General features: G+C 44.9%; 1 protein-coding gene across 1 annotated transcript; it reads right to left on the reverse strand.

The window, feature by feature from the left end:
* Positions 1–136,704: 136,704 nt before the first annotated feature.
* Positions 136,705–137,667, reverse strand: LOC143774630 (olfactory receptor 5G26-like). The gene has a single exon (XM_077262383.1). The coding sequence runs from the start codon at positions 137,665–137,667 to the stop codon at positions 136,705–136,707; it is 963 nt and encodes a 320-aa protein (XP_077118498.1).
* Between the last annotated feature and the right edge of the window lie 6,512 nt (positions 137,668–144,179).

A 144,179-nucleotide genomic window follows, 5' to 3' on the forward strand; every position in this document is an offset into this window, starting at 1 on the left:
AACCCATTTTGCCGTCTATAACTTTGCCGTTCACTTCTGGTCAGAATTCTGTCACATTGCATAGATTCAGGTGTCTGTTCAGAAGACACCGCCAAATGGTGCACAGGTTTGTGCTCCCGCAAATGCCGATCAATCCGAATGGCCAGAGTCATTGACTCATTCAGACCTGCAGGCGTAGGGAACCCCACCATGACATTTTTAATGGTTTCAGAAAGACCTTCTCTGAAATTTGCAGCCAGGGCACACTCATTCCACTGAGTAAGCACCGACCATTTCCAAAATTTCTGGCAGTACACCTCTGCTTCATCTTGCCCCTGCGAGAGGGCCAATAATGCTTTTTCAGCCTGGTTCTCAAGATTAGGTTCCTCGTAGAGCAATCCAAGGGCCAGAAAAAACGCATCCACACTAAGCAATGCAGGATCCCCTGGCGCCAATGCGAAAGCCCAATCTTGAGGGTCACCCCGCAAAAAAGAAATGATAATTTTAACTTGCTGAACGGAATCACCAGAGGAAGGAGATTTCAAAGAAAGATACAACTTACAATTGTTCCTAAAATTCAGGAACCTAGATCTATCTCCAGAAAACAACTCGGGAATAGGGATTCTAGGCTCAGACATAGGACTGTGAACAACAAAATCTTGAATACTTTGAACCCTAGCAGCAAGATGATCCAGACTGGAAGCCAAGCTCTGGACATCCATGTCAGCAGCTGAACTCAGAGCCACACCAAGATTAAGAGGAGGAGAGAAGCTAGCCACAGCAGCTAGACACACGGCAACAACAAAAAAAAAATATCTCAAGGCTTCTTTTCTCCTGCTTCTGCCATGCAATTAACACTTTGAGGGCCGGCTGTACTGTAATGATCCTTAGTGGCTGAGGATCACAAATAGACCAGCAAGTGAATAAACTTAAAACTAGCTCTAGGGAGATGGTAACTGGACTGATCGGAAATCTGAACCTATCCAACACAACTAGAGGTAGCCGGTGAACGTGCCTAAAAAATTTCCTAGACGTCTCGAGCCAGCCTGAGGAACTAGCTACCCCTAAAGAGAAAGAAAGACCTTGCTTGCCTCCAGAGAAATAATCCCCAAAGATATAGAAGCCCCCAACAAATATTAACGGTGAAGTAAGAGGAAGGCACATACGTAGGGATGAAATCAGATTTAGCAAAAGAGGCCCACTAGTACTAGAAAGCAGAAAATAGAGCAGGGGTCTATGCGATCAATAAAAAACCCTTACAAAATATCCATCCTGAGATTTCAAGAACCCACGCACCGACTCACGGTGTGTGGGGAGAAACTCAGTCCACTAGAGCAACCAGCAAGCCAGGGAATCACATTTTAGCAAGCTGGACAAGAAAACATAATAAACACTGCTGATCAAAAAATGAGCAAACAAAACTTAGCTTGTCCTGGATGGACTGGGAGCAAGGTAGTCAGAAGGAACCTGAGTAGCACTGATTACATCGACAGCCGGCAACAAGTGGCAGTGAAACAGAGCTATATAGGAACCTCCCAGAGGATAACGAACCAGCTGATAGCCAGAGACCAGCAGGACAACCAACAAAGCCACCAGGGGGAGCCCAAAGCAAAAGTCACACCATACCACCAGTGACCACAAGAGGGAGCCTGAAAACAGAGTTCACAACACACCAGGTACTCAAAATGGCCCTCGGGCGTATTAAATGCTGTTTTCCATTTGTCACCCTGTTTAATACGCACAAGGTTATATGCCCCTCGAAGATCTATCTTGGTGAACCAACTAGCCCCCTTAATCCGAGCAAACAAATCAGACAGCAGAGGAAAGAGTACTGAAATTTGACCGTGATTTTATTGAGAAGGCGGTAATCTATACAGGGTCTCAGAGAACCATCCTTCTTGGCCACAAAAAAGAACCCTGCTCCCAACGGTGATGAAGACGGGCGAATGTGCCCTTTCTCCAAGGACTCCTTTTTATAAATCCGCATAGCGGCGTGTTCAGGCATGGATAAATTGAAAAGTCGGCCCTTAGGAAACTTACTACCAGGAATCAAATTTATAGCACAATCACAATCCCTATGAGGGGGTAGGATACTGGATTTGGGCTCATCAAATACATCCTGGTAATCCGACAGAAACTCAGGGACTTCAGAAGGGGTAGGTGAAGAAATTGACATCAACGGAACATCGCCATGTACCCCTTGAAAACCCCAACTAGACACAGACTTTGATTTCCAATCCAATACTGGATTATGAACCTGTAGCCAAGGCAAACCCAACACGACCACATCATGCAAATTATGCAACACCAAAAAGCGAATATCTTCCTGATGTGCAGGAGCCATGCACATGGTCAACTGAGTCCAGTACTGAGGTTTATTCTTGGCCAAAGGCGTAGCATCAATTCCCCTTAATGGAATAGGATACTGCAAAGGCTCCAGGAAAAAACCACAGTGCCTGGCAAACTCCAAGTCCATCAAATTCAGGGCAGCGCCCGAATCCACAAATGCCATAACAGAGTAGGACGACAAAGAGCAAATCAGAGTAACAGACAAAAGAAATTTAGGCTGTACAGTACCAATGGTGACAGACCTAGCGAACCGCTTAGTGCGCTTAGGACAATCAGAGATAGCATGAGTAGGGTCACCACAGTTAAAACACAGCCGATTCTGACGTCTGTGTTCTTGCCGTTCAGTTCTGGTCAAAGTTCTATCACATTGCATATGCTCAGGCCTCTGCTCAGAGGACACCGCCAAATGAGGCACAACTTTGCGCTCGCGCAAACGCCGATCAATTTGAATGGTCAAGGACATTGATTCATTCAGACCAGCAGGCGTGGGGAACCCCACCATAACATCCTTAAGGGCCTCAGAAAGACCCTTTCTAAAAATTGCTGCCTGGGCACACTCATTCCATTGAGTAAGCACAGACCACTTTCTAAACTTCTGACAATATACCTCCGCTTCATCCTGACCCTGACTCAAAGCCAGCAAGGTTTTCTCTGCCTGATCCACTGAATTTGGTTCGTCATAAAGCAATCCAAGCGCCAGAAAAAACGCATCTACATTAAGCATTGCAGGATCTCCTGGCGCAAGGGAGAATGCTCAGTCTTGAGGGTCGCCACGTAACAAAGAAATAATAATTTTTACTTGCTGAATGGGGTCACCAGAGGAGCGGGGTTTCAAAGCAAGAAACAGTCTACAATTATTTTTGAAATTCAGAAACTTAGATCTATCCCCAGAAAACAAATCAGGAATTGGAATTCTAGGCTCTAACATCGGATTCTGAACTACATAATCTTGAATGCTTTGTACCCTTGCAGCGAGTTGATTAACACAAGAGGACAGACCCTGAAGATCCATCTCTACACCTGAGTCCTGAACCACCCAGAGATTAAGGGGAAAAGAGAGACAAAACACACTGCAAAGAAAAAAAAATGGGTTCAGAACTTCTCTTATCCCTCTTTTGAGATGCATTAACACTTTGTTTCAGGCCAGCTGTACTGTTATGGACCTGGTGGTTAGGAGCACCCGGAATGACCTGATGAGTAAGCTAGTAATCGGGACGAGCTCTGGGGTAGTGGGAACTCTGCTGACTGCAAACCCTACTCCTATCACACACACTAGAAATAGCCGTGGAGCGTACCTAACTCTCCCTAGACGCCTCTTCACAGCCTAAGAGCTAACTACCCCTAAAGACAGAAATAGAAGCCTTACCTTGCCTCAGAGAAATTCCCCAAAGGTAAAGGCAGCCCCCCACATTTATTGACTGTGAGTTAAGAGGAAAGTCACAAACACAGGAATGAAACAGGCTTTAGCAAAGGAGGCCAGACTTCACTAAATAGTAAAAGGATAGAAAAGGGAACTATGCGGTCAGCACAAAAAAACTACAAAAACCACGCAGTGTGTGCAAAAAGACCCCCACACCGACTCACGGTGTGGAGGTGCAACACTGCACCCCCAGAGCTTCCAGCTAGCAAGGAAATATCATGATAGCAAGCTGGACAAGAATTTAGCAGTACTAAGAAATATGTTCAGGCAGCAGTAACAACAAATGAACTAGCAAGGACTTAGCTTCTGCTGGAGTAGACAGGTCCTCAGAGAAGTCCAAGAGAGATCTGACCAATACTGAGACATTGACAGCTGGCATGAAGTAACGATCTGAGTGGAGTTAAATAGGAAAGCCAGCATAGCAATAAACGAGGGCAGCTGGGAAAGCCAACCTCAGTGACCAGCAGTACCACTCAAAGCCACCAGAGGGAGTCCAGGAGCAGAACTAACCAAAGTACCATTCATGACCACAGGAGGGAGTCCGAGAACGGAATTCACAACAATCCTCATCATACTCCAGTTCCTCTGAATCATCGCTGCAGGAGCCATCACGGTCCACCTCCACATGAACGCGTGAACGCTTACCTGTTACGACCGATATGAGCACAGCTGTGGCCAAACATCAACAGGCCATATTAAAAATAATTGCTTTGGGGAATCAAAGCCACACAGCACATGAACTCTGGAATGCCACCAAACAGGAGAGCGATGTGTGGTTTGTGCCAGCGAATCTCCAGCCAGGCATGGTAGTGTGTGACAATGGCCGAAATCTGGTGGCAGCTCTGGGCCCAGGCAACCTCACTCACATCCCATGTCTGGCACATGTGCTCAACTTGGTTGTGCAGAGTTTTTTGAGGGATTATCGGGATCTTGATGCACTGCTGCACAAGGTCCGCATAGAGTGCGCTCACTTGTGGTGTTCCAGCATGGCAAGATCGCGCATTGCAGCTCTGCAGTGCCGATTCCACCTTCTGGAACATCGCATCATATGTGACCTAAGAACAAAGAACGAGGAAATGAATCCAAAAGAAGATAACTATATGTCTTTAGAGAAAAAATTGCTTTATTAGGTGTGCAAGCATCAGGAGGCAATGGTGACAACACAGTCACCCAACAAGTATCATAAAAACAAGTGACACAACAAGACACTAGGACAAAACAGCAACTGACCCAAGAATATATAATATTTGGGAACTATAGATGTAACCAACAACATAAGGGTACATTGTTTCTAAACCAACAGGATTAAAAAGTCTGATATAACAGTGGTACACTAAAAAACCACCAAATGTCATAGAGAACAGTGTCTCAATGCAACATACCAGCTAGTGCAACATTGGTATAGAGTCAGACTTAGAAATAAATAAACAAAACACAATGGATTAATACATCACCCTAAAGGTCCGATGTTAAGCTGCTGCAGAGTCCCGGTGTCCGCCCCGACGCGCGTTTCGGAACCCTTCGTCAGGGGGCGCATAGTGACAGGTGAAAGGAATGCCGTATAAATAGGCCGAAACCCGGAAATGAACAGTGGCCGCAACCCGGAAGTGGCCGTATGTAGCATAGCAACCGCCGGTGCAATACAGGGAGATGGCGTCATCTAGGTCACATGGGCTGACACACGTGGGGCCCCACGTGATCCGCCCATTGTAAACACCAGGTCGCCATGCATCACCCACATAACCGGCGGGCGCATGCGCAAGATAATACAAGTAACTAAACTGAATGCAGGAGAAAGGTGGATGAAAGGAATAGAGAGATAACGATAGCGCGGCAATCCATCATAAATAACATAATTAGATAGATGTTGATCGCCATTCAGCACCCACATAGCCGGTAAGCGCGTGCGCAGAACAGTATTAGGTGCAAAAAAGGAAAATAGATACAAAAGACAAAAATACAACAATAATGCGGCAATCCATCATAAATAGCACCACTAAACAAAGATAATGAGCAAAGTATAAAAGATAGGCAATCACATGCAACCACAAAGGGCAATTAACAGATCACTCCACAAAGGAGTGATAAATTATTATATATCATGTATGTATATAAAGCACTGCAATACTGCAGTCCACTACACATGGTATTTCCCTAGTATAAGACATATGTCCATATTAAAAATATATATAGGGGGGAGAAAAAACATATACTGAGTCCATATGTAGAAATAATGCAGCGATAACTCCTATCATATCTTCATAATTTGAATGCCGCGCAGAAAAAGTCCACTGGATGATAGTAGAGGGATAATTTTCAACTTCTATTTTGAAGCTTCTCTCTTTTTCTCATTCTTCTTCTTTTGTTTCTTTTATCATCCACCTTTATACATTACATTCTCCAAAGATGTACAGCATGGGAAAACGGACCATCCAGATGCGGCCAAGAAACTGGCCTAAATACGATACAACTAAAAGAACAGGTAAAAGGTTAAAAACACGTTGGGCTAGAGTATGCCGTCGACAGGAGAACTCAACAGTCGGATAATCACAAGAATGGGACAAAGCTAAGATTCTCATTGAGACCAAGGGGGTGAAGTGTCTGTAGGGTCCAGATCCATTTAACTTCTAGGCGTGCGAGTCTATTTGTTAATTTACCACCCCTGATACCAATGTCCAGGCTATCAATACCTCTAAATCTAATAAGTTTACTATCACATCCGTGATGTTCCTTAAAGTGTCTAGGGAGAGTGGTAAGTTTTGTGGCGTCTATTGTGGGGTCAGCAGCCGCCTCAATCCCACGTACATGCTCACGTATGCGGATTTTAAAGTTACGTGATGTAAGGCCTACATATATTAGGCCACATGGGCATGTGGCATAATAGATGACCCAGCGTGTTGTACAATTTATAGTTTTTTTGATGTTATATACTTTCTCCCCACTAGAATCGGTAAAAATCTGGGTCCGATCCATGTTGGGGCATGCCACACAATGGCCACAAGGTGAGGAACCTAACCGAGGGGGGATATTATCAAGAAAAGTTACTCTAGGTATCCCCTCGTAATGACTCCTTGTCAAATGATCTTTGAGGTTCCTAGCGCGCCTAAAAGAGATAAGAGGGCGATCCGGTAGAATTTTGGAGATGGTTTTGTCTACCCTAAGGATTGGCCAAGATCTAGATAAGGCTTCACGAATTTTATGTGCCTGACAGTTAAAATTAGTCACAAAACGTATTTGTTTATCAGGGTGTCTAGATTGTCTAGAGCTTTGATTATAGATCAGAGAATCACGGGGGGAAAATTTTGCCCTGTTATAGGCCTTCTTCACAGACCGCTTACTATATCCCCTATTCAAGAATCTCATCTGAAGCTCTTTTGCCTGTCGCTCAAAGTCTATTTCGGTGGAGCAGATCCTACGTAGACGGAGGAACTGTCCCACCGGTACTGCTCTAACCACATGTGAAGGATGACATGATGTTGCATGCAATAAAGAATTCGTGGAGGTCGGCTTCCGGAACAGATCGGTTTGGAGAAAACCGAGCTGGTCCTTCCTCAGCAAGACATCCAGGAATTCCACAGACTCACTACTCAAATGGTAAGTGAGGTGGATGTTCAGGTCATTAATATTGAGTTCATCCATTAACGTAATCAAATCTTGAGAGGGTCCCTGCCAGATCATGAGTATGTCGTCAATGTACCGGGCCCAAAAAAGGGCCCGGTCCATTGACGACCCACGATCCGACAGGAAGAGGTCCCTCTCCCACAGCCCCAGGAACAGATTAGCATAGGAGGGCGCAAAGGCCGCCCCCATGGCTGTTCCCTGGAGCTGCAGGAAGAAGGACCCCTTAAAAACAAAAAAATTATGGGTTAGAGCAAATTCAAGTAATTCTAACAAAAGTTTTCCAAAATCAGAGGAGGAGCCAGACAGATCGAGGAAAAAGCGTACTGCATTGAGGCCATCCCTGTGCTTGATATTAGTGTACAGGGATTCGACATCAGCCGTCATTAGGATTGTATCATCATCCAAGTGGACTGAATCAATCTTCCTGAGGAGATCCCCAGTATCCTTCAAAAAAGAAGGCAAGTTAGAGACCAATGGTTGGAGATGAAAGTCTATCCACTGATTTACTTTCTCAAGGAAGTTCCCATTCCCGGAGATAATAGGTCTGCCAGGTGGAACCCTGGTATCTTTATGCACCTTGGGAAGGAGGTAAAGGGTAGAGATGGTTGGTTCAGTAACACGAAGTGCCTGAGATAATTCTTTTGTAATAACACCTCCTGCGACGGCGTTATCCAGGATGACATCCAGTTGTGCACTGAAGGCCGACAAGGGGTTAAAAGTGAGTTTTTTGTAGCATACAATATTATTTAGCTGCCTAAAGGCCTCACTTTCGTACATAACCTTTGGCCAAATAACCACATTACCACCCTTGTCGGCCGGTTTCAGTACAACATCCGGAATACCCCTAAGGTAACGCAGTTGTATCCTCTCATCTCTACTTAAATTGTCCCTCCCAAGGTGCTGTGGTATCTTAAGAAGATCCTGGGTTACCACCTGAACAAACATATCAATAGGAGTGCATGTAGAAAGGGGAGGGAACTTCCTTGAGCGTGGTCTAATAGCGGGTGGGATCTTACCTCCCTCCGCGATATTCTCACTGGAGAGCTCCTCAAGAATCCTCAATGTGTCTTGCTCCTCCTCTGTAGGAAAAAGTTGATTAAGGTTATCGTCCATTTGAGTAGTGAGTCTGTGGAATTCCTGGATGTCTTGCTGAGGAAGGACCAGCTCGGTTTTCTCCAAACCGATCTGTTCCGGAAGCCGACCTCCACGAATTCTTTATTGCATGCAACATCATGTCATCCTTCACATGTGGTTAGAGCAGTACCGGTGGGACAGTTCCTCCGTCTACGTAGGATCTGCTCCACCGAAATAGACTTTGAGCGACAGGCAAAAGAGCTTCAGATGAGATTCTTGAATAGGGGATATAGTAAGCGGTCTGTGAAGAAGGCCTATAACAGGGCAAAATTTTCCCCCCGTGATTCTCTGATCTATAATCAAAGCTCTAGACAATCTAGACACCCTGATAAACAAATACGTTTTGTGACTAATTTTAACTGTCAGGCACATAAAATTCGTGAAGCCTTATCTAGATCTTGGCCAATCCTTAGGGTAGACAAAACCATCTCCAAAATTCTACCGGATCGCCCTCTTATCTCTTTTAGGCGCGCTAGGAACCTCAAAGATCATTTGACAAGGAGTCATTACGAGGGGATACCTAGAGTAACTTTTCTTGATAATATCCCCCCTCGGTTAGGTTCCTCACCTTGTGGCCATTGTGTGGCATGCCCCAACATGGATCGGACCCAGATTTTTACCGATTCTAGTGGGGAGAAAGTATATAACATCAAAAAAACTATAAATTGTACAACACGCTGGGTCATCTATTATGCCACATGCCCATGTGGCCTAATATATGTAGGCCTTACATCACGTAACTTTAAAATCCGCATACGTGAGCATGAACGTGGGATTGAGGCGGCTGCTGACCCCACAATAGACGCCACAAAACTTACCACTCTCCCTAGACACTTTAGGGAACATCACGGATGTGATAGTAAACTTATTAGATTTAGAGGTATTGATAGCCTGGACATTGGTATCAGGGGTGGTAAATTAACAAATAGACTCGCACGCCTAGAAGTTAAATGGATCTGGACCCTACAGACACTTCACCCCCTTGGTCTCAATGAGAATCTTAGCTTTGTCCCATTCTTGTGATTATCCGACTGTTGAGTTCTCCTGTCGACGGCATACTATAGCCCAACGTGTTTTTAACCTTTTACCTGTTCTTTTAGTTGTATCGTATTTAGGCCAGTTTCTTGGCCGCATCTGGATGGTCCGTTTTCCCATGCTGTACATCTTTGGAGAATGTAATGTATAAAGGTGGATGATAAAAGAAACAAAAGAAGAAGAATGAGAAAAAGAGAGAAGCTTCAAAATAGAAGTTGAAAATTATCCCTCTACTATCATCCAGTGGACTTTTTCTGCGCGGCATTCAAATTATGAAGATATGATAGGAGTTATCGCTGCATTATTTCTACATATGGACTCAGTATATGTTTTTTCTCCCCCCTATATATATTTTTTAATATGGACATATGTCTTATACTAGGGAAATACCATGTGTAGTGGACTGCAGTATTGCAGTGCTTTATATACATACATGATATATAATAATTTATCACTCCTTTGTGGATTGATCTGTTATTGCCCTTTGTGGTTGCATGTGATTGCCTATCTTTTATACTTTGCTCATTATCTTTGTTTAGTGGTGCTATTTATGATGGATTGCCGCATTATTGTTGTATTTTTGTCTTTTGTATCTATTTTCCTTTTTTGCACCTAATACTGTTCTGCGCACGCGCTTACCGGCTATGTGGGTGCTGAATGGCGATCGACATCTATCTAATTATGTTATTTATGATGGATTGCCGCGCTATCGTTATCTCTCTATTCCTTTCATCCACCTTTCTCCTGCATTCAGTTTAGTTACTTGTATTATCTTGCGCATGCGCCCGCCGGTTATGTGGGTGATGCATGGCGACCTGGTGTTTACAATGGGCGGATCACGTGGGGCCCCACGTGTGTCAGCCCATGTGACCTAGATGACGCCATCTCCCTGTATTGCACCGGCGGTTGCTATGCTACATACGGCCACTTCCGGGTTGCGGCCGCTGTTCATTTCCGGGTTTCGGCCTATTTATACGGCATTCCTTTCACCTGTCACTATGCGCCCCCTGACGAAGGGTTCCGAAACGCGCGTCGGGGCGGACACCGGGACTCTGCAGCAGCTTAACATCGGACCTTTAGGGTGATGTATTAATCCATTGTGTTTTGTTTATTTATTTCTAAGTCTGACTCTATACCAATGTTGCACTAGCTGGTATGTTGCATTGAGACACTGTTCTCTATGACATTTGGTGGTTTTTTAGTGTACCACTGTTATATCAGACTTTTTAATCCTGTTGGTTTAGAAACAATGTACCCTTATGTTGTTGGTTACATCTATAGTTCCCAAATATTATATATTCTTGGGTCAGTTGCTGTTTTGTCCTAGTGTCTTGTTGTGTCACTTGTTTTTATGATACTTGTTGGGTGACTGTGTTGTCACCATTGCCTCCTGATGCTTGCACACCTAATAAAGCAATTTTTTCTCTAAAGACATATAGTTATCTTTTTTTGGATTCATTTCCTCGTTCTTTGTTCTTGTGCCTTTCATGATAACTGTCTTTAATCCAATAATAATGCAAAAATTACTACTGGGAAATTTTACTTATTAATATATGAGTTGTTATTGTTTTCCCAGATGCTATACCATATATATTTTTTGCTATTGGCTACCTCCCTTCTTTATCATATGTGACCTACCCACTAGGTGGAATTCAATATTACATATGTTGGAGAGGTTGTGTGAGCAGCAGGCAGCAGTAATGGAGTACCAGCTGCAACAGGCACAAAAAAGTCACAGTGCGTGCCGTTCAGACTTCACCACCACTGAGTGGGCCACTATGAAGGGCATCTGCCAGGTTTTGCGTGCCTTCTATGATTCCACTCGGATGGAGAGTGCAGATAATGCACTAGTCAGCATGACTATCCCCATTATCTGCCTGCTTGAAAAAAAAACTGCAAGCGCTAAGGGAGGAGGTTGTGGAATAGGTGGAGGATGAGGAGTCACAAATGCCATCTGCTTCTGGACAGTCTGCGCAACGTAGTTCCTCACAAAGGCCTAGGCAGGGGACACTTTGTGAGGAAGATGAGGAGGAGTCAATGGAGGAGGAAGACATCTGTTCAGAGGAGGGAGTTACACAATGCTCTAGTAGTCAGTGTGTAGAGCAAGGGTGGGGTGATGCAGAGTAGGCAGAGATCACGCCTCAAGCAGGAGACAGCGTTTCTTGGCCAGTTGGCAGTCTGCAGAACATGGCTGATTTCATGCTGCAGTGCCTGAGAAACGACCGCCGCATTGCCCACATTCTCAACACGGCTAATTATTGGGTGTACACCTTCCTAGATCCTCGCTACTGGGACAACTTACAAAGCCTCTTAACACCGATGAATCGGGAGCGTAAAATGCGGGAGTACCAAGACACACTGGTGCATTCCATCATGTTCTCCATTCCAACCAAGAGCAGTGCTGCTAGTGCTTTACAAAGCAGTTCAGTGCATCGAGGCAGTGGAGGAAGCTCTGCACAAAGAGGGAGCAGAAGCAGTGCCTCAGCACAAGGCAAGAACAGTATGTCCCAACTGTGGCAAAGTTTTGTGTGCCCGTCACAAATGTCTACACCATCACAGATGGCTTCAGTCAGCAGGAGGCAATGTTTCCATCAGATGGTGACAGACTACATGTCTTGCCCTCTCAGTGTACTCCCAGGCAGCTCTTCCCCCTTCAAGTTTTGGGTCTCTAAGCTTAATACGTGGCCAGAGCTTAGCCAGTATGCATTGGAGGTGCTGGCTTACACTGCTGCTATTGTATTATCGGATGCATCTTTAGTGCTGCAGGTGGTTTACTGTTATGATCTGGTGGCCTAGGAGCAGCATAGGACGTATTCTGGAGAAAGTGGTAACTATACTGACCGCAGATCCTGAACTTAACACCGCAACTAACAGTAGCCGTGGGATGTACCTACTGTTCCTAGACACCTCGACACAGCCGGAGGACTAATTAAACCTATGGGTAGAAAATGGAAGGCTATCTCGCCTCAGAGAAAATCCCCAAAGAATAGACAGCCCCCCACAAATATTGACTGTGAGAGGAGAGGGAAAAACGTACACAGGCAGAAAACAGATTTCAGCAAAGGAGGCCACTCTAGCTAAAATAGGAAAGACAGGACAGAGAACTATGCGGTCAGTAGAAAATGCTGAAAATATCCACCACAGAAAATGCTAAACACTCCATGTCTAACTAAAGACATGGAGGGTATATCTGCCTCTCCAGAGACTCCAGCTTAATTGCATAAATCCTTACACAGATCAAGCTGGACAAGAAAAAACATAAAATGCACTGAACAATAAAGTCCAAATCATGGGCTGCAAAAACGAGCAGGACTTATCTTGGAGAAAAGACCAGAAAGCAGGAGAGACCAAGGAGAGCTGTGAATCCTCCAGGAACAATTGACAACTGGCACTCAATAAAGGGTGAAGCCAGACTAAATAGTCCAGTCCAGAGTGAACACACCTGACAATTGCTGAGGACAGACAGCAGCACCACCACTTACAACCACCAGAGGGAGCCCAAGAACAGAATTCACAACAGTTTACTAACAGACCGTCGCATGTGACTATACTCCGATAACGTTGACCGGCTTACTTTTCTGAAAATCAACAAGGCCTGGATCTCGCAGGAATTTGCCACTTCTCTTCAAGATTAAATAATTGGTTGGCAACAGTATCCAGGTCACCTGTTGAGTTCATGTTTCTACCACCTGAACTGTAATCCCTGGGCTTCAACACCGCCAGTTGCTGCTCAGAAGTGCCGTCTACAGAGTCAACAGTTGCTGCCGTGTTATTGAGGTTCAGTAACGTCAGCTGTCCCCCTGCTGTGTATCCGGCAATTTCTCCTGCTCCATCCACACTCACACTACAACAGATATTAAACTTGCTCAAATTAGGCCTCTGCCTACACTCTGTTTCTCCTGGTCTCCCTGGGCTCCAACACAGCCAGTTGCTGCTCAGAAGTGCTGTCTGCAGAGTCAACACTTGCTCCTGTGTTATTGGGGTTCAGTAACATCAGCTGCTCCCCTGCTGTGTATCCAGCAATTTCTCCTGCTCCGTCCACTCTCACACTACAACAGATATTAAACTTCCCCCAATTAGGCCTCAGCCTACACCCTGTTTCTAGCATTGACCCTGGGCTCCAACACTGTCAGTTGCTGCTCAGAAGTGCCATCTGCACAGTCAACTCTTGCTCCTGTGTTATTGAGGTTCAGTATCGTCAGCTGCTCCTCTGCTGTGTATCCAGCAATTTCTCCTGCTCCGTACACTCTCATATTACAACCGATATTAAACTTCCTCAAATTAGGCCTCAGCCTACACTCTGTTTCTAGAATTTACCCTGGGCTCTAACACCACCAGTTGCTGCTCAGAAGTGCCGTCTGCAGAGTCAACAGTTGCTGCCATGTTATTGGGGTTCAGTAACGTCAGCTGTCCCCCTGCTGTGTATCTGGCAATTTCTCCTGCTCCGTCCACACTCACACTACAACAGATATTAAACTTGCTCAAATTAGGCCTCTGCCTACACTCTGTTTCTTCTGGATTCCCTGGGCTCCAACACTGCCAGTTGCTGCTCATAAGTGCCATCTGCACAGTCAACACTTGCTCCTGTGTTATTGGGGTTCAGTAACGTCTGCTGATCATCTGCTGTGTGTGCGGCAACTTTGCCTGCTCCCTCCACATTCACACTACTACAGATATTAAACTGCCTCCAATTAGGCCTCAGCCTACACTCTGTTTCTCCTGTAATCCCTGGGCTCCAACACCGCCAGTTGCTGCTTAGAAGTGCTGTCTGCACAGTCAACACTTGCTCCGGTGTTATTGGGGTTCAGTAACGTCAGCTACTCCCCTGCTGTGTATCTGGCAATTTATCCTGCTCCGTCCACTCTCACATTACAACCGATATTAAACATCCGCCAATTAGGCCTCAGCCTACACTCTGTTTCTAGCATTGACCCTGGGCTCTAACACCGCCATTTGCTGCTCAGAAGTGTTGTCTGTACAGTCAACACATGCTCCAGTGTTATTGGGGTTCAGTAACGCCTGCTGATCCCCTGCTGTGTGTGCTGCAATTTGGCCTGCTCCCTGCACATTCACACTGCTACAGATATTAAACTGCCTCCAATTAGGCCTCTGCCTACACTCTGTTTCTCCTGTAATCCCTGGGCTTCAACACCATCATTTGCTGCTCAGAAGTGCCATCTGCACAGTCAACACATGCTCCAGTGTTATTGGGGTTCAGTAACGTCTGCTGATCCCCTGCTGTGTGTGCCGCAATTTGGCCTACTCCCTCCTCATTCACACTACAACAGATATTAAACTGCCTCCAATTAGGCCTCAGCATACACTCTGTTTCTCCTGTAATCCCTGGGCTCCAACACCACCAGTTGCTGCTCAGAAGTGTCTTTGGCACGGGTACTCCCTCCTGCCCAGTCTGGTTCCAGCACGCCAGCTGTTTGCGGGTAGTGTCAATGTCACTTTGCCTCCAATACGTTGTCCTGTCATGTTGCAGTCGGGTTAGCTGACTCTATGGTGTCTGCAGTTTAGATGCTTCCTATGTGGGCTGCGGGAACTGGCAATCAAGGCTGGTTCTGTAGTGCCAATAGGACAAGCTCCCCCTGTAGGACTGTGGGTTTTCGGTAACTCCGTCCAGCTCGCGGCCTTGCAATTTTTTTTCATGTGGACCTTCTGCTGCCTTTCTGAGTTCCAGCACCATTAGCTGGTTCTTTGGAAGTCAATCATGAATAGGTCCTCCTGGGTTCCAGTACCATCAGCTGGTTCCAGGCAGAGCCTTTGGCTTAGGTGCTTCCTTCTCGGTATCCGAGCTCCACCAAAGTCTAGTGGTCCTTGGTAGTGCTTTCTGGCACGGGTACCTCCTGCTTTGTAACTGGGTTCCAGTACCGTCAGCTGGTCCTCGGTAGTTCCATTGGCTCTTGTACCTTCTGCTACCCATCCGGGTTCCAGTACCATCAGCTGGTTCTCGGCAGTGCCTTTGGCTCTTGTACCTTCTGCTCCCCATCCTGGTTCAAGTACCGTCAGCTGGTTCCAGACAGAGCCTTTGGCTTAGGTGCCTTTTTCTCGGAATCCGAGTTCCACCAATGTCTGGTGGTCCTTGATAGTGCTTTCTGGCACGGGTACCCCCTGCTTAATAACCGGGTTCCAGTACCATCAGCTGGTCCTCGGTAGTTCCATTGGCTCTTGTACCGTCGGCTACCCATCCAGGTTCCAGTACCATCAGATGGTTCTCAGCAGTGTCTTTGGCATGGGTACTCCCTCCTGCCTAGCCTGGTTCCAGCATGCCAGCTGTTTCCGGGAAGTGTCAAGTTCACTTTGCCTCCAATATGTTGTCCTGTCGGGTTGCGGTCGGGTTAGCCGACTCTATGGTGCCTGCAGTTTAGGTGTTTCCTATATGGGCTGCAAAAACTGGCAATCAAGGCTGGTTCCATATTGCCAATAGGACAAGCTTCCCCTGTAGGACTGTGGGTTTTCAGTAACTCCGGCCCGCTCGCGGCCTTGCAATTTTATTTTCATTTGGACCTTCTGCTGCCTGTCTGAGTTCCAGCACCATTAGCTGGTTCTTTGGAAGTCAATCATGAATAGTTCCCCCTGGGTTCCAGTACCGTCAGCTGGTTCCAGGCAGAGCCTTTGGCTTAGGTGCCTCCTTCTCTGTATCCGAGCTCCACCAACGTCTGGTGGTCCTTCGTAGTGTTTTCTGGCACAGGTACCTCCTGCTTAGTAACTGGGTTCCAGTACCATCAGCTGGTCCTCGGTAGTTCCATTGGCTCTTGTACCTTCTGCTCCCCATCCTGGTTCCAGTACCGTCAGCTGGTTCCAGGCAGAACCTTTGGCTTAGATGCCTCCTTCTCGGTATCTGAGTTCCACCAACGTCTGGTGGTCTTTGGTGGTGCATTCTGGCACGGGTGCCTCCTGCTTAGTAACTGGGTTCCAGTACTGTCAGCTGGTCCTCGGTAGTTCCATTGGCTCTTGTACCTTCTGCTACCCATCCGGGTTCCAGTACCATTAGCTGGTTCTCAACAGTGTCTTTGGTTCTTGTACCTTCTGCTCCCCATCCTGGTTCAAGTACCATCAGCTGGTTCCAGGCAGAGCCTTTGGCTTAGGTGCCTCCTTCTCGGTATCTGAGTTTCATCAATGTCTGGTGGTCCTTGGTAGTGCTTTCTGGCATGAGTACCTCCTGCTTAGTACCCGGGTTCCAGTACCATCAGCTGGTCCTCGGTAGTTCCATTGGCTCTTGTACCTTCTGCTACCCATCTGGGTTCCAGTACCGGCAGCTGGTTTTCGGCATTTTCTTTGACTCTTGTACCTTCTGATTCACATCATAGTTCCAGTACCGTCAGCTGACTCCAGGAAGTGCCTTTGGCTTAGGTTCCTCCTTCTCGGTATCCGAGTTCCATCAACGTCTGGTGGTCCTTGGTAGTGCTTTCTGGCACGGGTACCTCCTGCCTAGTAAATGGGTTTCAGTACTGTCAGCGGGTCCTCGGTGGTTCCATTGGCTCTTATACCTTTGGCTACCCATCCGGGTTCCAGTACCGTCAGCTGGTTCTCGGCAGTTCCTCAGCCTTCCTGTACCTTCTGCTACATTTCCAGGTTCAAGCTTTTGGAAATGGTTTTTGCTAATCACTCTGGATCTCCCTGATGATGACTCTAAAGACGACGACCCTGAAGACCACCCCGAAGAAGACCACCCCGAAGAAGACCAAGAAGCAGAGGAACAAGAAACTGCAGAACAAAAAGCAGAAGAACATTAAGCATAAGACTTAAAATCAGAGCAAAAGATATTATCTAAATTATAAGCTGAAGAAATCTAAGCAGAGTACGGGGGTGAGTCCGTTCCTCCTCGTGGTGCCCCTGGAAAAACCCTGCTGCTGCAGGCAAAACTGAATGCGGACAAATCCTGTTGTAAATCTTTGGGACAGGCAGAATGGAACGTATAATCTTCAAACTTTTATTGATAACAAATACAGAAATGCCTGTCAAAATAAGAATATGATGAAGAAGAAGAAGATGACGAAGTGGAATATGAAGAAGAATAACAGTTGAATAAGAAGAATATGAAGAATGTAAAAAAAGGAATAATAGGAAGAAGGTGAAGAAGAAGATGAATAAGGTGAAGAAGAAGTTGATGAAAAAGATGCTGCTGCTGAAGATGATGAAGGAGAAAGTGTGGGAGAAGTAAAAAAGAAGGTAAAGAGCATGGAAGTAGTGAAACATAAATATCTGACAAAATATAAAAAAAGCTTAACATAGTCAATATCTTTGTAACTCCGAACGTCTTAAAGAAAAATTAATTCCTGCTATTCCATTTGATTGGCCTAAACCTCTATGCCTTTAATGTCTCCTCCACCTCCCCCAATACATTCTACATTATTCTAAGGGTACCGTCTCACAAACGATTTACCAACGATCACGACCAGCGATACGACCTGGCCGTGATCGTTGGTAAGTCGTTGTGTGATCACTGGGGAGCTGTCACACAGACAGCTCTCCAGCGACCAACGATGCCGAGGTCCCCGGGTAACCAGGGTAAACATCGGGTTACTAAGCGCAGGGCCGCGCTTAGTAACCCGATGTTTACCCTGGTTACCGTCGTAAATGTAAAAAACAAACAAACAGTACATACTCACATTCCGGTGTCCCTCAGGTCCCTTGCCATCTGCTTCCCGCACTGACTGACTCCCGGCCGTAAAGTGAAAGCAGATCACAGCGGTGACGTCACCGCTGTGCTCTGCTTTCATTTTACGGCCGGGAGTCAGTCAGTGCGGGAAGCAGACGGCAAGGGACCTGACGGACACCGGAATGTGAGTATGTACTGTTTGTTTGTTTTTTACATTTACGACGGTAACCAGGGTAAACATCGGGTTACTAAGCGCGGCCCTGCGCTTAGTAACCCGATATTTACCCTGGTTACAAGCGAACGCATCGTTGGATCGGTGTCACACACACCGATCCAACGATGACAGCAGGAGATCCAGCGACGAAAGAAAGTTCCAAACGATCTGCTACGACGTACGGTCCCTGATCGCTGCTGCGTGTCAGACACAGCGATATCGTATGGATATCGCTGGAACGTCACGGATCGTACCGTCGTAGCGACAAAAGTGCCACTGTGAGATGGTACCCTTAGTTGTTTTCCTTCATGTAGAATTAACCTACAAGGAAAGAAAGGGTTTATTTTAATTCCGATATTTTTGTCCCATTGACTTGCATTGGTTTCCGGTATCGGTATCGGCGATATCCGATATTTTTGGGATATCGGCCGATCCAATCCGATACCGATATTTCACAATATCGGAAGGTATCGCTCAACACTATTTGTGAGTTCCTCTTTCATAAATTACACAGGATGTTTCTGACCTTGTCACACACCCCACAAAACAGATAAGGTGACAAAATGTGAAAATTTCATTTACCAGTGACTTACAGTGAGTGTAGTTTTATTTTATTTTATTTATTTATTTATTTTATTTTATTTATGTCATCTACTGTAGTCACAGGTGACCAGGAAATACGGTGAGAGATGGCCCAGCTAGTAAGGGGTGCAGGAGGCATTTTTTTTTTCTATTTTTAATTTTACCTTATATACAAGTCATCATACAGGAAAATGTTTCCTACATTTTTTCCTGTAAAATCCATTTTGTCATCTGTTTGTCATCTGTATGTTTTAATGTCAGTCCGTAAACATTGCATAATACTCAAAAAACATTGTTCCCAGCAGTGACCCGGAAGACAGAGACGTATCCAGGGGTCTTCCTCATGCTGTTCCCATTCCATTTGAGCTCTGTTTCATTAATCTAAGTGAGTTTACTGCTCCCCCCAGGCATCTTGTTAGGGTTTTTTTTTAATGCTCTTGTTTACCATTTACTTCTATTATGTTCGATTGTAGCCATTCCGAACGCCCGACCTGCTTTTTTCAAGTACCGATCACTCGAGCCTTTTAGTTCTCAATAGTGTTGAGCATTCCGATACCGCAAGTATCGGGTATCGGCCGATACTTGCGGTATCGGAGATCCGATACTTTTGTTGTATCGGGAATCGGAATCGGAAGTTCCCAGTGTATGGTTCCTAGGGTCTGAAGGAGAGGAGACTCTCCTTCAGGCCCTGGGATCCATATCCATGTAAAAAATAAAGAATTAAAATAAAAAATAGGGATATACTCACCCTCTGACGCGCCCTGATAGTAACCGGCAGCCTGCTTTGCTTAAAATGAGAGCGTTCAACACCTTCCATGACGTCACAGCTTCTGATTGGTCGCGTGCCGCTCATGTGTCCGCCAGGCGACCAATCACAAGCCGTGACGTCATTCTCAGGTCCTAAATTCCTAGAATTCAGAATTTAGGACCTGAGAATGACGTCACGGCTTGTGATTGGTCGCCTGGTGGTCACATGAGCGGCACGCGACCAATCAGAAGCTGTGACATCATGGAAGGCCCTAAACGCGCTCATTTTAAGCAAAGAAGGCTGCCGGTTAACAGCGGTGAGGTGCAGGGGCCTCCGGAGAGGTGAGTATATCAATATTTTTTATTTTAATTCTTTATTTTACACATTAATATGGATCCCAGGGCCTGAAGGAGAGTTTCCTCTCCTTCAGACCCTGGGAACCATCAGGATACCTTCCGATACTTGGTGTCCCATTGACTTGTATTGGTATCGGGTATCGGTATCGGCGATATCCGATACTTTTCGGGTATCGGCCGATACTATCCGATACCGATACTTTCAAGTATCGGACGGTATCGCTCAACACTAGTTCTCAATCATCACTGTTGACTTTGAGTGCGTACACACAGCTACAACAATGTCAAGAGGCAAAAAGTTAAATTAATTTTAAAGTGATATTTCTCTTTTTAACCAGTGATCTAACTATATTTTTTAATCAAATTTGTTGCAGGAGAAAGGTTTGGATAAGTGGAGATTATTAATCTGTTATGATTTTTAACCCCTTTCTGACCTCGGACGTACTATACCGTCCGAGGTCAGCTCCCCTGCTTTGATGCAGGGCTCCGCGGTGAGCCTGCATCAAAGCCGGGACATGTCAGCTGTTTTGAACAGCTGACATGTGCCCGCAATAGGCGCGGGCAGAATCGCGATCTGCCCGCACCTATTAACTAGTTAAATGCCGCTGTGAAACACAGACAGCGGCATTTAACTACCGCATCCGGCCGGGCGGCCGGATATGACATCATCTCCGACCCCCGTCCCATGATCGGGGGTCGGCGATGGATCAGGAAGGTAACCATAGAGGTCCTTGAGACCTCTATGGTTACTGATCCTCGGCAGCTGTGAGCGCCACCCTGTGGTCGGCGCTCACAGCACACCTCCATTTCTGCTGCGTAGCAGCGATCTTATGATCGCTGCTACATAGCAGAGCCGATCGCGTTGTGCCTGCTTCTAGCCTCCCATGGAGGCTATTGAAGCATGGTAAAAGTGAAAAAAAAAAGTTAAAAAAAATGTGAAAAAAATAAAAAAACATAAAAGTTTAAATCACCCCCCTTTCGCCCCAATCAAAATAAATCAATAAAAAAAAAATCAAACCTACACATATTTGGTATCGCCGCGTTCAGAATCGCCCGATCTATCAATAAAAAAAAGCATTAACCTAATCGCTAAATGGCGTAACGAGAAAAAAAATCGAAACGCCAGAATTACGTTTTTTTGGTCGCCGCGACATTGCATTAAAATGCAATAACTGGCGATCAAAAGAACGTATCTGCACCGAAATGGTATCATTAAAAATGCCAGTTCGGCACGCAAAAAATAAGCCCTCAACTGACCCCAGATCATGAAAAATGGAGACGCTACGAGTATCGGAAAATGGTGCAATTTTTTTTTTTTTTTTTTTTTTTTTAGCATAGTTTGGAATTTTTTTTCACCACTTAGGTAAAAAATAACCTAGTCATGTTAGGTGTCTATGAACTCGTACTGACCTGGACATTCATAATGGCAGGTCAGTTTTAGCATTTAGTGAACCTAGCATAATAGCCAAACAAAAAACAAGTGTGGGTTTGCACTTTTTTTGCAATTTCACCGCACTTGGATTTTTTTTCCCGTTTTCTAGTACACGACATGGTAAAACCAATGATGTCGTTCAAAAGTACAACTCGGCCCGCAAAAAATAAGCCCTCACATGGCCAAATTGACAGAAAAATAAAAAAGTTATGGCTCTGGGAAGGAGGGGAGTGAAAAACGAAAACGGAAAAACGAAAAATCCCAAGGTCATGAAGGGGTTAAATACCATATATAATCGAGTATAACCTGAGGCACCTAATTTTACCACAAAAAACTGGCAAAACTTATTGACTCGAGTATAAGCTTGGTATGCATTGTCCCCTCATCCGCATCCTGGTCTGCACGGCCTCCTAATCACCATCCTGGTCTGCACTGTCTCCTCATCCCCATCCTGGTTGGCGCGTCCTCCTTGTCTGCATCTTGGTCAGCATGGCCTCCTCATCCCCATCATGATCTGCATGGCCTCCTCTTTCCCATTTTGGTCTGCTCAGCCTCCTTGTCCCAATTCCGGTCTGCACGGTGGCCTCGTCCCCATTCCGGTTGGCACGGCCTCCTCATCCCCATCCTGGTCTGCACAGCCTCCTCATCCCCATCCTGGTCTGCATGGCCTCCTCATCCCCATCATGATCTGCATGGCCTCCTCTTTCCCATTTTGGTCTGCTCAGCCTCCTTGTCCCAATTCCAGTCTGCACGGTCGCCTCGTCCCCATTCCGGTTGGCACGGCCTCCTCATCCCCATCCTGGTCTGCACAGCCTCCTCATCCCCATCCTGGTCTGCATGGCCTCCTCATCCCTATTCTGGTCTGCATGGCCTCCTTGTCCCATTCCTGATCCGCACGGCCTCCTCATCCTCATCCTGATCTGCACGGCCGCCTCATCCCCATTCCGATTGGCACGGCCTCCTCATCCCCATCCTGGTCTGCCCGTCCTCCTCATCCCCATTTTGGTTGGCACAGCCTCCTCATCCCCATCCTGGTCTGCATGGCCTCCTCATCCCCATCCTAGTCTGCATGGCCTTCTCATACCCATCCTGGTCTGCATAGCCTCCTTGTCCCATTCCTGGTCTGCACGGCCTCCTCATACCCACCCTGGTCTGCACGGCCTCCTCATACCCATCCTGGTCTGCACGGCCTCCTCATACCCATCCTGGTCTGCATGGCCTCCTCATACCCACCCTGGTCTGCATGGCCTCCACGTCCCCATCCTGGTTTGCACAACAAATTGTAGGTGTACTTTCTCCTGTTACTCTTTGTGGCTAAAACACATTTTTGTGGGAAAAATTTGGTTTGTTTCTATTTTCATATCTTAATGTTATACCTTTCTGTGAGGCATCTGGAGGTTCAAGGTGCTCAACACACATCTAGATAAGCTCCATGAGGGGTGAGGTTTCCACTGTTTAGGCACATCAGGGGCTCTGCAAATGTGACATGGCGCTCAATAATTATTCCTGCCAATGTTGCATAGAAAAATCAAATGGAGCTCCTTTATTTCTGAGACATGTCAGACTCTTAAACAATAGTTTTCCCCTAAGGCTGCCGTCACACTATCAGTATTTGGTCAGTATTTTACATCAGTATTTGTAGCCAAAACCAGGAGTGGGTGATAAATGCAGAAGTGGTGCATATGTTTCTATTATACTTTTCCTCTATTTGTTCCTCTCCTGGTTTTGGCTTCAAATACTGAGGTAAAATACTGACCAAATACTGCTAGTGTGATGGCAGCCTAAGAATCACTGACATCTGTTGAATGTTATTACCTAATAAATTGACACTGGTCAAAGTTTTAACCCCTTTACCCCCAAGGGTGGTTTGCACGTTAAAGACAGCCCAATGTTTACAATTCTGACCACTGTCCCTTTATGAGGTTATAACTCTGGAACGCTTCAACGGATCCCTGTGATTCTGACATTATTCTCTCAAGACATATTGTACTTCATGATAGTGGTAAAATTTATTTGATATTACCTGCGTTTATTTGTGAAAAAAATGAAAATTTGGCGAAAATTTTAATTTGGCAATTTTCGAATTTTGAATTTTTATGGAATTAAATCACAGAGATATGTCACACAAAACACTTAATAAGTAACATTTCCCACATGTCTACTTTACATCAGCAAAATTTTGGAACCAACATTTTTTTTTGTTAGGGAGTTATAAGGGTTAAATTTGACCAGCAATTTCTCATTTTTACAACACCATTTTTTTTTAGGGACCACATCTCATTTGAAGTCATTTTGAGGGGTCTACATGATAGAAAATAACCAAGTGTGACACCATTGTAAATCTGCACCCCTCAAGGTGCTCAAAACCACATTCAAAAAGTTTATTAACCCCCTCTGTTATGGTTCTCAATGGCAAGAGAACATAGCCCAGCAAACATAAGTCCTAGCTCTTGGAAGGATGGAAACTAAACTGACCATGAACTAAACCTGCCGCACAACTAACAGTAGCCGGGTAGCGTTGCCTACGTTTTTTATCCCTAGACGCCCAGCGCCGGCCGGAGGACTAACTAATCCTGGCAGAGGAAAATATAGTCCTGGCTCACCTCTAGAGAAATTTCCCCGATAGGCAGACAGAGGCCCCCACATATATTGGCGGTGATTTTAGATGAAATGACAAACGTAGTATGAAAATAGGTTTAGCAAAATTGAGGTACGCTTACTAGATAGCAGGAAGACAGAAAGGGCACTTTCATGGTCAGCTGAAAACCCTATCAAAATACCATCCTGAAATTACTTTAAGACTCTAGTATTAACTCATAACATCAGAGTGGCAATTTCAGATCACAAGAGCTTTCCAGACACAGAAACAAAACTACAGCTGTGAACTGGAACAAAATGCAAAAACAAACGAGGACTAAAGTCCAACTTAGCTGGGAGTTGTCTAGAAGCAGGAACATGCACAGAAAGGCTTCTGATTACAATGTTGACCGGCATGGAAGTGACAGAGGAGCAAGGTTAAATAGCGACTCCCACATCCTGATGGAAACAGGTGAACAGAGGGGATGATGCACACCAGTTCAATTCCACCAGTGGCCACCGGGGGAGCCCAAAATCCAATTTCACAACAGTACCCCCCCCTCAAGGAGGGGGCACCGAACCCTCACCAGAACCACCAGGGCGATCAGGATGAGCCCTATGAAAGGCACGGACCAGATCGGAGGCATGAACATCAGAGGCAGTCACCCAAGAATTATCCTCCTGACCGTATCCCTTCCATTTGACCAGATACTGGAGTTTCCGTCTGGAAACACGGGAGTCCAAGATTTTTTCCACAACGTACTCCAACTCGCCCTCAACCAACACCGGAGCAGGAGGCTCAACGGAAGGCACAACCGGTACCTCATACCTGCGCAACAATGACCGATGAAAAACATTATGAATAGAAAAAGATGCAGGGAGGTCCAAACGGAAGGACACAGGGTTAAGAATCTCCAATATCTTGTACGGGCCGATGAACCGAGGCTTAAACTTAGGAGAAGAAACCCTCATAGGGACAAAACGAGAAGACAACCACACCAAGTCCCCAACACAAAGCCGAGGACCAACCCGACGCCGGCGGTTGGCAAAAAGCTGAGTCTTCTCCTGGGACAACTTCAAATTGTCCACTACCTGCCCCCAAATCTGATGCAACCTCTCCACCACAGCATCCACTCCAGGACAATCCGAAGATTCCACCTGACCAGAAGAAAATCGAGGATGAAACCCCGAATTACAGAAAAAAGGAGACACCAAGGTGGCAGAGCTGGCCCGATTATTGAGGGCAAACTCCGCTAAAGGCAAAAAAGCAACCCAATCATCCTGATCTGCAGACACAAAACACCTCAAATATGTCTCCAAGGTCTGATTCGTCCGCTCGGTCTGGCCATTAGTCTGAGGATGGAAAGCAGACGAGAAAGACAAATCTATGCCCATCCTAGCACAGAATGCTCGCCAAAATCTAGACACGAACTGGGTTCCTCTGTCAGAAACGATATTCTCCGGAATACCATGCAAACGGACCACATTTTGAAAAAACAGAGGAACCAACTCGGAAGAAGAAGGCAACTTAGGCAGGGGAACCAAATGGACCATCTTAGAGAAACGGTCACACACCACCCAGATGACAGACATCTTCTGAGAAACAGGAAGATCCGAAATAAAATCCATCGAGATGTGCGTCCAGGGCCTCTTCGGGATAGGCAAGGGCAAAAACAATCCACTAGCCCGAGAACAACAAGGCTTGGCCCGAGCACAAACGTCACAAGACTGCACAAAGCCTCGCACATCTCGAGACAGGGAAGGCCACCAGAAGGACCTTGCCACCAAATCCCTGGTACCAAAGATTCCAGGATGACCTGTCAACGCAGAAGAATGAACCTCAGAAATGACTTTACTGGTCCAATCATCAGGAACAAACAGTCTACCAGGTGGGCAACGATCAGGTCTATCCGCCTGAAACTCCTGCAAGGCCCGCCGCAGGTCTGGAGAAACGGCAGACAATATCACTCCATCCTTAAGGATACCTGTAGGTTCAGAGTTACCAGGTGAGTCAGGCTCAAAACTCCTAGAAAGGGCATCCGCCTTAACATTCTTAGAACCCGGCAGGTAGGACACCACAAAATTAAACCGAGAGAAAAACAATGACCAGCGCGCCTGTCTAGGATTCAGGCGTCTGGCGGACTCAAGATAAATTAGATTTTTGTGGTCAGTCAATACCACCACCTGATGTCTAGCCCCCTCAAGCCAATGACGCCACTCCTCAAAAGCCCACTTCATGGCCAAAAGCTCCCGATTCCCAACATCATAATTCCGCTCGGCGGGCGAAAATTTACGCGAGAAAAAGGCACAAGGTCTCATCACGGAACAATCGGAACTTCTCTGCGACAAAACTGCCCCAGCTCCGATTTCAGAAGCGTCGACCTCAACCTGAAAAGGAAGAGCAACATCAGGCTGACGCAACACAGGGGCGGAAGAAAAGCGGCGCTTAAGCTCCCGAAAGGCCTCCACAGCAGCAGGGGACCAATCAGCAACATCAGCACCCTTCTTAGTCAAATCAGTCAATGGTTTAACAACATCAGAAAAACCAGCAATAAATCGACGATAAAAGTTAGCAAAGCCCAAAAATTTCTGAAGACTCTTAAGAGAAGAGGGTTGCGTCCAATCACAAATAGCCTGAACCTTGACAGGATCCATCTCGATGGAAGAGGGGGAAAAAATATATCCCAAAAAGGAAATCTTTTGAACCCCAAAAACGCACTTAGAACCCTTCACACACAAGGAATTAGACCGCAAAACCTGAAAAACCCTCCTGACCTGCTGGACATGAGAGTCCCAGTCATCCGAAAAAATCAAAATATCATCCAGATACACAATCATAAATTTATCCAAATAATCACGGAAAATGTCATGCATAAAGGACTGAAAGACTGAAGGGGCATTTGAAAGACCAAAAGGCATCACCAAATACTCAAAGTGGCCCTCGGGCGTATTAAATGCGGTCTTCCACTCATCCCCCTGCTTAATTCGCACCAAATTATACGCCCCACGGAGATCTATCTTAGAGAACCACTTGGCCCCCTGTCATGATCTCTGCAGGCAGAGATCATAGCAAGCCTATAGAGGGACAAGCTCTCGGAAGATGGAACTATACTGACCATGAACTAAGCCTGCCGCGCAACTAGAAATAGCCAGGTAGCATTTCCTATTTATCGCTAGATGCCCAGCTCTGGCCTAAGACCTAAATAGCTAGCAGAGGGAAATATAAGACCTGGCTCACCTCTAGAGAAATATTCCAAAGAAGACAGTAGCCCCCCACATATAATGACGGTGAGTTCAGATGAAACAACAAACGCAGCAGGAAAATAGTCTTAGCAAATTTGAGGTCCGCTTACTAGATAGCAGAAGACAGATAGTATACTTTCATGGTCAGCAGAAAAACACTAACAAAACACCATCCAGAGATTACCTTAAACTCTGGCATTAACTCATAACGCCAGAGTAGCAATCCCTGATCAACGAGAGCTTTCCAGACACAGTAACAAAACTTCAGCTGTGAACTGGAACAAATAGGCAAAACAAAACATGGACAAAAGTCCAACTTATCTAGTAGTAGTCTAGAAGCAGGAACAAGCACTGAGAGGCATCAGATAACATTGTTGACCGGCAAGAAACCACCAGAGAAATGAGCTTAAATAGCGACACCCACTACTGATGGAACCAGGTGAAACAGGAAAGAGGATGACAAGTCCAATTCCACAAGCGGCCACCGGGGGAGCCCAGAATCCAAATTCACAACAGTACCCCCCCCTCAAGGAGGGGGCACCGAACCCTCACCAGATCCACCAGGGCGACCAGGATGAGCCCTATGGAAGGCACGAACAAGATCAGAAGCATGAACATCAGATGCATTGACCCACGAATTATCCTCCTGGCCGTAACCCTTCCAGTTGACCAGATACTGGAGTCTCCGTCTGGAAACACGAGAGTCCAAAATTTTCTCCACAACGTACTCCAACTCACCCTCAACCAACACCGGAGCAGGAGGCTCAACTGAAGGTACCACAGGTACCTCATACCTGCGCAATAACGACCGATGAAAAACGTTATGAATGGAAAAGGACGCAGGGAGGTCCAAACGGAAAGAAACAGGATTAAGAATCTCCAATATTCTATAAGGGCCGATGAACCGAGGTTTAAACTTAGGAGAAGAGACCCTCATAGGGACAAAACGAGAAGACAACCACACCAAATCTCCAACACAAAGCCGAGAACCAACACGACGATGACGGTTGGCAAAACGCTGAGTCTTCTCCTGGGACAACTTCAAATTGTCCATAACCTGCCCCCAGATGTGATGCAATCTCTCCACCACCGCATCCACTCCAGGACAATCCGAGGATTCCACCTGACCGGAGGAAAATCGAGGGTGAAACCCCGAATTACAGAAAAACGGGGACACTAAGGTGGAAGAGCTGGCCCGATTATTGAGGGCGAACTCTGCCAATGGCAAAAAAGCAACCCAATCATCCTGGTCAGCAGAGACAAAACACCTCAGATATGTCTCCAGGGTCTGATTAGTCCGCTCGGTCTGGCCATTAGTCTGAGGGTGAAAAGCAGATGAAAAAGACAAATCTATGCCCATCCTAGCACAGAATGCCCGCCAAAATCTAGACACAAATTGGGTACCTCTGTCAGAAACAATATTCTCAGGAATACCGTGCAATCGGACAACATTCTGAAAAAACAGAGGAACCAACTCAGAAGAAGAAGGCAACTTGGGCAGAGGAACCAAATGGACCATTTTAGAGAAACGGTCACAGACCACCCAGATGACAGACATCTTCTGGGAAACAGGCAGATCTGAAATAAAATCCATCGAGATGTGTGTCCAAGGCCTCTTAGGAATAGGCAAGGGCAACAGCAGTCCGCTAGCCCGAGAACTACAAGACTTGGCCCGAGCACAAACGTCACATGACTGCACAAAGACTCGCACATCTCGTGACAGGGAAGGCCACCAGAAGGATCTTGCCACCAAATCCCTGGTACCAAAAATTCCGGGATGACCTGCCAATGCAGAAGAATGTACCTCAGAGATGACTCTGCTGGTCCAATCATCCGGAACAAACAGTCTATCAGGCGGACAACGATCCGGTCTATCCGCCTGAAACTCTTGCAAGGACCGCCGCAGATCAGGAGAAACGGCCGACAAAATTACTCCCTCCCTAAGGATACCTGTGGGTTCAGAATTACCAGGAGAGTCCGGGTCAAAACTCCTAGAAAGGGCATCTGCCTTAACATTCTTAGAACCCGGTAGGTATGACACCACAAAATTAAAGCGAGAAAAAAATAAAGACCAGCGCGCCTGTCTAGGATTCAGGCGTCTGGCAGTCTCAAGATAAATCAAATTTTTGTGGTCAGTCAATACCACCACCTGATGCCTAGCCCCCTCGAGCCAATGGCGCCACTCCTCAAACGCCCACTTCATGGCCAAAAGCTCCCGATTCCCAACATCATAATTCCGCTCTGCGGGCGAAAATTTGCGAGAAAAGAAGGCACAAGGCCTAATGACGGAGCAGTCGGAACCTTTCTGCGACAACACTGCCCCAGCTCCGATCTCCGAAGCGTCAACCTCAACCTGAAAAGGCAGATTCACATCAGGCTGACGCAACACAGGGGCAGAGGCAAAACGGCGCTTAAGCTCCTGAAAGGCCTCTACAGCATGAGGGGACCAATTAGCAACATCAGCGCCTTGTCTGGTCAAATCAGTCAGTGGTTTAACGACATCCGAAAAACCAGCAATAAATCGGCGGTAAAAGTTGGCAAAGCCCAAAAATCTCTGAAGACCCTTAAGAGAGGAGGGCTGAGTCCAGTCACAAATAGCTTGCACCTTGACGGGATCCATCTCAATGGAAGAGGGAGAAAAAATATACCCCAAAAAGGAAATTTTCTGGACCCCAAAAACGCACTTAGACCCCTTCACACATAAAGAATTAGACCGCAGAACCTGAAAAACTCTCCTGACCTGCTGGACATGAGAGTCCCAGTCATCAGAAAAAATCAGAATATCATCCAGATATATTATCATAAATTTATCCAGAAAATCGCGGAAAATATCATGCATAAAAGACTGGAAAACTGAAGGGGCATTAGAAAGACCAAAAAGCATGACCAAATACTCAAAGTGGCCCTCGGGCGTATTAAATGCGGTCTTCCACTCATCCCCCTGCCTGATCCGCACCAAATTATACGCCCCACGAAGATCAATTTTAGAGAACCACTTAGCACCCTCTATACGAGCAAACAAATCAGTAAGCAATGGCAATGGGTATTGATACTTAACAGTGATCTTATTCAGAAGCCGATAATCAATACATGGTCTCAAAGAGCCGTCTTTTTTTGAGACAAAGAAAAACCCAGCTCCCAAGGGAGAAGAAGATGGACGAATATGTCCCTTTTCCAAAGACTCCTTTATATATTCCCGCATAGCAGCATGTTCCGGCACAGACAGATTAAACAAACGACCCTTGGGATATTTACAACCCGGTATCAAATCTATGGCACAATCGCACTCACGGTGCGGAGGTAACGACCCAAGCTTGGGTTCGTCAAAGACGTCTTGATAATCAGAGAGGAACTCAGGGACTTCAGAGGGAATGGACGACGAAATAGAAACCAAAGGTAAGTCCCCATGAATACCCTTACATCCCCAGCTCAACACAGACATTGCTCTCCAGTCCAAGACTGGGTTGTGAGACTGCAACCATGGCAATCCCAGTACCAAATCGTCATGTAAATTATACAGCACCAGGAAACGAATAATCTCCTGGTGATCCGGATTGATACGCATGGTTACTTGTGTCCAGTATTGTGGTTTATTATTAGCCAATGGGGTGGAGTCAATCCCCTTCAGAGGAATAAGAGTCTCCAAAGGCTCTAAATCAAAACCACAACGATTGGCAAAGGACCAATCCATAAGACTCAGAGCGGCGCCAGAGTCAACATAGGCGTCCGTGGCAATGGATGACAAAGAGCAAATCAGGGTTACAGACAAAATAAACTTAGACTGAATGGTGCCAATGGAAACAGACTTATCAAGCTTCTTTGTACGCCTAGAGCATGCTGATATAACATGAGTAGAATCCCCACAATAGAAACACAATCCATTCTTCCGTCTAAAATTCTGTCGCTCGCTCCTGGACAGAATTCTATCACACTGCATACTTTCTGGCGTCTTTTCCATAGACACCGCCAGATGGTGTACCGGTTTGCGCTCCCGCAGACGCCTATCAATCTGAATAGCCATTGTCATGGACTCATTCAGACCTGCAGGCACAGGGAACCCCACCATAACATCCTTAACGGCATCAGAGAGACCTTCTCTGAAAGTTGCCGCCAAGGCGCACTCATTCCACTGAGTAAGCACAGACCATTTACGGAATTTTTGGCAGAAAACTTCAGCTTCGTCTTGCCCCTGAGATAGTGCCATCAAAGTTTTTTCTGCCTGAAGTTCCAAATGAGGTTCCTCATAAAGCAAGCCCAAGGCCAGAAAAAACGCATCCACATCGCGTAACGCAGGATCCCCTGCTGGCAATGAGAAGGCCCAATCTTGAGGGTCACCCCTGAGCAAGGAAATCACAATCCTAACCTGCTGAGCAGGGTCTCCAGCTGAACGAGACTTCAGGGACAAATAAAGCTTACAATTATTTCGGAAATTCTGGAAGCTAGCTCTATTCCCTGTGAAGAACTCCGGCAAAGGAATTCTCGGCTCAGATACCGGAGCATGTACCACAAAATCTTGTAAATTTTGTACTTTCGTGATGAGATTATTCAAACCCGCAGTTACACTCTGGAGATCCATTATTGTCAGGTGCACACAGAGCCATACAGAGATTAGGAGGAGAGAGAGAAAAAAGACTGCAGCAAGGCAGACTGGAGGAAAAAAAAAAAAAAAAAAAATTCCAGCAGACTTCTTATAACTCTCCTTTCTCAACCTGGGTCTTTAACACTTTACAGGCCGGTCAAACTGTCATGATCTCTGCAGGCAGAGATCATAGCAAGCCTATAGAGGGACAAGCTCTCGGAAGATGGAACTATACTGACCATGAACTAAGCCTGCCGCGCAACTAGAAATAGCCAGGTAGCATTTCCTATTTATCGCTAGATGCCCAGCTCTGGCCTAAGACCTAAATAGCTAGCAGAGGGAAATATAAGACCTGGCTCACCTCTAGAGAAATATTCCAAAGAAGACAGTAGCCCCCCACATATAATGACGGTGAGTTCAGATGAAACAACAAACGCAGCAGGAAAATAGTCTTAGCAAATTTGAGGTCCGCTTACTAGATAGCAGAAGACAGATAGTATACTTTCATGGTCAGCAGAAAAACACTAACAAAACACCATCCAGAGATTACCTTAAACTCTGGCATTAACTCATAACGCCAGAGTAGCAATCCCTGATCAACGAGAGCTTTCCAGACACAGTAACAAAACTTCAGCTGTGAACTGGAACAAATAGGCAAAACAAAACATGGACAAAAGTCCAACTTATCTAGTAGTAGTCTAGAAGCAGGAACAAGCACTGAGAGGCATCAGATAACATTGTTGACCGGCAAGAAACCACCAGAGAAATGAGCTTAAATAGCGACACCCACTACTGATGGAACCAGGTGAAACAGGAAAGAGGATGACAAGTCCAATTCCACAAGCGGCCACCGGGGGAGCCCAGAATCCAAATTCACAACAGCCCCCTTTATGCGAGCAAACAAATCAGTCAGCAGTGGCAACGGATATTGATATTTAACCGTGATTTTATTCAAAAGCCGATAATCAATACACGGTCTCAAAGAGCCATCTTTCTTAGCCACAAAGAAAAAACCGGCTCCTAAGGGAGATGACGAAGGACGAATATGTCCCTTTTCCAAGGACTCCTTTATATATTCTCGCATAGCAGCATGTTCAGGCACAGACAGATTAAATAAACGACCCTTAGGGTATTTACTACCCGGAATCAAATCTATGGCACAATCGCACTCCCGGTGCGGAGGTAATGAACCAAGCTTAGGTTCTTCAAAAACGTCACGAAATTCAGTCAAGAATTCAGGAATCTCAGAGGGAATAGATGATGAAATGGAAACCACAGGTACGTCCCCATGCGTCCCCTTACATCCCCAGCTTAACACAGACATAGCTTTCCAGTCAAGGACTGGGTTATGAGATTGCAGCCATGGCAATCCAAGCACCAACACATCATGTAGGTTATACAGCACAAGAAAGCGAATAATCTCCTGATGATCCGGATTAATCCGCATAGTTACTTGTGTCCAGTATTGTGGTTTATTACTAGCCAATGGGGTGGAGTCAATCCCCTTCAGGGGTATAGGAGTTTCAAGAGGCTCCAAATCATACCCACAGCGTTTGGCAAAGGACCAATCCATAAGACTCAAAGCGGCGCCAGAGTCGACATAGGCATCCGCGGTAATAGATGATAAAGAACAAATCAGGGTCACAGATAGAATAAACTTAGACTGTAAAGTGCCAATTGAAACAGACTTATCAAGCTTCTTAGTACGCTTAGAGCATGCTGATATAACATGAGTTGAATCACCGCAATAGAAGCACAACCCATTTTTTCGTCTTAAATTCTGCCGTTCACTTCTGGACAGAATTCTATCACATTGCATATTCTCTGGCGTCTTCTCAGTAGACACCGCCAAATGGTGCACAGGTTTGCGCTCCCGCAGACGCCTATCGATCTGGATAGCCATTGTCATGGACTCATTCAGACCCGCAGGCACAGGGAACCCCACCATAACATCCTTAATGGCATCAGAGAGACCCTCTCTGAAATTCGCCGCCAGGGCGCACTCATTCCACTGAGTAAGCACAGCCCATTTACGGAATTTCTGGCAGTATATTTCAGCTTCGTCTTGCCCCTGAGATAGGGACATCAAGGCCTTTTCCGCCTGAAGCTCTAACTGAGGTTCCTCATAAAGCAACCCCAAGGCCAGAAAAAACGCATCCACATTGAGCAACGCAGGATCCCCTGGAGCCAATGCAAAAGCCCAATCCTGAGGGTCGCCCCGGAGCAAGGAAATCACAATCCTGACCTGCTGAGCAGGATCTCCAGCAGAGCGAGATTTCAGGGACAAAAACAACTTGCAATTATTTTTAAAATTTTGAAAGCAAGATCTATTCCCCGAGAAAAATTCAGGCAAAGGAATTCTAGGTTCAGATATAGGAACATGAACAACAAAATCTTGTAAATTTTGAACTTTCGTGGTGAGATTATTCAAACCTGCAGCTAAACTCTGAATATCCATTTTAAACAGGTGAACACAGAGCCATTCCAGGATTAGAAGGAGAGAGAGAGAGAGAAAGGCTGCAATATAGGCAGACTTGCAAGAGATTCAATTACAAGCACACTCAAAACTGAAGGGAAAGGAAAAAAAAAAAAAAAAAAAAATCTTCAGCAGACTTCTCTTTTCTCTCCTTTCTCTGTCAATTAATTTAACCCTTTCTGGCCGGTCAAACTGTTATGGTTCTCAATGGCAAGAGAACATAGCCCAGCAAACATAAGTCCTAGCTCTTGGAAGGATGGAAACTAAACTGACCATGAACTAAACCTGCCGCACAACTAACAGTAGCCGGGTAGCGTTGCCTACGTTTTTTATCCCTAGACGCCCAGCGCCGGCCGGAGGACTAACTAATCCTGGCAGAGGAAAATATAGTCCTGGCTCACCTCTAGAGAAATTTCCCCGATAGGCAGACAGAGGCCCCCACATATATTGGCGGTGATTTTAGATGAAATGACAAACGTAGTATGAAAATAGGTTTAGCAAAATTGAGGTACGCTTACTAGATAGCAGGAAGACAGAAAGGGCACTTTCATGGTCAGCTGAAAACCCTATCAAAATACCATCCTGAAATTACTTTAAGACTCTAGTATTAACTCATAACATCAGAGTGGCAATTTCAGATCACAAGAGCTTTCCAGACACAGAAACAAAACTACAGCTGTGAACTGGAACAAAATGCAAAAACAAACGAGGACTAAAGTCCAACTTAGCTGGGAGTTGTCTAGAAGCAGGAACATGCACAGAAAGGCTTCTGATTACAATGTTGACCGGCATGGAAGTGACAGAGGAGCAAGGTTAAATAGCGACTCCCACATCCTGATGGAAACAGGTGAACAGAGGGGATGATGCACACCAGTTCAATTCCACCAGTGGCCACCGGGGGAGCCCAAAATCCAATTTCACAACACCCCTCAGGTGTTTCACAGGAATTTTTAGAATGTTTAAATAAAAATGAACATTTAACTTTTTTTCACAAAAAATTTAATTCAGATCCAATTGTTTTATTTTACCAAGAGTAACAGGAGAAAATGGACCCAAAAATTTGTTGTACAATTTGTCCTGAGTAAGCTGATACCCCATATGTGGGGGTAAACCACTGTTTGGGTGCATGGCAGAGCTCGGAAGCAAAGGAGCGCCATTTGACTTTTCAATGCAAAATTGACTACTGGAATTGAGATTGGACGCCATGTTGCGTTTGGAGAGCCTCTGATGTGCCTAAACATTGAAACCCCCCACAATTGACAACATTTTGGAAATAAGACCCCCTAAGGAACTTATCTAGATGCGTGGTGAGCACTTTGACCATCCAAATGCTTCACAGAAGTTTATAATGCAGAGCCGTAAAAATAAAAAATCATATTTTTTCACAAAAATGATTTTTCGCCCCCATTTTTTTATTTTCCCAAGGGTAAGAGAAGAAATTGGACCCCAATAGTTCTTTTACAATTTATCCTGAGTACGCTGATACCCTATATGTGGGGATAAACCACTGTTTGGGCACATGGCAGAGCTCGGAAGGGAAGAAGCGCCATTTGACTTTTCAATGCAAAATTGACTGGAATTGAGATCGGACGCCATGTTGCATTTAGAGAGCCACTTATGTGCCTAAACATTGAAACCCCCCTCAAGTGACACCATTTTGGAAAGTAGACCCCCTAAGGAACTCATTTAGGTGTGTTGTGGGAGCTTTGAACCCCCAAGTGTTTCACAACAGTTTATAACGCAGAGCCGTGAAAATAAAAAAAAAAATCTTTTTTTTCCCACAAAAATTATATTTTAGCACCAAGTTTTGTATTTTTTCAAGGGTAACAGGAGAAATAGGACCCCAAAAGTTGTCCAATTTGTCCTGAGTATGCTGATACCCCATATGTGTGGGGTAACCACCGTTTGAGCGCATGGCAGAGCTTGGAAGGGAAGGAGCATCATTTGGAATGCAGACTTAGATGGATTGGTCTGCAGGCGTCAAATTGCGTTTGCAGAGACCCTAATGTACATAAACAGTAGAAACCCCCCACAAGTGACATGATATTGGAAAATAGACCCCCAAGGAACTTATCTAGATGTGTTGTGAGAACTTTGAACCCCCAAGTGTTTCACTACAGTTTATAACGCAGAGCCGTGAAAATAAAAAATCTTATTTTTTCCACAAAAATTATTTTTTAGCCCCCAGTTTTGTATTTTTCCAAGGGTAACAGTTGAAATTGGACCCAAAAAGTTGTTGTCCAATTTGTCCTAAGTATGCTGATACCTCATATGTGTGGGGAACCACCATTTGAGCGCATGGCAGAGCTCGGAAGTGAATGAGCGTCATTTGGAATGCAGACTTGGATGGATTGGTCTGCAGGTGTCACATTGCGTTTGCAGAGCCCATAATGTACCTAAACAGTAGAAACCCCCACAAGTGACCCCATATTGGAAACTAGACCCCCAAGGAACTTATCTAGATGTGTTGTGAGAACTTTGAACCCCCAATTGTTTCACTACAGTTTATAACGCATAGCCGTGAAAATAAAAAATCCTTTTTTTTCCCACAAAAATTATTTTTTAGCCCCCAGTTTTGTATTTGTCCAAGGGTATCAGTTAAAATTGGACCCCAAAAGCTGTTGTACAATTTGTTTTGAGTATGCTGATACCCCATATGTGTGGGGGAACCACCGTTTGAGCGCATGGAAGAGCTCGGAAGGGAAGGAGCGTCATTTGGAATGCAGACTTGGATGTATTGGTATGCAGGTGTCACATTGCATTGGCAGAGCCCATAATGTACTTGAACAGTAGAAACCCCCCCACAAGTGACCCCATATTGGAAACTAGACCCCCCAAGGAACTTATCTAGATGTGTTGTGAGAACTTTGAACCCCCAAGTGTTTCACTACAGTTTATAACGCAGAGCCATGAAAATAAAAAATCTTATTATTTCCACAAAAATTATTTTTTAGCCCCCAGTTTTGTATTTTTCCAAGGGTAACAGTTGAAATTGGACCCCAAAGTTGTTGTACAATTTGTCCTAAGTACGCTGATACCCCATATGTGGGAGGAACCACCGTTTGAGCGCATGGCAGAGCTCGGAAGGGAAGGAGCGTCATTTGGAATGCAGACTTAGATGGATTGGTCTGCAGGCGTCAAATTGCGTTTGCAGAGACCCTAATGTACATAAACAGTAGAAACCCCCAAAAGTGACCCTATATTAAAAAATTAGACCCCCCAAGGAACTTATCTAGATGTGTTGTGAGAATTTTGAACCCCCAAGTGTTTCACTACAGTTTATAACGCAGAGCCGTGAAAATAAAAAATCTTATTTTTTCCACAAAAATTATTTTTTAGCCCCCAGTTTTGTATTTTTCCAAGGGTAACAGTTGAAATTGGACCCAAAAAGTTGTTGTACAATTTGTCCTAAGTATGCTGATATCCCATATGTGGGAGGAACCACCGTTTGAGCGCATGGCAGAGCTCGGAAGGGAAGGAGCGTAATTTGGAAAGCAGACTTGGATGGATTGGTCTGCAGGCGTCACATTGCGTTTGCAGAGCCCATAATGTGCCTAAACAGTAGAAACCCCCACACAAGTGACCCCATATTGGAAACTAGACCCCCCAAGGAACTTATCTAGATGTGTTGTGAGAACTTTGAACCCCCAAGTGTTTCACTACAGTTTATAACGCAGAGGCATTAAAATAAAAAATCTTATTTTTTCCACAAAAATTATTTTTTAGCCCCCAGTTTTGTATTTTTCCAAGGGTAACAGTTGAAATTGGACCCCAAAAGTTGTTGTCCAATTTGTCCTGAGTACGCTGATACCCCATATGTGTGGGGTAACCACCGTTTGAGCGCATGGCAGAGCTCGGAAGGGAAGGAGCGTCATTTGGAATGCAGACTTGGATGGATTGGTCTGCAGGCGTCACATTGCATTGCAGAGCCCCTAATGTACCTAAACAGTAAAAAAAACACAAGTGACCCCATATTGGAAACTAGACCCCCAAGGAACTTATCTAGATGTGTTGTGAGAACTTTGAACCCCCAAGTGTTTAACTACAGTTTATAACGCAGAGCCATGAAAATAAAAAATCCTTTTTTTTTACAAAAATTATTGTTTAGCCCCAGGTTTTGTATTTTCCCAAGGTTTAGAGTTGAAATTGGACCCCAAAAGTTGTTGTCCAATGTGTCCTGAGTACGCTGACACCCCATATGTTGGGGTAAACCCCTGTTTGGGCGCACAGGAGAGCTCGGAAAGGAAGGAGCACTGCAGAAGTAGCTGGAATTTTTGATCAGACGCCATGTTGCATTTGGAGAGCCCCTGATGTGCCCAAACAATGGAAACCCCCCAATTATAACTGATACCCTAATCCAAACACACCCCCAACCCTAATCCCAATGGTAACCCTAACCCCACCCCCAAGCCTGACACACCCCTAACTCTAATCACAACCCTATTCCCTACCGTAAATGTAATCCAAACCCTAACCCTAAATTTAGCCCCAACCCTAACTGTAGCCTTAACTTTAGCCCCAACCCTAACCCTAGCCCTAACCCTATCCCTAACCCTAACCCTATCTCCAACCCTAACCCTAACCCTAGCCATAACCCTAGCCCTAACCCTAACCCTAACCCTAGCCCTAACCCTAACCCTAGCCCCAACCCTAGCCCTAACCCTAGTCCTAACCCTAACCCTAGCCCTAACTCTAACCCTAGCCCTAACCCTAAGGGGGTGATGAAGGGGGGTTTGATTTACTTTTATAGCGGGTTTTTAGCGGATTTTTATGATTGGCAGCCGTCACACACTGAAAGACGCTTTTTATTGCAAAAAATATTTTTTGCGTTACCACATTTTGAGAGCTATAATTTTTTCAGATTTTGGTCCACAGAGTCATGTGAGGTCTTGTTTTTTGTGGGACAAGTTGACGTTTTTATTGCTATCATTTTCGGGCACGTGACAATTTTTGATCGCTTTTTATTCCGATTCTTGTGAGGTAGAATGACCAAAAACCAGCTATTCATGAATTTCTTTTGGGGGAGGCGTTTATACCGTTCTGCATTTGGTAAAATGGATAAAGCAGTTTTATTCTTTGAATCAGTACGATTACAGCGATACCTCATTTATATCATTTTTTATGTTTCGGCGCTTTTTACTTTATTCTGAGGACTATAACTTCTTTATTGTTTAGCTGATGATGCTTTATGGCAGCTGTTTTTTTGCGGGACAAGATGACGTTTTCAGGGGTACCATGATTATTTTTTTCTGTCTTTTTGATCGCGTGTTATTCCACTTTTTGTTTGGTGGTATGATAATAAAGCGTTGTTTTTTGCCTCGTTTTTTTTACCGCGTTCACTGAAGGGGTTAATTAGTGAGACAGTTTTATAGGTGGGGTCATTACGGATGCGGCGATACTAAATATGTATACTTTTGTTTTATTTTTTATTTAGATAAAGAAATGTATTTATTGGAACAATATTTTTTGGGGGAATTTTTTTTGGAATTTTTTTTTTATTTTTTTTTTACACATGTGAAGATTTTTTTTTTACACTATAACATTGCCCCAGGGGGGCATCATGTTATAGTGTAAGATCACTGATTTGACACTTTGCTGTGCACTGTGTCAGATCGGTGATCTGAGGTGCACAGCTCCATGCTTCCCGGCGCCTGCTCTGAGCCACCTCCCTGCAGGACCCGGATGCCATGGCCATTTTGGATCTTGGCCTGCTGCAGGGAGGAGGAGGTAAGAGACCCTTGGAACAACGCGATCACATCGTGTTGCTCCGGGGGTCTCAGGGAAGCACGCAGGGAGCCCCCTCCCTGCGCGATGCTTCCCTATACCGCCGGAACACTGCGATCATATTTGATCGCAGTGTGCCGGGGGTTAATGTGCCGGGGGCAGTCCGTGACCGCTCTTGGCACATTGTGCTGGATGTCAGCTGCGATAGTCAGCTGACACCCGGCCGTGATCGGCCGCGCTCCCCCCATGAGCGCGGCCGATCTCATATGATGTACTATACCGTCGGTGGTCATACGGGCCCACCCCACCTCGATGGGATAGTACGTCAGATGTCAGAAAGGGGTTCAAATTTGGCTGGATCATGAAGGTGAAAACAGGCTTGGGGGCTGAAAGGGTTCATTGTGACATGACTTCACTTGCATTGCAAAGATGCTTATTTTTTCCATTGCAGATCTGAAATATTTAGTTATAATAATAGGTTTATACCTTTAACCCCTTAAGGTACCTTCACACGAAACGACTTTGTAACGATAACGATAGCGATCCGTGACGTTGCAGCGTCCTGGCTAGCGATATCGTTTAGTTTGACACGCAGCAGCGATCAGGATCCTGCTGTGATGTCGCTGGTCACTGAATAAAGTTCAGAACTTTATTTGGTCGTCCGATCGCCGTGAATCGTTGTGTTTGACAGCAAAAGCAATGATACCAGCGATATTTTACACTGGTAACCAGGGTAAACATCGGGTTACTAAGCGCAGGGCCACGCATAGTAACCCGATGTTTACCCTGGTTACCAGCGTAAAATGTAAAAAAAACAAACAGTACATACTTACATGCGTCCCCCGGCGTCCGCTTCCCACACTGACTGAGCACCGCAAAGTGAAAGTGAAAGCACAGTACAGCGGTGACGTCACCGCTGTGCCCTGCTACTGCCGGCGCTCAGTCAGTGTGGGAAGCGGACGCCGGGGGATGCATGTAAGTATGTACTGTTTTTTTTTTTTACATTTTACGCTGGTAACCAGAGTAAACATCGGGTTACTAAGCGCGGCCCTGCGCTTAGCAACCCGATGTTTACCCTGGTTACCCTGGGACCTCGGCATCGTTGGTCGCTGGAGAGCGGTCTGTGTGACAGCTCTCCAGCGACCAAACAGCGACGCTGCAGCGATCGGCATCGTTGTCGCTATCGCTGAAGCGTCGCTTCGTGTGAAGGTACCTTTAATGACAGCCAATATGTCTTTTAACTGACCTGAGATATAAGAGAATAGCCTCCCCATACAGGTGACAATCCAGCAGCTGTTGGCTGTACACTATAGCTGACAACTTGCTGCATCAGCCACGATCAGTGTTGGCTCCATCCAAATCTGTTTAACCCCTTAGATGCTGCTGTCAATAGTGACTACATCATTATAAATGGTTAACAGAGTGTGGGGGCTTTCTCTTTACCCCAATTAGTGCCCTCAGATCATGATTGTGTGGTCCTGATGTTTGCCATGTCAATTCACGACCAAATAGTGGCCTAAGAGTCTGACAGCTGTAGTAATCTGTTCACAAGTTAGAGGCATTTAGGTGGTAAAAATACACATTTTCATTTCTGTCATACCACTTTGCAGTAATTCCTGAAAAGCAAACTGCAGGAGGCCTACCATCGGTGCCTTCACCCTAAGCTTGTGTTCACACATTGCAGATTAGTTGTGGTGTAAAACAAATTACCAGATGAAGGAATGAGAGGTGAACAAGTGAGAAAAAAGCCATGTGCTACATTTTTAAACCTCCTAAAATGCTAAGAAAATAAAATAACATTTTACAAATGGTGCTGATGTAAAGCCGACATGAGGGAAATGTTAATTATTATTGTTTTCCAGTGGTATGACTCTCTGGATTAAAGGGATGAACATTCAAAGTTTGAAAATTGCTAATTTTTAAAAAAATTTCGCAAATTTCTGATTTTTTTAATAAATAAACACAAAACATATCAACCTAAATGTATTAACATAGTAACATAGTAACATAGTTAGTAAGGCCGAAAAAAGACATTTGTCCATCCAGTTCAGCCTATATTCCATCATAATAAATCCCCAGATCTACGTCCTTCTACAGAACCTAATAATTGTATGATACAATATTGTTCTGCTCCAGGAAGACATCCAGGCCTCTCTTGAACCCCTCGACTGAGTTCGCCATCACCACCTCCTCAGGCAAGCAATTCCAGATTCTCACTGCCCTAACAGTAAAGAATCCTCTTCTATGATGGTGGAAAAACCTTCTCTCCTCCAGACGCAAAGAATGTCCCCTTGTGCCCGTCACCTTCCTTGGTATAAACAGATCCCCGGAGAGATATTTGTATTGTCCCCTTATATATTTATACATGGTTATTAGATCGCCCCTCAGTCGTCTTTTTTCTAGACTAAATAATCCTAATTTCGCTAATCTATCTGGGTATTGTAGTTCTCCCATCCCCTTTATTAATTTTGTTGCCCTCCTTTGTACTCTCTCTAGTTCCATTATATCCTTCCTGAGCACCGGTGCCCAAAACTGGACACAGTACTCCATGTGCGGTCTAACTAGGGATTTGTACAGAGGCAGTATAATGCTCTCATCATGTGTATCCAGACCTCTTTTAATGCACCCCATGATCCTGTTTGCCTTGGCAGCTGCTGCCTGGCACTGGCTGCTCCAGGTAAGTTTATCATTAACTAGGATCCCCAAGTCCTTCTCCCTGTCAGATTTACCCAGTGGTTTCCCGTTCAGAGTGTAATGGTGATATTGATTCCTTCTTCCCATGTGTATAACCTTACATTTATCATTGTTAAACCTCATCTTCCACCTTTCAGCCCAAGTTTCCAACTTATCCAGATCCATCTGTAGCAGAATACTATCTTCTCTTGTATTAACTGCTTTACATAGTTTTGTATCATCTGCAAATATCAATATTTTACTGTGTAAACCTTCTACCAGATCATTAATGAATATGTTGAAGAGAACAGGCCCCAATACCGACCCCTGCGGTACCCCACTGGTCACAGCGACCCAGTTAGAGACTATACCATTTGTAACCACCCTCTGCTTTCTATCACTAAGCCAGTTACTAACCCATTTACACACATTTTCCCCCAGACCCAGTATTCTCATTTTGTGTACCAACTTCTTGTGCGGCACGGTATCAAACGCTTTGGAAAAATCGAGATATACCACGTCCAATGACTGACCGTGGTCCAGCCTATAGCTTACCTCTTCATAAAAACTGATTAGATTGGTTTGACAGGAGCGATTTCTCATAAACCCATGCTGATATGGAGTTAAACAGTTATTCTCATTGAGATAATCCAGAATAACATCCTTCAGAAACCCTTCAAATATTTTACCAACAGTAGAGGTTAGACTTACTGGCCTATAATTTCCAGGTTCACTTTTAGAGCCCTTTTTGAATATTGGCACCACATTTGCTATGCGCCAGTCCTGCGGAACAGACCCCGTCGCTATAGAGTCCCTAAAAATAAGAAATAATGGTTTATCTATTACATTACTTAGTTCTCTTAGTACTCGTGGGTGTATGCCATCCGGACCCGGAGATTTATCTATTTTAATCTTATTTAGCCGGTTTCGCACCTCTTCTTGGGTTAGATTGGTGACCCTTAATATAGGGTTTTCATTGTTTCTTGGGATTTCACCTAGCATTTCATTTTCCACCGTGAATACCGTGGAGAAGAAGGTGTTTAATATGTTAGCTTTTTCCTCGTCATCTACAACCATTCTTTCCTCACTATTTTTTAAGGGGCCTACATTTTCAGTTTTTATTCTTTTGCTATTGATATAGTTGAAGAACAGTTTGGGATTAGTTTTACTCCTTAGCAATGTGCTTCTCTGTTTCCTTTTTGGCAGCTTTAGTTAGTTTTTTAGATAAAGTATTTTTCTCCCTATAGTTTTTTAGAGCTTCAATGGTGCCATCCTGCTTTAGTAGTGCAAAAGCTTTCTTTTTACTGTTAATTGCCTGTCTTACTTCTTTGTTTAGCCACATTGGGTTTTTCCTATTTCTAGTCCTTTTATTCCCACAAGGTATAAACCGCTTACAGTGCCTATTTAGGATGTTCTTAAACATTTTCCACTTATTATCTGTATTCTTATTTCTGAGGATATTGTCCCAGTCTACCAGATTAAGGGCATCTCTAAGCTGGTCAAACTTTGCCTTCCTAAAGGTCAGTGTTTTTGTGACTCCCTGACAAGTCCCCCTAGTGAAAGACAGGTGAAACTGTACAATATTGTGGTCGCTATTTCCTAGATGCCCGACCACCTGCAGATTTGTTTTTCTGTCAGGTCTATTAGATAGTATTAGGTCTAAAAGTGCTGCTCCTCTGGTTGGATTCTGCACCAATTGTGAAAGATAATTTTTCTTGGTTTTTAGCAGAAACCTGTTGCCTTTATGGGTTTCACAGGTTTCTGTTTCCCAGTTAATATCCGGATAGTTAAAGTCCCTCATAACCAGGACCTCATTATGGGTTGCAGCTTCATCTATCTGCTTTAGAAGTAGACTTTCCATGATTTCTGTTATATTTGGGGGTTTGTAACAGACCCCAATGAGAATTTTGTTACCATTTTTCCCTCCATGAATTTCGACCCATATGGACTCGACATCACTAATATCCTCCCTTAACCCCTTCACCCCCAAGGGTGGTTTGCACGTTAATGACCGGCCAATTTTTACAATTCTGACCACTGTCCCTTTATGAGGTTATAACTCTGGAACGCTTCAACGGATCCCAGTGATTCTGACACTGTTTTCTCGTGCCATATTGTACTTCATGATAGTGGTAAAAATTCTGTGATAGTACCTGCGTTTATTTGTGAAAAAAATGGAAATTTGGCGAAAATTTTGAAAATTTTGCAATTTTCCAACTTTGAATTTTTATGCAATTAAATCACAGAGATATGTCACACAAAATACTTAATAAGTAACATTTCACACATGTCTACTTTACATCAGCACAATTTTGGAACCAAATTTTTTTTTTGTTAGGGAGTTATAAGGGTTAAAAGTTGACCAGCAATTTCTCATTTTTACAACACCATTTTTTTTTAGGGACCACATCTCATTTGAAGTCATTTTGAGGGGTCTATATGATAGAAAATACCCAAGTGTGACACCATTCTAAAAACTGCACCCCTCAAGGTGCTCAAAACCATATTCAAGAAGTTTATTAACCCTTCTGGTGCTTCACAGGAATTTTTGGAATGTTTAAATAAAAATGAACATTTAACTTTTTTTCACAAAAATTTATTTCAGCTCCAATTTGTTTTATTTTACCAAGGGTAACAGGAGAAAATGGACCCCAAAAGTTGTTGTACAATTTGTCCTGAGTACGCCGATACCCCATATGTGGGGGTAAACCACTGTTTGGGCGCATGACAGAGCTCGGAAGCGAAGGAGCGCCATTTGACTTTTCAATGCAAAATTGACTGGAATTGAGATGGGACGCCATGTTGCGTTTGGGGAGCCCCTGATGTGCCTAAACATTGAAATCCCCCACAAGTGACCCCATTTTGGAAAGTAGACCCCCTAAGGAACTTATCTAGAGGTGTGGTGAGCACTTTGACCCACCAAGTGCTTCACAGAAGTTTATAATGCAGAACCGTAAAAATAAAAAAATCATATTTTTTCACAAAAATTATCTTTTCACCCCCAATTTTTTTTACTTTCCCAAGGGTAAGAGAAGAAATTGGACCACAAAAGTTGTTGTACAATTTGTCCTGAGTACGCTGATACCCGATATGTGGGGGTAAACCACTGTTTGGGCACATGGGAGACCTCGGAAGGGAAGGAGCGCCGTTTTACTTTTCAATGCAAAATTGACAGGAATTGAGATGGGACGCCATGTTGTGTTTGGAGAGCCACTGATGTGCCTAAACATTGAAACCCCCCACAAGTGACACCATTTTGGAAAGTAGACCCCCTAAGGAACTTATCTAGATGTGTTTTGAGCGCTTTGACCCACCAAGGGCTTCACAGAAGTTTATAATGCAGAGCCGTAAAAATAAAACAACAATTTTTTCCCACAAAAATTATTTTTTTAGCCCCCAGTTTTGTATTTTCCCGAGGGTAGCAGGAGAAATTGGACCCCAAAATTTGTTGTCCAAGTTGTCCTGAGTGCGATGATACACCATATGTGGGGAGAACCACTGTTTGGGTGCATGGGAGGGCTCGGAAAGGAAGGAGCGTCATTTGGAATGCAGACTTAGATGGAATGGTCTGCAGGTGTCACATTGCGTTTGCAGAGCCCCTAATGTACCTAAACAGTAGAAACCCCCCACAAGTGACACCATTTTGGAAATTAGACCCCCTAAGGAACTTATCTAGATGTGTGGTGAGCGCTTTGACCCACCAAGGGCTTCACAGAAGTTTATAATGCAGAGCCGTAAAAATAAAACAAAAAATTTTTCCCACAAAAATTATTTTTTAGCCCCCATTTTTGTATTTTCCCGAGGGTAACAGGAGAAATTGGACCTCAAACATTGTTGTCCAATTTGTCCTGAGTGCGCTGATACCCCATATGTGGGGGGGAACCACCGTTTGGACGCATGGAAGGGCTCGGAAGGGAAGGAGCGCCATTTGGAATGCAGACTTAGATGGAATGGTCTGCAGGCGTCACATTGCGTTTGCAGAGCCCCTAATGTACCTAAACAGTAGAAACCCCCCACAAGTGACACCATGTTGGAAAGTAGACCCCCTATGGAACTTATCTAGATGTGTGGTGAGCGCTTTGACCCACCAAGCGCTTCACAGAAGTTTATAATGCAGAGCCGTAAAAATAAAACAAAATTTTTTTCCCACAAAAATTATTTTTTAGCCCCCAGTTTTGTATTTTCCCAAGGATAACAGGAGAAATTGGACCCCAAAAGTTGTTGTCCAATTTGTCCTGAGTGCGCTGATGCCCCATATGTGGGGGGAACCACTGTTTGGACGCATGGAAGGGCTCGGAAGGGAAGGAGCGCCATTTGGAATGCAGACTTAGATGGAATGGTCTGCAGGCGTCACATTGCGTTTGCAGAGCCCCTAATGTACCTAAACAGTAGAAGCCCCACACAAGTGACCCCATTTTGGAAACTAGACCCCCCAAGGAACTTATCTAGATGTGTTGTAAGAACTTTGAACCCCCAAGTGTTTCACAACAGTTTATAACGCAGAGCCGTGAAAATAAAAAATCTTTTTTTTTTCCCACAAAAATTATTTTTTAGCCCCCAGTTTTGTATTTTCCCAGGGGTAACAGGAGAAATTGGACCCCAAAGGTTGTTGTCCTATTTGTCTTGAGTACGCTGATACCCCATATGTTGGGGTAAACCCCTGTTTGGACACACGGGAGAGCTCGGAAGGGAAGGAGCACTGTTTTACTTTTTCAACGCAGAATTGGCTGAAAATGAGATCGGACGCCATGTCGCGTTTGGAGAGCCCCTGATGTGCCGAAACAGTGGAAAACCCCCAATTATAACTGAAACCCTAATCCAAACACACCCCTAACCCTAATCCCAACAGTAACCCTAACCACACCTGTAACCCTGACACACCCCTAACCCTAATCCCAACCCTATTCCCAACCGTAAATGTAATCTAAACCCTAACCGTAACTTTAGCCCCAACCCTAACCCTAACTTTAGCCCCAACCCTAACTGTAGCCTTAACCCTAGCCCCAACCCTTGCCCTAACCCTAGCCCTAACCCTAGCCCTAACCCTAGCCCTAACCCTAGCCCTAACCCTAGCCCCAACCCTACCCTAGCCCTAACCCTAGCCCTAACCCTAGACCTAGCCCTAACCTTAACCCTAACCCTAGCCCTAACCCTAGCCCTAACCCGAGCCCCAACCCTAACCCTAGCCCCAACCCTTGCCCTAACCCTAGCCCTAACCCTAGCCCTAACCCTAGCCCCAACCCTAACCCTAGCCCTAACCCTAGCCCTAACCCTAGACCTAGCCCTAACCTTAGCCCTAACCCTAGCCCTAATCCTAGCCATAACCCTAGCCCCAACCCTAACCCTAGCCCCAACCCTAACCCTAGCCCTAACCCTAGCCCTAACCCTAGCCCTAACCCTAGACCTAACTCTAGCCCTAACCCTAGCCCTAACCCTAACCCTAACCCTAACCCTAGCCCTAATGGGAAAATGGAAATAAATACATTTTTTTTATTTTTCCCTAACTAAGGGGGTGATGAAGGGGGGTTTGATTTACTTTTATAGCGAGTTTTTTAGCAGATTTTTATGATTGGCAGCCGTCACACACTGAAAGACGCTTTTTATTGCAAAAAATATTTTTTGCGTTACCACATTTTGAGAGCTATAAATTTTTCATATTTTGGTCCACAGAGTCATGTGAGGTCTTCTTTTTTGCGGGACGAGTTGACGTTTTTATTGGTAACATTTTTGGGCACGTCACATTTTTTGATCGCTTTTTATTCCGATTTTTGTGAGGCAGAATGACCAAAAACCAGCTATTCATGAATTTCTTTTGGGGGAGGCGTTTATACCGTTCCGCGTTTGGTAAAATTGATAAAGCAGTTTTATTCTTCGGGTCAGTATGATTACAGCGATACCTCATTTATATTATTTTTTTATGTTTTGGCGCTTTTATACGATAAAAACTATTTTATGGAAAAAATAATTATTTTTGCATCGCTTTATTCTCAGGACTATAACTTTTTTTTTTTTTTTTGCTGATCATGCTGTATGGCAGCTTGCTATTTGCGGGACAAGATGACGCTTTCAGCGGTACCATGGTTATTTATATCTGTCTTTTTGATCGCGTGTTATTCCACTTTTTGTTCGGCGGTATGATAATAAAGCGTTTTTTGCCTCGTTTTTTTTTTTTTTTTACGGTGTTTACTGAAGGGGTTAACTAGTGGGCCAGTTTTATAGGTCGGGTCGTTACGGACGCGGCGATACTAAATATGTGTACTTTTATTGTTTTTTTTTATTATTTAGATAAAGAAATGTATTTATGGGAATAATATATATATTTTTTTTTCATTATTTTGGAATATTTTTTTTTATTTTTTTTTACACATTTGGAAAAATTTTTTTTAACTTTTTTACTTTTTTATTGGGGGGGACAATACAGATCGGTGATCTGCCAGTTTGCATAGCACTCTGACAGATCACCGATCTGAGAGAAGTGCAGGCTGCTTCACAGTGCCTGCTCTGAGCAGGCTTCTGTGAAGCCACCTCCCTCCCTGCAGGACCCGGATCCGCGGCCATCTTGGATCCGGATCTAGAGCAGGCAGAGGGAGGTAAGACCCTCGCAGCAACGCGATCACATCGCGTTGCTGCGGGGGGCTCAGGGAAGCCCGCAGGGAGCCCCCTCCCTGCGCGATGCTTCCCTGCACCGCCGGCACATCGCGATCATGTTTGATCGCGGTGTGCCGGGGGTTAATGTGCCAGGAGAGGTCCGTGACCGCTCCTGGCACATAGTGCCGGATGTCAGCTGCGATAGACAGCTGACGTTTGGCCGCGATCGGCCGCGCTCCCCCCGTGAGCGCCGCCGATCGCGCTGGACGTACTATCCCGTCCGTGGTCATGGGGGCCCACCCCACCTCGACGGGATAGTACGTCCGATGTCAGAAAGGGGTTAAAGTGGAGTTTAGACAAGACTTTACATAGAGACAAACCCATCCTCCTCTCCGATTTTTACGATCCTTTCTAAACAGACTGTAACCCTGTAAGTTAACTGCCCAGTCATAGCTTTCATCTAACCATGTCTCGGTTATTCCCACTATGTCAAAGTTACCTGTAGATATTTCTGCTTCTAGTTCTTCCATCTTGTTTGTCAGGCTTCTGGTGTTTGCGAGCATGTGTTATGGAAATATTAGGGTTGGATAAATATATCCCTGTGTGTGCTGTGGCCGCTCCCAATTAGACTGAGTATTTTGAGCGCTCAAAGGAATGAGACTGCAACACCATTGTGTCAGAACAACATTCCATCAATACTGAATTTTATTGTACATACATAGTTTTATATTTTCACATAGAAAGGAGTGGTTAGGGGTTGTCAGGGGTGGTCAGTTAATTATCATATTGTCTAGCTCCTCTGTCATTGGTTATCTAAACATATATGGAATATTGTGATTAATGCTCATATGACTGCTGATTAAGCTGAGACATTCGATCAGCAGTCATCAAACATCTGACATTCTTCTGCTTTTAAGGATGGAAAACCCCATACGATCTGTCTGGTTTATATTAGTTCATGTCAGCCATTTTATGATCTGTCTAGGTTATATTAGTTTGTGTCAGCCATTTTAAACCATTGATTATAATGTATATATTAGCTGTGAGCATATAAGTATATATTTGATTATAGAGGAGTATACATGCAAGTGAGATCTACATGATATATATATTTCTATCACAAGCCCCCCTTAGATATCACTTGCCCTAATCCTAGCCTCCTGTCCCAAAGCGCTGCAACTCTTTTGTGCTGTTGGCGAACTGACACAAGCCTAACGCCCGTGCCCCACTCCATACAGACTTTTCGCAAATGGGCGGTCAGGAGATCTGTCCCTAACGGGGGTTCATTGCAATCAGTCTCTTAGTCAATAGCATGTGTAGTGAGCGATGTGTAGTCTTTATCAGGTAGGTCATCTTTTCCGGTCAGGCAGGGCATCCACGACATCATTCTGGCTTGGGTGTCATCTTCTGGTAGGGGAGCTTTTCTTGCCATGCGATGAGTGGATCCAAGCGAGTCTTCCCTCCAGTTTCACAGAGTTTGGTGTCATCAGCAGCACTTGAGCAGGACCATCAAATCTGGGATCGAGTGGTGTTCTCCTTACAAGCTTTTTCACCAACACCCAGTCTCCTGGCTTCTAGGAGTGCATACCGGACACTGAATCTAGATCTGGCAATGAAGAAAAAAACTCGAGAATGGATGTTAGCAAGTTTCTTGGTGATTTCAATTACATAAGCAGACAAAGTATCATATTACATAATCAGCTGCTGAGGGAAAGGATACCCCTAACCTGGGACTAGACACAAACAAAATTTCATATGGTAACAGCTTTTCTGGGCCTCTGGGAGTGTGCCTAACACTGAGTAGTGTGATTGGGAGTGTGTAGGCCTAAGTCTGACCCTACTGCTGACTAGATCTCTCATGTGAGGTTTGCTGTGAATGCAGGTCCCTGGTCACTCTCTATCACTTCTGGGACCCCATAGCTGCATATCTCGTCTCTGAGAGTAGCTTCTTTGCAGTAGTCTTTGCTGACTGGTTCTTCACTGGGAAAGCTTCTGGCTGTCCTGAGAACACGTCCATGACCACAAGGGCATATTCGAATCCTCCACTTGGCGGCATCTGGATGTGGTCTATCTGGATCCTCTGGAAGGGGTACAGTGGTCTGGCAAGTTGATGAGTGGGAACTTTCTTGATTCTTCCAGGGTTGCATTTGCCACAGGTCAGACAGCTGTTTATGAACTTGGCTGTTAGGGTGGAGATTTCTGGAGCGAACCAGTAAGCACCAATCGGATCATTCATCTGTGTCTTTAATCTGTGTGTGGGCCCATGTGCCCACTGGACCACCATAGGGTACATGCTTCGGGGTAAACAGGGTTTGTAGTCCATTTAGTATACCCTTCCTTCTTCATGTGTTGCTCACTTCTGCATCCAGCATTCCTTCTTGTCCTTTGGGGCTTGCTCTTGCAACTTTTTTGAGCAGATCCCAGGATGTCATCTTGTCAGGTTTCCTGTCTTCAGCCGTCCTGTAGTAGCCGTCCGGCTCTACGACCTCTTCCACTTGTCCATATTGTCTTCCCTTGACTGTTTCTTTGGCTGCCATATCCGCCATGTTGTTGCCTCGTGCCCCTACTGTGTTCAGTTTTCCATGCGCTTTGACTTTTAGCATTGTCACCACTTTTGGAAGTTGAAGTGTGTTCAGCAGGTCCTTAATGGCTCCATTGATGCTTCACGGTTGTTCCGCTTGCTGTGAGGAAGTCCCTTGCAGCCCAGATGGGTCCGAAGTCGTGTGCTATGCCATGCAAGTACCTTGAATCGGTATACATTTTCTCAGTCTTGTCTTCTGCCATCTGGTAGGCCTTCATCAGCGCTATCAGTTCTGCTTCCTGGGCTGACAGACTGGGCGGCAGACTTCTGGACCACAGGATCTCTTGATTGCTGGTCGCTGCACCTCCCGTGTGGAATCTTCCTTCATCATCTGCAAATCTGGAGCCATCCACATAGAGGATCAACTCTGGGTTGGTCAGTGGCTCTTCTGCCACCTTGGGTAGTCCTGCTGTTTCCTGTTGCATGATGCTGAAGCAATCATGGTCATCCGTCCGGAGCAAATTCAGATCCCTGCAGAAGGTATCATGCAGATTTTGATCAGACTTTTTATCTGAGGATCCGTATCTGTATCCCCCCTTGGGAGTGGGAGTAGAGTGGGCGGATTGAGGACTGTGCATTTGGAGATGGTGACATTGTTGGGCAGGAGTAGAGAGCACTGGAGGCGAAGATGCCTGGCGGTGGAGAGATGTTTTGGCTGGGTTTGGTTGAGGATTGCTGAGATGTCATGCAGAGCCAGGATTTCCAATGGTTTTTCCACTGATGTCAGTAGTCCTGTCCAGGAGGGCGTGTGCTGCAACTGCTGCCTTCATGCGGGAGGAAGAGGCTCCCCTTGCAACTGGATCCGGGCAAGCTGAAAAGTAGTCCGAAAGTCTCTGCTTTCCCCCCTGAAGCTGTGTCAGGACTCCAGCAGCAAGGCCTTCTTTTCTCATCAAGTAGAGATGGAATGGCTTCTCGTAGTCAGATGGGCCTAGTGCTGGCGCTGAGACTACTGCGCCTTTTAACTTCTTGAACGAGCTGAAGGCTGCATCAGTCTGGAGGAACGGGGTCACACTGACGTATTCACACAAAGGCTGCATTAGGACGGAAGCATCATGGATCCAGGCTCTGCAATATGAAACTAGACCAAGGAAGGCCTGTAGCACCTTTGGAGTTGTCGGAGGGACCATCTTCTCCACTGTGGTCTTCCGGTCATCTGTCAGGTGTTTCGCCTGGTGAGCAATACAGTGTCTCTGGAACGTAACTTGCTTCAGACACCACTGGACTTTGTTCTTTGAGATCTTGCAGTGCTGCTCCGCCAGGTAGAGCAGGAGATACAAGGAATGGGCTTTACACGTGTCAAAGTCAACTGCACAAAGGAGTAGATTGTCCATGTATTGTAGCAGGGTTACTTCTGCTTGTTCTGTGACTCAGTTGGTGAGAACTGTGGACATTGCTTTGGTGAACTGTGAAGGGCTGTTCTGGGCCCACTGTGGCATCACTGTCCATGTGTGGTGTCCCCCCTGGTGCATTAAGGCAAACAGGAACTGGTCATCCGGGTGAAGGGGGAACACTGGAGAAAACCTTAGCCAGGTTGGTCACTGTGAACACTTTTGCTGTGGCAGGCACATTCGAGAGCGGAGTGTGCGGATTTGGCATAATTGCAGTTTCAAACACTGTGGCGTCATTCACAGCTCTCAGGTCATATACCATTCTGAACTTGGCTGGCTCTCCTTTTACAGTCTTTTTCTTGACGGGGAAAAGCGGGGTATTGCAAGGCGATGTGCGAGGAACAATGATTCCTATTTCCAGGTAGACCTTCAGTTGGTCAGAGGCAGCTTGACTCTAGGCCTGGCCTGGGCCTTACGAGGGTACGGGGTACATGGCTTGAGTGACACCCGTACTGGGGCAACTTGAGGTTTTCTCACGTGCTGGGGTCCCTTAGACCATAGACTTTCTGGTACTACATCCAGTACCTCCTTGGGTAGGCCTCGATTGTTTAATGTTCTTGTAGGGCCGCCAGCATGACTCTTCTCGGGTCAGGGATGAAGAAAGTGTCACTGTCCCATCTTCCTGGAACACTGTGGTTGCCTTCAGCTTCTGCAGTAGGTTTGCTCCCAGCAGGTTGAGTGGCAGGTCCTTTACACCACAAACTGGGACAGGATAGAGTGTCCTGGCTGAGTGCACACGCTCAGTGGCTTTGTAAGCTGAGAATGTCTGACTTGACCATCAATGCCCATGCGAGACACAGAGGATTCTGATAGGCAGGTGGGATCAGCGAGTTCCACAGGTGTCATCACACTTCTGGCTGCACCACTTTGGATCTGACAACGCCATCCACTTTTAAAGGTAATTTGAGGTATTGGTCCTGCAGATGAAGTTTTACATGTCAGGAGCGTAGTGTCTTGCGAACCTGGCTTGCTTGCCCCTGTCCTTTGGATGGGGTACTTCACTGCTTTCTGCACTTCTTCCTTGACCTGCTTCTCTGGACCAACTCTTGGGTTGCATGGGTCCAGTCTCTTCGGGGGCGTGGGTGCTTTGCACTGGTTCTGGTAATGGCCAAACTGAGTCGCCACAAATGTAACACTTGACACTTCTTCTGTCTTTGTAGGGTGGTTGCGCTTTCAGGTCAGTGGTCACCATGAGAGGGGCTGTCCTCTGCACCCCTGGTTGTGACTCAATCCTTTTGGCTACTGTGGACAACGGCATGATGGGTACTGTAGCGGCAGCGGGGTCCGGCCTGCTGATTGAAGCTGCGGTGGTAAGACGGGGCCTGCAGGTGCATTCGTGACGAGGCCCGGGGTGCCATGAGACCGGCGGCTGCATCCAACCCAAGGTCTTGGGGCATTACAGGGGCTGCGGCTGCATCTGCCGTCACTTCTTACCCCTGGTCTGACATAGCTTCTCCCCTTTGCTAACCTTATTGAGGTCGGTGTCTCCTCTCTGGAGTCTGCAGCAGTTCTTCTGGTGTGTTGGTCGGCACTTTGTAGCATCTTCACCTCTGGCTCCCCTTCTGGTGTTCTCAGCAGCACGGCACCGGTTTCCTTCTTTGCGCTCTTTGTCGTGCTATAATGGCGGCAGTTTTGGCAACAATTAGCAATAAACAGTCTCCTAGGCGCACATAAAACATTTTTTCTGGGTCAGTCCACTGCTATTGACCTGTTCCTAGGCCTAGCCACTATCAGTGGTTTCCTGATTGGCTGTCTCAGTCCATGCCCAAAGGCCTGTGTATCTGGTCATGAATGGTAAAGCCCAAGTCTTGGAATACTTGCATTACTCTGCCATGAAACTTCTTTACAGACTCTGTCTTATCTTGGCTCATGTCATGTAAGCTGAGGGCCTGTCCGGCCAGCCTGCCTTTGGCCCGCTCTCTGAGCTGTTCAATCAGCTGTGGCCCTGACTCCCAAGCGTGTACGTCTGATTCTGCTGGAAGTTTGAATTGTTCCTTCATGATTGGCCAGAGTGCATCACCTGCTTCTATTTTCATTCATGGCCCAGAGATCATTCCAGCTGGCTGCATATGTTTGCTGCTTCTGCTACATTCTTCGGTAGAATGGCATCCCTGGGTCTGGACTATTGTCACCTGACTTGAAGTGCAGTGCACATAGTGTAATGGTGGTGCCTCTATCTGCCCCTGCTTTCTTGATGCCTGTGGGTTTCTTTTCTAGTACTGGACAGCATGTATGATGTTCCCTCTTCATCTTCATCAGAAGAATAGTTGTGGTAGCTTGTACTGGGGTCGTACACTGACTGATTTTGGACTTAGAAGTTGCTTTTTTATGTGAGGATGTCTCCCCCCTTGCTGAAGCTATGATGGATTAGGACCATAGTTTCATGTTGGTGTGAATGTGGATGTAGGCAGCTCTGACCGGTGCTGAAGCTGTACATTATCAATACATGGTGATATCAAAGTTCATGTAAAATCTTAAGGGTTACAATATTGTTGACTGTGAAATGAGGTAACGGAGGATCTGTCAGTGAGCTCGTTCTGATATCACCCCTCCCCCCTCTGCACCCAGGGCTGAGCTGTCTGCTACCTGATGTGTCTGGGGCTGCCCACTGTAGGGGGGGCTTTCACCCTCTTTCCCCGATATCACAACTGGCAATGGCTGGACTGTGCCAGGGACACTTTGTGCTGTACGCACCATATTGTTTGAATTGGGCGTTGGCCCAGCCGGCAACAAGGAGGGAAAAAGAGGAAGAAGAAGGGGGAGGGTTCGAGGAGTGAGACAAAGGAATAGTAGGAGGGGAGAGAGAGAGAGAGAGAGTGTGGAGAAGAGGGAGGAGAGATGGGTGTGTAGAAGGAAAAGAAGGAGGAGATAGGTGTGGTTGTGAAGTGGAGAAGAAGGGAGGAGAAGATGGAGGGTGAGAAGAAATATGTGGAGGAAGAGGAGAGGAAAAGAGAGAGAGAGAGAAGAATGCAGAGAGAAAAGACTGACAACAGAATGAGAACAATAGAGTGGAGCAATGATGCCTTCTCCCTGTAGGGAGAGACGGGGTGCACCACATACTGTGCAAAAATAACTACCTATACCATGGATTCTGCTAAAAGCAGACTACTCAGATTCTCCTGTCTTATACCCACAAAAATCACTTCCTGGTTTGCTCACATAATTTTCTGTACCAACTAAACGATGTAAGCTCTGCTGCCACTTCATACCATGTATTAGTATTCAGCAATCTAACATCAGCTACTGTAACTTCCCTATTTTCCTTTCTACGTCATGCCACTCCGCAGCTTGAAGTCTGCCATTCTAATGAATTTCACGTACTTTATACCTTCCAAAATCTTCACATACTTAACACCTTCGTATTCTGTCACTATCTACTGACTTTCCTGTTGCTCAGCCACTCTATTCCCCATAGCAAAAGCAAAAAAAAAAAAAAAAAAAAAAAAAATGAAAATGAAAAACACACAAAAATGAGAAAAGAAAACAGTACTAAAAAAAACTTCTAAAAATGAGTATATAAAACTCTAAGAAAAACCCAAAACGATAAGAAAAACCATCAAAAACTTAGTTCACAACCAAAAACTCAAAACTTTGATACAAGAGGAAAAAAAACTTTTTTCAAAAATAAATAAAAAATAAAAAGGTAAAGAGATTGAAGATTGAGGAAAACTTAATTAAAAAAACTTTAAAATGCCGCAAAAAGAAAAAAAAAAAAAGACCCTTTAAGAGAGTAAAAAAAAAAATAAAAATTAAAACGGCTTTTCTCTTTTTTTTTTTTTTTCCTTTAGAATCTCTGTGCTCAAATGCAGCCAGAGACACACTTCCTCTTTTTAATCCGTCGCTGTATGCCATTGCCATAATATCAAATGTCACTAAAATCACATTTCTGAAAACACTCAAGTCACATCAAAAATGATAGATACAACTTAAATTTCACTTCTTCACAAAAAAAACTACATATAGCTAGCATTGCAGCTGAAAACGGTCAGAAAAAAAAAAAAAAAAAAAACAACAGATGTGACAATTTGATTTACAATGCATATCTCTCCTTCAGCAGCCGAAAAAGAGGAAGTATAAGAGAACTATTTCTGCTTCTTAAAGCGGCAATAGTACATGACACAAACAGACAGATAGACAATCCGAGAGATGCCCTTTTAATTCTGTGACACATGCAGGCTGCGCTGGGAACAGACTACTGCCAATCGCACTGGACGCACCTGCGCCCGGGTTCTACCACCCCGGTCCGGACGTCCTGACTGGATCGCCGGCACTACGGGAATCTGCAGTAGCCCTCTTAAGTTATCACTACCCGTGCCTGGATCATGGGACCACCTGCCCCAGAACTCTGCGTGTTCCTCCTATGCACGGGAATCCTGCAATAACTTATCGAGCGATTTGACCTCCTGCGGTCCGTTTCCAGCAACCACAAACAAAAGTCACTTTTTCCTTCCTCTCTCGGATTTTACACAAACACATACACGGTCCACAGCAGACACCTCCCAGGGTGGATTCGTGGCTACGGATTTTTTACACTACCTGGGAATTTGTGACCACATCTGACTGGCAAGAGGCATAGACAAGGACTGGGCACAGGGGACTTTCAGGTAAGATGATAACATTTTCTTACCTTACTTATGGAGCTGCGCAGTCTCCTGCCCCTGTGCCAGGCCACTCTACAACTTCCGCTCCAGTCAGTAGTGGGTCCACGTGTGCGTTTCATCCGAGCCGTTGGGTGCCATTTGTTATGGAAATATTAGGGTTGGATAAATATATCCCTGTGTGTGCTGTGGCCGCTCCCAATTAGACTGAGTATTTTGAGCGCTCAAAGGAATGAGACTGCAACACCATTGTGTCAGAACAACATTCCATCAATACTGAATTTTATTGTACATACATAGTTTTATATTTTCACATAGAAAGGAGTGGTTAGGGGTTGTCAGGGGTGGTCAGTTAATTATCATATTGTCTAGCTCCTCTGTCATTGGTTATCTAAACATATATGGAATATTGTGATTAATGCTCATATGACTGCTGATTAAGCTGAGACATTCGATCAGCAGTCATCAAACATCTGACATTCTTCTGCTTTTAAGGATGGAAAACCCCATACGATCTGTCTGGTTTATATTAGTTCATGTCAGCCATTTTATGATCTGTCTAGGTTATATTAGTTTGTGTCAGCCATTTTAAACCATTGATTATAATGTATATATTAGCTGTGAGCATATAAGTATATATTTGATTATAGAGGAGTATACATGCAAGTGAGATCTACATGATATATATATTTCTATCACACATGCAGTTTAGAGGATTTTGTTTTGTTCCAATCTCCTCGCTGTGGATTGTTTTAGAACTATTCTTACCTCCCTTCTGAGTTTTTTTTCCTGGGTCTTCTTTGTTCGAGTCTAATGTTTTTCTTCCCGTCCCCTCTTCTTCTAGTTTAACACCCTCCTGATGAGTGTAGCGAGTCTTCTGGCGAATGTGTGTTTCCCAGGTTTGTTGAGGTGTAGTCCGTCTCTGGCGAGGAGTCAATCGTATAAGTAATTCACACAGTGGTCCAGGAATCCGAATCCTTGTTGTCTGCACCATCGTCTTAGCAAGTTGTTCGCATCAAGGATCCTGTTCAATCTCCTGGTGCCATGCCCGTCTACTGGAAAGATAGAAGAAAAAACTACCTGTGCATCCAGTTCCTTTACTTTCTTCCCCAACTCTTCAAAGTCCTTGCAGATTGTCGGTAGGTCCTTCCTTGCCGTGTCATTGGTGCCAACATGTATCAGAAGAAATGGGTGGACGTCAGAGGCGTAGCTAGGGTTTTAGCTTAGGGGGGGTGAAAAATCTGAGTGGGCCCCTAACCAGGTACCACTGACTACAGCTATGTGGTGCACCCTAATTGTGAGCATAGAGGAACATCAGCAGATGACCGCACTCTGACTGAAAAAACATCTATAGACAAAAACGAACACTGATATTACTATATAGAGACCATATAGTGGTAGATATCAGTCTTGCAGACCATATAAAAGATCACTGGACAGTTTTAGATGGTGACTTACAGCTGATGGTCTTTCTTATGGAGTTGTTCACTTTTCCCATCTTTTCCATCTCGCCCAGAACAACGTAAGAACTTCTCCAGCCAGGACTTGACTGCAGAGATTACAACAAAGACACATCATACGTCTCACATTTCAAGCACCGTCCATATCTATTCCCAACCTGCACAAGCTAATCATTCTGCTGATACCGCAATACACGGAGCCGCTGCTGCTGTATGTGTCCCTATTACTGCACCTGCTGTGTAGTACAATAATGGTGCCGCCCCACATAATAATGCCACCACTGAGCCCCTTACATAGTAATAATGACTCCTTTGTGCTCTCTAGATAATAAAATTCACCTCTATAAAACATTAATGCCCTGTGCTAGTGCCCTCCACATTTTGTCCCTAAAAAGTAATAACACCACATATGAAATTTTGATGGTCTCAGTGCTCTGAGTGCCCCAATAACAATAATGTTTAAGTGGCCACTTAACATTTAACCCTCCGTCACATACAACTGATCTGACAGGCGCTTCTCTTTTACTTTCATTTCTCCTTCCTCACCAGATTGTGAGGAAAGCCCCTCCCTCCAGGTAGTCTCCTGTCTCTTGAAGGTCTGTGAAACCTGATATCACAGTTGGATTTCAGAGCTTCACGGGAGAGGATATAGCTGCACAGATCTCTCAGGCTCATTGTATGTGAATACGTCACATTCAGTAAGGTTGGTATTTTATGTTTTTATTCATCACAATAGTTTATTTAGCTTGTTTTATGAATGTATAGCACAAAATGTGAGGATATTTCATAGAAATAAGGGAGAATTTATAAAAGAAAGCGGAACCAGAAGGCTTTCAAATTATGAATGTCTCAAATGTCATAAAGCAATTTGCCTGACACATGCAAAAATGGTGTGTAATTCTTGCTATTTGCTCTGCAAGTGTGACTTTTCTGGGGAAATAATGTCCCCTAAGAAGCCTTCATGTACAGCTTGACTATACACAATATGGTGGGCCCACAGCTTTCCTATACACAATATAATGCCCCTACAGCTCCCCTATACACAATATGATGATTCCACAGCTTCCCTGTACACAGTATGATGTCCCCACTGCTCCACTATACACAGTATAATGAGCACACAGCTACCCTCTACACAGTATGATGATTCCACAGCTTCCCTGTACACAGTATGATGTCCCCACTGTTCCCCTATACACAGTATGATGAGCCCACAGCTTTTCTATACACAGTATAATGCCCCTACAGCTCCCCTATACACAATATGATGATTCCACAGCTTCCCTATGCACAATATGATGTCCCCACTGCTCCACTATACACAGTATAATGAGCACACAGCTCCCCTCTACACAGTATGATGATTCCACAGCTTCCCTGTACACAGTATGATGTCCCCACTGTTCCCCTATACACAGTATGATGAGCCCACATTTTTTCTATACACAGTATAATGCCCCCACAGCTCCCCTATACACAATATGATGATCCCACAGCTTCCCTATACACAGTATAATGCCCCCACAGCTCCCCTATACACAATATGATGATTCCACAGCTTCCCTGTACACAGTATGATGTCCCCACTGCTCCACTATACACAGTATAATGAGCACACAGCTACCCTCTACACAGTATGATGATTCCACAGCTTCCCTGTACACAGTATGATGTCCCCACTGTTCCCCTATACACAGTATGATGAGCCCACAGCTTTTCTATACACAGTATAATGCCCCTACAGCTCCCCTATACACAATATGATGATTCCACAGCTTCCCTATGCACAATATGATGTCCCCACTGCTCCACTATACACAGTATAATGAGCACACAGCTCCCCTCTACACAGTATGATGATTCCACAGCTTCCCTGTACACAGTATGATGTCCCCACTGTTCCCCTATACACAGTATGATGAGCCCACATTTTTCTATACACAGTATAATGCCCCCACAGCTCCCCTATACACAATATGATGATCCCACAGCTTCCCTATACACAGTATAATGCCCCCACAGCTCCCCTATACACAATATGATGATTCCACAGCTTCCCTGTACACAGTATGATGTCCCCACTGCTCCACTATACACAGTATAATGAGCACACAGCTACCCTCTACACAGTATGATGATTCCACAGCTTCCCTGTACACAGTATGTCCCCACTGTTCCCCTATACACAGTATGATGAGCCCACAGCTTTTCTATACACAGTATAATGCCCCCACAGCTCCCCTATACACAATATGATGATCCCACAGCTTCCCTATACACAGTATAATGCCCCCACAGCTCCCCTATACAAAACACAGCATAATAGTTAATAGTGTTCTGACACCGTGCGTCGCCTGCACTGAGAATCATGATGCCAGGAGGAAATTAACTTCATTCCTCACTGCAGCCTAGGGAGCGGCGCCGATACTGTTTCAGTCACAGCAGCTGTAACTGCGCCTCTTAGGGTATGTGCACACGTTGCGGATAACATTGCGGACTTTTCCGTTCGGATTCTGCAAAATCCGCAGGTAAAAACACCCTGCGTTTTACCTGCGGATTCCCAGCAGATTTACTGCGGATTTTGTGCAGATTTCGCCTGTGTTTTTACACCTGCGGAATTGATATGCTGCGAAAAATACAACGCAGCGTTTCCGCGCTGCATTTTCCACAGCATGTGCACTGCGGATTTTGTCTTCCATAGGTTTACATGGTACTGTAAACCTGATGGAAATCCGCTGTGGATCCACAACGTGTGCACATAGCCTTAGGCTATGTGCACAAGTAGGAAGGGTCCCTTGGGGTTCTCCTGCAGCGGATTTGATAAATCTGCAGGGCAAAACCGCTGCGGTTATCCCTGCAGATTTATCGCGGTGTGTCTTGCGGTTTCCGCTGCGGGTTTACTCCTACTATTGATGCTGCATATGCAGCATCAATAGTAATGTTAAAAATAATTAAAAAATGGTTATATACTCACCCTCTGACATCCCGATCTCCTCGGCACTGCACGCGGCGGTCCGGTTCCAAAGATGCTGTGCGAGAAGGACCTTCGTGACGTCACGGTCATGTGACCGCGACGTCACCGCAGGTCCTACTCGCACAGCAACCCTGCCACCGGACGGCCGCGTGCAGCGCTGAGAGGTGAGTATATCATTATTTTTAATTTTAATTCTTTTTTTTTACACAAATATGGTTCCCAGGGCCTGGAGGAGAGTCTCCTCTCCTCCACCCCGGGTACCATCTGCACATGATCCGCTTACTTCCCGCATCGTGGGCATAGCCACATGTGGGAAGTAAGCGGATCAATGCACTCCTATCTGTGCAGAATCGCTGCGATTCTGCACAAAGAAGTGAAATGCTGCGGAATGTAAACCGCTGCGTTCCTGTGCGTTTTTTTCAGCAGCATGTGCACAGCATTTTCAGTTTCCCATAGGTTTACATTGAACTGTAAACTCATGGGAAACTGCTGTGGATCCGCAGCTGCAGAAACACTGCGGATCCGCAGCAAAATGCACACCGTGTGCCTTAAAGCGCCACTCCAGCGGTGAAATAACAAAAAATGCTGCAGTAATGCTTTAAATGTGATGCAGCTCACGGCTTACCCAGCTGATAAGTATAATATGCCCCCTACCTCCCCTTCCCAGAGAACAACTATTACATGTGATGGAGTGCATATAGTCTCTTAACAAAACCGTATAATAATCAGCCCCTCAGTGTTGTTGCCCCTCACCCACCTCAGACCTCACAATACCCTTATCTTCTCACATTCACTCCCCCAGTGCCCTAACCCCCTCCCCCACCTAAGCCCCCACAACACCCCCATCCTCTCACATTTACCTTACATGCCTATCAATTTAATGCATTTTATCCCCAGGACCCCACTTACCAGGAAGTATCTGAGTGAAATCCAGGTGGGCACTAGGACCCAGCGTGCCTGCCCTAAGCCAATCACAGTGTGCACACAGAGGGAAGAAACCTGCAGCCTGGCCCTGGGAGGAGGTCGGTCAGCACAATACAGTGCAGGAGGGAGATTTGCAACTGGCCACTGTGCAGAATCTCCGTCAGGCAGGGGAGCAGGCATTTTACTGCTCTCCTGATGTGCTGTACTGTGCCTCATCACGGAAGTGGCAGTGCCGGCTCCCAGTGGGCCCCTTCATGTGACAGGGCCCACTGGCTGCGCTACTGGTGGACGTCCTTGGAGCTGAAGAGCTTTGGTATCCTATCGGTCACATCCTTGATCATCGCACCTGGAAAGCAGCATACTTCTCTTGTGGTTATGTCCGGTCTGCAGATGGCTGCTTCTGTGCCTCTCAGCAGTGAGTCTCCCACCACCACCACTCTTCGTTGCTTCTTGGCTGTACTTTTTGCTGTCACTTGTTGCTGTGTGCCCTTTTCTTTTTTGCTTGCTGGTATTGCTTCATCCATAGGTGTGCCATCTTCATCCTCTACAAAGATTTGATATTGGTTCTTCAGTTGTGTGGTTGGTGATTTCTCCATGGTCTTCTTGCTTCTTTTGGTCACATGCTTCCACTCATCTGCTTTTGGAGGTTCTCTGACACTTTTTTCACCTTCTGTGACCAGTAGAGATGCTTCTGTTCTGTCTAGGAAGTCTTCATTCTCTTTGATGAGTTTCAAAGTTGCTATTCTTTCTTCCAGACCCCGCACCTTTTCTTCTAAAAGAGCCACTAGTCTACACTTCTGACAGGTGAAATTGGATTCTTCTTCTGGTCGATCTGTGAACATGTAGCACATGCTGCAGCTCACCATGTAGGTTGTCACATCTGCCATGTTGCTCCTAGATCCTGCTGACTTGCTGTGTGTTTTCCTTCTTGTGTAATCTACTCAGCCAAGCTTTCTTGCAATAATGTCCTACAGGTGCGCGGTTTGGTGATGCTTTCCAAGCAGCTGGTCCTGGCTGTACCAAACGATCTTCTTGCTGAGGGAGACTCTTCGCTTTTCCCAGAAGGCACCTGGAATATGCAAATTATCCTCCTCGAGCTTGAATCCTTGGTTTGGTGATGCTTTCCAAGCAGCTGGTCCCGGCTGTACCCAACGATCTTCTTGCTGAGGGAGACTCTTCGCTTTTCCCAGAAGGCACCTGGAATATGCAAATTATCCTCCTCAAGCTTGAATCCCTGGTTTGGTGATGCTTTCCAAGCAGCTGGTCCCGGCTGTACCCAACGATCTTCTTGCTGAGGGAGACTCTTTTATTTTCCCAGAAGGCACCTGGAATATACAAATTATCCTCCTCGAGCTTGAATCCCTGGTATTATTATCATAAAGTATAATGTGTCACGAAAAAACAATCTCAAAGTCACTGGGATTTGTTGAAGCATTCCAGAGTTATTACCACATAAAGTGACAGTGGTCAGATTTCAAAAATTTGGCTCCGTCACTATCTTTTAAACAATGCTCGATTTTCAGCACATTTTTAGAGGTGAATATAATAGGGCAAGCGATTAATGAAAGCTTTATTTTTAACACATTTAATTGCCTGAATTGTCTGAATTGAAGGCGACTAGTGGGACAATGGATGAGTCTCCCATGATTTGTGTTACCAGGTACCGGCCTTCGATTTCATATATAAATCTCCAGACTTGCATCCATTACGGCTCACATTCATTTGTCTAACGACTACGTACTGAGGCACGACGGTGATGCTGTCTATTTACCCTGGGGAATTTCATCACACAACAATTGAAATTTATAAAAAATAATATATCATACATTTGATATTTAGTAATAATGAATAATAAAGAAACCGCTTCTGTAAGTATTGCATCTTTGTAATAATAGTTAATGCAGTTTGAAAAGATTATTTTCCAAATTATTGATTTATTAAAAAAACATTAAAAACTATTTGTATTATCTAATTTGGAATTTGACTATTGAAATGAATTCTGATTGCTGACATTTAAAGTTAGAGGGAAACTTTATTGCTTTGGACTATGTTATACAGGTGAGCGAATCTGCCAAAAATTAAAATGGGTAAATTCTCAAAAATTCAGCCAGGAAATTCAATGAGCATCAAACTGATTTAATGCTACTCAACTGAGCCCCAACTGCATTTGGAAGTCTCCTAACACCAAAGTATAATAAACTGATGGGTGGAAAGGGTTAAAAACAATCATGCTCCCCTTGCTCCTCACACGTACTCACTGCCACAGCTCCCTGCTAGCTCTGGATTCTGTTCCCCTGCTCCAGTGCTTGGTCTCCTCTCCAATCTTCTCCAGCACCTCGGTCCACTGCGGTTAATGTGGTCTGATGTATGTCATGATAATAGCAGAACATTTGCCTAGACCTCGCTAGTGCCAAAATCATCGGAAAACAGTTCAATAGCACTTGAGCGAAGCTGGTGCCTGAGGACGTTAGCAGAGAACCGTCAGGAAGCCGTTGTAGCAGGGACGGGTGAAGGCCTTGGCGAGTGGGACTTGTTACGTTTTTTCTTTTTTAAAACTATTCCTGTCCCATATTTATCCAGTAAACAGCCGCTCACTGAACAAAATTTTACTGTATTTACACAAGTCAAATTAACAAAATATCACACTGGGAAATTTATACAAATTCAATTAGTTTAGTATAAAATTGTTCATCCTTATTATTATATTTCAGATGCTTTTCAGCATTTCTAAACAACATACAAAAAAGCTCCAAGGAAAAAATTATTTCATATTTTTTTCCTTCAAAGCACCACTCCAGAGTTTTTTTTCGTTGCACCACTGGAGTGTTGCTTTAAATGTAATTCACCTGCCCCTGTCTCATACTCACCTGTCGCTGCCTTCATCATTTCCCACTGTCGCTACCATCAGTCTCCGGCAAAAAGTGACTTCCCTGCTACTCCCGTGTTTCACGGAACTGTGCAGAGGTCACTTTACAATACAAGTCTACGAGAGCCTCGTTCTGGCTCTCATAGACTTGCATTGAGAGCCTGTGATTTAGATTCTGACTTCCATCTAAGATGGAGCTGTGGGACCAGAGTGGTGCCTAAAATGGTGAAGACATCACAGGGTGAGTATATGACATAGGGCAGGGAGCTTACGTTGAAAGTGTCTCTACAGCGCTGAAAAAATAAAACGCTACAGTGCTGCTTTCTATGCAAAAAGCTATTTACATGATACAGAAACAATTTTGATTGAAGGAATTCTGGTAACCATGAAACTATCTGCCTCCCTCCTGATAAAATGAAGGGATTGTGGTGCTTTTCTGAGCTCTGCTGTTTTCTAACACTAATGGTGGTCTGAAGAGACAGTCTATGGAGCTCGTCTTCAGTGCCCAAAGAGTGCTGCCTTCATATGTAGTCTTCTGCTCCTTTGTTTCCGTGATTAGGAGGGATGGTATGACCTGGAATTCCTTTAACTATCTAGAGCAGGAATTTTGTCACTGTCAAGATATTATATGTTGCTGTTTTCAATTTACTACAGTTTATCTAAAATTTTCTCCATATTTAGAGCAATTTGACCGTGGTCACTGAGTTTTTCCTTTTAGGATTTCAAATCAGACAAAGTTTAAGAGTTTCACTGTTCTGTCTTCTCCTTGTGGTTTTCTGTGGGACAATATGTGGAAATCTCCTGATCATCACCCTGGTGTCCACCACAAAAAACCTCCACACTCCAATGTACTTCTTCATTTCTCAACTGTCGCTCAGTGACATTCTGGTGATTACCAATATTGTCCCCAATTTGCTCCAAATTCTACTCAATAATGGGGGATCCATAGCATTTATTGATTGCTTCACTCAGTTGTACTTTTTATGTGCTCCAGAAGTATTTGAATGTTTCCTTCTAGCAGTGATGTCTTATGACCGATATGTGGCCATCTGTAATCCCCTCCGTTACTCCACCATCATGACTACAGCACATTGTGTCATATTATCAATTATGTGTTGGGTGTTTGGATTTTCTTTTGTTTTGATTTACATTGTTAAAATGGCAAAACTAAACTTTTGCGGTCCAAATACCATAGACCATTTATTCTGTGATATTGTTCCCCTACTAGAAATTTCCTGTTCTGACACCTTCATTATTCACTTGGAAATTGCTGTTATGGTCATTCCATTTGTTATTATTCCAACCATAATTATTGTATTGTCTTATACTTTTATTGTGTCAGCGGTATTAAAGAATAAATCTAATGTCAGTAGACAAAAAGCCTTCTCCACCTGTGGCTCCCACCTCATTGTGGTGTCTATTTTTTACTGGACCATGTTTGGTGTTTATGCTTTCCCAACAAAAGGCCGAACACTCACCCTGAGTAAGATCCTCTCATTGCTATATACAGTGTTTACTCCTTTTATTAACCCCATTATATACAGTCTGAGAAATAAAGATATTAGGAAAGCCATTCTTAAGCATGCAGCCTGGTAAATTAACAACTAGAGACTTTTCTAACCTGATTTGTTGCTGCTCCAGATTTTTCTTTTCTGGGCAAACGTAATTTGCATTTCTTTACCCCTGTTGCCTTTTTTTAAATTTTTTTCTTTTTTTAACAATTCCAAGACCTTTATTTAGGTAAAACACGAAAGGTCCATATATACGATCCATCACACAAAGGATTAAATATTCCAGAACACGAATGCAGATCAGTTACAGAATAAAAGTCCAACAAACCAGCACAGAGGATAACAGTCCGTATTCCTTCCCTTCTTTCTCTCTCTGACATGCTGTTTTCACTTCATGGGTTCCACACAGGATGTGAATTCCCCCCAGCTCCTGTCCTCTCCTTATGTCCAGGAGTAGTCAGACAGGTTGGGGTGGTTTTCAGGCCTCCCACACCTGACAAAAGTGCCTGGTGGATTAAGGCACTACAGGGGGTCATTGTTTCAACAAGTATAGATCAATATGTCATTAGCATAATAGCAAACAGGTTTATTCACTGACCCTGTGGAGAGATAACAGTACAGGAATGTGGGGGCTGATATCAGATGGCAAATAACAGCCATTCATCAATCGGCAAATAACTCATACCACAAGAGAGCACCATGACAATCAGTAAAGTATAAATATACACAAAATGATACCCACATAACATATCCCACCATCACAACCTCTCCCCCCTCATAATAAGTGAGCACGCCATTAGGTCTACACAGACCTCTGGCCTGCTCACTTTAGTTTATAGTTCCTTGTACAGTGGCAAGGGTTGCAATAATCATGAGCACTTGTCCATAAATTCCCGGGTCCTGGCTTTATGGTCATACCAGGCTCATACCATGGTATGGTCATACCATGGGTTCCACACAGGATCTGACTTTTTTAAACATTTTTAAACCCCTTCCTCTTCTTTTTTGTTTCATTGTGGTTGCGTCTTGAGAAAGAAATCAGTTGAGTTGCAAAATGTGTTGACAATTGGATTCACCCTCTTTACCAGCACTAAATGTGGAGATTTATTACATCCAGAATGCAGCTTCTATACATGATATAAATTTCTCCATGCCAATTTGCTGAGAATACTCTTCAACACATGGAGCAGCAGCAGCTGGTATTCCCATATTAATAAAGTAGTTGTGCCTGTCACAATTCCCAAAATAACCCTACCGTTTATGTTCTTTACCGTTGGGAGTCACCCTAGGTGCACATTTTTCACCCTTTTAGCACTATTCCACGTAGATATAATAAGCTTGCTTTAGGGATCTTAACCCCTTAAGCCCCGAGGGTGGTTTGCACGTAAATGACGGGGCCAATTTTTGCAATTCTGACCACTGTCCTTTTATGAGGTTATAACTCTGGAACGCTTCAACGGATCCTGGTGATTCTTACATTGTTTTCTCGTGACATATTGTACATAATGATAGTGGTAAAATATATTTGATATAACCTGCGTTTATTTGTGAAAAAAAACAGAAATTTGGCAAAAATTTTGAAAATTTCACAATTTTCCAACTTTGCATTTTTATGCCCTTAAATCACAGAGATATGTCACACAAAATACTTAATAAGTAACATTTCCAACATGTCTACTTTACATCAGGAAAAAAAGGGGAAATCCGGCTCCAGGAGTAAAAAAATCAAGATTTATTTCAACATGTTAAAACTTGGAAAACTGCTTACAGGCTATCAAATAGCATGATTCAGATGAAAGTTACCATGTAGCCGCTGGACGCGTTTCGAGCACTGACGGTGCTCTTAGACTTCAGCATAAGACTGAGCAAGACATTCCACATATAAGAACAATGCAAACAGGTGAATATAATTAGCAATTTGCTCTGAGTCAATACCGTGCCGACATTGCGGCAAGGAAAGAACCAGAGACTAGTTGCGATATTAAAAGAACATTCAAAAAACTCATCAAAGCATGAAGAGAATAATAGAAAAGAATAATACAAGAAAAATATGTAAGAAAAATAATATGAAAGCAATAGGAAAAAGCAAAAAACACAAGTTAATAATGCAGCATAGCTTCCTTCCTGAGATTTAACCCTGATGGTACACGGGTGTTTAACAAGTAAATCCAGAAAGCTTCTCTATCACGCAATTTTTTCTCTTTATCCCCTCCCCTGGTATTCCGATATATCTGTTCAATTGTAAAGACCCTTAGATGGGTAGTTTGTCTATTGTGTATTCTAATGAAATGATTGGAAACATTAGAAACGTGTCTGACCGATGGTTGTACTATATCATAAAGGTGTTCACGGAACCTGTCTTTTAGTCTTCTTATGGTAGATCCAACATATAAAAGTTTGCACTCTATACATTCAATAATATATATTGTACAATTAGTGTTGCAATCTAAATAACTCTTTATAAGGAATTTCTTTTGATTATTGGAACAAAAAAAAATTGGTGGCTTTTGTGGTGTAAGGGCAAGTTTTGCATGGATGTAAACCACATTTAAAAAACCCTTTGGTAGATAACCAGCTGGTGGGATTCTTATTAATGTTAGAATCAAGGTAACTAGGAGATAAGGCATTGCCCAATGTGGGTGCACATCTTGATACTATTCTAATACCATCCTGAAGAATTACATCCATAATGTGATCATCCCTTAATATGTTGAGATTTTGAAAAACAATATCGGAATTGGCTTTGAAATGAGTACTTTGAGTTAATACCAAAACTGGTTGATTAATGGAATTTTTTTTATTAATTTTTTTTTATTATTCCCAGGAATGGCATTAATATTAATGAGATCCGATCTCTGTTTAGTATCCACTATGTCAAAAGCACGTTTATTGCTCCATTTAGGATAATGTCTGGTGGTCAAACGTTTTCTGATAACAGATTTTTCTTGATCAAAAGCTAACTTATTGCTGCAGTTTCTTTTGGCTCTAAGTGCTTTGCCCAATGGGATAGATTTTATGGTATGGGACGGGTGAAAGCTTTGAGCGTGTAAAATAGTATTACCTGCAATTTTCTTACGGTAGGTGTGACTTTGAATGACTTCATCATGTGAAGCTGTGAAAACTAAGTCCAAAAAATTAATACATTTATTATCAAAAGTTTAAGTAAATTTCAAATTAAACGGATTATTGTTAATGTAAAAAATGAAATGAGATATGGAATTGTGATCACCGGACCAGACTATTAGTAAATCGTCAATATATCTTGAATAATATTTTATGTATTAAAAAAAGGGATGGTCAGTAGAATAAATGTAACTTTTCACCCACCACGCCATCACCAAATTAGCTACAGAAGGGGAAAATTTGGCCCCCATAGACACTCCATTGTACTGATTAAAAAACTTTTTGTCAAACATGAAATAGTTATGTGACAATAAAAATGTTAGAACAGATATTGTAAATGATTGAAATTCATGGGAAAAATTACTGTATTTCTCTAAATGAAATTGAATGGCAAATAAAGCAATTTTATGGGGGATCGATACAAAGCAACAACATCACAAGAAAGCCATAACCATTGTGAGTTCCAAACAACGCCTTCAAACATGTGTAAGATGTCTCGAGAGTCTTGTAAATAATCTGGGACCCTCCATGCTAAAGGTTGTAAGATGGTATCAAGCCATTCACCCAAATGCTCACTGTATGAGCCAATTCCTGAAATAATAGGACGCATGGGAGGTGGAAATGTATTCTTATGTGTTTTAGGTAGCGCAAGTAAAAAAGGGATCATTGGATTCTCAAAGTGCAACTAATCAGCCTGTTTCTTAGGGAAAAAGCCCTGACCCAGACCAGTGTCAATAATGTTTTTACATTGAGTTACATATTCCGAAGTTGGATCAGATTTAATCCGACTATAGTAGTCATTTGTAGATAGCATCCGATAAATAGATTCAGAATAGTCAATTTTGTTCAAAATTACCACAGACCCTCCTTTTTCTGACATCTTTATAATGATATTGTATTTATTCTTGATTTTATCTAAAGATTCTCGTTTGGACTTAAATAAATTTAATTTCTGAACTTTGTTAGGAGGTTTTAAAATAAACCACCATTTTTTTTGTTCCAATAATCAAAAGAATTTCCTTATAAAGAGTAAATTTGAGCGACTTTTACTTTTTTAAGATCGAGTTGGGTTTCACGAAACCCAATTTTCTCAAAAGTCGAGTCGAGTGAAATCGGCCGATTATCGCGAAAAGTCGGGGATCGACCGAAACACGAAACCCAATGCAAGTCAATGGGGAAGCATAGTGGAGGCCACGAAAACACCTATAGTGCCCATTTTAATGGCAAAAACATCCATTCTTGTTACCGAAGCTTGTCAATCTTAATTTACTTTATAATAGTAGTTAGGCATTGGAAATTGGGGGTCATTTGGTTGTAGGGGGTAGGGCTGGTTCAAGTTTTTAGTGGGCCCAGGAAACGTGGACTACATCATGGCGGTGGAGCAGGGAGAGGTAAGTATTTCAACTTTGCAAGTGCTGTGATCCTGAGCAGGCAGGGGGGCCCACTCGTTCGCATTGGCACTGGCACAGGGCCCCTCACAGTACGGCGGTGTGTTTGCACGGCGGGGGCACCTCCCACCGGCAGCAACACTTTTGTGTACTATGAGGGGCCCTGTGCCAGTGACATCGCCAAAGAGTATGCCCCCCCACCTGATGAAGGAACCTGCACTTTCATCTGCACCTTCCTCTTTGTCCCCGTGTAAGGTGGTATAGTATGCAGGAAGGGGAACCTGACTTTCAGCAGGGTAAGATTCTGGCTTTGTAGCATGCAAGGGGAATGTAGTGGTCTGGGTCAATGTACGAGCAGACTCATCTAGCACTGGCTGGGCAATGGGCAGGATTAGGGGGAAACACAGATATAGGCCCAAATAATTAAGTGGGCTAACTGCAGTTCAAAATTGGTAACAGGACTAACCAGGTGGCATTGTTTTGTTCAGTGGAGGACAACTGTAATGAGAGGCTGACACAGTGAGTAGGCCCAAATAAGTAACTAGGCTAAATGCAGTTCAAAATTGGTAACAGGACTAACCAGGCGGCATTGCTTTGTTCAGTGGAGCACAACTGTAATGAGAGGCTGACACAGTGAGTAGGCGCAAATAAGTAACTAGGCTAAATGCAGTTCAAAATTGGTAAGAGGACTAACCAGGCGGCATTGCTTTGTTCAGTGGAGGACAACTGTAATAAGAGGCTGACACAGTGAGTAGGCCTGAATAAGTAACTAGGCTAAATGCAGTTCAAAATTGGTAACAGGACTAACCAGGCGGCATTGCTTTGTTCAGTGGAGGACAACTGTAATGAGAGGCTGACACAGTGAGTAGGCCCAAATAAGTAACTAGGCTAAATGCAGTTCAAAATTGGTAACAGGACTAACCAGGCGACATTGCTTTGTTCAGTGGAGGACAACTGTAATGAGAGGCTGACACAGTGAGTAGGCCCAAATAAGTAACTAGGCTAAATGCAGTTCAAAATTGGTAACAGTAGTAAACAGGCGGCACTGCTTTGTTCAGTGGAGGAGAACAGCAGGGAGCGGCAGACACTATTAGTAGGCCCCAACCAAACTAGTAGGCCAAATGCAGTTTAAAATTTGTAAATATAGGCCGAAAGCCTGAAGACTGAAGCTCAGCTTCTTTCAGTGGAGGACAACACCAAGGAGCGGCAGACACCATTAGTAGGCCCCAACCAAACTAGTAGGCCAAATGCAGTTTAAACTTTGTAAATATAGGCCGAAAGCCTGAAGATTGAAGCTCAGCTTTGTTCAGTGGAGGACAACTGCAAGGAGCGGCAGACACCGTTACTAGGCCCAACCAAAGTAGTAGACCCAATGCAGTTTTCAAATTCCTATAGGCTGAAAACCTGACAATTGAAGCTCAGATTTTTTCAGAGGAGGACAGCTGTATTGAGTGGCGCAGACAGACACAGGTAGTAGGCCTTAAACCAAAAAGTTGGCTTAATGCAGTTTAAAAAAGGTTACAGGGGTACACAGGCAGTATTGGTGTGGTCAGCAGGGGACGATTGCAAGGAGGGACCGCAGACAGACTTACTAGGCCTAAAATAAAAAAGTAGACTCCATGCAGGTTTAAATAGGTTACAGGAGTACACAGGCAGCATTGGTGTGGTCAGCGGAGGACGATTGCAAGGAGGGACTGCAGACAGACTTACTAGGCCTAAAATAAAAAAGTAGGCTCTATGCAGGTTTAAATAGGTTACAGGGGTACCCAGGCAGCATTGGTGTGGTCAGCGGAGGACGATTGCACCGAGGGGCAGACACAGTTAGTAGGGCCAAAAAAGTAATAGGCAAAATGCAGTTAAAAATAGGTTACAGGAGTACGCAGGCGGCCTAGCTTTGTTCTGTGGAGGACAACTGTAGGAGTGTCTGACACAGTTAGTAGGCGAAAATAATAAAGTGAGGTTAATGTCTGGCAAAAAAAAATTCACAAATAAACAGGTGACACACCTAGGTACAGGGGTGGGCTCCTCTGCTGACTTGCAGACAGTGGTAGTTGGCGCAAAGCATTAACTGGTATAAATGTAGGACAGGGTCCCTGAATATTTTTACTAGCATCAGTCATGTCAACAAATTGGTATTGGCAGTGCCATTGAAGGATTTAACAGCACAGACTAAACAGTGGTGGAGCAGTGAGAGGTAATTTTTCAAGTGGTAGAGCACTGTTTGAGCTGGGGGGAACACTCTCTCGTGGGCGGCGGTACTGGCCCAGGGCCCATCATGTTACGACAGTGTGTTTGACATTGGGTGTGCACCACCACCGCCAGAGACACTTCATTGTACTATGAGGGACCCTGTGCCAGTGTCGTTGCCCAAAAGTGGGCACACCCACCTGTTCAGCCAAATGGCAGTCGCACGGGTGCTTGCGCCAAGTGGTGACCACGGCCCCATGGGGGGAGTCAGCCCATTTAGGGAGGTGTAAAAATGGCCAATGGTGGACATACAGAAGCTGCAAATGGAGAAATTGAAATGGAGTCCAAAATCAAGGTATTTTTACAGGAAAGATAGGTGTCAGCAGGGAAAGGTGGGGCAAAATAATTAGAAATCAATGATTGGTTCATTTTAATGAAGGTTAGATCATCAACATTTTGGGTAGCCAGATGAGTCCTTTTTTCGATCAGTATTGAACCAGCAGCACTGAATACTCTTTCTGATAGCACACTAGCAGCTGGGCAAGCAAGCTCCAGTAAAGCATATTCTGCCAATTCAGGCCAGGTGTCTATTTTGGATGCTCAGTATTCAAATGGGAATGACGTGTGAGGGAGAACATCAATAAGGGAGGAAAAATAGTTTGTAACCAAACTGGACAAATGTTGTCTCCTGTCACTTTGAATCGATGCTGCAGTACCTGTCGTGTCTGCGGTCATTGCGAAATCACTCCACAACCTGGTCATAAAACCCCTCTGTCCAACGCCACTTCTGATTTGTGCACCTCTAACACCTCTTGCATGTTGCCCCCTGCAGCTCTTGTGAGAACCATCACCCCCGCTGTGTGCTGGGAGTGCCTGAGCCAAGCGGTCAACAAGAGTTGCATGTTTGGTAGCCAATATTTGCTCAAGGTTCTCATGCTGCATGATATTTTGCAATTTCCTTTTATAGCGTGGATCCAGGAGGCAGGCCAACCAGTAATCATCATCGGTCATCATTTTGATAATGAGGGGTCCCTTTTTAGGATACGCAAGGCATAATCCGCCATGTGGGCCAATGTTCCAGGTGTCAATTCACTGCTTGTGCAGGGTTGAGGAGCACTTTCTGGCAAATCAATATCTCTTGTCTCCCTCAAAAACCCTGTACCTGACCTTGCAAAGCCACCAGTTTCTATTGCCCCCTGAGAAGCTTCCTCCTCCCTTAGATATTCATCCCCATCATCCTCCTCGTCCTCCTCCTCTTCGTCCGCCACCTTGTCCAGGAGACATCTCTGAGCAGACAATGGCTGACTGTCATCAAGGTTTCCCTCGTCCTCGGCTGCAGATGTCTGCTCCTTTATGTGCGTCAAACTTTGCATCAACAGACGCATTAGGGGGATGCTCATGCTTATGATGGCATCGTCTGCACTAACCAGGCGTGTGCAATTCTCAAAACACTGAAGGACTTGACACAGGTCTTGTAGCTTCGACCACTGCACACCTGACAACTCCATGTCTGCCATCCAACTGCCTGCCCGTGTATGTGTATCCTCCCACAAATACATTACAGCACGCCTCTGTTTGCACAGCTTCTGAAGCATGTGCAGTGTGGAGTTCCACCTTGTTGCAACGTTGATTATTAGGCAGTGCTGGGGAAGCTTCAAAGATCGTTGATGGTTCGGCATATGGCTGGAGTGTACGGGCGAAAGGCAGATGTGCGAGTAAAGTCTTCGCACCTTCAGGAGCAGGGCGGGTAACACCGGATAACTTTTCAGGAAGCACTGCACCACCAGGTTCATGGTGTAAGCCAGGCAAGTATGTGTTTCAGTTGTGAAAGGGCTATGGCAGCCATAAAATTCCTTCCGTTATCACTGACTACTTTGCCTGCCTCAAGATGAACACTGCCCAGCCATGACTAAGTTTCTTGCTGCAAGAACTCGGCCAGAACCTTGCGGTGTGTCTGTTATCGCCCAAACACTTCATTTCCAACACAGCCTGCTGACGCTTACCACTATCTGTTCCGTAATGGGACACCTTGTGTGCAACAATGGCAGCTGCGGATGGAGTGGTCGTGCGACTGCGGTCTGTGGACGAGCTCTCGCTTCTACTGGCGGAGGAGGAGGAGGGGGGGCGAACGCCTACAGCCAACTGTTTCCTAGACTGTGGGCTAAGCAGAACTGTCCCACTATGGCTGTCCCCTGTGGACCCTGCATCCAGCACATTAACCCAGTGTGCCATGACGGACATGTAACGTCCCTGGCCATGCCTACTGGTCCATGCATCTGTTGTGAGGTGCACCTTTCTACTAACAGATTGCCTGAGTGCATGGACAATGCGGTCGTTGACATGCTGGTGGAGGGCTAGGATGGCTTTTCTCGCAAAAAAGTGTCGACTGGGTAGGTCATAGCGTGGCAATGCGAAGGCCATCAGGGCTTTGAAAGCTTTGCTTTCAACCAACCGGTAGGGCATAATCTCTAACAAGATTAATCTAGCAATGTGGGCGTTCAAACCCTGTGTACGCGGATGAGAGGCTGAGTACTTCCTTTTCCTAACGAGAGTCTCTTGTAGGGTGAGCTGGACTGGAGAGCTGCATATGGTGGAACTAGCGGGGGTGGTGGTGGACATGGCAGACTGAGAGAGGGTTGGTGATGGTATTCTTGCTGTTGGCCTACATACAGTGTTTGCTCCCAAGAACCTGTTGATTCCCTGACTGCTTTGGCCTTGCGACGAAACCTCCACATTTACTGCAGTTGGTGTGGTAAACGATGGGCTTACAGTGAGGGAAGGAATGTAGCGTTGCTGACTAGCTTCATTTTGAGCGGGTGCAACAACGTTACGGGACGTTTGGTAGTTAGTCCAGGCTTGCAAGTGCATGGTGGTTAAATGTCTACGCATGCAAGTTGTATTTACATTTTTGACATTCTGACCTCTGCTAAAGGTCCTTCAGCATTTCTTACAGATCACTTTGCACTGATCATTCCGATCTTGGTTAAAAAATTGCCAGACTGCACTCTTCCTACTATCGAATACCTTTTCAGGCATTGCACACTGTGCTACTTTAACTGGATGGCCACGCTGTCCTACAACTGTTTTTTGTTTTGACACACGTTTTTTGCCAGATATGGGCCTGCCAGATGAAAGCTGTTGCGATGTTGATGGCTGCTGCTGCTCCTCCTCCTCCTCTGCTTCAGAGCTACTGCCAGAGCCACCCTGTTCCCCCAATGGCTGCCAAAAGGGGTCAACAAATGGGTCATCTATCACCTCCTCTTCAATGTCCTGTGCACCTTCCTCTGTGTCACCGTGTAAGGTGCTATAGCGTTCGGGACGGGGCACCATAGTCTCATCAGGGTCAGGTTTTGGCTCAGTACACTGCGAGGGCAATGTTGTGATCTGAGTCAATGGAACATAATAATCTAGCTGTGGCTGTGCATCCTCTGTGCACTCCATGTCCGATTCATGTTGTAATGGGCTGTTAACTATTTCCCTTTCTAACCATGGCACGGTATGTGTAAAGAGCTCCATGGCGTAAACTGTAGTGTCAACTGCCGCATCCTTCACTTTTGCTTTCGGTGAAGGACTTAAGGAAGCAACTCGTTCGTGACCGGGAGCATCCACAGACGTCTCGCTGCTTTTATATTTGGAACTTTCTGAAGATGAGGCGAAAGAGCTAGAGGCTGAGTCAGCAAGGAAAACCAAAACTTTTTCCTGCTGCTCCGGCTTTAAAAGCTGTTTTCTTACTCCCAGATAAGGGAGCCTTCGAGACCTTGTGTAGCCAGATGATGATGCTGGCTGGCTCAACACCTCAAGCCTTAGGTGCTATTTTGCTTTTCCCACAACCACCAGATGCTCCACCACCACCACCACCCCCATCATCATTACCAGCTGGCAATGACCGCCCACGGCCTCTTCCACCAGACTTCCTCATTTTTGAAAAAAATTAACCAAAATAACAACCGTTATATGGTACTGTAAAACAAGGTAGAAGGTGTATCTAAACTTGTTGAGAATTTAAATCTCCCTTTTTTGGGGGGTAGACTGCACCCAAAAATCAGGCCTTGTGTATTACACTACACAATGTAAGTGGCAGAACGTGGCTGGAAGATATACGACAAACAGAACTGACGCAGATGCACTTAGTGGCAATTTAAATCTCCCTTTTTAAGTGTGGGAGACTGCTGCAAAAATCAGGCCCACTGTATTACACTACACAATGTAAGTGGCAGAAAGTGGCTGGCAGATATACGACAAACAGAACTGACGTATATCCACTTAGTGGCAATTTAAATCTCCCTTTTTTGGGGGTTAAACTGCAGCAAAACTCAGGCCCAATGTATTTTACTACGCAATGTGAGTGGCAGCAAGTGGCTGGCAGATATACGACAAACTGAACTGACGTAGATTTACTTAATGGCGATTTAAATCTTCCTTTTTTGGGGGTTAAACTGCAGCAAAACTCAGGCCCAGTGCATTTTACTGCGCATTGTGAATGGCAGCAAGTGGCTGGCTGATACAGCACAAACTAAGAGGACTGAGGTATATCCACTTTGTGAGAATTTCAATCTCACTTTTTTTGGGGGAGACAGCATCACAACTCAGGCCCAGTGTGTAACACAACGCAATGTAAGTGGCAGCAAGTGGCTGGAAGATATCAGAAAAAATCCAAGAACTGTAGTACTATTTCTATCTCCCTACAATGATCTCAGGACAAGTATGGCAGCAACAAAAAGGACTGCTGCACACAAAAGTGTGGACAAATAAACAAGATAACTGCAGAAAGGAGCAACAGGATTTTTGCTTTTAAAAAAGCAGTTGGTTTGCACAGCAGCGTGCAAACAGCAATGCAGCTATCAGGGAGCCTTATAAGGCAGCCTAATAGGCTACAGAGCTGATGCACAAAAATCTAGCCTCCACTGTCCCTGCAAAGAAAAGGTGGTGTTAGACAGTGGAAATCGCTACAGCACAAGCGGTTTGGGGGTTAATCTTCCCTCCCTAAGTATATCCCTGCTTCTGACGAAGCTGCAGCAACCTCTCCCTATGCTGAGATCGGCAGCAGTAAGATGGTGGTCAGCATGCACGCCCCTTTATAGCGCCTGTGACGCCGCAGAAAGCCAGCCAATCACTGTCATGCCCTTCTCTACGATGGTGGGGACCGAAACCAATGTCATCACGCTGCCCACACTCTGCGTCCACCTTCATTGGCTGAGAAATGGTGCTGAAAGCGTCATACGAAACGCGACTTTGGCGTGAAGATCGCCGACAGCATTGCCGATCCCATGCTGGGATTGGGTCGGGTTTCATGAAACCAGACTTTGCCGAAAGTCGGCGATTTTTGACATTGTCCGATCCATTTCGCTCAACCCTACTCAGGACATCATTAAATATATTCACTAAGAGGATCAATGTAATGTTGGATTAATTATGGAGGTTCTGCAGTTCTGGCACATCAGGGGCTTGGCCAATGGGATACAGCACCTGCAAACCATTCCAGCAAAATCTGCCTTTCAATATGGTGCTAATTCATTTCTGAGATTTTTATTGTGTTTGAAAAGTAACTTCTGACCTCAAATGGGGTATTGGTGAGCTCAAGAAAAATTGGATATCAAATTATGTGGTCCATTTTCTGCTTTACACTCTATTGAAAATTAAAACGCTTGGAGCTAAATAAACACCCAAGTGGTAAAAATGTAATTACTTTTTCTTCACCTCCCAATAGTATAAATGTTGGGACATATCTGTGGTGTCAATATGCACACTGCAGTTCTAGATTAATTCATTGAAAAGTGTAGTTTCTTAATAGTGATAAGCAAGTGTACTCGTTGCTCGGGTTTTCCCAAGCACGCTTGGGTGACCTCCGAGTATTTGTTAGTGTTCGGAGATTTAGTTTTCATGATGGCAGCTGAATGATTTACAGCTATTAGCCAGCCTGAGTACATGTGGGCATTGCCTGGTTGCTATGTAACCCTCACATGTATTCAAGCTGGCTAGTAGCTGTAAATCATTCAGCTGCGGCGATGAAAACTAAATCTCCGAGCAGTCACAAATACTCGGAGACCACCAAAGTGTGCTCGGCAAAACCCGAGCAACGAGTATTCTCGTTCATCACTATTTCTAAAATGAAGTCACCTATGGGGCTTTCTGCTGTTCTGGCACCTCAGAATATCTGCCAATGTGACATGATCCCGCAAACCATCCCAGTAAAATATGCACTCCAATATGGCGCTCCTTCATTTCTGCACTTTGCATTGTGCCTGAAAACTAGTTTTCAACCACAAATAAGACATTGGTAAATTTTGGAGAAACTGCATAACAAATTATGTGGTCCATTTTTCTCCTAATAAAACTTTTGAAAATTAAAATGTGGCACTAAACCAACATTTTAGTGGAAAAAAAATAATTTTTAATTTCCACAGCCCAATGCTACCCTATTCTGTGAGCTGTGGGTTTAAAATGCTCATTGCACAGCCAGACAATTTCCTAAAGAGGTATAGTTTTCAAAATGGGGTCACATGTGGCAGATTTCTGCTATTTTGTCAATTTAGTGGCTCTGCAAATGCGACATGGTGAACTGTTAAATCTGCGCTTGAAAAGTCAAACAGCAATCTTTCCCTTCCAAAGCTGCGGTCTGTGTCCCAAAAGTACTTTTCCTCAAGGTATGCAGCATCAGCAGTACTCAAGAAGAATTGCATAGTCCATTTTCTCCTGCTACCCCTGTAAAAATCAAAAAGTTGTGTCCAAAGCAATACTTTTTGTGGAAAAACATTTTTTTATTTTTATGTTTTAAAATTCCATGAAGCACTTGCGGTAGGTGTCGAGTTCCAACCTCTGCACAGGGGGAATCTCAAACCATCTCTGCTGCTATCTCCCATTCTTCTCCGACCGCAGTGGAGTCTGCTCAGCAGAAACGTCGGTCCCAGCACCTAGCTCTGGCTGATACTGGACGATTGGTTACTACTGCCCTTCCAGGCTCTGTCCTTGTAGCCAGCAATGTTCAGCAGTGAGCAGGTCTTTCTGGGACTACGTCCTGCTTTTCCCTTACTGAGCATGCCCACAGGACGACCTCCCACTGGAGGTCGGGGGTCACATGCTCAGGTCCTGTTGCAGCTCCTATTGGACCATCTGGAAGGTATTGTAGCACTGCCGCTATAAAATGTTCGCATGACCACTCGGCCATGCGCTAGTGTACACTTGTAAATGTGTGTGTGTTGATGAGAGAAAGTCACTCATTAATTATCCTCTCCCTTGTGTATGACTGCTCATGTAAGGTGGATGATTGCTATCTAGCACCCAACTTTCTATCAGCACGTGACACACAAAGCAGCGTCAAATTGCTGTGACCACCAGTGCGGCGCCGTGCTCTTTCACAGCGCTTTCCTTAGCCAAGCCTAGGTGGTTAGTGGTGTCTAGGGTTGAGCGAAATGGATCGTTCATTTTCATAAGTCGCCGACTTTTGGCAAAGTCGGCGTCTCATGAAACCCGACCCGATCCCTGTGTGGGGTCGGCCATGCGGTACGCGACTTTCGCGCCAAGGTCGCATTTCAATGACGCTAAAAGCGCCATTTCTCAGCCAATGAAGGTGGACGCAGAGTGTGGGCAGCGTGATGACATAGATCTCAGTCCCCACCATCTTAGAGAAGGGCATTGCAGTGATTGGCTTGCTTTCTGCGGCGTCACAGGGGCTATAAAGGGGTGTTCTGTTGTGAACTCTGTTTTTGGGCTCCCTCTGGTGGTTACTGGTGGTACTGGCTGACTTTTGTCTTGTGTTTCCAGTGCACCTGTTCCCATCAGGAAACTGGGAGTTTCCTATTTAGTCTGGCTTCTCAGTCATTCTAGTGCCGGCAATCAATGTTACCAGAGCACCTCTGTTGCTTGCTACCTGCTCCAAGTCTGCAATTCAGCTAAGTTGGATCTTTGGCATTTTTTGTGTTTGTTTGTCCAGCATTAGTGATGAGCGAACGTGTTCACTCGAACCTGGTGTTCGATCGGACATTAGGGCGTTCGAAGGTGTTCGGTCGAACATCTCGCGGTACTCGAGTGAAATCTCGTTTTTGTTTTTCTCATTTTTGGCGGTTTTTCAAGGAGCCAATCATGTTAGGTGAGCCTTCTAAGCTACTAGCATGACGTAGGGACATGTACAAGACGAGAGCAGTGAGTGGCTGGCCAGATCAGGTGACCTGACCAGCCAATAGACTGCTTTCATTATGTTCGGCGCTTTCAGCCATTTGCAGTGTGAAAGAGCATAGGGACAGACGTGCTGGGGGGACTGGGAATTGATAGGGACTAGAGCAGGGACAAAGACCAGAATTAATCAGGCAGGCAGGGTGCAGAAATCAACAGCCCTTGTCAGGGCTAATCTACGTTTACTACTACTAGTCCTCTCTTGTATTTGCTGGCTAGCTGTGTGGCAGCTGGGACCAGGAGTGCAGCGGCCGCCATCTTAGCTGCGCACTCACTGTCTCAGTGCCAAGTCTCAATCTCAGTCTCCAAGTCAATCTTTATAGGCATTAGGCATTAGGCAGGGATCGTGTGTGCATTAGGCTGGGCATTATAGTGCGGCGTCCGCCATTTTGGGCGAACGCCGCACTATTAGAATATCGGCTGCTGGATGTTCCTCAGACTCCATTTAGCCTCCAGCACACGCTGTCTGTAACCTCATTTGTGCTGCTGTCTGGGACTTGTAGTGCCTCAGACTCCAGCACACGCTGTAACCTCATTTGTGCTGCTGTCTGGGACTTGTAGTGCCTCAGACTCCAGCACACGCTGTAACCTCATTTGTGCTGCTGTCTGGGACTTGTAGTGCCTCAGACTCCGTAGAGTGGTACAGCACACGCTGTCACCTCATTTAATAATAATAATATTAATTAATAACAATAATTAATAAATTAAAAAAGGAAATATTTGCGGCCTAAAAATAAAACCGCATAAGATATAAAAATGCATTTTTGAGTGATACAGATATACCACACCTGGCCCAAAAATATTTGTTTAGCGTACACATAAGCGCAGTGTACAGAATACGCAATTCTGCCACATATATAGTATATATATATAGTATAGAATACCCTACATTCTAATCCAAGGTTTTGTGTGTCCAAAAAACCGCATTAGATAAAAATTGCATTTTTATAGCACGCCATATCTAATAGTTAAAGAAATAAAGGGTATTTGATGTGAAGAAATACCACAAATATAAACACAGTTTTATATCTGTTACTGGTACCCAAGTTTTGTGGTTCAAAAATACGCTCTGTATTTAGTGACTAGGCCTGTTGCCAGATTTGTGCACGCCATATCTAATAGTTACATAAAGAAGGGGTATTTGATCTGAAGAAATACCACAAATATAAACACAGTTTTATATCTGTTACTGGTACCCAAGTTTTGTGGTCCAAAAATACGCTCTGTATTTAGTGACTAGGCCTGTGGCCAGTTTTGTGCACGCCATATCTAATAGTTACATAAAGAAGGGGTATTTGATCTGAAGAAATACCACAAATATAAAACACAGTTTTATATCTGTTACTGATACACATCAGTTTGCTGTAAACCAAGGTTTGGTTGCATAAAATACGCTCTTTACCGAATAGTCCTTTTTGCAACACGCAATATATCCTCTGTTTGGACAAATAGAGTGTATTTCACCTTCATAACTAGCTTTTCTAGCATAACCTTTACAATGGTGAACCCCAGGGGTAAGGGACGAGGACGAGGACGTGGTCGTGGGCGTGAAAGTGAGGTTGCAGGCAGAGGCCGTAGTCCTGGGCAGGGTGACACAGTACCTGCTTCTGATGGAGCACTGGAACGCCGCAGAGTACCCTTTTCTAGCTTCCTGTCCCAATTTACAGTGTCACGTGGCACACCCCTATTGGATCCCCAGCAGTGCGAACAGGTGATCAACTGGATAGCGGATAATGCATCCAGTAGTTTATCCACCGCCCAGTCTTCCACGCAGTCCACCAACGCTAGCCAAGGGAGTGGACCTCAGGATCTTTCAGCTCAACCTCCTCCCGCCCAGCCTGGCCCCTCCTTGGAAATTAGTGATTCAAATCCTGCATACTCCCAGGAACTGTTTTCCCAACCCTTCCTAGATTCACAAAGCACTGCTGAGCAGCAACCTGACCAGTGGGTCTGTCCCGATGCCCAAAATAGAGATCTTTCCCAGTCTGTGGGTGATGAAAGTGGGGATTTACAAATAGTCTGTGGAGAGGTGTCTGAGGATGAGACACGGGTGTCAGACAGTGAGGTGCTTGTCAGTGCAGTAATTCCCAGGGGGGAGCAGGCTGATGAATGGGAGGAGGAGGAGCCGGTGGATGATGAGGTGACTGACCCCAGCTGGGTTGTTAGGCCTAGTCAAGAGAGTGCTTCGGAGGGGGAGGCAAGTGTAACATCAGAAAACGTTGCAAGAGGTAGACGTGCGACCAGAGGGAGAGGCAGGGCCAGAGTAATTTCATCAGACAGAGGTTCAACAAGTGAACCAGTTTGGTCGAGGCCTCGGTGTTCTAAAGTCTGGAGCTTCTTTAAAGAAAGTGAGGAGGACCGACGGACTGTGTTGTGCAACCTGTGCCACACCAAGCTCAGTAGGGGAGCCACCACTAGCAACCTAAGCACTACCAGCATGCGCAGGCATATGAGTGCTAAACACCCAACTCATTGGAATCAAGGCCGTTCACCTCCTTCTGGTCGCACCGCTGCTCCTTCCCCTGTGTCACATGCTGGCTCTGCCAGTAACTCCCCAGCCCAGGAGCCCGGCACCAGCGACTCCCGCCATGCAACCACCCCTGCACCTTCACCATCCCCCCCACAATCCACCAATGTGTCCCAGCGCAGTGTTCAGCTGTCTTTGCATGAAACATTTGAGCGCAAGCGCAAATATGCCTCCACCCACCCACATGCACAGGCCTTAAATGTCCACGTCTCCAAACTCCTGAGTTTGGAGATGCTGCCCTACAGGCTGGTGGAGACGGAGGCATTCCGCAACCTGATGGCGGTGGCTGCCCCTCGCTACTCCGTCCCAAGCCGCCACTATTTTTCTCGATGTGCCGTCCCAGCACTACACCAGCACGTGTCTCAGAACATCAACCGTGCCCTGACCAACGCGGTTACAGAAAAGGTCCACTTAACCACGGACACGTGGACCAGTGCTGGGGGGCAGGGACACTATATCTCCCTGACGGCACATTGGATTAATTTGGTTGAGGCTGGGACAGAGTCTGAACCGGGGTCAGCTCATGTGTTGCCCACACCCAGGATTGCGGGGCCTACCTCGGTGACTGTTTCCCAGGATTACTATACTTCTCCCCCCTCCTCCTCCTCCTCCTCCTCCTCCACAAACACCACTTGTAAATTTCCATCCGTGGACACGCCACCTTCAGTCGGCAGCTGCAGTCGCAGCAGGACCGCAGTGGGCAAGCGCCAGCAGGCGGTGCTAAAACTGCTGAGCTTAGGTGACAAGAGGCACACTGCCCAGGAGCTGTTACAGGGCATGACGGCTCAGACGGATCTTTGGCTGGTGCCGCTGAACCTGAAAGCAGGCATGGTCGTGTGTGACAACGGGCGTAATCTGGTGGCGGCTCTGCAACTGGGCAGACTCACACACGTTCCATGTCTTGCCCACGTGTTCAATCTGGTGGTTCAGCAGTTCCTCAAGACCTACCCCAATCTGTCAGATTTGCTCACCAAGGTGAGACGCATCTGTGCCCATTTCCGCAAATCCACCACTGATGCTGCCACCCTCAGGGCAGTGCAACGGCGCTTACAACTGCCAGCTCACCGACTGTTGTGCGACGTGCCAACGAGATGGAATTCCACCCTACACATGTTAAACAGGGTTTACCAGCAGCGCAGAGCCATTGTAGACTGTCAGATGACCACTTCCACCAGAACCGGTAGTCAAGTTAGTCAGCTTCCTCAAATCTACAATGAGGAGTGGACGTGGATGTCTGATATATGTAAGGTGTTAAGCCACTTTGACGAGTCAACACTGATGGTCAGCGGGGATGACGCCATAATCAGCGTCACCATCCCGCTGCTTTGTCTGCTGAAAAAATCATTGCTCAGCATGAAGTCTGAGGCGCATCGATTGTCACAGGAGATGGGGGAAGAAGAGTTGACTGAGAGCCAGAACACCAGCCAGTCTGTTTCTCAGAGTGTAACTGAGGAGGGGGAGGAGGAAGATGAGGATGAAGAGGAGGAGACTGTGGGCGAGACTGAAGACGGTACCCATTCCCTCTTCTCAGTTCAGCGTGTTTGGGCTGAGGAGGAGGAGTTGGAGGAGGAGGAGGAGGAGGAAATGGAGAGTTGGCCTGTTGCGGAGGGGGAATTCTTACGTGTTGGGACTCTGGCGCACATGGCTGACTTCATGTTAGGCTGCCTTTCCCGTGACCCTCGCGTGAGAAAAATATTTTCCACCAGCGATTACTGGGTGTTCACCCTCTTGGACCCCCGGTACAAGCACAACTTTTCCACTCTAATTCCTATAGAGGAAAGGAGTATGAGACTGCATCAATACCAACTGGCCCTGGTGCACAAGCTGAAAATAGCCTTCCCATCTGACACCGCTAGCGGCAGAGGACGTGGTTCTGAGGGCCAACAAGCGAGGGAGAGGAGGGGAGCAGGCAGCTTGTCAAGCGCTGGCAGAGGATCAATCTCCAAGGCCTTTGCCAGTTTTATGTCACCCATGCAAGAGTATGCCACCAATCCACAGTCTAGACAGAGTAGAGGCGAGATTTACAGAAAGATGGTGAAGGACTACCTAGGTGACCATACCAACGTCCTGCATGATCACTCTGCTCCATACAACTACTGGGTTTCAAAGCTGGACACGTGGCCAGAACTGGCACTGTACGCCTTGGAGGTGCTGGCTTGCCCTGCCGCTAGCGTGTTGTCAGAGCGGGCCTTCAGTGCAGCTGGTGGCATCATCACCGATAAGCGTACACGCCTGTCAACTGACAGCGCTGACAGGATGACGCTTATCAAGATGAATAAAGCATGGATTTCTACAGATTTCCACTCGCCACCGTGTTAAAGCAGCTCAAACTGAAGTCTGTCATGTCACCGTGCCACTCTCCGTGCTGACGCCTCCACATGCTGGGTCTTCGCTACCTCCAAACTATGTAATTGTGCCACTCTGTGGCCTCAATGTGTAAGGATTAAGGAATGATGCTGCTGCCGCCTCCTCAAGGGTCCGTCACCGTGCCACTCTCCGTGCTGACGCCTCCACATGCTGGGTCTTCGCTACCTCCAAACTATGTAATTGTGCCACTCTGTGGCCTCAATGTGTAAGGAATGATGCTGCTGCCGCCTCCTCAAGGGTCCGTCACTGTGCCGCTCTCCGGCCTGATGCTGCCTCCGCATGCCGTGCCCATAGCTGCCATGCTGTGTCAGGCTCAATTTCGGTGTGTTTCACCTGCTACCTCATCTAAAGTGGGTCACTCTGTCACCACAAAGCTGTTGGCCATAATTTGGCGTAATGGTGCATTTGGGCAGCCTCAGAGGCAACTATGCATGCTGCCCCTGCTGTTTCCTGTCCATTCCAGTGTTGTTTCCATCATTTTCTGAGCTTCCCAGGTTTTTAGGCGACCTTCCCTGTGCAGAGCTTTGGTCCCGCTGAAAAATGTTCGAGTCTCCCATTGACTACAATGGGGTTCGTTATTCGAAACGAACACTCGAACATCGGGAGATGTTCGACTCGAACAACGAGCACCCGAACATTTTAGTGTTCGCTCATCACTATCCAGCATGCATTTATATTTCTCTTGCTGCTGGAAGCTCTAGTGATCTGAAATTACTACTCCGGTGTCATGAGTTGATAACGGAGTTAAAGTAATTTCAGGATGGCTGTTTAGGGTTTTGAGGTGACTGCGAAGTCCTCTTTTGTATTTTCTGCTATCTAGTCAGAGGGCCTCTCTTTGCTGAATCTATATTCATACTGCGTACGTGTTTTCCTCTTACCTAACCGTTATTATATGTGGGGGGCTACTATCACTTTTGGGGTTTCCCTGGAGGCAAGCCAGGTCTGTGTATTCCTCTACTAGGGGTAGCTAGATCTCCGGCTGGTGTGAGGTGTCTAGGGATAATCGTAGGCACGCCCCCTGGCTACTATTAGTTGCGTGTTAGGTTCAGCGTCGTGGTCATCTGAGATTCCATCTTCCTAGAGCTAGTCCGTTTTTGTCTGAGTCCCTGCCATTGGGAACCATGACAGTATTGCCGGCCCGAATGTATTAAAGGTATTGGCTGAAGAAAGAAAGAAAAAAGAAGTTTCTGACACTTTTTTTTTTTTTTTTTACTCAGAAGTTCTGTCTAGCCATAATTGCAATCTGCTGCTTTTTTCCCTCCTCTTAACCCCTGAATGGCTCAGATCTCAGCTGTTAAGAAATGGATATCCAGAGTTTAGCTTCAAACCTGAATACTCTTGCTTCTAAGGTTCAAAATATCCAAGACTATGTTATACATGCTCCTATGTCTGAACCCAAGATTCCTATACCTGAGTTCTTTTCTGGAGATAGATCTCGTTTTTTGAATTTTAAGAACAATTGTAAATTGTATCTTTCTCTGAGATCTCGCTCCGCTGGAGACCCCGCTCAGCAGGTTACAATTGTTATTTCCTTGTTGCGGGGTGACCCCCAGAATTGGGCATTTGCATTGGCACCAGGGGATCCTGCGCTGCTCAATGTGGATGCGTTTTTTCTGGCACTGGGGTTGCTCTATGAGGAACCTAATTTGGAGATTCAGGCTGAAAAGGCCTTGATAGCCCTCTCTCAAGGACATGATGAAGCTGAAATATATTGTCAAAAATTTCGAAAATGGTCTGTGCTTACTCAGTGGAATGAGTGCGCCCTGGCGGCGAATTTCAGAGAAGGTCTCTCTGACGCCGTTAAAGATGTCATGGTGGGGTTTCCTACGCCCACAGGTCTGAATGAATCCATGACTATGGCTATTCAGATTGATCGGCGTTTACGGGAGCGCAAACCTGTGCACCATTTGGCGGTGTCTTCTGAGCAGGCACCGGAGATTATGCAATGTGATAGAATTCTGTCCAGAAGTGAACGGCAGAATTATAGGCGTAAAAATGGGCTGTGCTTCTACTGTGGTGATTCTGCTCATGTTATATCAGCATGCTCTAAACGCACAAAAAAGGTTGATAAGTCTTTTGCAATTGGCACTTTACAGTCTAAGTTTATTTTGTCTGTAACTTTGATTTGTTCATTATCATCTATTACTGTGGATGCCTATGTGGATTCTGGCGCTTCCTTGAGTCTTATGGATTGGTCCTTTGCCAGACGCTGTGGGTTTAGCCTAGAGCCTTTGGAAGTTCCTATCCCTCTGAAGGGTATCGACTCCACACCATTGGCTAGGAATAAACCACAATACTGGACACAAGTGACTATGTGTATGACTCCTGACCATTGGGAGGTGATTCGCTTCCTTGTGTTGCATAACTTGCATGATGTCTTAGTGCTTGGATTGCCATGGTTGCAAACTCATAATCCAGTCCTTGACTGGAAAACAATGTCTGTGTTAAGCTTAGGATGTCAGGGGGCTCATGGGGAAGTACCTTTGGTTTCCATTGCTTCATCTACTCCCTCTGAAATTCCGGCATTTTTGTCTGACTATTGTGATGTTTTTGAGGAGCCTAAACTTAGTTCTCTCCCCCCTCACAGGGATTGTGATTGTGCTATAGACTTGATTCCTGGCAGAAAGTTTCCCAAGGGTCGTTTGTTCAATCTGTCTGTGCCTTAGCATGCTGCTATGCAAGAGTATATTAAGGAGTCCTTGGAAAAGGGACATATCCGTCCATCCTCATCCCCTTTAGGAGCAGGTTTTTTTTTCGTGGGTAAAAAAGATGGCTCCCTGAGGCCCTGTGTTGATTATCGCCTGTTGAATAAGATTACAGTCAAATACCAGTATCCTTTGCCACTATTGACTGATTTATTTGCTCGTATTAAAGGGGCAAAGTGGTTCTCTAAGATTGATCTTCGGGGTGCGTATAATTTGGTGCGGATTAAGCAGGGAGATGAGTGGAAAACTGCACTTAATACGCCCGAGGGCCATTTTGAGTATTTGGTAATGCCTTTTGGTCTTTCTAATGCTCCTTCAGTCTTTCAGTCCTTTATGCACGATATTTTCCGTAAATACCTGGATAAATTTATGATTGTGTATTTGGATGATATTTTGATTTTTTCGGATGACTGGGAGTCGCATGTTCAACAGGTTAGGAAGGTTTTTCAGGTTTTGTGGGCCAATTCTTTGTTTGTAAAGGGTTCAAAGTGTATTTTTGGGGTTCAGAAGATCTCCTTTTTGGGGTATATTTTTTCCCCTTCTTCTGTTGAGATGGATCCTGTCAAGGTTCGGGCTATTTGTGATTGGACGCAGCCTACTTCCCTGAAGAGTCTTCAGAAGTTCTTGGGCTTTGCTAATTTCTATCGTCGATTTATAACTGGGTTTTCAAGTGTTGCTAAACCTCTGACTGATTTGACTAAGAAGGGTGCTGATGTTGCCAATTGGTCCTCTGCGGCTGTGGAGGCCTTTCGGGAGCTTAAGCGCCGCTTTTCTTCCGCCCCTGTGTTGCGCCAGCCTGATGTTTCGCTCCCTTTTCAGGTCGAGGTTGATGCTTCCGAGATTGGAGCGGGGGCGGTTTTGTCGCAGAGAAGTCCCGATTGCTCAGTGATGAGACCATGTGCATTCTTCTCTCGAAAGTTTTCGCCCGCCGAGCGAAATTATGATGTCGGTAATCGGGAGCTCTTGGCTATGAAGTGGGCATTTGAGGAGTGGCGTCATTGGCTTGAGGGTGCTAGACATCAGGTGGTGGTCTTGACTGATCACAAGAATCTGATTTACCTTGAGTCTGCCAGGCGTCTGAATCCTAGACAGGCGCGCTGGTCGTTGTTTTTCTCCCGGTTTAATTTTGTGGTTTCATACTTGCCGGGTTCAAAAAATGTGAAGGCAGATGCCCTTTCTAGGAGTTTTGAGCCTGACTCCTCTGGTGATTCTGAGCCTACGGGTATCCTTAAGGATGGGGTGATTTTGTCTGCTGTCTCCCCAGACTTGCGACGTGCTTTGCAGGAGTTTCAGACTGATAGGCCTGATCGTTGTCCGCCTGGGAGACTGCTTCTTCCAGATGAGTGGACCAGTAGAGTCATCTCGGAGGTTCATTCTTCTGTGTTGGCAGGTCACCCTGGAATTTTTGGTACCAGAGATTTGGTGGCCAGGTCCTTCTGGTGGCCTTCCCTGTCTCGGGATGTGCGTACCTTTGTACAGTCTTGTGATGTTTGTGCTCGGGCCAAGCCTTGCTGTTCTCGGGCTAGTGGATTGTTGTTGTCCTTGCCTATTCCGAAGAGGCCGTGGACGCACATCTCTATGGACTTTATCTCGGACCTCCCGGTTTCTCAGAAAATGTCCGTCATTTGGGTGGTGTGTGACCGTTTTTCTAAGATGGTTCATTTGGTACCCTTGCCCAAATTGCCTTCTTCATCTGAGTTGGTTCCTTTATTTTTTCAGAATGTGGTTCGTTTACATGGTATCCCGGAAAACATCATTTCTGACAGGGGGTCTCAATTTGTGTCTAGGTTCTGGCGAGCGTTCTGTGCCAGGATGGGCATTGATTTGTCTTTTTCGTCTGCATTCCATCCTCAGACTAATGGCCAGACGGAGCGAACTAATCAGACCTTGGAGACTTATTTGAGGTGTTTTGTGTCTGCTGATCAGGATGATTGGGTCGCCTTTTTGCCGTTGGCAGAGTTTGCCCTCAATAATCAGGCCAGTTCTGCCACTCTGGTTTCTCCTTTCTTTTGCAATTCAGGGTTTCACCCTCGTTTTTCATCTGGCCAGGTGGAATCTTCGGATTGCCCTGGAGTGGACACGGTGGTGGATAGACTGCACCGGATTTGGAGTCATGTGGTGGACAATTTGAAGTTGTCTCAGGAGAAGACTCAGCAGTTTGCTAATCGTCATCGTCGTGTGGGTCATCATCTCCGTGTTGGGGACTTGGTGTAGTTATCTTCTCGTTTTGTCCCTATGAAGGTCTCTTCTCCTAAGTTTAAACCTCGGTTCATAGGTCCTTATAAGATTTTTGAGATTCTTAATCCTGTATCTTTTCGTTTGGACCTACCAGCATCTTTTACCATTCATAATGTCTTCCATCGGTCGTTGTTGCGGAGGTACGAGGTACCGGTTGTTCCTTCTGTTGAGCCTCCTGCTCCTGTGCTGGTGGAGGGTGAATTGGAGTATGTTGTGGAGAAGATTTTGGACTCTCGCGTTTCCAGACGGAGACTTCAATATTTGGTTAAATGGAAGGGATATGGTCAGGAGGATAATTCTTGGGTGACTGCCTCCGATGTTCATGCCTCTGATTTGGTTCGCGCCTGTCATAGGGCGCATTCAGATCGCCCTGGTGGTTCTCATGAGGGTTCGGTGCCCCCTCCTTAAGGGGGGGGTACTGTTGTGAACTCTGTTTTGGGGCTCCCTCTGGTGGTTACTGGTGGTACTGGCTGACTTTTGTCTTGTGTTTCCAGTGCACCTGTTCCCATCAGGAAACTGGGAGTTTCCTATTTAGTCTGGCTTCTCAGTCATTCTAGTGCCGGCAATCAATGTTACCAGAGCACCTCTGTTGCTTGCTACCTGCTCTAAGTCTGCAATTCAGCTAAGTTGGATCTTTGGCATTTTTTGTGTTTGTTTGTCCAGCATGCATTTATATTTCTCTTGCTGCTGGAAGCTCTAGTGATCTGAAATTACTACTCCGGTGTCATGAGTTGATAACGGAGTTAAAGTAATTTCAGGATGGCTGTTTAGGGTTTTGAGGTGACCGCGAAGTCCTCTTTTGTATTTTCTGCTATCTAGTCAGAGGGCCTCTCTTTGCTGAATCTATATTCATACTGCATACGTGTTTTCCTCTTACCTAACCGTTATTATATGTGGGGGGCTACTATCACTTTTGGGGTTTCCCTGGAGGCAAGCCAGGTCTGTGTATTCCTCTACTAGGGGTAGCTAGATCTCCGGCTGGTGCGATGTGTCTAGGGATAATCGTAGGCACGCCCCCTGGCTACTATTAGTTGCTTGTTAGGTTCAGCGTCGCGGTCATCTGAGATTCCATCTTCCTAGAGCTAGTCCGTTTTTGCCTGAGTCCCTGCCATTGGGAACCATGACAGTGTTTTTGCCGACCGCCATCTTACTGCTGCTGATCTGAGCGTAGGGAGAGGTTGCTGCCGCTTCATCAGAAGCAGGGATAGTGATAGGCAGGGTACATTCACCCCCAAACCGCTTGTACTGTAGCGATTTCCACTGTCCAACACCACCTTTTGTTTTCAGGGACAGTGGAAGCTATATTTTTTTCCCTCAGCACTGTAGCTCATTGGGCTGCCCTAGAAGGCTCCCTGATAGCTGTGTGTGTGTGTGTGTTTGCCGCTGTGCAAACCAACTGCTTTTTTCAAAGCACAAATCCTGTTGTTCCTTCCTTTCTGCACAGCTATCTTGTTTGTTTGTCCACACTTTTGTGTGCAGCAGTCCTTTTTATAGCTGCCTGCCATACTTTTCTGAGATTACTGCAGGGAGATAAAGATTGGCAAGTCTGCCTCTGTGCCAGTGCTGTGGGTGGCATCTGTCTCTCATTGTGTGCCACCGAAAACCAGTGTGTAATACTGGGCCATTTTTTTTTTTTTGTAAATTCTCCCTGTAAAAAAATAAATAAATAGTGGGAGATAAAGATTGGCAAGTCTGCCTCTGTGCCATTGCTGAGTGTGGCATCTGTCTCTCATTGTGTGCCACCGAAAACCAGTGTGTAATACTGGGCCTTTTTTTTTTTTTTGTAAATTCTCCCTGTAAAAAAATAAATAAAGGGGCGTTCCCGCCGACCGCCATCTTACTGCTGCTGATCTGAGCGTAGGGAGAGGTTGCTGCCGCTTCATCAGAAGCAGGGATAGTGTTAGGCAGGGTACATTCACCCCCAAACCACTTGTGCTGTAGTTATTTCCACTGTCCAACACCACCTTTTGTTTGCAGGGACAGTGGAAGCTACATTTTTGTTTCCTCAGCGCTGTAGCTCATTGGGCTGCCCTAGAAGGCTCCCTGATAGCTGTGTGTGTGTGTGTGTACGCTGCTGTGCAAACCAACTGCTTTTTTCAAAGCACAAATCCTGTTGTTCCTTCCTTTCTGCACAGCTATCTTGTTTGTTTGTTCACACTTTTGTGTGCAGCAGTCCTTTTTATAGCTGTCTGCCATACTTTTCTGAGATTACTGCAGGGAGATAAAGATTGGCAAGTCTGCCTCTGTGCCAGTGCTGTGTGTGGCATCTGTCTCTCATTGTGTGCCAATGAAAACCAGTGTGCAATACTGGGCCTTTTTTTTTTTGTAAATTCTCCCTGTAAAAAAATAAATAAATAGTGGGAGATAAATATTGGCAAGTCTGCCTCTGTGCCAGTCCTGTGTGTGGCATATGTCTCTCCTTGTGTGCCACCGAAAACCAGTGTGTAATATTGGGCCATTTTTTTGGTAAATTCTCCCTGTAAAAAAAAAAAAATAATAGTGGGAGATAAAGATTGGCAAGTCTGCCTCTGTGCCAGTGCTGTGTGTGGCATTTGTCTCTCATTGTGTGCCACCGAAAACCAGTGTATAATACTGTGCCATTTTTTTTTTTAAATTCTCCCTGAAAAAAAAAAATAGTGGGAGATTAAGATTGGCATTTCTGCTTGAGTGCCGGTCCTGTGTGTGCCATCTGTCTCAAATTATTGGGGCACAGAAAACCTAGTGTGTAACATTGGGCCTGATTTTCCTTTCAGTGTCAGGCACCTATAAAGGTATATATAAATCCTACAGAAGTTTGAGTTCACCTTATAAGTTGTTTTACAGTAACAAATACCGTTACTTTGGTTACGTTTTGCAAACAATGAGGAAGTCTAGTGGAAGAGGTCGTGGCCGTGGGCGGTCATTGTCAGCTGGTAATGATGGTATTGGTGGTGGAGCATCAGGTGGTCGTGGTAAAAGCAGTACAGCACCTAAGTCTCGAGTTGTTGAGCCAGGTTCGTTGTCTGCCTACACAAGGCCTCGAACGGTCTCTTTTCTGGGAGTAGGAAAACCGCTTTTGAAGCCGGAGCAGGAGGAACAAGTATTGGCTTTCATTGCTGACTCTGCCTCTAGCTCTTTCGCCTCCTCCTCGGAAAGTGCCAAATGTCAGAGCAGTGCATCGTCAGTGGATGCTCCCGGTCAGGAACAAGTCGCTTCCTTGTGTCCTTCACCCAGAACAACAGTGAAGGATGCGTCAGTCGACACAACAGGTTACTCCATGGAGTTCTTTACACATACCGTTCCTGGGATAGACAGTGAAACCGTTCCTGGGTTAGACAGTGAAACAGTTAACAGGCCATGCCCATTAGAAGTTGAATCGGACATGGAGTGCACAGATGCACAGCCACAGCCAGATTACTATGCTGTTCCTGTGACTCAGACCAGAACATTGCCCTCGCAGTGTACTGAGCCAGAATCAAACCCAGCGGAGACTATGGTGCCCCGTCACGAACGCTATACCACCGGCTTACACGGTGACACAAACGAAGTTGCACATGACATAGAAGAGGAGGTCATAGATGACCCAGTTGTTGACCCCGATTGGTAGCCATTGGGGGAAAGGGTGCAGGCGGCAGTAGTTCTGAAGCGGAGGAGGAGGAGCCACAGCAGGCATCAACATCACAACAGGTTCCATCTGCCGGGCCTATATCTGGCCAAAAACGCTTGGCAAAACCAAAACCAGTTGGAGGACAGCATGGCCATCTGGTTAAAGAAGCTCAGTCTGCAATGCCTGAAAAGGTATCCGATAGTAGAAAGAGTGCAGTCTGGCATTTTTTTAAACAACATCCAAATGATCAGCGCAAAGTCATCTGTCAAAAATGTTCAACTACCTTAAGCAAAGGTCAGAATCTTAAAAGTCTAAATACAAGTTGCATGCATAGACATTTATCCAAAGTGAAATTTTAGATGTATGAAAGGCACTAGGCTGTTTTACATGAATTCATTCAAGGAAAGCGCTGGATCCTGTTCAGGGCTCATGCAGCACGTATAATTGCAGTTATATGCGGGGGTGCTCAACAAAAGAGAATAAATACTGTCCCAAAATTAAGAAAAAGAATGCGGCACTCACCCCAATGAACTGCTGGATAAATGTCCTTTATTCGTCATAAAATGATGTGATTACCATTTGGAGAGGCGGCTGGGATCGGGTAATGGTGCAGGGAGTGTGGAGGAGGACGACGGCCGTTTCGCGCCGGTGCGCTTCAACGGGTCCAGGTGCACAAATTAAAATCATCATATCCTTTATAGGAGACTATGCGACGTAACACAAACAGGTGTCAAATTTAAAAACACAAACAGTTGCGTGCAAACACAATATCAATAAGCACAATTAAATAGCGGCATTATAAGTCATATGTTTTTAGGAAACATCGTTTAATAATTCTATAAAAAATTCTATAAAAAAATAGTCATGTCTAGTTTGTCATTGAGGCCAATGGGTCCCTGCGCGTTGGTTTCCATAATCCATCTTGCCTCCCGTTGCAGGAGGATTTTATTGCGATCACCAACCTGGGCTGGGCATTTTACAGCCTCCAAACCTGCGAACCGCAATACATTTGGGTCTGCATTATGGTGGTCTCGTATATGTTTAATAAACCGGGGGCACCCTTTACCGGATAGCACTGAATTATAGTGCTCCTTGAATCTGGTTACCATCGGACGTATGGTTTTGCCGATGTAATAAAAATAGACATGAGCAGAGAATTAAGTAAACCACATATTGGGTTTTACATGTAATTAAAGACCGAATAGTGTGGCAAACTGAACCTATGCGGATAGGGTTTTCTAAAAATCTCAGGTGGCAAAATTTACAATTTCCACATTTGTGGTTACCCATTGGTTGAACTCGTGCAATCCAATTATTTACCGTCGGAGGGAGTCTATTTTTAACTAGTAAATCACCCAAATTTCTCGTACGTTTATAGCCAAATCTTGGCAGATTTATTGCCAATGTTGTTAGTTCTCTGTCATTTTGCAATATCTGCCAATTTTTGTTAATGGCAGCATAAACTTCTTTGTCCATTGGACTGTGTGTGAAGGTAAAAGTGAACCTTTTTTGTTCACATTCATTACGGGGGGTCCGCACAACACGCTTGCGAGTTTTTAGCAATTCTTTTTGGGTGAGTTGCTCGACTCTACGTTCGGCCGCTGTTAGAATTTTAGGTGGATAATTTCTATTAATAAAGTCAGTTTTTAATTCTGCAATTTGTTGTTTAAAGATTGCCTCATTATTATTAATTTTTCTATATCGCACCATTTGGCTGTAAGGTAGGCTGTTTTTAGTATGGTGTGGGTGGGCACTATTAAAGTGCAATAAGCTATTTGTTGCAGTGGACTTCTTATGTACTTTCGTACTCAGTGTTCCCTCCGTTATATCAAGCTTCACATCTAAATATTTGAGTATGTTGCCCCCAAAACAAGCTGTGAATTGCATATTTTCGTTATTCACTATATTACGATGAGCCACGAATGAATCAAAATCATTTTGAGAACCGTCCCAGACAATAAAAATGTCGTCTGCAAATCTCAAATATAAGCGGATAAATTTCAGAAAAGGATTCGTAATGGAGGTGATGTATTTTTCCTCAAACACCGCCAAAAATAAATTTGCAAAAACGCAAGCGATGGGCGTACCCATCGCGGTTCCGGTGCGCTGAAGGAACCACTTGTCCCCGAATTTAAACGCGTTATGTGACAAGATAAAATGTAAACTTTCAACAACAAAAGCAATAATGTCTTGGTCCTTGTTGGTATTTGAAAGAACAGTTTCAATAGCCTCAATGCCTTTGTCCTGCGGTATCCTTGTATAAAGGCTGACAACATCGATTGAAGTGAGCGCATATGTGGGTTGCCGGTCAATTGATTGCAGAGCAACAAGGAAGTCACCCGAGTCCTTTACGAATGAAGGGATTTTATGCAGCAGCGGTTTCAGTAACCAATCTAGAAATTGGGATAGAGGTTCTGTCAACGAACCAATACCAGATATTATAGGACGCCCGGGGGGGTGAGTAGCATTTTTGTGTACTTTTGGCAAGCTATACCAATGGGGTATGTTTGGATGGCTAGGAAGCAGTTTTTCAGCTTTATTTTTTAATAAGGTACCCTTTGACACATATTTATTCAATAAACCTCTCAATTTCTCTTTATACTTCTCCGTTGGATTATGATCCAAAGGAGTATAAGTGTTTTTGTCATTCAGTTGAGACATAGCTTCATTGACATAATAGCTTTTATCAAGGATGACCAAATTACCCCCCTTGTCCGCTTTCCTTATGATTACGTCCTCCCACTGCTGCATTTCCCGTATTGCCATTTCTTCCTTATTAGATAAATTCTTTTTAGGTCTGCGATACAAGATAGCCTCAACATCCTTTATTACCATGTCCTGGAATAAGTCGATCACATTGCCCGGAGAAATAGGGGGCATAAAGGTGGACCTTATGCCTCCCTTAAAGGGCTCAGCATTCGTGTCTGTAGTGTCGATTTTTATGGGAATATTAATTTCCTGCGAAGATTCACAAAGATTGGCTAACAACCATGCATCCTCAATATCATGGGGATCCACTGGAGGAAACGCAATAAACCCTATATTGCCAATGGTAACGGGATTTTCTGTCGAGGTCACACAGGATTTGTGCCTCTGATTTTTTATAGAGGAAAAATGTTTATGCAAGTGTAATTTTCTTGTGGCTTTAAAAAGGTCAATCTTAAAGTTAGTTAGGTTGAATTCATCCGGAACACAGAAATTTAGACCCAAGGACAAAACCCTCTTTTGTTCGGGGGATAAGACTTTATTAGATAGATTCATTATCTGAAGCTCATTACTTGTCGCTTTCTCCACGAGACTTGCTTGCGTTTTTTCTGCATGCTTTTTTCGGCCGCCCCGTCGGGTCTTTTTTCTAAAGGGATATTTCCCCTTGCAGATGTAGTAATGGGGGCAGTGTCATTTACTGGTTCTTCCACCCCACTAGAGTCGGAATCAGTCACCCATCCGTCTTTTTGCGGCTTGCGTCTATTAAATTTTCTAGAGGGATAATGTCTTTGGAAGTTTCTCTTTTTATTTTTATTCCAAGTAAAGATTTGTCCCATTGCAAAATCATTTTTGTCTCTTAAAAATTTATCTTTCTTTTGTTGTTTTGTCTCCATTTGTATTAAGACAAGTTTTTTCTCCAGTTTTTTAAGAAACAATTTATTCTGGTTATCCGTAACTCGTGATTTTAATTCTTGTTTAGCTTTGTCCAATTGTTCACAAACAGTTGTATACTCCTTTTCATTTTGTGTAATAACAAGTGCTAATAAACTCCGAGAACATTGTAAGTGTATCTCCTCCCACGCTTGCTGGAAAGCGGGATCCTCCGCAAATTGAGAAATTTCCTTGAAGACTCGTAGTCCTCTTGGAACCCTTCCGCATTCAACATAGGAATTCAAAGATTTTATTGTCCAATACATTCTAATTTCTCTCTCTGCCAAAAAGTAAATTTTTGTTTCTAGTGACTTTGTGCTTATTAATAGTAAATCCTCTTTATGGTTGCAATCCATAAAGAACTCCTCTGCACCTTCCCGTCCAGCCAATATACCACACTCCACTGACGTGCTTGCTTCTGAGTCCATAATGTCTTCATGATTATTATCCATGATAAGGTTTTTCAAACCACCTTGAAAGCAGAGTATATACGCCTGTGCTCAGTTCCAATATTAGTATACGTGTTTATAAAAAGTGAAATTTTAGATGTATGAACGGCACTAGGCTGTTTTACATGAATTCATTCAAGGAAAGCGCTGGATCCTGTTCAGGGCTCATGCAGCACGTATAATTGCAGTGATATGCGGGGGTGCTCAACAAAAGAGAATAAATACTGTCCCAAAATTAAGAAAAAGAATGTGGCACTCACCCCAATGAACTGCTGGATTAATGTCCTTTATTCATCATAAAATGATATGGTTACCATTTGGAGAGGCGGCTGGGATCGGTTAATGGTGCAGGGAGTGAGGAGGAGGACGACGTCCGTTTCGCGCCGGTGCGCTTCCACGGGTCCAGGTGCACAAATTAAAAACGTCATATCCTTTATAGGAGACTATGCGACGTAACACAAACAGGTGTCAAATTTAAAAACACAAACAGTTGCGTGCAAACACAATATCAATAAGCACAATTAAATAGCGGCATTATAAGTCATATGTTTTTAGGAAACATCGTTTAACCCCTTCCCGACATCGGACGTACTATACCGTCCGATGTCGGGTCCCCTGCTTTGATGTGCGCTCCGACGGTGAGTGCACATCAAAGTCGCGACATGTCAGCTGTTTTTTACAGCTGACATGTGCGCGCAATAGCAGCGGGTGAAATCGCGATCACCTGCCGCTATTAACTAGTTAAATGCCGCTGTCAAACGCAGACAGCGGCATTTAACTACCGCATCCGGCCGGGCGGCCGGAAATGAGCGCATCGCCGACCCCCGTCACATGATCGGGGGTCGGCGATGAGTCAGGAAGGTAACCATAGAGGTCCTTGAGACCTCTATGGTTACTGATCGCCGGTGGCTGTGAGCGCCCCCCTGTGGTCGGCGCTCACAGCACACCTGCATTTTAGCTACATAACAGCGATCTGATGATCGCTGTTATGTAGCAGAGCCGATCGGGCTGTGCCTGCTTCTAGCCTCCCATGGAGGCTATAGAAGCATGGCAAAAGTTAAAAAAAAGTAAAAAAAAATGTGAAAAAAATAAAAAAAATATAAAAGTTTAAATCACCCCCCTTTCGCCCCAATCAAAATAAATCAATAAAAAAATATCAAATCTACATATATTTGGTATCGCCGCGTTCAGAATCGCCCGATCTATCAATAAAAAAAAGCATTAACCTGATCGCAAAACGGCGTAACGAGAAAAAATATCGAAACGCCAGAATTACGTTTTTTTGGTCGCCATGACATTGCATTAAAATGCAATAACGGGCGATCAAAAGAACGTGTCTGCACCGAAATGCTATTATTAAAAACGCCAGCTCGGCACACAAAAAATAAGCCCTTTCCCGACCCCAGATCACGAAAAATGGAGACGCTACGGGTATCGGAAAATGGCGCAATTTTATTTATTATTTTTTTTGCAAAGTTTGGAATTTTTTTTCACCACTTAGGTAAAACATAACCTAGACATGTGAGGTGTCTATGAACTCGTACTGACCTGGAGAATCATAATGGCAGGTCAGTTTTATCATTTAGTGAACCTAGCAAAAAAAACAAACAAAAAACATGTGTGGGATTGCACTTTTTTTGCAATTTCACCGCACTTGGAATTTTTTTCCCGTTTTCTAGTACACGCCATGGTAAAACCAAAGTTATGGCTCTGGGAAGGAGGGGAGTGAAAAGCGAAAATGGAAAAACGAAAAATCCCACGGTCATGAAGGGGTTAATAATTCTATAAAAAATTCTATTAAAAAATAGTCATGTCTAGTTTGTCATTGAGGCCAATGGGTCCCTGCGCGTTGGTTTCCATAATCCATCTTGCCTCCCGTTGCAGGAGGATTTTATTGTGTTCACCACCCTGGGCTGGGCATTTTACAGCCTCCAAACCTGCGAACCGCAATACATTTGGGTCTGCATTATGGTGGTCTCGTATATTTTTAATTGGATTGCACGAGTTCAACCAATGGGTAACCACAAATGTGGAAATAGTAAATTTTGCCACCTGAGATCTTTAGAAAACCCTATCCGCATAGGTTCAGTTTGCCACACTGTTCGGCATTTAATTACATGTAAAACCCAATATGTGGTTTACTTAATTCTCTGGCCATGTCTATTTTATTACATCGGCAAAACCATACGTCCGATGGTAACCAGATACAAGGAGCACTATAATTCAGTGCTATCCGGTAAAGGGTGCCCCCGGTTTATTAAACATATACGAGACCACCATAATGCAGCACCATTAACCGATCCCAGCCGCCTCTCCAAATGGTAATCATATCATTTTATGATGAATAAAGGACATTAATCCAGCAGTTCATTGGGGTGAGTGCCACATTCTTTTTCTTAATTTTGGGACAGTATTTATTCTCTTTTGTTGAGCACCCCGCATATCACTGCAATTATACGTGCTGCATGAGCCCTGAACAGGATCCAGCGCTTTCCTTGAATGAATTCATGTAAAACAGCCTAGTGCCGTTCATACATCTAAAATTTCACTTTTTATAAACACGTATACTAATATTGGAACTGAGCACAGGCGTATATACTCTGCTTTCAAGGTGGTTTGAAAAACCTTATCATGGATAATAATCATGAAGACATTATGGACTCAGAAGCAAGCACGTCAGTGGAGTGTGGTATATTGGCTGGACGGGAAGGTGCAGAGGAGTTCTTTATGGATTGCAACCATAAAGAGGATTTACTATTAATAAGCACAAAGTCACTAGAAACAAAAATTTACTTTTTGGCAGAGAGAGAAATTAGAATGTATTGGACAATAAAATCTTTGAATTCCTATGTTGAATGCAGAAGGGTTCCAAGAGGACTACGGGTCTTCAAGGAAATTTCTCAATTTGCGGAGGATCCCGCTTTCCAGCAAGCGTGGGAGGAGATACACTTACAATGTTCTCGGAGTTTATTAGCACTTGTTATTACACAAAATGAAAAGGAGTATACAACTGTTTGTGAACAATTGGACAAAGCTAAACAAGAATTAAAATCACGAGTTACCGATAACCAGAATAAATTGTTTCTTAAAAAACTGGAGAAAAAACTTGTCTTAATACAAATGGAGACAAAACAACAAAAGAAAGATAAATTTTTAAGAGACAAAAATGATTTTGCAATGGGACAAATCTTTACTTGGAATAAAAATAAAAAGAGAAACTTCCAAAGACATTATCCCTCTAGAAAATTTAATAGACGCAAGCCGCAAAAAGACGGATGGGTGACTGATTCCGACTCTAGTGGGGTGGAAGAACCAGTAAATGACACTGCCCCCATTACTACATCTGCAAGGGGAAATATCCCTTTAGAAAAAAGACCCGACGGGGCGGCCGAAAAAAGCATGCAGAAAAAACGCAAGCAAGTCTCGTGGAGAAAGTGACAAGTAATGAGCTTCAGATAATGAATCTATCTAATAAAGTCTTATCCCCCTGAACAAAAGAGGGTTTTGTCCTTGGGTCTAAATTTCTGTGTTCCGGATGAATTCAACCTAACTAACTTTAAGATTGACCTTTTTAAAGCCACAAGAAAATTACACTTGCATAAACATTTTTCCTCTATAAAAAATCAGAGGCACAAATCCTGTGTGACCTCGACAGAAAATCCCGTTACCATTGGCAATATAGGGTTTATTGCGTTTCCTCCAGTGGATCCCCATGATATTGAGGATGCATGGTTGTTAGCCAATCTTTGTGAATCTTCGCAGGAAATTAATATTCCCATAAAAATCGACACTACAGACACGAATGCTGAGCCCTTTAAGGGAGGCATAAGGTCCACCTTTATGCCCCCTATTTCTCCGGGCAATGTGATCGACTTATTCCAGGACATGGTAATAAAGGATGTTGAGGCTATCTTGTATCGCAGACCTAAAAAAAATTTATCTAATAAGGAAGAAATGGCAATACGGGAAATGCAGCAGTGGGAGGACGTAATCATAAGGAAAGCGGACAAGGGGGGTAATTTGGTCATCCTTGATAAAAGCTATTATGTCTCAACTGAATGACAAAAACACTTATACTCCTTTGGATCATAATCCAGCGGAGAAGTATAAAGAGAAATTGAGAGGTTTATTGAATAAATATGTGTCAAAGGGTACCTTATTAAAAAATAAAGCTGAAAAACTGCTTCCTAGCCATCCAAACCATACCCCATTGGTATAGCTTGCCAAAAGTACACAAAAATGCTACTCACCCCCCCGGGCGTCCTATAATATCTGGTATTGGTTCGTTGACAGAACCTCTATCCCAATTTCTAGATTGGTTACTGAAACCGCTGCTGCATAAAATCCCTTCATTCGTAAAGGACTCGGGTGACTTCCTTGTTGCTCTGCAATCAATTGACTGGCAACCCACATATGCGCTCACTTCAATCGATGTTGTCAGCCTTTATACAAGGATACCGCAGGACAAAGGCATTGAGGCTATTGAAACTGTTCTTTCAAATACCAACAAGGACCAAGACTTTATTGCTTTTGTTGTTGAAAGTTTACATTTTATCTTGTCACATAACGCGTTTAAATTCGGGGACAAGTGGTTCCTTCAGCGCACCGGAACCGCGATGGGTATGCCCATCGCTTGCGTTTTTGCAAATTTATTTTTGGCGGTGTTTGAGGAAAAATACATCACCTCCATTACGAATCCTTTTCTGAAATTTATCCGCTTATATTTGAGATTTGCAGATGACATTTTTATTGTCTGGGACGGTTCCCAAAATGATTTTGATTCGTTCATGGCTCATCGTAATATAGTGAATAACGAAAATATGCAATTCACAGCTTGTTTTGGGGGCAACATACTCAAATATTTAGATGTGAAGCTTGATATAACGGAGGGAACACTGAGTACGAAAGTACATAAGAAGTCCACCGCAACAAATAGCTTATTGCACTTTAATAGTGCCCACCCACACCATACTAAAAACAGCCTACCTTACAGCCAAATGGTGCGATATAGAAAAATTAATAATAATGAGGCAATCTTTAAACAACAAATTGCAGAATTAAAAACTGACTTTATGAATAGAAATTATCCACCTAAAATTCTAACAGCGGCCGAACGTAGAGTCGAGCAACTCACCCAAAAAGAATTGCTAAAAACTCGCAAGCGTGTTGTGCGGACCCCCAGTAATGAATGTGAACAAAAAAGGTTCACTTTTACCTTCACACACAGTCCAATGGACAAAGAAGTTTATGCTGCCATTAACAAAAATTGGCATATATTGCAAAATGACAGAGAACTAACAACATTGGCAATAAATCGGCCAAGATTTGGCTATAAACGTACGAGAAATTTGGGTGATTTACTAGTTAAAAATAGACTCCCTCCGACGGTAAATAATTGGATTGCACGAGTTCAACCAATGGGTAACCACAAATGTGGAAATTGTAAATTTTGCCACCTGAGATTTTTAGAAAACCCTATCCGCATAGGTTCAGTTTGCCACACTGTTCGGCATTTAATTACATGTAAAACCCAATATGTGGTTTACTTAATTCTCTGCCCATGTCTATTTTATTACATCGGCAAAACCATACGTCCGATGGTAACCAGATTCAAGGAGCACTATAATTCAGTGCTATCCGGTAAAGGGTGCCCCCGGTTTATTAAACATATACGAGACCACCATAATGCAGACCCAAATGTATTGCGGTTCGCAGGTTTGGAGGCTGTAAAATGCCCAGCCCAGGTTGGTGATCGCAATAAAATCCTCCTGCAACAGGAGGCAAGATGGATTATGGAAACCAACGCGCAGGGACCCATTGGCCTCAATGACAAACTAGACATGACTATATTTTTATAGAATTTTTTATAGAATTATTAAACGATGTTTCCTAAAAACATATGACTTATAATGCCGCTATTTAATTGTGCTTATTGATATTGTGTTTGCACGCAACTGTTTGTGTTTTTAAATTTGACACCTGTTTGTGTTACGTCGCATAGTCTCCTATAAAGGATATGACGTTTTTAATTTGTGCACCTGGACCCGTGGAAGCGCACCGGCGCGAAACGGCCGTCGTCCTCCTCCTCACTCCCTGCACCATTACCCGATCCCAGCCGCCTCTCCAAATGGTAATCACATCATTTTATGACGAATAAAGGACATTAATCCAGCAGTTTATTGGGGTGAGTGCCGCATTCTTTTTCTTAATTTTTAGACATTTATCCACCATGCATTTGCAAGCCTGGACTAACTACCAAACGTGCCTAAAGGTTGCAGCACCCTCGGCCAATGAAGCTAGTCAGCAACGCTGCATCCCTTCCCTCACTGTAACCCCACCATTTCCCGCAACACCTGCAGTATCTGTGCAGCTTTTGTCTCCAGGCCAAAGCAGTCAGGGAATCACCAGGTTCGTAGTAGAAAACACTGCATGTAGGGCACCGGCAAGAATACCATCTCCAACCCTCTCTCACTCACCCATGTCCACCGGCACCACCGCTAGTTCCACGATCTCCAGCTCTCCAGTCCAGCTCACTCTACATGAGACTCTTGTTAGGAAAAGGAAGTACTCATCCTCGCATCCGCGTACACAGGGTTTTAACACCCACATTGCTAGACTAATCTCATTAGAGATGATGCCCTACCGGTTAGTTGAAAGCGAAGCTTTCAAAGCGCTGATGGACTACGCTGTACCATGCTACGAGGTACCCAGTCGACACTTCTTTTCTAGAAAAGCCATCCCAGCCCTCCAACAGCATGTTAAAGACCGCATCGTCCATGCAATCAGGCAGTCTGTGACTACAAAGGTGCACCTGACAACAGATGCATGGACCAGTAGGCATGGCCAGGGACGTTACATGTCCATCACGGCAAACTGGGTGAATGTGGTGGATGCAGGGTCCACAGGGGACAGCAATATTGGGACAGTTCTGCCTAGCCCACGGTCAAGAAAAGAGTTGGCTGTAGGCGTTCGCCCCCCTCCTCCTCTTCCTCGTCCTCCTGCAGAAGCGAGAGCTCGTCCACTGACCGCAGTCGCACATCCACTCCATCCGCAGCTGCCACTGTTGCCATTATGGGACAGCTAGTGGCAAGCGCCAGCAGGCTGTATTGGCAATGAAGTGTTTGGGCGACAACAGACACACCGCGGAAGTTCTGTCCGAGTTCTTGCAGAAAGAAACTCAGTCATGGCTGGGCACTGTACATCTTGAGGCAGGCAAGGTAGTCAGTGATAACAGAAGGAATTTCATGGCTGCCATAGCCCTTTCCCAACTGAAACACATTCCTTGCCTGGCTCACACCTGAAAATTAGGCATTCAGGACCTGATATTACGTCACGGCTTGTTGTGATTGGTCGCGTCGCGGTCACATGGGTGGCACGCGACCAATCACAAGCCGTGACGTAATTTTCAAATCCTGAATGCCTAGAATTAGGCATTCAGGACCTGAAATTACGTCACGGCTTGCTGTGATTGGTCGCGTCGCGGTCACATGGGCGGCACGCGACCAATCAGAAGCCGTGACGTCACGGAAGGCAGTAAAAGCGCGCATTTTAAGCAAAGAAGGCTGCCGGTTCCCTCGGTAAAGTCCAGGCTGCGTCGGAGAGGTGAGTATATCCCTATTTTTTATTTTAATTCTTTATTTTACACATTGATATTAATCCCGATACCGATTCCCGATATCACCAAAGTATCGGATCTCGGTATCGGAATTCCGATACCCGCAAGTATCGGCCGATACCCGATACTTGCGGTATCGGAATGCTCAACACTAATGTTAACCGAAAAAAGGACTCGTCTGGCTACCCAAAATGTGGATGATCTAACCTTCATTAAAATGAACCACTCCTGGATTTCAAATTATTTTGCCCCTCCTTTCCCGGCTAACACCTAGCTTTCCTATAAAAAGGTCTTGCTTGTGGACTGGTCTTACTGAGTGTTCCAATCTCTTAATTTGCAGCAGCTGTTTGTCCAGCATACGACATGTTTACACCTCCCTCAATGGGAAAACTCCCCCCACGGGGCCGTGGTCTCGCCACTTGGCGCAAGCACCCGTTAGAGTGCCGTTTGTCTGAAGAGGTGGGTGTGCCTGCTTTTGGTCGACGGCACAGCCACTGGGTCCCTCATAGTACAATAAGGTGTCTCTAGCGGTGGTGGCGCGCACCCAACGTCAGACACACCGTTGTAACATGAGGGGCCCTGGGACGGTACCGCCGGTCACAAGACAGTTCACCCCCCCAGCTCAAACTGTTCTACCATGTGCAAAATTATCTCTCACAGCTCCACCAATGTTTAGTCTATGCGCTGACATCATTCAATGCCTGGCACTGACAATACCAATTTGTTGACATCTATGATGCTAGTTAAAGTAGTCTGGGTCAGTGTCCTATATTGGTACCAGTAAATACTTACTGCCAAATTACTATGTCAGAAACTCAGCAGATGAGCCCACCCCTGTACCTAAGTATGCCACACTTTTTTTTTGTTGTTTTGCGAGACATTAACATCTATTTATTTTTTGTGAGTACTAACTGTGTCAGACACTCCTTGCAATCGTCCTCCGCTGACCACAACAATGCTGCCTGTGTACCCCTGCGAGATAACTCTAAGTGCCTTGAGCCTATTTTTAGTTATTTTAGGCCTAGTAAGCGTGTTTGCGGTCCCTCCTTGCAATCCTCCTCCGCTGACCACAATGCTGCCTGTGTATCCATGTAACCGATTTAAAACTGCCTTGAGCCTATTTTTAGCTATTTTAGCCCTAGTAAGCCTGTCTGCGGTCCCTCCTTGCAATCCTCCTCCGCTGACCACAATGCTGCCTGTGTATCCATGTAACCGATTTAAAACTGTCTTGAGCCTATTTTTAGTTATTTTAGGCCTAGTAAGCCTGTCTGCGGTCCCTCCTTGCAATCCTCCTCAGCTGACCACAATGCTGCCTGTGTATCCATGTAACCGATTTAAAACTGCCTTGAGCCTATTTTTAGTTATTTTAGCCCTAGTAAGCCTGTCTGCGGTCCCTCCTTGCAATCCTCCTCCGCTGACCACAATGCTGCCTGTGTATCCATGTAACCGATTTAAAACTGTCTTGAGCCTATTTTTAGTTATTTTAGGCCTAGTAAGCCTGTCTGCGGTCCCTCCTTGCAATCCTCCTCCGCTGACCACAATGCTGCCTGTGTATCCATGTAACCGATTTAAAACTGCCTTGAGCCTATTTTTAGTTATTTTAGGCCTAGTAAGCCTGTCTGCGGTCCCTCCTTGCAATCCTCCTCCGCTGACCACAATGCTGCCTGTGTATCCATGTAACCAATTTAAAACTGCCTTGAGCCTATTTTTAGTTATTTTAGGCCTAGTAAGCCTGTCTGTAATCCTTCCTTGCAATCCTCCTCCGCTGACCACAATGCTGCCTGTGTATCCATGTAACCGATTTAAAACTGCCTTGAGCCTATTTTTAGTTATTTTAGGCCTAGTAAGCCTGTCTGCGGTCCCTCCTTGCAATCCTCCTCCTCCGCTGACCACACCAATGCTGCCCGTGTACCCCTGGAACCTATTTTAAAGTGCATAGAGCCACTTTTTGAAATTGTAGGCGTACAACGCCTGTCTGCGGTCCTTCCTTGCAATCCTCCTCCTCCGCTGACCACACCAATGCTGCCCGTGTACCCCTGGAACCTATTTTAAAGTGCATAGAGCCTATTTCTTTATTTTATGTAATATTAAAAAAAGCCATGATGGACTATGCTGTCCCACGCTACGAGCTACCCAGTCGACACTTCTTTTGCGAGAAAAGCCATCCCAGCCCTCCACTAGCACCACCTCCATTGTCCATGCACTCTGGCAATCTGTGAGTACAAAGGTGCACCTGACAACAGACGCATGGACCTGTAGGCATGGCCACGGAAGGTTACGTGTCCATTACGGCGCAATGGGTTAATGTGGTGGATGCATGGTCCACAGGGGACAGCCTACTAAGTCTGTCTGCAGTCACTAATTCAAATTTTCCTCCACTGTCTAAATCTGAGCTTCAACCTTATGGCTCTCATTAAGTGCTTGTTTAAAAAAAATTGATGTTTAGGGCCTACTAACGGTGTCTGCCGCTCCCTGGTGTTGTCCTCGACTGTATAAATCTGAGCTTCAACCTTCTGGCTCTCATTAAGTGCTTTTTTAAAAAAAATGGTGGTTAGGGCCTACTAACGGTGTCTGCCGCTCCCTGGTGTTATCCTCGACTGTATAAATCAGAGCTTCAACCTTCTGGCTATCATTAAGTGCTTTTTTTTAAAAAAAATGGTGGTTAGGGCCTACTAACGGTGTCTGCCGCTCCTGGGTGTTGTCCTCCTGACTGAGTGTTCTCCTCCTCCTTGGTGCTCTCCTCCAGGTTGCCTTGTCTGAGCTTCAACCTTCTGGCTCTCATTAAGTGCTGTTTTTTAAAAAATTGGTGGTTACGGCCTACTAACGGTGTCTGCCGCTCCCTGGTGTTGTCCTCCACTGTATAAAGCTGAGCTTCAGTCTTTAGGCTTTTGGCCTATAGTAGCAGATATTAAACTGCATTGGCCATCAACTTTGCTTACGGCCTACTAACGGTGTCTGCCGCTCCCTGGTGTTGTCCTCAACTGTATAAATCTGAGCTTCAACCTTCTGGCTCTCATTAAGTGCTTTTTTTTAAAAAAATTGGGGGTTAGGGCCTACTAACGGTGTCTGCCGCTCCCTGGTGTTGTCCTCGACTGTATAAATCTGAGCTTCAACCTTCTGGCTCTCATTCAGTGCTTTTAAAAAAAAATGGTGGTTAGGGCCTATTAATGGTGTCTGCCGCTCCCTGGTGTTGTCCTCGACTGTATAAATCTGAGCTTCAACCTTCTGGCTCTCATTAAGTGCTTTTTTTTTAAAAATTGGGGGTTAGGGCCTACTAACGGTGTCTGACGCTCCTGGGTGTTGTCCTCCTGACTGAGTGTTCTCCTCCTCCTTGGTGTTCTCCTCCAGGTTGCCTTGTCTGAGCTTCAACCTTCTGGCTCTCATTAAGTGCTGTTTTTTAAAAAATTGGTGGTTACGGTCTACTAACGGTGTCTGCCGCTCCCTGGTGTTGTCCTCCACTGTATAAAGCTGAGCTTCAGTCTTTAGGCTTTCGGCCTATAGTATCAGATACTAAACTGCATTTGGCCTTCAACTTTGGTTACAGCCTACTAACGGTGTCTGCCGCTCCCTGGTGTTGTCCTCAAATGTATAAAACTGAGCTTCAACCTTCTGGCTCGCATTAACTGCTTTTTTTAAAAAATTGGGGGTTAGGGCCTACTAACGGTGTCTGCCGCTCCCTGGTGTTGTCCTCAACTGTATAAATCTGAGCTTCAACCTTCTGGCTCTCATTAAGTGCTGTTTTTTAAAAAATTGGTGGTTAGGGCCTACTAACGGTGTCTGCCGCTCCTGGGTGTTGTCCTCCTGACTGAGTGTTCTCCTCCTCCTTGGTGTTCTCCAGGTTGCCTTGTCTGAGCTTAAACCTTCTGGCTCTTATTAAGTGCTTTTTTAACAAAAAATTGGTGGTTACGGCCTACTAACGGTGTCTGCCGCTCCCTGGTGTTGTCCTCCACTGTATAAAGCTGAGCTTCAGTCTTTAGACTTTTGGCCTATAGTAGCAGATATTAAACTGCATTTTGCCTACTAGTGTGGTTGGGCCCTTAAAACAGTGTCTGCTGCTCCTGGGTTTGCTACTCCACTGAACAAAACAATGCCACCTGTTTAGTCCTGTTACCAATTTTGAACTGCATTTAGCCTACTTTATTCTTTGGCCCTATATCTGTGTTTCCTCCTCATCCTGCCCATTGCCCAGCCACTGCTAGATGAGTCTGCTGGTACATTGACCTAGACCACTACATTCCCCTTGCACTCTGCACAGCCAGAATCTGACCCTGCTGAAAGAAAGGTTCCCCTTCCCACATGTTATACCACCTTACACAGGGACAAAGAGGAAGGTGCAGATGAAAGTGCAGGTTCCTTCATCAGGTGGGGGGGCATACTCGTTGGCGACATCACGTGCACAGGGCCCCTCAGAGTATGCAAAAGTGTTGCTGCTGGTGGGAAGCGCCCCCGCCGTGCAAACACACCGCTGTACTTTGAGGGGCCCTGTGCCAGTGCCAATGCCAACGAGTGTGCCCCCCCCTGCTTGCTTAGATCACAGCACTTGCAAACTTGACATACTTATGCAGCGCCCCAGAGTCCTGGTCGTTGCAGTACTGTGGCTCCGCCACTAAGGGGAGCTATGGTACGTCTGATGGCACTGAAGGAGTTCATCTGATCAGGTATCACAGACACCAATACATTTCACTGCCGGGCCTCCAGGGGTACACAGGCAGCATTGGTGTGGTCAGCGGAAGACAATTGGAAGGAGTGTCTGACACACTAAGTACTCCCAAAAACTAAATAGATGTTAATGTCTCCCAAAAAAGAACAAAAACAAAACAAAAAAAGGGTGGCATACTTAGGTACAGGGATGTGCTCCTATGCTGACTTTCAGACATTGTAATTTGGCGCAAAGTATTTACTGGTGTAAATGTAGGACAGGGCCCCTGACTATTTTAACTGGCATCATACATGTCAACAAATTGTTATTGTCAGTGCCAGGCATTGAAGGATTTCAGCGCATAGACTAAACAGTGGTGGAGCAGTGAGAGATAATTTTGCAAGTGGTAGAGCACTGTTTGACCTGGGGGGGACACTCTCTCCTGGCCGGCGGTACAAGCCCAGGGCCTCTCATGTTACAACGGTGTGTCTGACGTTGGGTGCGCGCCACCACCACCAGAGACACTTCATTGTACTATGAGGGACCCAGAACCAGTGCCGTCGACCAAAAGTGGGCACATCCACCTCTTCAGACAAACGGCACTCTGATGGGTGCTTGCGCCAAGTGGCGAGACCACGGCCCCGTGGGGGGAGTTAGGCCATGTAGGGAGGTGTAAACATGTCGTATACTGGACAAACAGCAGCTGCAAATTAAGAGATTGGAACAGTCAGTAACACCAGTCCCAAAGCAAGACCTTTTTACAGGAAAGCTAGGTGTCAGTCGGGAAAGGTGGGGCAAAATAATTTGAAATCCATGAGTGGTTCATTTTAATGAAGATTAGATCATCAACATTTTGGGTAGCCAGACGAGTCCTTTTTTCAGTCAGTATTGAACCAGCAGCACTGAATACTCTTTCTGATAGCACACTAGCTGCTGGGCAAGCAAGCTCCTGCAATGCATATATGGCCAATTCAGGCCAGGTGTCTATTTTGGATGCCCAGTAATCAAAGGGAAATGACGGTTGAGGGAGAACATCGGTAATGGAGGAAAAATAGTTAGCAACCATACTGGACAAATGTTGACTCCTGTCACTTTGAATTGATGCTGCAGTACCTGTCGTGTCTGCGGTCATTGCGAAATCACTCCACAACCTGGTCAGAAAACCCCTCTGTCCTACGCCACTTCTGATTTGTGCACCTCTAACACCTCTGCCCTGTTGCCCACTGCAGCTCGTGTGAGAACCATCACCGGCGCTGTGTGCTGGGAATGCCTGAATCAAACGGTCTACAAGAGTTGCTTGTTTGGTTGCCAATATTTGTTCAAGGTTCTCATGTGGCATGATATTGTGCAATTTGCCTTTATAGCGAGGATCAAGGAGGCAGGCCAACCAGTAATCGTCATCGGTCATCATTTTTATAATGCGTGGGTCCCTTTTGAGGATACGCGAGGCATTATCCGCCATGTGGGCCAATGTTCCAGTTGTCAAATCAGTGCATATGCTGGGTTGAGGAGCACTTTCGGGCAAATCAACGTCACTTGACTCCCTCAAAAACCCTGAACCCGGCCTTGCACCGCCAGCAGTTTCTATTGCCCCCTGAGAAGCTTCCTCATCCAAAAAATACTCATCCCCATCATCCTCCTCGTTCTCCTCCTCTTCGCCCGCCACCTCGTCCTGTAGACTTCCCTGAGCAGACAATGGCTGACTGTCATCAAGGCTTCCCTCTTCCTCGACTGCAGACGCCTGCTCCTTTATGTGCGTCAAACTTTGCATCAACAGATGCAATAGGGGGATGCTCATGCTTATTACGGCGTTGTCTGCACTAACCAGCTGTGTGCATTCCTCAAAACACTGAAGGACTTGACACACGTCTTGGAGCTTCGACCACTGCACAGCTGCCAACTCCATGTCTGCCATCCAACTGCCTGCCCGTGTATGTGTATCCTCCCACAAATACATAACAGCACGCCTCTGTTTGCATAGTCTATGAAGCATGTGCAGTGTGGAGTTCCACCTTGTTGCAACGTCGATGATTAGGCGGTGCTGTGGAAGCTTCAAAGACCGCTGATGGTTCTGCATACGGCTGGAGTGTACGGGCGAACGGCGGATGTGAGAGCAAAGTCTGCGCACTTTCAGCAGCAGGTCGGGTAACCCCAAATAACTTTTAAGGAAGCACTGCACCACCAGGTTTAAGGTGTGAGCCAGGCAAGGAATGTGTTTCAGTTGTGAAAGGGCTATGGCAGCCATAAAATTCCTTCCGTTATCACTCTTTGGAAGTGCATTTGGACAGCAAGGTGGCTTGTTGTTGAAGGGAAATAGAAATAAAAAAAATCTATAAATCTTCAGCATAGCGAGTGTGAGCGAGCTGAGTGTGACCTGAGCGTAAGTGTGAACAGCGGTAAGTGTGACTTGTGATTCAGTGAGGAGGTATTTGGAAGGCCTTTAACAAATACCTGTGTGAATTTGTGTGAGTTGCTGAATTGGGAGTAGCTATATTCACAAGGGGTTAACTTAGAGTGGGGGCTCTGTTGTGATTCGGTTCGTGGGCTCCCCCGGTGGTCTCTTGTGGTACTGGTGTCCTGCAAGCTTTGCCTTCTCAGTTCACCTGTTCCTATCAGGATGTGGGAGTATCCTATTTAACCTTGCTCCTCAGTCATTCTAATGCTGGCCATCAATGTATCCAGAGTGATTCTGTTGCATGTTCCTGCTCCCAGTTTTCTGCTCAGCTAAGTTGGACACTTTAGTCCTTAAGTCTATTTTTGTATGTTTTGTCCAGTTTGCACTTATGTGAATCTCTGCAGCTGGAAGCTCTTGTTGGGCTGAAATTACCACTCCAGTGGCATGAGTTGTCACATGAGTTAAGGTAATTTCAGGATGGTGTTTTGAAGGGTTTTGCAGCTGACCGCGAAGTCCTCTGTTGTATCTTTCTGCTATTTAGTTAGCGGGCCTCTCTGTGCTAAATCTGCTTTCATACTACGTGTGTCTTTTCATCTGCTCTCACCGTTATTATATGTGGGGGGCTGCTATCTCCTGTGGGGACATTCTCTGGAGGCAAGCCAGGACTGTGTTTTCTTCTACCAGGGGTAGTTAGTTCTCCGGCTGGCGCGCGGCATCTAGAGACAACGCAGGAATGCCCCCTGGCTACTTCTAGTGTGGTGTGTAGGTTCAGCATCGCGGTCAGCTCTAGTTTCCATCATCCGAGAGCTTGTCCGTTTATTCTATGCTTCTGATGTTTCCTTGCCATTGGAAACCATAACAGGGCTCATAATCAAGGGTTTATAAGGGGCAGCTGTTTGGGGCTCAAGTCCTTTTTGGAAGTGCATTTGAACAGCAAGGTGGCTTGTTGTTGAAGGGAAATAGAAAAAAAAATCTATAAATCTTCAGCATAGCGAGTGTGAGCGAGCTGAGTGTGACCTGAGCATAAGTGTGGACGGCGGTAAGTGTGACTTGTGTTTCAGTGACTTTGGGTTCAGGGAGTTTCCAAGGGAGAAATTGCTGTCTATTTTTAATTAATACTTTGTATTTATTTTTTATATAACGTTTCTGTGGTGCAATCCCCATTAGGAAATGTGCTCCACTATTGTTAATGCCATCCAGTGCACATCTTGCCTCATGTATGCAGTCCTTGATCAGCCGGTCGAGGGTGCATACTGCTGTGCGAGATGTGAGCACGTTGTGCATTTGGAATCCCAGATTCTGGATCTAAATGTGCAGCTGGCAACACTGAGATCCATAGACAATATGGAGAGGAGTCTTCTGCTCACAGAGCAGACGCTCAATGGGATAGATGAGGAGGGGTATAGTAGGATGGAGCTGCAGGACAGTAAGGCAGTTAGCTGGGTGACAGATAGAAGGCGGGGTAGAGGGAAGAGTGCTAGGGAGGCTAGTCCTGATCTGGCACACCCCAATAAGTTTGCTAAGTTGGCAGATGAGGGGGGTGCCAGTACAGGGGTAGCACTGCTGCAGCCAGGCATGTCCTCTGAAAGTCGGAGGAGTGACTGCTCCAGTAAGGAGGGAAATAGGAGAGCAGGGCAGGCCAGACAGGTGCTGGTAGTGGGGGGACTCAATTATTAGGGGAACAGATAGGGCAATCTGTCACAAAGACAAGGATCGTCGAACGGTGTGCTGCCTACCTGGTGCTCGAGTCCGACACATCGCTGATCGGGTTGACAGGTTATTGGGAGGGGCTGGTGAGGACCCAGCGGTCATGGTGCACATTGGCACAAATGACAAAGTTAGAGGTAGGTGGAAGGTCCTTAAAAATGATTTCAGGGAATTAGGCTGCAAGTTGAAAGCAAGGACCTCCAACATGGTATTTTCCGAAATACTGCCTGTACCACGTGCCACGCCAGAGAGGCAATGGGAGATTAGGGAGGTTAATAAGTGGCTCAAGAATTGGTGTAGGAAGGAGGGGTTTGGGTTCCTGCAGAACTGGGCCGACTTCTCAGTTGGCTACAGGCTCTACGCTAGGGACGGGCTGCACCTCAATGGGGAAGGTGCAGCTGTGCTGGGGGAGAAAATGGCTAGAAGGTTGGAGGAGTGTTTAAACTAGGGATTGGGGGGGGTATTCATTTTATAGGAGGGGAAGATAGTGCAGATAGAGACCTGAGCACAAATAAGGAAGTTGGGGGTGGCGGTGGCATGGGGGGTGGGGTTAGAACAGCTAATAATTTAAGAAAGAATAGAGGTACAGAGAGGAACATCAAGTGCATGTATACTAATGCCAGAAGCCTCGCCAACAAAATGGACGAATTAGAACTAATGTTGTTGGAACATAATTATGACATGGTGGGGATATCTGAAACATGGCTGGATGAGAGCCATGACTGGGCTGTTAACTTGCAGGGCTATAGTCTGTTCAGAAATGACCGTACAGATAAGCGAGGGGGAGGGGTGTGTCTGTATGTAAAATCCACCTTAAAACCCATCCTGCGTGATAATATAGGTGAATTTAATGAAAATGTAGAGTCCCTGTGGGTGGAGATAAGGGGAGGGGGAAAAAATAATAAATTACTGATAGGGGTTTGTTATAAATCTCCAAAAATAATGGAAGCAATGGAGAATATCCTCGTAAAGCAAATAGATGAAGCTGCGACTCAAGGAGAAGTCATTATTATGGGGGGATTTCAACTACCCTGAAATAGATTGGGGAACAGAAACCTGCAGTTCCAGTAAAGGTAATCGGTTTTTGACACATATGAGAGACAATTACCTTTCACAACTGGTTCAGGACCCAACAAGGAGGGGGGCACTGCTAGACCTAATATTAACCAACAGGCCAGACCGCATATCAATTATAAGGGTTGGGGGTCACTTGGGGAATAGTGATCACAAAATAATAAGTTTTCAGGTCTCCTTTAATAAGATGTGTAGTAGAGGGGTGACAAGGACACTAAACTTCAGGAGGGCAAATTTCCAATGGATGAGAGAGGATCTTGGTGCAATTAACTGGGACGATATCCTGAGACATAAAAATACACAAAGAAAGTGGGAGACGTTTATTAGCATCCTGGATAGGACCTGTGCACAGTATATACCGTATGGGAATAAACATACTAGAAATAGGAGGAATCCAATATGGCTAAATAGAGCTGTAAGGGGCGCAATAAGTGACAAAAAGAAAGCATTTAGAGAATTAAAGGAAGTAGGTAGTGATGAGGCATTAAATAAATATAGAAAATTAAATAAATTCTGTAAAAAGCAAATCAAGGTAGCAAAGATTGAGACAGAGAAACTCATTGCCAGAGAGAGTAAAAATAACCCCAAAATATTCTTTAACTACATAAATAGTAAGAATCTAAAAAATGATAGTGTTGGCCCCCTTAAAAATAGTCTGGGTGAAATGGTTCATGAGGATGAGGAAAAAGCCAATATGCTAAATTACTTTTTATCATCAGTATTTACAAAAGAAAATCCCATGGCAGCCAATATGACTAGTGATAAAAATTCCCAATTAAATGTTACCTGCTTAACCCAGCAGGAAGTACGGCGGCGTCTAAAAATCACAAAAATTGACAAATCTCCGGGCCCGGATGGGATACACCCCCGAGTACTGCTGGAACTAAGTACAGTCATTGATAGACCGTTATTTTTAATCTTTAAAGAGTTCATAATAACAGGGTCTGTACCACAGGACTGGTGTATAGCAAATGTGGTGCCAATATTCAAAAAGGGGACAAAAACTGAACTCGGAAATTATAGGCCAGTAAGCCTAACCTCTACTGTGGGTAAAATCCTGGAGGGCATTCTAAGGGATGCTATACTGGAGTATCTGAGGAGGAATAACCTCATGACCCAGTATCAGCATGGATTTACTAGGGACCGTTCATGTCAGACTAATTTGATCAGCTTCTATGAAGAGGTAAGTTCCGGACTGGACCAAGGGAGCCCAGTGGATGTAGTGTATATGGACTTTTCAAAAGCTTTTGATATGGTGCCACACAAAAGGTTGATACATAAAATGAGAATAATGGGGATAGGGGAAAATATGTGCAAGTGGGTTGAGAGCTGGCTCAGGGATAGGAAACAAAGGGTGGTTATTAATGGAGCACACTCGGACTGGGTCGCGGTTAGTAGTGGGGTACCACAGGGGTCAGTTATGGGCCCTCTTCTTTTTAACATATTTATTAATGACCTTGTAGGAGGCATTCAGAGTAGAATTTCAGTATTTGCAGATGACACTAAACTCTGCAGGGTAATCAATACAGAGGAGGACAATTTTATATTACAGGATGATTTATGTAAACTAGAAGCTTGGGCTGATAAATGGCAAATGAGCTTTAATGGGGATAAATGTAAGGTCATGCACTTGGGTAGAAGTAATAAGATGTATAACTATGTGCTTAATTCTAAAACTCTGGGTAAAACTGTCAATGAAAAGGACCTGGGTGTATGGGTGGATTACAAACTCATATTCAGTGGCCAGTGTCAGGCAGCTGCTACAAAGGCAAATAAAATAATGGGATGCATTAAAAGAGGAATAGATGCCCATGAGGAGAACATAATTTTACCTCTATACAAGTCACTAGTGCGACCACACTTAGAATACTGTGCACAGTTCTGGTCTCCGGTGTATAAGAAAGACATAGCTGAACTAGAGCGGGTGCAGAGAAGAGCGACCAAGGTTATTAGAGGACTGGGGGGTCTGCCATACCAAGATAGGTTATTACACTTGGGGCTATTTAGTTTGGAAAAACGAAGGCTAAAGGGTGATCTTATGATAATGTATAAATATATGAGGGGACAGTACAAAGACCTTTCTGATGATCTTTTTAATCATAGACCGGTGACAGGGACAAGGGGGCATCCTCTACATCTGGAGGAAAAAAGGTTTAAGCATAATAACAGACGCGGGTTCTTTACTGTAAGAGCAGTGAGACTATGGAACTCTCTGCCGTATGATGTTGTAATGAGTGATTCATTACTTAACTTTAAGAGGGGACTGGATGCCTTTCTGGAAAAGTATAATGTTACAGGGTATATACACTAGATTCCTTGATAAGGCGTTGATGCAGGGAACTAGTCTGATTGCCGTTTGTGGGGTCGGGAAAGAGTTTTTTTCCCCATGGTGGAGCTTACTCTTACCACATGGGTTTTTTTTGCCTTCCCCTGAATCAACATGTTAGGGCATGTTAGGTTAGGCTATGGGTTGAACTAGATGGACTTAAAGTCTTCCTTCAACCTTAATAACTATGTAACTCACTACCTTGCCTGCCTCAAGATGTACAGTGCCCAGCCATGACTGAATTTCTTGCTGCAAGGACTCGGACAGAACTTCCGCGGTGTGTCTGTTGTCGCCCAAACACTTCATTGCCAATACAGCCTGCTGACGCTTGCCACTAGCTGTTCCATAATTGGACACCTCGAGTGCAACAGTGGCAGCTGTGGATGGAGTGGTCGTGCGACTGCTGTCTGTGGACGAGCTCTCGCTTCCGCTGGAGGATAAGGAGGAGGAGGGGGGACGAACTCCTACAGCCAACTGTTTCCTAGACTGTGGGCTTGGCAGAACTGTCCCAATATTGCTGTCCCCTGTGGACCCTGCATACACCACATTAACCCAGTGTGCCGTGATGGAGACGTAATGCCCCTGGCCATGCCTACTGGTCCATGCATCTGTTGTCAGGTGCACCTTTCTACTCTCAGATTGCCTGAGTGCATGGACAATGTGGTCTTTTACATGCTGGTGGAGGGCTGGGATGGCTTTTCTCGAAAAGAAGTGTCGACTGGGTAGTGCAGCGGCCCAGAGTCCTGGTCGTTGCAGTACTGTGGCTCCGCCACTATGGGGAGCTGTGGTGCGTCCGATGGCACTGAAGGAGCTCATCTGATCAGGTATCACAGACACCAATACATTTTCACAGCCGGGCCTCCGGGGGGAGCTAAGGGTGCTATTCATTAGGCCACTCCCCACCATAGTGGGTAAACTGGGGGTCAGGCAGGAAGTTAGTTAGAAGCTGACTGGGTCGGAACCAGGCAACACCTTGTGGCAGAGGGTGTTGCAGGGGAAGAGACAGTAGGGTCTCTGTCAGGGGTGGGATCCTGACAGAGGCTTGGCAACGAGAACGAACGTAACGGGACCGCGCCTGCTCCGGGTAGCGGCGGTGCCCAAGAAGGGACGAGAAGAGAGATATATTGTGCTGAGTGAGAAACGAGATCGAAGCAATAGGAGAATACCAGTAGGGGGTCGTGCTGTAAGACCGGAGCAACCTCCTACTGAGGCGCATTACCGGTGGCCGGAACGCCGAGGGAGTATTTCAATAGACAGCTTCAAGCAATACTCTAAACAGCGGCAGGACAGTCAGTCTTAGGCGGGCTGTCTCACCTAAATCACCTATGAAGTCTTGGGAGGCAATTGCGGGAGAGGGGCGTCTCTAGGGTCCCGGAAGAACTCCAGGCCTACCCGACAAACGGGTGCCGTTCTAACTGTAACATCAGGAAGGGACGGAGGATTAGCAGAACATCATCTAATCGAGTTGTGAGGGAACTTAAGAAACAGACACAACAGTTGTGGGGTACTTTCCGTAAGCACAGCAGGGAAGGACTACAACACATAGCGCTAAGAAGGAAGGCACTGATTTCCACTTGTGAAGAGAGCTCTGGAAGTGCCATTGGACCGGCCGGACTTGCGCAGCCTGGTGAACCGTATTCTGGACTGAGGACTCAGAGATCTCCAGTAAAGAGGTAAAGAGACTGCAACCTGGTGTCCTCGTTATTTACCGCGACCTGCACCCCACAACTGCACTGCTACACCACCACTTATTCTACCGGACGTCCCCCACTGACGGACAGGGCCACGGACCGGGTCTAGCCACCGTGACAACCCCAGGACTGAGACTCAGAGGCCCGGCTCCGGGTACCCCTCGGCTCTGCGGTGGTGTGGGGGCGCTCCAAAACTTGGCGTCACGAACAGGATCTACTTAAGCCTGAAGAATCAGGTCATGTGTGCCTTGGAACTGTGATTTGTTGTGCCTTGGAACTGTGATTTATTGTAAAAGACTGTGCTGCGCCGCACTATTTCCCGCCAAAAGCTGCCGCCATTGCTACTTCGGAGAAGAAGGAGGGCGTGCCATGGGAGGAGACTACGAGAGTGGCGCGAGAAATGGCTACCGCCCCCTGCGCTTCTGGCTGCAAAGCGATGACCTGCCCCAAAGCAGAGGACCACCCCCTGATTTGCAACGGCGGGAAGCAGGAGATGGAGAAGCCCGGCCCTGGAGAAATGGCGGAGTCCGATGCATGCATTGCCACCGATCAGCAGATCATGACGAAGAGCAGCGAGTGCCGGAACGGAGAAGGAGTAATCCAGGCTTGCCCTCGTTCACTGGAGGCGGACCCGTGTCCCCTGCAGCCGGAGGATCCGAAACCCCTGGGACAGACCGCGGAGCTGAGCCCGCCTATCTTGATCTCGGAGCCGGTGGAGGAGGAGCCACAGCGAGCGGAGCTGCGTTCGGGGACCGTATTGGAAGAGCCGCGGTCCGAGCAGCAGCCGACTCCAGCGTTCTTGTCAGCGGACCGGATCGACATCGGTGGAACCACATCAGGCGCAGGTACGGCAGACACCCCTGCCTCCCCGCTCGACCCCGCTCCCGCGACCGATCCTCCCCGCAGCAGTAATCCTTCGTTCACCATCGAGCGGGTGGTCCTCGGCCCCAGTGCGATGGGGAAGCTGTTGCCGCCACTACCAACCAGGTGGGGGGAGCCCATAGAGATGGGCCCGGACGGAGTGATGTTCCGGTGGGACACCCCCTGGGTTGAGCAGGATGGGGTTCCGGTGGATGGTCTCACCATCGCGATACTTACCTGGGACCAGTACAATCAATGCGTGCTCCAGCACTGGAAACAGCGAGATGAAGTTGAACAACGGGAGACGCAACACAGGAAGTCTGTGCATGGCAGGAAAGACGTGGTAAAGCGAGGGACGGTGTCGGCCTTCCACCCAAGGAAAGGATGGGGCTCTATACAGGAACCGGGCCTATCGACTGACGTCTTCGTTGCTAGTTATGACGTGGAAACTCCCTGCTGTGATCGGGATGGCGAACCATTGCGAGAGGGGGATCAGGTGACGTACACCCGTTGCCGGAACGCACAGGGATGGCGTGCCCGGAATGTTCAGCGATGTGAGCCTGAAGGAGTGTCACCTGTGGCCCCGATCATGGTTGATCCAGGTTTGCCTGATCTCGTTACTGTCACCACTGCACGCTTTGTAGCAGCTCCCGAACTGGCCAGCAGGGTCAGTTTTCAAATTCAGACAACGGGTGACCTGGTGGTCCCTGCGGGGCCTGCCGCTGGTATCCGTGCCACAGTAGTCGGGGGTCAGGGGCCAAGGCCACCTGAATAAGAATAAACCTCGGAAAAATGAAAATGTATATAGTTCTTCGTTTAACTGTTTGTTTACTGTTGCTGCTAAACCCGTCCAGGGTTAATTCCTTATGGATCCCTCTGCTGACCCGGGATCCCTGTTGTTTGTTTATTTTCTTCAAGTTTGCACAAGTTAAAAGAACTGCAGTAATCATGGACCGTGCATGATACAAACTTTTCCTTGTACATAGTTCACACCTTTTTAAGGGTGTTTCCTACTGGTTTTACTTAAAGACTCTTTGCGAAGATACCATACCGGAGCCTTTGCTGAGTATGGACTGGTAGTCTGAGAAGAAGTACTACCTCAGAAAGACTTGATCCTCTCTTAAAGGGGATGCTCAATTGTGTACTTATGAGTGATACTGTTTTAAGAACAGTAATGTGATGATAATGCTTGAAAGAACATGATAATGCTGATATGTTGAAGTTATGTGTATTGAACTAGTTGGCTGTAAAACAAAGAAATGTTGATAATGTCCCTTAGAAGAAAGAACGAGAGTTGGAAGAAAGATGCAGTAGGCCCGTAGGGGTAGACATAGTGTCCTGCATAGTCAGTAGTAGGAAAGTAAAGATGGGATTTAATGTTCTAGAAAATGGTTGATAATGTTGATAAGAAACTAGGGATAGAAGGTAGACCCTGAGTCCTCCATAGAAAGCTAGTTTGTTATAGAAAAAGAGTTAATGTGTTGTAGAGGATAGAAAGTGAACCCGTAGGGGTTAGGTAGTGAGTCCTCTTAAGAGTCATATGTAGATGGCTCAGTGCTTCCAAAATCGAAAGTAATGTTATGACCTATACTGTGTATAGAAGTAGAAAAGGCAGTAGGCCCTGGCTGAACGGGGCGGTCCTGTAATAGAAAGGAGAGGCAGTAGGTCTGGTGCCGATAGGACAGGCGGTCCTGCAGATTTAAAGAAGGAGAATGAAAAGTTAAAATTACCTTATAATGTGATTATAGGAAGGTCTTTAGTGGATACAGAGTGTATGTCCTTAAAGGCAATGTTAAAATTATTGTTCAACAATTTTGCACTAGTAGAATACCCGGTTGGGTAACAGGAGTTATTTATAGCCTGTAATTTATAATGTTTTAATATTTAACCATGTTTTGTAACGTTCAAGTGTCCTCACCTCCCATAAAGGGAAGCCTGTTCAAGTATACTTATGTTATTACACTCAACAAAATTGTATGTCTTTTTGCTAAACTTGTATTGTTGTTTTCTTCCCAGTCCCGGAGTACTGTGTTTAACCAGGGGGGAGTGCAGCGGCCCAGAGTCCTGGTCGTTGCAGTACTGTGGCTCCGCCACTATGGGGAGCTGTGGTGCATCCGATGGCACTGAAGGAGCTCATCTGATCAGGTATCACAGACACCAATACATTTTCACAGCTGGGCCTCCGGGGGGAGCTAAGGGTGCTATTCATTAGGCCACTCCCCACCATAGTGGGTAAACTGGGGGTCAGGCAGGAAGTTAGTTAGAAGCTGACTGGGTCGGAACCAGGCAACACCTTGTGGCAGAGGGTGTTGCAGGGGAAGAGACAGTAGGGTCTCTGTCAGGGGTGGGATCCTGACAGAGGCTTGGCAACGAGAACGAACGTAACGGGACCGTGCCTGCTCCGGGTAGCAGCGGTGCCCAAGAAGGGATGAGAAGAGAGATATATTGTGCTGAGTGAGAAACGAGATCGAAGCAATAGGAGAATACCAGTAGGGGGTCGTGCTGTAAGACCGGAGCAACCTCCTACTGAGGCGCATTACCGGTGGCCGGAACGCCGAGGGAGTATTTCAATAGACAGCTTCAAGCAATACTCTAAACAGCGGCAGGACAGTCAGTCTCAGGCGGGCTGTCTCACCTAAATCACCTATGAAGTCTTGGGAGGCAATTGCGGGAGAGGGGCGTCTCTAGGGTCCCGGAAGAACTCCAGGCCTACCCGACAAACGGGTGCCGTTCTAACTGTAACATCAGGAAGGGACGGAGGATTAGCAGAACATCATCTAATCGAGTTGTGAGGGAACTTAAGAAACAGACACAACAGTTGTGGGGTACTTTCCGTAAGCACAGCAGGGAAGGACTACAACACATAGCGCTAAGAAGGAAGGCACTGATTTCCACTTGTGAAGAGAGCTCTGGAAGTGCCATTGGATCGGCCGGACTTGCGCAGCCTGGTGAACCGTATTCTGGACTGAGGACTCAGAGATCTCCAGTAAAGGGGTAAGGAGACTGCAACCTGGTGTCCTCGTTATTTACCGCGACCTGCACCCCACAACTGCACCGCTACACCACCACTTATTCTACCGGACGTCCCCCACTGACGGACAGGGCCATGGACCGGGTCTAGCCACCGTGACAACCCCAGGACTGAGACTCAGAGGCCCGGCTCCGGGTACCCCTCGGCCCTGCGGCGGTGTGGGGGCACTCCAGTAGCTCGTAGCATGGTACAGCGTAGTCCATCAGGGCTTTGAAAGCTTCGCTTTCAACTAACCGATAGGGCATCATCTCTAACGAGATTAGTCTAGCAATGTGGGCATTCAAACCCCGTGTACGCGGATGCGAGGATGAGTACTTCCTTTTCCTAATGAGAGTCTCATGTAGGGTGAGCTGGACTGGAGAGCTGCATAGGGTGGAATTGCAGAGGTGCCGGTGGACATGGGTGACTGAGAGAGGGTTGGTGATGGTATTCTTGCTGTTGCCCTACATACAGTTTTTCCTACCACGAACCTGGTGATTCCCTGACTGCTTTGGCCTTGCGACGAAACCGCCACATTACCTGCAGGTGGTGTGGTAAATGGTGGGCTTACAGTGAGGGAGGGGATGTCGCGTTGCTGACTAGCTTCATTGTGAGAGGGTGCTACAACGTTAAGGAACGTTTGGTAGTTTGTCCAGGCTTGCAAGTGCATGGTAGTTAAATGATTGTCTACGCATGCAACTTGTATTTAGATTTTTAACATTCTGACCTCTGCTGAAGGTCCTTGAGCATTTCTTACAGATGACATTGCAACGATCATTGGGATCTTGGTTAAAAAAATTCCAGACTGCACTCTTCCTACTATTGGATACCTTTTCAGGCATTGCACACTGAGCTACTTTAACTGGATGGCCACGCTGTCCTACAACTGGTTTTGGTTTTGCCACACGTTTTTGGCCAGATACGGGCCTACCAGATGGAACCTGTTGCAATGTTGATGCCTGCTGCGGCTCCTCCTCCTCCGCTTCAGAGCTACTGCCGCCTGCACCCTGTTCCCCCAATGGCTGCCAATCGGGGTCAACAACTGGGTCATCTATGACCTCCTCTTCTATGTCCTGTGCACCTTCCTCTGGGTCACCGTGTAAGCCGGTGCTATAGCGTTCGTAACGGGGCTCCATAGTCTCATCGGGGTCAGATTCTGGATCAGTACACTGTGAGGGCAATGTTCTGATCTGAGTCAAATGAACAGCATAATAATCTGGCTGTGGCTGTGCATCTGTGCACTCCATGTCCGATTCATCTTGTAATGGGCATGGCCTGTTAACAATTTCCCTTTCTAACCCAGGCACGGTATGTGTAAAGAGCTCCATGGAGTAACCTGTTGTGTCGCCTGACGCATCCTTCACTGTTGTTCTGGGTGAAGGACACAAGGAAGCCACTTGTTCCTGACCGGGAGCATCCACTGATGACACACTGCTCTGACATTTGGCACTTTCCGAGGAGGAGGCGAAAGAGCTAGAGGCAGAGTCAGCAATGAAAGCCAATACTTGTTCCTGCTGCTCCGGCTTCAAAAGCGGTTTTCCTACTCCCAGAAAAGGGAGCCTTCGAGGCCTTGTGTAGCCAGACGATGACGCTGGCTCAACAACTCTAGACTTAGGGGCTATATTGCTTTTCCCACGACCACCTGATACTCCACGACCACCACCACTACCATCATTACCAACTGGCAATGACCGCCCACGGCCATGACCTCTTCCACCAGACTTCCTCATTCTTGGAAAAATGTAACCAAACTAACAACCGTTATGTGGTCCTGTAAAACCAGGTAGAAGGTGTACGTGAACTTGTTGTGAATTTAAATCTCCCTTTTTTATGTGTGAGAGAATGCAGGAAAAAATCAGGCCCACTGTATTACACTACACAGTTTGATTGGCAGAAAGAGGCTGGCAGATATGACACTAACAGGACTGACGCAGATGCACACACTGGCAATAGAAATGTCCCTCTTTTTTTATATGTGAGTCAAGGGATTTAATCAGGCCCACTATATCACAGTATAGTTCCTGTGGCACAAAATGACTGACAGATACCACAGACAGCACTGGCACAGATGCACAGATTTGGCAAGATTATTCTCCCTTTATTTTAATTTTTTTTTGGATATGGGAGACAAGTGATTTAATCAGGCCCACTGTTATACAGTAGGTTTTCTGTGGCAGAAAAAGAAAGACAGATGCCACACACAGGACTGGCACTAATGCAGATTTGCCAATCTTAATCTCCCACTTGTTTTATTTTTTCTGGGAGAATTGTGAAGAAATCAGGCCTGTTGTGAATTCTGTTCTCGGACTCCCTCCTGTGGTTATGAATGGTACTTCGGCGAGTTCTGTCCATGGACTCCCTCTGGTGGCTGTGAGAGGAGCTGCTGGTTCTGAGGTTCCTCCTCCAGCTGACCTCGTTTAGGCCTTGGCTGGCTGCTCTATTTAACTCCACTCAGATCATTACTTGATGCCAGCTGTCAATGTCCTAGTACTGGTTCAGTTCTCTTGGATCTTTCAGATGATCTGTCTACTTCAGCAAAAGCTGTCCCTGCTAGCTAATTTGTTACCACTGTGTTTTTGTCCAGCTTGCTATTATTATTTTGTCTTGTTAGCTGGAAGCTCTGGGATGCAGAGTGGCACCACCGCGCCGTGAGTCAGTTCTAGTGCTCTCTTTTACACACTTTGCGTGGTTCTTTTTGTTAGTTTTTTTATGCTGACCACAAAGATACCTTTTCTATCTTCAGTCTGTTTAGTTCAGTCCGGCCTCCTTTGCTGAAACCTATTTCATTCCTGTGTTTGTGACTTCCATCTTAACTCACAGTCAATATATGTGGGGGCTGCCTATTTCTTTGGGGAATTTCTCTGAGGCAAGGTAGGCTGTATTTTCTATCTTTAGGGGCAGTTAGCTCTTAGGCTGTGAAGAGGCGTCTAGGCAGAGTCAGGAACGCTCCACGTCTATTTCTAGTTGTTGTGATAGGATTAGGGGTTGCGGTCAGCAGAGCTCCCACTTCCCAGAGCTCGTCCTGTATTTCTAGTTTGCTCATCTGGTCATTTCTAGTGCTCCTAACCACCAGTTCAATCTTAACAGTACAGCTGGCCGGTAAAGTGTTAAATGCATCTCAATAGAGGGATAAGAGAAGTTCTGAGACCATTTTTTTTTTCTGCAGTGTGTTTTGTTTCTCTTTTCCCCTAAATCTCTGGGTGGTTCAGGACACAGGTGCAGATATGGACATTCAAAGTCTGTCCTCTTGTGTGGATCAACTCACTGCAAGAGTACAAGGCATTCAAGATTATGTAGTTCAGAACCCGATGTTAGAACCCAGAATTCCAATTCCTGATTTGTTTTCCGGGGATAGATCTAAGTTCCTGAATTTCAAAAATAATTGTAGACTGTTTTTTGCTTTGAAACCCCGCTCCTCTGGTGACCCCATTCAGCAAGTAAAAATCATTATTTCTTTGCTGCGTGGCGACCCTCAAGACTGGGCATTTTCCCTTGCGCCAGGAGATCCTGCATTGCGTAATGTAGATGCGTTTTTTCTGGCACTTGGATTGCTTTATGATGAACCAGATTCAGTGGATCAGGCAGAGAAAAGTTTGCTGGCTTTGTGTCAGGGTCAGGATGAAGTGGAGATATATTGTCAGAAGTTTAGAAAGTGGTCTGTGCTTACGCAGTGGAATGAATGTGCCCTGGTGGCAATTTTCAGAAAGGGTCTTTCTGAAGCCCTTAAGGATGTAATGGTGGGATTCCCCACGCCTGCTGGTCTGAATGAGTCTATGTCTTTGGCCATTCAAATCGATCGACGCTTACGTGAGCACCAAAATGTGCACCATGTGGCGGTGTTTTCTGAGCAGAGGCCTGAGCCTATGCAATGTGACAGGACCTTGACCAGAGCTGAACGGCAAGAGTATAAACGTCAGGATGGGCTGTGTTTTTACTGTAGTGACTCCACTCATGCTATCTCTGATTGTCCTAAGCGCACTAAACGGTTCGCTAGGTCTGCCACCATTGGTACGGTACAGCCAAAATTTATTTTGTCTGTTACTCTGATTTGCTCTTTGTCATCCTATTCTGTTATGGCATTTGTGGATTCAGGCGCTGCCCTGAATTTGATGGACTTAGAGTTTGCCAGGCGCTGTGGTTTTTTCTTGGAGCCCTTACAGTATCCTATTCCATTGAGAGGAATTGATGTTACACCTTTGGCCAAGAATAAGCCTCAGTACTGGACTCAATTCACAATGTGCATGGCTCCTGCACATCAGGAAGATATTCGCTTTTTGGTGTTGCATAATCTGCATGATGTGGTCGTTTTGGGGTTGCCATGGCTACAGGTCCATAATCCAGTATTGGATTGGAAATCAATGTCTGTATCCAGTTGGGGTTGTCAATGGGTACATGGGGATGTCCCATTGTTGTCTATTTCGTCTTCCCATCCTTCTGAAGTGCCTGAGTTCTTGACAGATTACCGGGATGTATTTGATGAGCCCAAATCCAGTGCACTATCTCCTCAAAGGGATTGCGATTGTGCTATTAATTTGATTCCTGGTAGTAAGTTTCCGAAGGGCTGACTGTTCAATTTATCTGTGCCAGAACACGCTGCAATGCGGAGTTATAAAAAGGAGTCCTTGGAGAAAGGGCATATTCGCCCGTCGTCGTCACCGTTGGGAGCAGGGTTCTTTTTTGTGACCAAGAAGGATGGTTCTCTGAGACCTTGTATAGATTACCGCCTTCTCAATAAAATCACCGTCAAATTTCAGTACCCTCTGCCGTTACTGTCTGATTTGTTTGCTCGGATTAAGGGGGCTAGCTGGTTCACCAAGATAGATCTTCGAGGGGCGTATAATCTTGTGCGTATTAAATGGGGCAACGAATGGAAAACAGCATTTAATACACCCGAGGGCCATTTTGAGTACTTGGTGATGCCATTCGGGCTTTCTAATGCTCCATCTGTTTTTCAGTCCTTTATGCATGACATCTTCCGAAAGTACCTGGATAGATTCATGATTGTCTATTTGGATGATATTTTGGTCTTTTCGGACGATTGGGAGTCTCATGTGAAGCAGGTCAGAATGGTGTTCCAGGTCCTTCGTGCTAATTCCTTGTTTGTGAAGGGGTCTAAATGTCTCTTTGGAGTTCAGAAGGTTTCATTTTTGGGCTTCATTTTTTCCCCTTCTACTATTGAGATGGACCCTGCTAAAGTTCAGGCCATTTATGATTGGACTCAGCCTACTTCTGTGAAGAGCCTACAGAAATTCCTGGGCTTTGCTAATTTTTACCGTCGCTTCATCGCTAATTTTTCCAGTGTTGTTAAACCATTAACTGATTTGACCAAGAAAGGTGCTTATGTGGTCAATTGGTCCTCTGCGGCCGTTGAGGCTTTTCAGGAGTTGAAGCGTCATTTTTCTTCTGCCCCTGTGTTGTGTCAGCCAGATGATTTGCTCCCTTTTCAGGTCGAGGTGGATGCTTCTGAGATTGGAGCAGGGGCTGTTTTGTCTCAAAGAGGTTCTGATCGCTCTGTGATGAAACCATGTGCTTTCTTTTCTAGAAAGTTTTCGCCTGCTGAGCGCAATTATGATGTGGGCAATCGAGAGTTGTTGGCTATGAAGTTGGCGTTTGAGGAGTGGCGACATTGGCTTGAAGGAGCCAAGCATCGCGTGGTGGTCTTGACGGATCACAAGAATCTGACTTATCTCGAGTCTGCCAAGCGGTTGAATCCTAGACAGGCTCGATGGTCGCTGTTTTTCTCCCGCTTCAATTTTGTGGTTTCGTACCTTCCGGGTTCTAAGAATGTGAAGGCTGATGCCCTTTCAAGGAGTTTTGTGCCTGATTCTCCGGGAGTTTCTGAGCCGGCTGGTATTCTCAAGGAGGGGGTAGTTTTGTCTGCCATCTCGCCTGATTTGCAGCGGGTGCTGCAGGAGTTTCAGGCTGATAGACCTGACCGTTGCCCAGCGGAGAAGCTGTTTGTCCCTGATAGATGGACTAGTAGAGTTATCTCTGAGGTTCATTGCTCGGTGTTGGCTGGTCATCCTGGAATCTTTGGTACCAGAGATTTGGTGGCTAGATCCTTTTGGTGGCCTTCCTTGTCACGAGATGTGCATTCTTTTGTGCAGTCCTGTGGGACTTGTGCTCGGGCTAAGCCCTGCTGTTCTCGTGCCAGTGGTTTACTTTTGCCCTTGCCGGTCCCGAAGAGGCCCTGGACGCATATTTCCATGGATTTTATTTCAGATCTCCCTGTCTCTCAGAGGATGTCAGTTATCTGGGTGGTTTGTGATCGCTTCTCTAAGATGGTCCATTTGGTACCTTTGCCTAAATTGCCTTCCTCCTCTAATTTGGTTCCATTGTTTTTCCAGCATGTGGTTCGTTTGCATGGCATTCCGGAGAACATCGTGTCGGACAGAGGTTCCCAGTTTGTTTCAAGATTTTGGCGGTCCTTTTGTGCTAAGATGGGCATTGATTTGTCTTTTTCTTCAGCTTTCCATCCTCAGACAAATGGCCAAACCGAACGAACTAATCAGACCTTGGAAACATATCTGAGATGCTTTGTTTCTGCTGATCAGGATGATTGGGTGTCCTTCTTGCCTTTGGCTGAGTTCGCCCTTAATAATCGGGCCAGCTCGGCCACTTTGGTTTCGCCCTTTTTCTGTAATTCTGGTTTCCACCCTCGTTTTTCTTCAGGGCAGGTTGAGCCTTCGGACTGTCCTGGTGTGGATTCTGTGGTGGACAGGTGGCAGCGAATTTGGACTCATGTAGTGGACAATTTGACATTGTCCCAGGAGAAGGCTCAACGTTTCGCTAACCGCTGTCGCTGTGTTGGTCCCCGACTTCATGTTGGGGATTTGGTTTGGTTGTCGTCTCGTTATGTTCCTATGAAGGTTTCGTCTCCTAAGTTTAAGCATCATTTCATTGGTCCTTACAAGATTTCTGAAATTCTTAATCCTGTGTCATTTCGTTTGGACCTTCCAGCTTCTTTCGCCATCCATAATGTGTTCCATAGTTCGTTGTTGCGGAGATATGTGGCTCCTATGGTTCCCTCCGTTGATCCTCCTGCCCCGGTTTTGGTTGAGGGGGAGTTGGAGTATGTGGTGGAGAAGATTTTGGATTCTCGTGTTTCGAGATGGAAACTTCAGTACCTAGTCAAGTGGAAAGATTATGGTCAGGAGGATAATTCCTGGGTGGTTGCCACTGATGTTCATGCTGCCAATCTTGTTCATGCCTTTCATTTGGCTCGTCCGGATCGGCCTGGAGGCTCTGGTGAGGGTTCGGTGACCCCTCCTCAAGGGGGGGGTACTGTTGTGAATTCTGTTCTCGGACTCCCTCCTGTGGTTATGAATGGTACTTCGGTGAGTTCTGTCCATGGACTCCCTCTGGTGGCTGTTAGTGGAGCTGCTGGTTTTGAGGTTCCTCCTCCAGCTGACCTCGTTTAGGCCTTGGCTGGCTGCTCTATTTAACTCCACTCAGATCATTACTTGATGCCAGCTGTCAATGTCCTAGTACTGGTTCAGTTCTCTTGGATCTTTCAGATGACCTGTCTACTGCAGAAAAAGCTAAGTCCCTGCTAGCAAATTTGTTACCACTGTGTTTTTGTCCAGCTTGCTATTATTATTTTGTCTTGTTAGCTGGAAGCTCTGGGATGCAGAGTGGCACCACCGCGCCGTGAGTCGGTGCGGGGCTCTCTTTTACACACTCTGCATGGTTCTTTTTGTTAGTTTTTTTATTCCGACCGCAAAGATACCTTTTCTATCTTCAGTCTGTTTAGTTCAGTCCGGCCTCCTTTGCTGAAACCTATTTCATTCCTGTGTTTGTGACTTCCATCTTAACTCACAGTCAATATATGTGGGGGGCTGCCTATTTCTTTGGGGAATTTCTCTGAGGCAAGGTAGGCTGTATTTTCTATCTTTAGGGGCAGTTAGCTCTTAGGCTGTGAAGAGGTGTCTAGGCAGAGTCAGGAACGCTCCACGGCTATTTCTAGTTGTTGTGATAGGATTAAGGGTTGCGGTCAGCAGAGCTCCCACTTCCCAGAGCTCGTCCTGTATTTCTAGTTTGCTCATTTCTAGTGCTCCTAACCACCAGTTCAATCATAACACAGGCCCACTGTTATACTGTAGGTTTTCTGTGGCAGAAAATGAAAGACAGATGCCACACACAGGAATGGCACTGATGCAGATTTGCCAATCTTAATCTCCCACTTTTTTATTTTTTCTGGGAGAATTGTGAAGAAATCAGGCCCACTGTTATACAGTAGGTTTTCTGTGGCAGAAAATGAAAGACAGATGCCACAGACAGGTCTGGCACTGATGCAGATTTGCCAATTTTAATATGCCCCTTTTTTTTTTCAGGGAGACTAGTGAATAAATCTGGGCTACTGTATTAGAGTATATTTTCTGTGGCAGAAAGTGGCTTGAAGAGATATAACAAAAAAAAAAAAAAAAGGGACTGTACTACAATTACCTATCTCCCTACAGTAATCTCAGAAAAGTATGACAGGCAGCAATAAAAAGGACTGCTGCACACAAAAGTCAAAAGTGTGGACAGACAAACAAGATAGCTGTGCAGAAAGGAAGGAGCAACAGGATTTGTGCTTTGAAAAAAGCAGTTTGTTTGTACAGCGGCGTACACACAGCAACGCAGCGATCAGGGAGCCTTATAACCTACAGAGCTGTTGCACATAAATCTAGTCTCAACTGTCCCTGCAAAGAAAAGGTGGTGTTGGACAGTAGAAATCGCTGCAGCACAAGCGGTTTTGGGGTTAATTTACCCTGCCTAACGCTATCCCTGCTTCTGACTAAGCGGCAGCAACCTCTCCCTATGCTCAGATCAGCAGCAGTAAGATGGCGGTCGGCGGGAACGCACCTTTATAGCCCCTGTGACGCCGGAGAAAGCAAGCCAATCACTGCATGCCCTTCTCTAAGATGGTGGGGACCAGGACCTATGTCCACACTCTGCGTGCACCTTCATTGGCTGAGAAATGGCGCTTTAAGCATCATATGAAACGCGACTTTGGCACGAAGATTGTGTACTGCATTGCCGATCCCATGCTGGGATCGGATCGAGTTTCATGAAACCCGACTTTGCCAAAAGTCGGCGACTTTTGAAAATGACCGATCCGTTTCGCTCAACCCTACTCAGGACAAATTGCCCAACAACATTTGGGTCCAATTTTTCCTGTTACTCTTGTGAAAATAAAAAAATGGGGTCTAAAAGATAATTTTTGTGAAAAAAAACATGATTTTTTATTTTTACGGCTCTACATTATAAACCTTAGTGAAACACTTGGGGATTCAAAGTGCTCACCAAACATCTAGATAAGTTCTTTCGTGGGTATCATTTCCAAAATGTGGTCACTTGTGGGGGGGTGTCCACACCAAACCAGACATGGCATCCGATTTCAATTTCTGCCAATTTTGAGTAGAAATAGTCAAACGGTGCTCCTTCCCTTCCGAGCTTTGACATGCACCTAAACAGTGGATTTTCCCCATATATTGGGTATCGGCATTTTTAGGAGTAATTGCATTACAAACTTTGGTGTACATTTTTTCCTGTTACCCTTGTGAAAATAAAAAAAAAAATAGTCTAACTTTTTAGTGAAAAAAGTTAAATGTTCATTTTTTCCTTTCACATTCCATTAATTCCTGTGAATAAACTTCTTGAATGTAGTTTTAATCAGCTTGAGGGGCGCAGTTTTTAGAATGGTGTCACTTTTGATATTTTCTGCCATATAGACCCCTTAAAGTGAATTCAATTATGAGGTGGTCCCTAAAAAAATGGTTTGGTACATTTTGTTGTAAAAATGAGAAATCGCTGGTCAACTTTTAACCCTTATAACTTCCCAGCATAAAAAAATGTTTGTTTTTTTAAATTGTACAAATGTAGCATTAACATGTTGGAAATGTTATTTAGGAACTACTTTGTGTGACATATTTCTCTGATTTAAGGGTATAAAAATTCAAAATTTGAAAATTGCAAAATGTTCACCAAATTTCTGTTTTTTTACACACATAAATGTATTTTATATCAAAGAAATTTTACCAAAAGCATTAAGGAAAATATGTCACGAAAAAACATTGCCAGAATCACCAGGATGCGTTGAAGCATTCCAGAATTATTACCACTTAAATGGACAGTGGTCAGAATAGTAAGAACTGGCCCGGTCATTAACGTGCAAACCATCCTCGGGGGTAAAGGGTTTAAAAACTCACTAGTGTGCCAGTGTTATCTCTCTACTATTGATTATCTCTAGGATCTCCATATCTCACAGAGCAACCTTTCCATTTTTATTATTGTAATGACTGCAATTTATGGATTAAAGGTAGCTCAATTGTCTCACTATTTAGGATATATACTGGTCTCTCGAGTAGTAGCTAAAATACAATCACGTAGCCATTGTCTCCCAAATCATAACATTATGGACATGAAATTACTTGTGTTAAAAGGTAGCTTCAAATCTAGGAGAGACAGAAGAGTCTGGGAATATAAACTGATGACGACCTTTGACAGTCTCACTGCAGGAATGAATGTGTCGCATGGATTTATGTCTTTTTACATCAACTAAGGAACTTACCCCTCAGACCATGTGATGTCATAACAACAGAACCAGACCCCGATCAGAGGACAATAAAACATTCCTTATCTAAGAACTGGCCCAATATTTATGGACATCACTGTTTATCACTCATGGTAATTCTGCTTCATGTCACCTGTCTTATCCATGGTTTTTCCTTTTTTTTTTCTTTTTTCTGTGCTATGTTGTGCATAAATGTGATTCTTCAGTATTTATTTTAGTCTTTGCCCAATGAAGAGACCTGTGTAGTCTCGAAAGCTTGCAATTTGTCACCATCTTTTCAGTTAGCCATTAAAAGGTATCAACCACTGAGGACTCTCAATTCTAAATATTTTTCTATCCTAAATAGTGAGACAATCGAGCTGGCTTGAAAAGGGAAGGTTGCTCTGTGAACTAAGGAGATCCTAGAGTTTATCAATAGCAGAGAGATAACAATGGCACACTAGTGAGTTTTGAAATTTACTTTACCATTTTTAATAGACATTCATGTTTTAAATGCATCCCTTAATTAGGGTTTATTAACCAACTCTGGGTAATTTGGTATTTGCTGACATTTAATCATATTCTGAATTCCAAAGTTTGGATCACCTACTAACTTCTTATCGACATTGGTGTAAGGAACGCATCCCTTTATCTCATTTCAATACTTTGATGTGTCCTTGACTACCACTGATTCATCCTTGCATCTGTCTTACTGAAGAAAGAGTTCCTTTAACCACATAACATGAACCAAGGTAAATAAAGGAGGATATTTGTTCAAATACCTTATGAAATAATGATTATGGATGTTCACCAAATATTTTTTTCTTTCATGGATTATCTGTTTAGAATATTTTGGTTCATTTTCCAGGGCTTTTGCTTATGAATAAATTGTTGTACGGCTTTTTTAATTTCTTCATTTCTCAAACTATATATAATTGGGTTGACCAAAGGAGTTAGCACAGTATATAGCAGCGAGAGGATCTTACTCATCGTGAGTGTTCGGCCTTTTGTTGGGACAACGTAAACACCAAATAAAGTCCCATAGAATATGGAGACCACAGTGAGGTGGGAGCAGCAGGTGGAGAAGGCTTTCTGTCTGCCGGTTTTGGATGGAATCTTTAACACTGTGACAACAATGTAGGTATAAGATGCTACAATTACTACAGTTGGAATAATTACAATTGGAATACTTACTAAATAAATCTCTAAATTTACTACGAAGGTTTCAGAACAGGAAAGTTCTAATAAGGGATCAAGGTCACAGAATAAATGGTTAATGACTTTTGGACCACAAAAGTTTAGCATTGCTGTTGTTATGACATAAATTAAAGTAATAGAAAATCCAAACACCCAACAGCACATGGCCAATATTGCACAATGATGGTTTGTCATTATAGAGGCATAGCGGAGGGGGTTACAGATGGCCACATATCTGTCAAAAGACATTAAAGCGAGAAGAAAACATTCAAAAACTACTGAGGAGCAGAAGAAATAAAACTGAGTGATACATCCAGTAAAAGTAATGGTACTCCAACTATTCAGTAAAACATGGAGCATGTTCGGAACAATATCTGAGGTCAACAAGATGTCACTGATGGACAATTGTGAGATGAAGTAGTACATTGGAGTGTGGAGGTTCTTGCTGGTGGACACCAAGATGATGATCAGGAGATTTCCACATAATATCAGACAATAAACAACAAAAAACAGACAGAACAGTAAAATTCTCAAATTTTGACTGACTTGAAATCCTAAGATGTAAAATTCTGTGACCACCGTCCTGTTGTTCTCCTGCATTTAGACCAGAAAAGTAATGGCACTTATAGTAGGACACAAGACTAAGAGTGGCCTCAATATATGACCTGCTCCATAATGAAAACTATAACACTTATTGTGCAGTGTACAAAAACTTAGTGAATTTGACCTAAGACTACAACAGATTTTTGCAGAACTCCTAAAGGCAGATGTAAAAGAACTTAAAGCAAATGAGTATAATGTATTGGATTTTGGCAATTTTAAGCATGCAAAAATAATCCAAATAACGAGTGTGATTTATGCAGCAATAACTGTATCTAAACATTTCTGGGAATTGTGGAATAATCCTGCACTTTGACTTGGACGAATTTCAGCCCATTTCTCACTTCACTGCGAAACAGCTAAATGATATGTTGGTGCTAGGGTTGAGCGAAACGAATCAGACATTTTCAAAAATCGCCGACCTTCAGCAAAGTCGGGTTTTATGAAACCCGACCCGATCCCACTGTGGGATCGGCCATGCGGTTGGCGATCTTCGCGCCAAAGTCGCATTTCATTTGATGCTTTCCCCGCCATTTTTCAGCCAATGAAGGCGTGTGGGCAGCGTGATGACATAGGTTCCGGCTTGCTTTCTGTGGCGTCACACGGGGTAAAACTGCCATCTTACCGTTTGGGATGTAGCGATTTCCACAGTCCAACACAACCTTTGCTTTGCAGGGACGACGGAGGGGGGAGAGAGAGAGAGAGAGAGACTTTGCTCCCCCACTGATTTACATTGGGTTTCGTGTTTCGGTCGATCCCCGACTTTGCACGATAATCGGACGATTTGACTCGACTCGACTTTTGACAAAGTCAGGTTTCGCGAAACCCGACTCGATCCTAAAAAAGTTAAAGTCGCTCAACCCTAGTTGGTGCTATGTTAACAAAATAAATTAAATATTAAAGAGGACCTGACAGCTTTCTGGATATCGCTGATTTAATAAAAACTTCTATAGAATTTCTGAGATTGCTACATTGTGCAGTTTCCCTGATAATCTTCTTAGAAATGTGTGAATCAATTAACATGTGGGTGTTAACCATTGTGACTGTGTCCAGAAACTGTGGCTATCGAATTAGTGCTGACATTGTAAGAATTTCAGACTACATGGAAAACACACTTTCCAAAAAATACATTTTAGAAGTGGTGAAAAGGGGAACGATGCTATAATAAGACAAAGAAAAGATATTATAAACTTTTTATTTATTATAAAATAAATATTTTTAAAAATATCCTTGTCTACAGAGGTGACTCATCCTATTTAGGGGTAATTTGAAAAATAATAACAAAGTTTATATACTTTCTTGGGATAGGAGATCACTTCCTCATTGCTGAGGCTCTAACTGCTGAGATCCACAGCATTCATGAGATCGGGGCTCTGGAATCGCGTGATCAGACCTCAAGGGCTTCGACTTGAATGCAGCAGAAGTGTGCATGCTTATGTCCACACCACTCAATTTCTAAAGGACTGCTAGAGAATCTTGACTGCTCTAGTCCTCTTTATACAGCAGTCACATTGAAAATAAGTGGAGACGCAGCCAAGTATGCCAAACTCTGTTCCATTCCCTAACACTGACAGACAAAGCCATGCACAACAAGTCTCCTCCATACATCAGGGACTTGGTCTCCTGGAACTTACCGGCATGCAACCTCCGATCCTCGGAACATCTCCTTCTCTACTCCTCTCATATCATTTTCTCAAATCGCATACAAGATTTCTCCCCTGCATCTCTTCAACTCTGGAACTCTATTCCAACACATCAGACTCTCACCTACCGTGGAAACCTTCAAACAAACCTGAAGACCCACCTCTTCTGACAAGCTTACAACCTGCAGTAACCACAGATCCACCAAACCGCTGCATGACCAGCTCTGCCCTCACCTGCTGTATCCTCATCCATGCCTCGTAGACTCGTGAGCCCTCATGGGCAGGTCCTCTGCTCCTGTACCAGTCGGTCACTTGTGTTGTTCATGATTATTGTACTTGTTTTTATGTATACCCCTATTCACATGTAAAGTGCCATGGAATAAATGGCGCTGTAAAAATAACAATAATCCAGGAGGAAGCTGAAGAGCCAAAATCTGAGGGTTCCAGATACCGATCTCAAGATTGATGTGGGTTCCAGCAGTTAGACTAGCAATTAGGAAGTTAACCCCTATTTCAATAATTGCAGAAAAGCTTATTTTTGGGGAGGAATAAATCTCTAAGCATGACCATGTTATTAGTATTTAGTATATTAAAAACAAATGTTGCTATACTATGCATGCTACCTAAAGATCATCAAATCAGTTTGATGCAAAATCAAATTCAAGTAAATTTTATGAAATTTGCAGGTTTTCAGGGAATTCAAAATAGCATTAAACATTGTTGATGATTGCATTAGCCACAGAAGGTTAATAGGACCTCATGGCCTGACAGTATAGGCTTTCCCATAATGTCTTACAGCTATTTCATCACTTAGTCTCTCCTGATTTGATGTACTATACTATCATAGCCTGTATAAAATCCTAAGCAGGGAATGCAGCAGCCATTTTAAGGTGATTAGATATCATATAATATAATAATACATAATATATTTGTCTACACTACTGTTTTACAAGTCAATCTATAAAGTTCTACACTTCACATCACATAGGGCTTACCCTCCTTGTGGAGTGTGTCAATGATGCCTTCTGGACATCTGTCAAGTCAGAAGTCTTCCCCATGATTGTGGAGCCTACTAAAGCAGACTAATGGACCATTTTAAATGCTTAGGGAGCCTTTGCAGGCATTTTTGGTTAATTATTCTAATTTACTGAGATCATGACTTTTGGGTTTTCATTGGCTGCAAACCAGAATCATCAACTTTAACAGAAATAAACACGTGAAATAGATCACTCTGTGTGCAATGACTCTATATAATATGCAAGTTTCAGTTTTTGTGTTGAAGAACTGAAATAAATTCACTTTTTGATGGTATTCTAATTTTGTGAGAAGCTCCTGTATCACTACGGACATTCAGGAATCACCAAACTGGGAATACATTATTTGTTTTCTCTCCTTAATCCCAAAGTATTAAATGAGTATAACAAGAAATCATCATATAAAAAATCATATTACAAATATTATACATTTTGTTTCCCAAAACTGATTATTCTTTTGTTGAGTTGTAAGAAAATGCTCACATTTTATAATAATAGATGTAACATATAAATAAAATTATGAAGCTATGCAAAAGAAAATATAAGGGTAAACCAAACCTTCTAGAATAACAAAATGACAAAGGCTAGATAAATATAAATGATATAATTATAATAATAATCCTTCAACATTTCACATATCTTGTATATTGATTATAAAGGATCACACATTTGGTTATAATCTTTATATTTTTCTGCAGATGTTACTCACATTAGATATTTCTTTGTTCTTTTCATTCATTTTCAAATTAATATTTCTTCTTGGTCCCAGTTCTTCGATAAGATTGATGATAAAATTAGACAGCAGTGTTGTCGGCTTGGTTTGACCACCAGATACATAAATATGAGGATTTGTTTATGGATATTTATATATAATATAAAGGCAAGATGCAAAGTAGAATAACTTCTGGTAGATATCTCGGTGGTAGACTGAGGAGTCCCTAGAGTCTTAGCCAATGGAGAAATATAAAAGTTACAATAAGTAGGTAAAGATGTACAGGAAAAAGTTCAGGTAGAAAAAAGTTTTACACCAAGAACAAAGTTAGTGTTTACTGTTCTGAAAGTTCTAAAACAAATTTAATGTAAATATCTCGCCATAAGGACATAAGCTGATTGTAGTGAGTCCAGCTGTATATACCCGGTGATCGTCAGATAAAGGTGGGTGGACGGCAATATACTCCCCTTGTGGTGGCGGTTGTAGGACAAGCCACACCAACATTTAGGGCTCGCTCACTATGTCATATAACATTGCTAAAAGAAGCTTTTTATTGCAAAACTAATTTTTGCATCACCATCTTTTGAGAGCTATAATTTTTCCACATTTCTGCCAACACTCATGTGAGTGCTCATTTTTTGCGAGACTAGTTGACGCCTTTATTTGCACCATTTTTTGGGCTTATAATGATTTTTCACTGCTTTGTCTTCTGATTTTTTTTAACAAAAACCATCAAATTAAGATTTTTATTTTATGCCATTCCACATGTAGTAAAATAGATGAGGCAACTTAATTCTTCAGGTCAGTAGGATTACAGCGATACCACGTTGATATATTTTTTTTTATGCTTTGGCGCTTTTACACAATAAAAATGTTTTATTAAAAAAATTATTATTTTAGCATCGATTTATTCTGAGAGCTATAACTTTTTTATTTTTCCATTGATTAAGCTGTATGGCGGCTTGTTTTTTCTGGGACATGATCTTTTATTGATACCATTTTTATTTATATTTGTCTTTTTGATTCACTTTTATTCACTTTTTGTTAGGCAGTATGATGAAAAAGCATAGTTTTTTGTCCATTGTCTATTTGTTTTTTTATGGTGTTCACTCAAAGGGTTAACTAGTGTGAGTTTTATGGTCGTTCTGGACACAGAGATATCAAATACTTGTCCTTTTTTATTTTTATGTTTTTACACAAAAAAACTAATTTATGGGCAATATATATTTTTCTTTTATTTTTCTTACTTTGGTACTTTAAAAAAACTAACTTTCTTTATTTTACTTTTTTACTTAGTCCTTTTGTGGGACTGTCACTTTTTACAGTCTGATAGCAGTTATAAAGCACTGCAATGCGTTATAGCTATCAGTGCTGCACTGACAGAAGCCCCTTTGACCATACTACATATGTGGTGTCTCAAGATTGCTAGCCCAGTGTGACTCAGGGGCCGTCATGGTGACCTTGGGTCACCATGGCAACAATAGATCCATCGCGATGGCAGCTCTCTCTCCCTGGCTTCTAAATGCTGCAATCAATATTGATCACAGCTGTTAGGAGGTTAAAGTAGCGGGACACAGACGAACGTTATTGGAGTTTAGAACCGATCATCAAATGTAAATTTGACACAGAAAGGCTACCAATATGGCACGAATATGGCAAATTCAGAATCCGCGACTGATTCCGAACATATTCGCTCAACTCTACTCCTGAGCCCCACAGTGTAAGGAAACTGCAATTAGTATCCACATGTTTGGCATTACTGTAAGTGGGAGAGTCCACTTAGTTTACGGGATGCATGTCTCCAGAAGCATAAGCTGGTCATAATGTTCTGGGCACTAAAGTGACAGATTTGCATTTTTATTTAGCAATAGTGATGAGCGAATACATTTGGCGCTATTCGTTACTTAAACAAATAGTATGGTATTCGTGCTATTCATTACTCATCGAGAAATTATGTATTTTCCCCGGTATATTCAAGCGACCCACCCAGCATGTATGATGCTTTATTTGCAGCCAATGGACATTCTGGGCTGGCCTGCCAATCCCAGTAATGCCTGAGCCATCCTTGTTGTGGCATTACTGTGATTGGCTCACCTTCTAGCATCATAGGGACTATTTAAAGGCTGCTGGCACCATCTTGCGCACATTGCAGCAGGAAACAGAGTAGAGAGAGTGTAGAGTGAGTGTAGGGAGAGTGAAAGTAGCGTAAGGAGAGTGACAGGAGGTTATTGTGACCAGTATTTATTCCAAAAAGCTCTTTTAAGGGCTGAACAGATTACTTGTTTGTTAGGTGCGGATTTAAGTAGGGAGAGATTTAATAGGAGGAATGGTGAAAGGAAGGCAGCTGGGTGTTGTGAACTCTGTTTTTGGGCTCCCTCTTGTGGTCACAAGTGGTACTGTGTGAGTTCTATCTTTGGGCTCCCTCTGGTGGATTTTTTTGTCTTTCTGCAGGTTTGTGGCTGGTTTCAGCTTTCTCGTTATCTGCTAGTTGGTTTCCTATTTAGCTCACCTGGATCTTCAGTCCTTGCCTGCTGTCAATGTTTTCAGAGCATCAGTCTCTTCAGGAGAAGCTAAGTTTCTGTTGCTCATTTTTTGATCTTCAGTGTTCAATATGTTTCTTGGTTTATTACCTGTCCTTGTCCAGCTTGCTAATATGTGATTTCCTCGCTTGCTGGTAGTTCTAGGGGGCTGAGTTGCTCCCCTCACACCGTTAGTTGGTGTGGGGGTTCTTGTATTCTCAGCGTGGATTTTTTGTATAGGGTTTTCTACTGACCGCACAGTTTCCTATCTGTCTTCTGCTTTCTAGTATTAGTGGGCCTCATTTGCTGAATCTGTTTTCATTTCTACGTTTGTGTTTTCCCCTTACCTCACCGTTATTGTCTGTTGGGGGCTTACTATATCTTTGGGGTTATTTCTCTGAGGCAAGTGAGGTCTTACTTTCTTCTCTCTAGGGGTAGCTAGTTTCTCAGGCTGCGTCGAGACGTCTAGTAATTTAGGCACGTTCACCGGCTACCTTTAGTGTGTTTGGTTAGGATCAGGATTGCGGTCAGTCCAGTTACCACCTCCCTAGAGCTCGTTCATGTTCAGTTACTTAGCTCGTCCATTCTGTGATCCTCAGCCACT

The sequence above is a fragment of the Ranitomeya variabilis genome, chromosome 5, assembly GCF_051348905.1.
Source record: "Ranitomeya variabilis isolate aRanVar5 chromosome 5, aRanVar5.hap1, whole genome shotgun sequence".
In the NCBI taxonomy this organism is placed as follows: Eukaryota; Metazoa; Chordata; class Amphibia; order Anura; family Dendrobatidae; genus Ranitomeya; species Ranitomeya variabilis.

Coding starts and splice junctions, on each gene's coding strand:
- LOC143774630 (XM_077262383.1), bottom strand. CDS start 137,667: ATGCAGGAGAACAACAGGACGGTGGTCACAGAATTTTACATCTTAGGA.